General features: G+C 41.7%; 2 protein-coding genes across 3 annotated transcripts; both read right to left on the bottom strand.

Moving 5' to 3' along the window:
• Positions 1–2,173: 2,173 nt before the first annotated feature.
• Positions 2,174–17,129, bottom strand: LOC144493840 (methylsterol monooxygenase 1-like). Its single transcript, XM_078213402.1, has 5 exons — positions 16,713–17,129; positions 11,135–11,283; positions 9,701–9,827; positions 7,210–7,364; positions 2,174–4,160 (listed from the first exon to the last, which is right to left on the bottom strand). The coding sequence occupies exons 1-5, from the start codon at positions 16,962–16,964 to the stop codon at positions 3,956–3,958; spliced, it is 888 nt and encodes a 295-aa protein (XP_078069528.1). The 5' UTR covers positions 16,965–17,129; the 3' UTR covers positions 2,174–3,955.
• A 5,446-nt stretch (positions 17,130–22,575) lies between these two features.
• On the bottom strand, positions 22,576–118,344 carry klhl2 (kelch-like family member 2). 2 transcript variants are annotated; one of them, XM_078213388.1, is made up of 16 exons: positions 118,029–118,344; positions 103,839–104,048; positions 102,698–102,823; positions 100,888–100,994; positions 93,556–93,677; positions 75,706–75,868; positions 62,275–62,384; positions 42,664–42,780; positions 42,112–42,261; positions 41,396–41,513; positions 38,967–39,164; positions 35,116–35,217; positions 32,042–32,170; positions 30,687–30,827; positions 30,448–30,591; positions 22,576–23,679 (listed from the first exon to the last, which is right to left on the bottom strand). In XM_078213388.1, exons 3-16 carry the CDS (start codon positions 102,733–102,735, stop codon positions 23,651–23,653), a joined length of 1,668 nt encoding a protein of 555 aa, XP_078069514.1. In that variant the 5' UTR covers positions 102,736–102,823; positions 103,839–104,048; positions 118,029–118,344; the 3' UTR covers positions 22,576–23,650. The 2 variants fall into 2 exon arrangements, with proteins under 2 accessions (XP_078069514.1, XP_078069505.1); XM_078213379.1 differs by lacking the exon at positions 103,839–104,048 and having other exon boundaries at positions 118,029–118,271.
• Between the last annotated feature and the right edge of the window lie 3,552 nt (positions 118,345–121,896).

The following is a 121,896-nucleotide window of genomic DNA, read 5'->3' as shown; positions in this document are numbered from 1 at the left end:
CTTATACAGCTGCAACATAATCTCGCTGTTTTTAAACTCCATCCCTCTAGCAATGAAGGACAAAATTCCATTTGCCTTCTTAGTTACCTGCTGCACCTGCAAACCAACTCCTTGAGATTCCTGCACAAGGACACCCAGGTCCCTCTGCACAGCAGCATGTTGCAATTTTTTACCATTTAAATAATAGTCCATTTGGCTGTTATTCCTACCAAAATGGATGACCTCACATTTACCAACATTGTACTCCATCTGCCAGACCCTTGCCCACTCACTTAGATTATCTATGTCCCTTTGCAGACTTTCAGCGTCCTCTGCACACTTTGCTCTTCCACCCATCTTAGTGTCATCTGCGAATTTTGACACACTACACTACACTTGGACACGGGGAGAACTTGCAAACTCCGCACAGACAGTGACCCAAGCCGGAAATCGAACCCAGGTTGCTAGCACTGTGAGGCAGCAGTGCTAACCACTGTGTCACCGTGCCTTGGTTATAAGTAACCAAGCTGCCCACAGGAACACTAGGATTTGGAAGCAGGCCCATAATTACAAGATAGTTGAGGTATAATGCACCATTAGATGACCAGCAACACGACTTCACAGAAAGATCTGCAAAACTATAACAGCAATGTGTGACTGGGCTGGCATCTAAGAGTAATCCTAAACTTGGCTGATTAGGATTAAAAAATGTTTTCATATTAGGATACGTTGTTTTAAACTAAACCTAATATAATCAGAGACCACAATTACAAAGAAAACTTGCAAGTCATGCACATGGCACTGAGAAATAAAGTTCAGGTAAACAGGTTGTTGCACAGCAGCCTGGTTCAGGACATGTACATTCAAATTATGTTGGACTATTTTCCAAACAGGTCATTATAGAAATGTCAGAACGAAAAATAAAGTGGGTATGTAAACAGATAAGACAATGGGTAAAACATTATTCCAAAAATAGGATCAGCTTCATCATACAGAAAGCAGAATTAAATTTCCTATGTTGCACTGTTGATCCATTGCGTTTCATTTATAAGTCACTGCATGATAAGCACATACAGGACCAAAAATGCAGGCATCTCATATACAAATAAAAACCTTTTGACTTCATTTCCAAGTTTTATAAACTACAACTGCTGCAGACAGAGAATACAGGGGCGATTCTCCCCCACAAATTCTAAGCGTCAAATTCGTGTGAAAACTGGAGTAAATCACGCTGGTTTTTTCAGTGGGAATTCCAAGAAGAATCTGCCACTCTGCACTGCAACGTGCACTAGCGTAAATCAGGATAGAAATCAGGAGGCGGGGCCTAATCCCGCTGGAGAGGCCGACAGCGTAGCGCTGAGTGGACCAATGCACATGTGCACGTACGCATTTGCCCCTGTCTGCTGCCTGTTCGATTGCTCACTAGCTCGATTGCTGGCCAGCCCTGCGATAGCGCATCGCCAGCCCTCCACACCCCCTACGGCTCGATCACTGCCCCCCCACCCCTCACCCCCCCTAGCATGCCTGGGCCCAACCTCGACCCCCTTTCACCAACCCCCCACTCTTCCCCCAATTCCACCCCCACAGTGCTGATCCCTCTCCCCCCCCCCCCCCCCCCCCCCCGACCACAAACAGCCCAGCAGGCTGCCATCCCCCCACCTCACGATGGCCAGCACCGAGTGCTGGCCTCCCTCCCTTCACTGATCACGACTGCAGAGTGGCAGCGGGATCCTCCACCCCTGCCGATCGCCCCCATCAGGCCCATCCCGCAGCACTGCCCCATGCCTAGTGGGCAGTGCCAAGGTGTCCCCTGGGCATTGGCACGTTGCCCCTTGGGCAGTGCCAGGGGCATTGCCAAGATGCCAATGCCCAGGAGCACCCCCCCGCTGCCCAGCCCACTGGGGGGCCGCAATCGCCCCCCCCCTTCATTCCATGGGGATCAGGCCGCTAGCTCCCTGCAGGTGGGGAGCTATAATAATCCCCGCTCAGTCCCAGGCCCGCTAAATGATTCTTTGCGTACTTAATGCAGCTCCGCGCCTATTTCCGGGAGAAGTGTTTGGGGCCGGACGGCTAGTGCGAATCGTGCTAATCCAGCACTGCTGAAATCTTCCGACCTGCTGCGCTAAAAGAATCAGTGCAGCAGGATGGGAGAATCACTCCCTACTTTGTTTTTTAAAAAGGAGAGAGGTGAAAATCAAATTAAGACTTCAATGTATTTGAGTTCAAATGAAATTCAAACTTGCAGAATACAGAACAGCTCATCAGCAAAACAAAAAGTCAACATACAGCATCAAAAGACAAACTGTAAACTGAGAGAGTCAAAACACTTACTGATAATAAAAACTGAACATCATAAATTACTTCTTCAACAACTCATGTTCTACGCCAAACCAGTAGGACAAATAAGAAAATGAATACATATCAATTCCATCAAGTCCAGTGATCTCAGTTTAAATGTAATATTAAAATACAGACAAGGAAATCATTATGGATAAAATATATATTTACTGAGAAATGGAATGATAAACTGGAATTATCAAGAACGTGGACAAAACCTAAAAACTTCATGAAATCATAGAACTCCTGCAGTGCAGAAGGAGGCCAATTGTCCCATCGAGTCCGCACCAACCACAATCTCACCCAGGCCATGTTCCCGTAACTTCATGTATTTACCCTGCTAATCCCCTGACACTAGGGGCAATTTAGCATGGCCAATCCACCTAACCCGCACATCTTTGGAATGTGGGAGGAAATCGGAGCACCCGGAGGAAAACCACGCAGACACGGGGAGAATGTGTAAACTCCACACAGACAGTGACCTGAGCCGGGAATCGAACCCAGGTGGTCCCTGGAGCTGTGAAGCAGCAGTGCCACCGTGTCACCCTGCAAAAGTAATCCAGTTTAAGAAAAGTTCTCTCTCATAACTGGGCTGCTCATTCTAAGGATGTCTGTGAAAGCTATCATCTCTATTCACACCCAAGGTTTCTAAATGATTATTAGTCAAAGTGGCCATGCAAAGAAAACCACGCAACTGCTGATTTAGTTTAAATCCAGCTTCAAGTCCCATCAAGATGTGTCATTATCGAGTGGGAACACAACATATACTGCTTTAATACATAAAAAAAGCAATGCAAATTTTACTAGTCTGAAAGATTAGAAGTGGCAATGACATTGCGCCCCATTTCATTTTATACTGTAAACGTTTTGTTTGGTTTGGTGAATTGTAGAACAATAGTAGCTGGTCAAATATGAAGAGATGTTAGGACCCCAAGAACCGGAGTTCGTACCCCCAGATCTCAAAGATTCACACGGATGATCCCAGGAATGGTAGGCCTGACATACGATGAACGTCTGAGGATCGTGGGATTATATTCATTGGAGTTTAGGAGGTTGAGGGGAGATCTGATAGAAACTTACAAGATAATGAACGGCTTGGATAGGATGGACGTAGGGAAGTTGTTTCCATTAACAGGGGAGACTAGGACGCGGGGGCACAGCCTTAGAATAAAAGGGAGTCACTTTAGAACAGAGATGAGGAGAAATTTCTTCAGCCAGAGAGTGGTGGGTCTGTGGAATTCATTGCCACAGAGGGCTGTGGAGGCCGAGACGTTGAGCGTCTTCAAGACAGAAATTGATAAATTCTTGATTTCTCGAGGAATTAAGGGCTATGGGGAGAGAGCGGGTAAATGGAGTTGAAATCAACCATGATTGAATGGTGGAGTGGACTCGATGGGCCGAATGGCCTTACTTCCGCTCCTATGTCTTATGGTCTTATGGTCTTATTTCTGCAGTTACACAAAGCGATCTAAACCTGTCATATAATACAGCTGACAAAAAAAAATCCAGCACAGCATAAATAATACTGCTGACAGTAGGAGGTGGCTCGGGGAGACTTAGCAGAAGCCCAGGACAAACAAATCAATCTGCCTGGCCTGATTCAGAGACTTGGAAAGAAGACTGCTCATTCTGGCTGGCTTCAGTTCATCTTATCTTCTAGTTTTTCGTTGTTGGTTAACTTTGCGTAGTAAGTGTTGAATTGGGAGTCAGTTCCAAAGATTTTGTCCCAGTAGGTAAATGTTGATGCATAGTTTCCAATAAAGTTCATGTGGTGAAAATCATGGAACCGAGCTCCAGCGTAAAATGGAATCAGATGCAAGGGATTCACAGGAATGTCATAACCACTGGAGGTTAAGAAATGCAAGATGCTATTAAAATAACATTAATTAAGATTGGCAATGTATTAATATTAGCAAACAATAGCTATAATAATGGCCCAGATCAGCAAAGTGAAGGTGCTCATCACTGACTGCAGAAAGAGGTTGTAGCCAGCGACAGGAACCTGTTTTCCTGAGTGCAGCATGGGTCCACCTGCAAGGTCAGTACTGAGATCCAGCAGCACAGCCCGCTGCCAGTGAGAGCACACCCTCTTTAGCATCACCAGCTGAAGACACACCCCTTAAAGACACATTCAGTTCAATGACATGCAAGTATCCTTTGACACTCTGCTACATTGCCACCAATAAAAAATTCCAGTGTATGTTTTCATTACAGCTGCCCACTACCAAACTGCCCCAGCTCTGTGCCTGCTTGGAGCAGCCCTAAAAATTCTACACAGAAATCTGTGTAACTCCTGAACAATCTGCCCAAGTCCCACATGACAGGTCCCAGTGTAACCTCCTCTGCAGCCCATTCAAGTAAACCACACCTCCAGATTTTAGTTGAAGTGGGGTCCCTGGAAGTTGCAGCCCTCAATAAATCTCTCAGCGCTTGTTGCCATTGGGACAAGAACAAGGCCGACCTTCCATTCAAAAAATCTTTGATAATGAAAGGACAAAAAAGGTATCACATTCTGTATTAAAAAAAAGTTAACTCATTTAGCCAAAGGAGGGACAGATAATGATAAACTCTGAACCTCCTAACCACATGTGCACCTATGTCATCACCACCTTTTCAAGGACAATGAGGGATGGGCAACAAATACTGGCCTTGTCAACGATGCTCGTAATCTATGACCGAATTTTTAAAACTTTTAAAATTAACAGGTTCATAGAATTGGGATTAGCATGGATTGAGAATGATGTACAACTAATGGACATAAAACAAACAGAGGGTAGGAATAAAAACATTTTTAGGATGGCAGGTATAACTAGTGGAGTGTCACAAGCAACAATGCTTGAGTCTCAGCTATATACAATATACATCAATATGAGAGGACCAAAGTAATATATCCAAGCTTGCTAATGATACAAAATCAGTGAGAAAATAAGCTGTGAGGAGGACACAAAGAGGCTGCAAAGGGCTATAGCCTGTTTAAAGTGATTGGGTGAACAAGTGGAGAATGAAGTAGAATGTGGGAACATGTGAAATAATCCACTTTCGTCGGAATAATGGAAAAGCATAATTCTATTTTAAAAAAGATGCAACACTTGTAATTTGATGATTCAGAGTAGATTTGGGCGTCCTTGTACACAAATCACAGAAAGTTAACATACCGATGCAGTAGGCAATTAGGAAGGCACATAGTAGGTCAGCCTTCATTGCAAGGTGGTTAGAGTACAAGAGTAAGAAAGTCTTACTGCAATCTTCGGTGAGAACACATTTGGAGTACTGGGTGCAGTTTTAGCCCCCTTTATCTAAAGAAGATTATCTGCATTTGGTGAGAGGGGTGAGGTGCAAAAAAAGGTTCACTAGATTGATGCCAAGGATGAGAAGCTGTCCTCCAAGGAATAGAATGGGCCAATACACTCTTAGGTTTAGAAGAATGAGAGTTCATCTCATTGAAAGCACTAAACATTTAGGTGGGTTTGACAGGGTAGAAGCCGAGAGGTGGCTCCCCTGGCTGGAAAGTTTAGAACATGGGGCCACAGCCTTGGGATAAGGGATCGACTATTTAGGATAAAAGGTGAAGAGTAACATCTTCACTCAGGTTTATGAATCTTTGAAATTCTCTATCCCAGAGGACAGTCTATGCTCAATTGTTGAGTATATTATATTCTAGAGAGGGCTTTAGATCTTTGGACACAAAGGAAATCAAGAAATAAGGGATGTACAATTTCAGCCATAGGTAACCCACAATGCTGTTAGGAGGCTCAGCACTGGTCAGAATGTCAAGAAATTGAGACGTAAGAAAGAAATGCCATTCATTTTGAATCTATTGACAGCATTTTCCTTCCTTTTGCCTCCATTTCTGTACAGTTTTAAGAGGTAATTCTACATTCCCATGAAAGGATTAGTGATTGCATAAGAAAACGAAATGAAAGCAAAAATAAACTTAATAAGAACATAAGAAATAGGAGCAGGAGTAGGCCATCTAGCCCCTCAAGCCTGCTCCACCATTCAATAAGATCATGGCTGATCTGATAGTGGGTTCAGTTCCACTTACCCACCCGCTCCCCATAACCCTTAATTCCCTTAATGGTTAAAAATCTATCTATCTGTGACTTGAACACATTTAACGAGGTAGCCTCCACTGCTTCATTGGGCAAAGAATTCCAAAGATTCACTACCCTCTGGGAGAAGAAGTTCCTCCTCAACTCTGTTCCAAATTGACTCCCCCGTATTTTGAGGCTTTGCCCCCTAGTTCTTGTTTCCATTCTAAGTGGAAATAACCTCGCTGCTTCTACCCTGTCTAGCCCCTTCATTATCTTATATGTCTCTATAAGATCTCCCCTCAACCTTCTAAACTCCAATGAGTACAGGCCCAGTCTACTCAATCTCTCCTCATAAGCTAACCCCCTCATCTCCGGAATCAACCTGGTGAACCTTCTCTGTACCCCCTCCAAACCTAATATATCCTTTCTTAAAATAAGGGGACCAAAATTGTACACAGTACTCTAGGTGCGGCCTCACCAGTGCCCTGTACAGTTGCAGCATGACCTCCCTGCTTTTATACTCCATCCCTCTCACGATAAAGGCCAACATTCCATTTGCCTTCTTGATTACCTGCTGCACCTGCAAACTGAGTTTTTGTGATTTATGCACAAGGACCCCCAGGTCCCTCTGCACAGTAGCATGTTGTAATTTTTCACCATTTAAATAATAGTCCATTGTTAATTTGATCATAATACCTTTATTTTGAGGTAAACACCATCTTTTCAGCGGATTTTATTTGATAACAACATCAACTGCCCCTTAAATGGGAAAGGCCATTCCAATATTTTGCTTGTTATTTGCTGACTTGCGTTTTAATCAGCTAAGTTTGTTTCACCTATGCAATATATTCAGGCCTACCTATGAACATCAATGGTTTCCAGCAGGCGGAAAGCAACCCAGGCCCACAGCAGCATCACATGATTACAGAAGATCATGATTCCAATGAAGAAGCCTGCTCCAAGAATAATGGTCTCCAGCGGGTGAGCGTATTCAGCTTGCATGCCAAATGGAGACTAGAAGAAAACACTTAAATAAATACAGCACATTTCAATTTATGGTAAAACTGCATTTTCAGCACAGTTATTAGTTGAAGCACAGCAAACTGTTGTGATTTTTTTACTCAGGGTAGTACAAGGATAGAGTCTAAGTCTTCCTCAGCCAGAATAAGGATCGAATCCAAGTGGTTTTCATAGGATCCCTACAGTGCAAAAGGTGGCCGTTCGGCCCATCAGGTCTGCACCAACTCTCCGAGAGAGCATCTTACTCAGGCCCACCCCCCACCTTAACCCCATATCCCCATGCATTTACCCCACTAATCCCCCTATCCTACACATGTTGGAACACCTAGGGGCAATTAGCACGGCCAATCCACCTAACCTACATATCTTTGGACTGTGGGAGGAAACTGGAGCACCCGGAAGAAACACACGCAGGCATGGAGAGAACGTGGCAAACTCCACACAGACAGTGATCCAAGCCGGGAATCAAACCCAGGTGCCTAGGGCTGTGAGGCAGCAATGCTAACCACTATGCCACCATGCCACCCATTGCCAATCTCTTCACATACCTGCTTGCCCAGCTTAGTGAGTCAACCGTGTCCCCCCCATAGATAAATCAAAATAAGTATTAAGTGCAATCGTTTCTGAAACTATTCTTCAACTAAGTTTAAGAAGGTGGCTCACCACCATCTTCTTGAGGGCAACTAGGGATGGTCAATAAATGTTGTTTGGTCAGTGATGATCACAATCCATGCATAAATCAAAAGAAATTTAAAAAGTGATTTTCTTGTCTAGATAAACAAAGATCTCATCAATTTCAAAGACTAAATTGCATATTTTAATTTAAAAATAACAATATATAAAGAAGTACCCAAGGAAATTAAATACAAACAGCAAATCACTGATAATCAACGTTGAGAACTTAATCTTGCAAATTGAAGTCCAAGATCAGGATGGAAGAAGAGATGGAATTTGAGACTAAAGTGGGGTGATGGGTGGCTTTGGTGGTAACTGTTCCACTGGCCAGGATGGTGGGATCCAATGCCAGATGCTGCACTTGGACCTTATTAAATAATTATGCACGAGCAAGTTCTTTTCTGACTCTCCTGGGGCACCAGCAGTTGAAGGATTGGAAGCTCTCACCGCAATATTTAAGCACCAGTCCAGCAAACTTATATCACTCTTTCCAGCCCACTTGTATTTACCAGACCGTGCAGGATGTCAGCAACCCAGAGGAAAAAGGCTAGCAGCCTCAAGAAGAAGCCTGTTCCTCACTTTAACCACTCTGTCCTCTCCCCTGAACCTATCACCCGCAAGGCACCCACGCCCCGCTTGGACCTCTACCCACCACATCTGGAATCTTCGTGCATCCCTTTCCAATTAATGATGTGGTATCCCTATGACCCTTTGTTTGAGAGCTTTTCGTGGTGGTCCAACTTCCCTCCCCTCAGTTTTCCTTCTGCCTTTCAACATGAACCCATGAGCCCTTGCCCTTCACCCACACCCCTTGCACAGCGCTCCTTCTACATTGTCCCCCCTTCTGTCTTTGTCAGAACACTATCCCTGAACCCCCGCCACCTCGCACTCCACCCCCAGTCAAACTTCGGACCTTTGTTGTGGTGGCTCTATGGCAGCACAGTCCTGTCCAGATAAACATTTGACAACAGAGGGATAGACTCTGCTGTAGTCCCCAGCCCCAGGTGCAGTATTGAACTGAGAGAGTGACATAGGAGCATTCATGGGTCCAACAGCACAGTGAAGACAGGCTCAACATGCAGATGGAGGCAGGAACCAATCTGCTGCGGCAGAGTGGTTTAGCACATCAGGAGCAGTGCAGCACTGTGGCAGACAGTTGCGGCACTCACCTCGAAGTCTCTTGAGCACTGAGGGCTGCCATGTGCATGCCAATCTTTAGCAATCAGGTTTTAAATCAATGTAATGTCACACTGGCATGACACAAGATTGGGAGGCCTGACAGGATGCTGGCAGGTAGCTGTTTTAATGAGAAAATGATATCGCCACCAGCCAGCAGGAAGTCTGACCCACCATTAATCCATCACTGGGAGAATTGCAATGTGATTTTATGGCGTTGGGTTTCTGACATTTTGTCTCCTGCCAGATTCTCCACTCCTTGCCACCAAACTCACAACTGGGATAGGAGAACTCTGCCCAAGTAGTTGCACAATTACAAATTAATACAACTACATTTTAGAAAAAGCTCTCAGTGGAGTCGAGGATTTGCAGGGAAAATTCTGAAGATTAAGAGGGAAATTTACTCACACTACTAGTTAAACTCTGAATCAAAGTGAACGCAAGTTCAAAAAAATATAAATAGTGTGCTTGGAACTTACTGTGAAGTCATGATGCACCTTGTGAATATATTTGTAGATTCTCCTATGATGTAACAGTCTGTGCAAGAAATAGTGCCAGGTGTCCTCAACAACTGCACAACCCAAGCACTGGGACAGCAGCACGTACCTGGTGATTCACAGGTTAGAGTTAAGAGAATGCTCACCAGTCAACATACAGTTGCATATTGCTGGCAGCATTTGATTCAAAAGCTTAGACGAACTGTGGAAAAACAAGCATGCATTACATTACATGCATAATACTGGTATTATTCTCATCCGAGGCTAAGACATCTGCAAATTCTTTTTAGATTCTTAACGTAATAGACGATTATCAATTTGAGGAAAGCATTGTTGTTTGAAATCCAGTTGTGAGTGACCTGGCTGAGCAGGCTGGATCTCGAAAGCAAATCTCATGCTGCAGACTAAGATGTGGTGGAGCCCATTCTTCAAGGGAGGCTAAATTATTCTGAACAAAATCTTTCTACAATTTCACCACCTTCCTTCTTCAACAAAGCTTTTGTAGTATTTAACTTTGCATCCTGTGACTATGCATACAGACCAAGATGCCTTCCAAATATTTCTAACAATTTGCTTCATTCCACAAAAAGGGTTCTCTGTGCTAAAGATATTCAGAAAACAGATCCATTTAGATTAAACTTTGCTCAGTGGTGGCACTCTCATCTTAGAACCAGGATGTTAGGATAGGAAATGTTTAATAGTCAACAAGTGATTAAGTTAGTAATTACAGCTTCACTGGTTAACAACATCACTGGCTGAATATAAAGGAGAAACAGGTGATGATCCAGGATAGAGTTTTGTGGAATAAAGTTCCATCTGCACGTAGTAAAGACTTGGTTTCTTTCTCTGTTACTAACGAGCCAGTGGAGTTTTATACAGATGGCTGTAGGTTCACATCCTACCCCGATACCCGACAATATAGTACAGACCGAGAGAGTGTTGCACTGTCAGACGTGCTGTTTTTCAATGAGACATTAAACCAAAGGCGTATCTGCTCTCTCTGGTGCATCTAAAAAATTCCATGGCACCATTCAAAGAGCAGGATGGTTCTTCCCTGTGACTTGGGCAACATTCATCCCTCAACTGACATCACTGAAGCAGATCATCTGATTTTTTTCCCTCATTACCAATTTGGGTCTTTGCTATGCTTAAATTGGTCGCCATCTTTCCTACATTACAACAGTAATTAAAATTCAAAAATATCAATTGGCTGCAAAGGTCTTTGAGATGTCCTGATTTTATGAGATGCACTATAATCCTAAACCATTCTCTTCTAAGGAAAAGAGTCCAAGCTTCCCAAATAACATGGAAAGTATTCTAATAAAACAAACTAAAGTCATGTTTGACCTTAAATTAAAGGGATATAACTAAAAGAAACTCCCCCAACACCAGAGTACAGCAAATACAAAAAAGTACCATCTTGGCATAGAGTCCCAGCTGTAAGGGATGTTGAAGTACTCGGTGAAATAATAGGTGCCACAGATCATGGGTAACTGGATACAGAAATGATTGAAGAGCAGCACCTTGAAACATTTCCACTGTCTTTCCCAAGTTTCTGGTTTGTCCTGGAAAGAAACAGATACAACATAGAAAACAATCTGAACATAGTAAATCTCTCACATGAAGAAAAACATGCATTCAGATAGAAACAATTTTTGGCAACTGTTAGCCTGTATAACCCAATGGCAAAGGTCTACACTGAAATTACACTTGGAAATTAATGTAATTTGACAAAATGGACAGCACAAAACCTCCAGTACTATATTTACAACATTGATCTATTACACTCATCTTATAAAGGGTTTCCAAATATATTGCTCCTGGATTTTACAGCAATAAGATACTATACAAACACAACTTTTAAAACTGGTAACATGCAGACTACATCAATGCAACATGTGGGTCAATTTGATTTCAGATCTCAAATTTCAACAAAGATGTAGAGAAAATGTTTCCAAATGTGAGAATCCACAACTACACAAGATAGTCATGAATAAATCAAATAAAGAATTCAAGATAAATGTCTTTGCCCAGGGTGTGGTTAGAATGTGGAACTTGTGACTCCAGCTCAAATCACCACATTGTGGACAAGTGTAAACACAGATTTTTTTGCTATTGCCTGTCCAACATTAAGTCTTCAATGGGTTGAAATTTTCTAAAAGTGGTTTGGAGGCTCTCATGCATAAATCACAAAAAACTAGGATGCAAGTTCAGCAATTAATAGGAAAGGCAAACGGAATGGAGTACAAAATAGGGAAGAGTTGCTAAAACTATACAAGGCACTAGTTAGACCACACGTGGAATACTGTGAACAGCTTTGGTCCCTTTATTCAAGGAAAGGTAAACTGGCAGTCCAGACAAGCTTCACTAGGCTGATCCCAGGTATGATGGGGATTTTCTTTTGAGGAGAGTTTGAGTAGGTTGGACCTGCACTCCTTGGAGGATTCTCAGGGGGCCGGTCAGGGAAGATGCTGAGCAGTTGTTTCCCTTATGGAGGAGTCTAGGACCAGAGGGCATAATCTCAGAGTAAGGGGTCACCCATTTAAGACAGAGGAGGAACTTCACCTCTCGAGTGTAGTGAATCTGTGGATTTTTTTTTAAAACCTAAGAGGGTTGTAGGGGCTGGGTTGTTACGCATGTCCAAGGCTGAGATAGACAGATGTTTTCATCAGTAAGGGAATCAACGGTTATGGCAAAAAGGCAGGAAAGTGGAGTTGAGGATTATATCAGATCAGTGATGATCTCATTGAATGGCGGAGCAGATTCAACTAGCCAAATGGCCTACTTCTGCTCCCTCATCATATGATTCAATGTTTACAAAACTGATGCCATCAGTTCAGCTCTGAGAAGTTTGTGTACAACTCTGGCCCCACCAAACATCCTAGGCTGCTCACTCAGAGTGATTGGGCGACAGCTCAGTATTGTATTCAATTACATGCAAAACTTTAAGTCCCATACTCAGTCAGTCAATCTTCTTCACATTTCTACAATATTAACCACACTTTTGCCTCAAGTTATTTCCTTTATGGTTTTCTTCAGAAGTGTTCCATTTCTTTTATGAATTCAGATAAACCACAACTCTGCAGTCCAAGCCCTTTCTGCTCAAAAGTTCCAGATACCTATTGCCCCATTTGTGTCCAGGCTCCACTGACACCAATCAATGTAAAGACCCTGGCCACTTCCTTCAAATTCCTTCATTAGTATGGGAAATCTCTCGCCACATTCGCTCTAATTCTGGATCATCAGAATTGTGGTTGTTGTTCTTCCACAAGTTCAATCTTTTATCACCATTGGTGGTTTTGGTAACATTTCCTGCTCTCCTGAAGTCTTTCAAAATCACCTTGCTTGCACACTCACTACCTGCTTTTAAAAGTCTGCCAAGGTCTCACCTCAGGCTCGATTCTCACTTTTACCTTAAAAAGCCTGAGACAATTTTCTAAGTTGCAATTTTCATAGAAAATCATAGAAACTCTACAGTACAAAAAGAGGCCATTTGGCCCATCGAGTCTGCACCGACCACAATCCCACCCAGGCCCTACCCCCATATCCCTACATATTTACCCACTAATCCCTCTAACCTACGCATCTCAGATCACTAAGGGCAATTTTTAGCATGGCCAATCAACCTAACCTGCACATCTTTGGACTGTGGGAGGAAACTGGAGCACCTGGAGGAAACCCACACAGACACGAGGAGAATGTGCAAACTCCACAGACAGTGACCCAAGCCGGGAATCAAACCCAGGTCCCTGGAGCTGTGAAGCAGCAGTGCTAACCACTGTGCTACCGTGCCGCCCTTTTGTGTGCATGTGTCTACATGGCATTATTGTATAGAAACATAGAAAACTACAGCAGAAAACAGGCCCTTCGGCCCCACAAGTTGTGCCGAACATATCCCTACCTTTTAGGCCTACCTATAACCCTCCATCCTATTAAGTCCCATGAACTCATCCAGGAGTCTCTTAAAAGACCCTATTGAGTTTGCCTCCACCACCACTGACGGCAGCCGATTCCACTCGCCCACCACCCTGTGTGTGAAAAACTTCCCCCTAACATTTCCCCTGTACCTACACCCCAGCACCTTAAACCTGTGTCCTCTCGTAGCAGCCATTTCCACCCTGGGAAAAAGCCTCTGAGAGTCCACCCGATCTATGCCTCTCAACATCTTATATACCCCTATTAGGTCTCCTCTCATCCTACGTCTCTCCAAGGAGAAAAGACCGAGCTCGCTCAGCCTATCCTCATAAGGCATGCCACTCAATCCAGGCAACATCCTTGTAAATCACCTCTGCACCCTTTCAATCTTTTCCACATCCTTCCTGTAATGAGGTGACCAGAACTGAGCACAGTACTCCAAGTGGGGTCTGACGAGGGTCTTATATAGCTGCATCATTATCCCCGGACTCCTAAACTCAATCCCTCGATTGATAAAGGCCAGCACACCATACGCCTTCTTCACCACCTCCTCCACCTGCGGGGCTGATTTTAGAGTCCTATGGACCCGGACCCCGAGGTCCTTCTGATCCTCTACAGTACTAAGAGACTTTCCCTTTATATTGTACTCCTTCATCCCATTTGACCTGCCAAATTGGACCACTACGCATTTATCTGGGTTGAAGTCCATCTGCCACTTCTCCGCCCAGTCTTGCATCCTATCTATGTCCCTCTGTAACTTCTGACATCCCTCCGGACTATCCACAACCCCACCAACGTTCGTGTCGTCGGCAAACTTACCAACCCATCCCTCCGCTTCCTCATCCAGGTCATTTATGAAAATGACAAACAGCAAGGGTCCCAGAACAGATCCCTGGGGCACACCACTGGTGACCGACCTCCATTTAGACAAAGACCCATCTATACACACTCTCTGCCTCCTTTGGGCAAGCCAGTTCTGGATCCACCGGGCAGCAGCCCCTTGGATCCCATGCCCTCTCACTTTTTCTAGAAGCGTTGCATGGGGGACCTTATCGAACGCCTTGCTAAGATCCATGGGGTGGTGGGTAATGAGAGAGTGAAATAAAACTCATGAACAGATAACTAAACCAAGAATATCAATATTAAGGCCACTGCACAATTAAGAAATCAGAATTTAGAATCCCTACAGTGCAGAAGGAGGCCATTTGGCCCATTGAACCTGCACCGACAACAATCCCACCCTACCCCCGTAACCCTATGTATTTACCCTGCTAGGCCCCCTGACACTAAGGGGCAATTTAGCATGGCCAATCAACCTAATCCGCACATTTTTGGACTGGATGAGGAAACCAGAGCATCCGGAGGAAACCCACGCAGACACAGGGAGAATATGCAAACTCAACACAATCACCCAACGCCGGAATTGAACCCGGGTCCCTGGTGCTGTGAAGCAGCAGTGCTAACCACTGTGCCACCCCTGCCAAAATCTCAGTGAATGACTAAAGCCTTACTCACAAGTCAAATAAGTACACTCAGATTTGGGAGGTGCTAATACTTCTCTTTTAACCTCCCCTGCCTTTCAGTACATCCTGTGCTTTTCATCCCCCGACTGGTGGCTGGTCTTTTAGCCATTGTGACCTGCGCATTGTAATCCCCTCCTTATGCACCTTTGCCTTTTCTTTTAAAACTCTCTTCTCTGACTAAGTTTTTAGTATCACACTCAAGATAATTATGGCACATTGAAATGTGTGCTATTAGTTTAAAAACCCTCTTCCTACAATAAACACCAATAAGGTTTGAACTAGAATGCAGGCTTGCTCTACACTGACTCATGTTAAGTTAGTTTATGCATATTGCAACCATCCCAGAATTGAGCCCTACTACCAGCTTCTACACCAATAGCTAAATGTAAGTCTGGAGCAGCAGCACATAGGCGCACACTACCACATGAAACTAAATAAGGGGACATCTCAGTGGAAGATAGCAGGGTGGTGAGATTAATTTTGTATTGTTCTGTGCTACCAAATGCAGGCACAATGGGCCAAACTGCTTCTCCTTGTGCTGTAAAGTGCATTTTGCTGTTGACAAATTGTAAATGCTAAAGGACTGTAGAGTGCAAACCACAGGTGCCATGTATTGCTATCTGCATAAATTGTAATTTCAAAACACGCTGGCACTTTGGTTCCGAAACTTTGGAGGCTGAAACTGAAGTTCCACATACACTGGATGAGTGCATGAGGGAGAAAAGAATAGAAAGCTAGTACATTTGGGCCGAAAGGCCTGTTTTAGTTATGCAAGTTCTATGTAATTCCATACTGTACCAAAAAAAGTTGTTAAATGGCAGATACAGACTGTGGATTTGATCTAACAGACAAAAAGTGGAGACAGAAATTCAAAGTAATTTTACCATTAAAAAGTGTATATGTTAGAAATGGCACTCTTCATGGCATTGGAATACATTATATTGTACTACTTTAATACCAAAAAGGTACAATGACTCAAAGCTATTATAAAGACATATACAAGACTGTGGTGCCATGTTGCCCAATGTTCTATTTCCCAAAATATTTATCAAACAGATCAAACAGGACAAAAAAAAGCAAAAATATTTTTTATCCTTATTTGTAGCCAGTTTTTTGCGGGGGTGGGCAATGCAAAAATTAGTCTATCATGAGAACAAATAGGGCACAGGCTATATTTTGAACTAATCAATAAAATTAGCAATATACAAGATGATTTACAGGCCTATCACCTTGTGTTGCAAAAAAACCAGATGACAGAACATGGGTGCATGACAAGACGGTAACATACCACTATCTTCCCAACAGCATAAAAACACATGAGCTGACCAGCAGAGAGGGAGCTGCAAAAGCCTTTAAATATATAAGTATGCGTGTTTAGGCACAAAGTACAGCAATCACATCATTTTTGTCAATAACATTAAAGAATTATACCCTTGGGTTGTATGCGGTGTAGGAGGTTGTTTCTAAGTAAATGAATACATCATAAAGACAAGCTCCCTTTAATCGGAGTACTAAATGAGACACAGTGCAGCAAGCAGTTATGGAAAACCTTTTACCTGCTGGATTTTGTACTTCTGCATGCAAGGTATGAACTGAAAGATGAAGCCAGGCAAACAGAAGAGGAAATAGACGAGTTCGTGAACAAATAGCGAGCCCCAGGTTGCGATCTGAAACTTGGTATAATTGCTCAGCATGTAATTCCATCCGCTGCGGAAAGAGCCCAGCAGCAGGTTCGGAGGAAGCCTCGACTCCACATACTGCACAGCCAGGTAGGCTGAGCTCAGGATGCCGTCTCCACTCACATTCATCGCTGCAGTGCTGTTGCTTTGCCAACGTGCGGGAACTGAGATACTCCCGCTGCCTCTGGGTCCCCGCTCCTGGAGCTGCTCCCACTGACACCGAGCCTGGCGCTGCTCTCGGTCCCGGAGCGCGTGCCTGGCCGCACAGTTCTATTGACATTCCATCCCATCAGCTGTTACCCGAGGAGCCGCTGCCCATTGGCCGCCAGCAGCAGAACGTCCCGACGTCAGAATGGAACGCCAGCCGGTGATTGGGTGGTCGGGTGGACTGAGGTCGCGAGACTGGGAGCGGGAGCCAATAGCGATAGGAGAGTTCCAGGCCAGAAGTGGGCTGTGGGAAAATAGGAACAGGAGGCCATTCAGCCCCTTGAGCCTGTTCTACCATTCAATGATCTGCACCTTCACTTGCTCCTAGCTATCTTACTCCCATAATCCTTCTTTACTCATGCTCCAAGTAAATATATTTACCCATTTGTGAGATTATGTATCTGCTCCCCACACCACACTCTTAAAAATATTCACTTTATCAATAAAAAAAAAATAAAAATAAAAAATAAATTAAAAAAACATTTTCTTCCATCCCAAAAAAACAACGGAACAAAATTTCAACAGCTGTCTGTGAATGATCAGTAGAGTTTTGTGTGTTGTGCACAATCTTGCTTCAGGCTACATGGGGACATGAATCTGTTTTTTACACAATAATAAATTGCACTCTATCATCAATTTTTCTACTTATCAATTTAAAAACTTTGAGCTAGCCAGGAGATTACTTGTGGCCTCTGGAGAGTAACCAAGTAGATGATTAAAAAGGGGGAAAAAATGGAATGAGAGAATAAACTAGTCAGGAATATGAAAGTAGATAATGAGAGCTTTTGCAAGCATATGGAAAGGAAGAAAGCTTTGTAAACATTAATGCCTTAGAGACAGAGACAGGAGAAATTATCATGGGGGATGAGGAAATGTCAGAGACGTTCAACAAATACTTTGTGTCTAGTCTTCACAATAGAAGACACAAATCACATAGCAGAAATAAGAGACTAATAAAAATGAGGACCTTAAAGTAATTCATTTCAATAGAGAAAGAATATTAAAGATTTAAGAGACTAAAGCTTTCACATCCTCAGGAGCTAAGGTCTTTATCGTAGAGTTCTAAAAGTTAGCTGCAGTGATATTGGATGTGCTGATTATGACTTTCTATACCCCAGAGTCTAGAACAGTCCCTACAAATTAGGAGTTAACCAATGTAACACTTTTCAGAAAAGAGAGCAAGAAAACAAAACTACAGGTCAGTCATCAAGAAAATGCTAGAATTCATTGTTGGGAAAGACCTAATAAAGTACTTAACCATGCTATGATCAGACATGGCCAACATAGTTTTTCAAAAGGGTAATCATGTTGATCATATTAAACTTGAGACTTTTGAGGAAGTAACATGAAGAGGAGCCAATAGATGTAACACATTTGGATTTCTAAAGGGCATTTGATAAGGTACCAGCAGTGTGTCTCAGGGATCAGTGCTGGGTCCACTGTTATTTGTCATTTATATTAATGATTTGGATGAGAATATAGGGGGCATAGTTAGTAAGTTTGCAGATGACACTAAGATTGGTGGCATAGCGGACAGTGAAGAAAGTTATCTCCAATTGCATCGGGATCTTGATCAATTGGGCCAGTGGGCTGACGAATGGCAGATGGAGTTTAATTTAGACAAATGCAAAGTGATGCATTTTGGTAGATTGAACCAGGGCAGGACTTACTCAGTTAATGGTAGGGCGTTGGGGAGAGTTACAGAACAAAGAGATCTAGGGGTACATGTTCATAGCTCCTTGAAAATGGAGTCACAGGTGGACAGAGTGGTGAAGAAGGCATTCGGCATGCTTGGTTTCATCGGTCAGAACATTGAATACAGGAGTTGGAATGTCTTGTTGAAGTTGTACAAGACATTGGTAAGGCCACACTTGGAATACTGTGTGCAATTCTGGTCACCCTATTATAGAAAGGATATTATTGAACTAGAAAGAGTGCAGAAAAGATTTACTAGGATGCTACTGGGACTTGATGGATTGAATTAGGAGAGGCTGAATAGACTGGGACTTTTTTCTCTGGAGCATCGGAGGTTGAGGGATGACCTTATAGAGGTCTATAAAATAATGAGGGGCATAGGCAAGGTAGATAGTCAATATCTTTTCCCAAAGGTAGGGGAGTCTAAAATTAGAGGGCATGGGTTTAAGGTGAGAGGGGAGAGATACAAAAGTGTCCAGAGGGGCAATTTTTTCACACAGGGTGGTGAGTGTCTGGAACAAGCTACCAGAGGTAGTAGTAGAGGCAGGTACAATTTTATCTTTTAAAAAGCATTTAGACAGTTACATGGGAACGATGGGTATAGAGGAATGTGGGCCAAATATGGGCAATTGGGATTAGCTTAGGGGTTTTTTTTTAAAAAAAGGGCGGCATGGACAAGTTGGGCCGAAGGGCCTGTTTCCATGCTGTAAACCTCTATCTATTCAATTCCTTTCTAAAACCCTTAATCAGATTTCCCTTTAACCTTCTATATTCCAGAGAAAACAAACTTTGCTTGTATCTTTCTTCAATCTAACACTCCAATTACCAAGTAAATGTACAGTTACTCTAGTGCTAGGTGACCATAAACAAACAGGTGGTGATTTAATCTGAGGGTCACCACACCTCCGGTGAGGGGCCAGGTTGAGAAGGCAGACCTCAGCTGGTACAGGAATTGAACCTATGCTGTTGACATTGTTCTGCCATCCAGCCAACTGAGCTAACCTACCTCCCAGGTAACATTCTGGTATCTGTACTTGACTGCTTGCAAAGCCAATATCCTTTTTAAAGGCACATTACCCAAACAGTATTCCAGGTGGCCTAACCAGGGCTTTCAACACCATATCCAAAACTACAACGCCCCCCCCCCCCCCCCCCCCCGCAAAAGACTAATATGGGGGAAGCAATGGCCTAGTGATATTATCGCCAGACTATTAATCTAGAAACTCAGCTAATGTTCTGGGGATCTGGATTCAAATCCTGCCATGGCAGATGGTGGAACTTGAATTTAATAAAAATTTCTGGAATTAAAAGTCTACTAGTGACCACAAAACCATTGCTGATTGTCAGAAAAACCCATCTGGTTCATTAATGTCCTTAGGGAAGAAAATCTGCTGTCCTCACCTGGTCTGGCCTACATGTGATTCTAGAGCCACAGCAATGTGGTTGACTCTTAACTGCCCTCTGAACAAGGGCAGCTAGGGATGGGCAAGAAGTGCTGGTCAGCCAGCAACGCCCATGTCTCACAAATGAATAAAACAAAAAGAATATTCCCGATGGTGGGGGTCAAAGCTTGAGGATAAAGGGTAAACCTTTTAGGACTGAGGTGAGGAGAAATTTCTTCACCTAGACAGTGGTGAATCTGTGGAATTCACTATCATAGAAAGCATTGTGAGATTTCAAGAAGAAATTAGATATAGCTCTTGGAGCTAAAGGGATCAAGAGATATGGGGAGAAGCCATGATCAAAATGAATGGCAGAGCAGGCTTGAAGGGCCAAATGGCCTACTCCTGCTCCTATTTTCTATTAACATTTTTAATTTTCTCTGTATGTGGCCACTATATTATAGGGATTTGCATACATGGATCCTGCAAATCTCTTTGGATCTACTGTTCCTAACCTTTTACCATTTAAATTCTACTCCGGTCCAAAATGGATCACACTTGCCTGCTTTGAAATCTTGCCTGCATTGATTATCAATGCTTCTTTGTTATTCTATAGGCTATACTACTTATAGTGCTATCAATCTTTGTATGAACCTTTGTTTGATAAATTCAGTAACTGACATAAGAGAAAAATAAAATACCTATGGTTGCTAACAGGCATGACTAGAAATCCAACTACTTGACTGGCCACATTATCTGCAAATGTTGGGTTATCATGCTTACTATTTTGCACCAGCAGCTGGTGTGAGAAGTGCCGAGAACTAGAAGGCTACTGGTAAGCAGGTAAAGGGAATCTGGGACAATTAATAGGGGAATTCACTTTTCTCCCTTAGGCTCTGCACTGAGTGGTTCAGCATTCCAAGGATCAATGACCCTTAGAAGAAATTCCTAATTTTGGTCTTAAATGAAAAACCTCTTGTTTTTAAACTGATCCCCCAGTTCTATATTCCCCCACTAAGGGAAATATCCGCTTAGCATCTACCATGTCAAGCCATCAAAGTTTTATATATTTCAATAAGATCACTTCTTTCTTCAAAACTCCATTGAGGAAAGGTGCAACCTGATCAAACTTTTCTCAGAAGACAACTCCTTCTCTCGCAGGAGTCAACTTAATAAACCTTCTCAGAACTGCACCCAATGCAAGCATATCCTCAAATAAGGAGACCAAAACTGTACGCAGTACTCCAGGTGATAGTTGTAACAAGATTTCCTTATTTTTAATACTCCAACTCCCTTGCAAAAGGGACAACATACCATTTCTCTTCCTAATTGCTTTTTGTACCTACTTGCTAACTTACTTCATGTGCGGGGACACCCAGATTCCTCTGTACTGCAACATTTTGCAGTCTTTCTCCATTAAGATTATACAGTCCTTATTTAACATTTTGTTTTAATGTCGGTAATTTAATAAGGGCTGTAATCTCATTAGAAGTGTCGTGAGATTTGTTTTAATGTCATTCCCCGTGACCCCATTGGCACCTTTTTGGAGTCACCTCTTCCAACTCCCCAAACTCCCCCCTCCCTGATCCACCCTCTTGCTGAACCTCCCACTCGCCGACTCACCCTCATGCCACGTCCTCTCCTAGACCTGGGTTCCCATTGAAGATCCATATCCAATCTGTAGCCAGAGCACCGATGTGGTGGAAGTGAGAGTCCTAATAGTGCAGAAGTGCTGACCTGGACCTGCTACAATCCATGTTTTTTTAAAAATACTCCCACTGGAGATAGACATTTAATTTCTAACTGTTCTGAATTTTGAAAAGTCAGAACTTGTATTGTTAAGGTAATTCTAATTCATGCATAAACCCAATATATTCTTTAGATATTTATGAAAATATTCCATTATGTTAATCAATTGCTTTCTTTCTAAAGCTATGCTTTGCACTTTATATTTCTTTAGAAAAACAAGCTCAAGTTAAAAATAAAATTTGAATCATTCCCCAAAGTGTAAAAATTGCTTTGCAGCTTTTTGTTCCTAAACTGTATACATTTTGCTGGTCCTTAGCCTTGGTTCTTGACAACATTGAGTTCTCCAGATTTGCAGAAGTGGACTGTGTTCCTATGGGAATTAGCTGGACACCTTGCACACAGAAACTTTTATCGACATGGATTTCCCAACCATGTAGTTTGGAGACTGCACTCAAGTACTGTGGTGAGTTTCCTCAAATATGCAAGATGTGACTGACAGAAAGAATGCAGTTAAAATGAACAGCATCAGCACTTCAGGAACAGTCTTTCAACTTTACAGAACATGGTAGAAGACAAGATTGGCATTGTTACTATATGAATGCTTAACCTGCTTATATCAAATCCTTCATCTTCCCTAATTAACCCTAATATCTTTCAACTTCTAGATAATACTGCTCTTTTAAAAAAAAAGAGATTTACAAGTCAAACACGATAGAAAGCTTTATTTAAACAATCTGAGTAATGCAGGAGCGGTCATCTCCACCTTCCCAATTCCAATCAAATAAATTTGTCAGTGTTCATAGTTCTTACAGCATTTAAGCAGAACACTAAACATAACTGGCAAGTGTTACTCAAAAGAAAAGCAGCAAAATGTAACCAGTACATAATCATACTGTACATTGGCAACACAACATGCAATTCAGGGAAAATGCACATCATTTAATAATGTAAACTTACAACACTACTCTTCATGCCAATAACAAGTAAACCAAGAATCAAGGAAAAATAGGAATGCATCAAAACATTGTCATGATTGAATAGAAACAGAACAAATTATACATTTCAAAATCTTCCTGCACTCATTTATTAGTTCAATGACTTTAAAATTGGAAATGCAATTAAAAGTTTCAGTACAGTCTTTTTTTTCCTCCACAAATGATAACTTAATGTGTTAAAACTTCAATATCTACAAATACTACTACTCTTGATTGGTATTTTTCAGTACCAAATCAAAAATAAATTAAATATTTAATCAAATCTTGAAGTGCTGCCAACAGCAACTTGTAGACAAAATTATGGTCCTGTAACCAAAATGTAACAGTTGGCAACTTACACATCAATCTCCATAGTTAAACATATGGAACCAGTTTATTTGCCACTATACAATTGTAACCATTACTCTGTTTTTCACAAGCTTTGTGAAGCCACTAACTGTAGTGTCCATAACGAAGTGTTGCTTTGTTTCACACGTCACAAGTCACCGACATGTCGGCATTTCTATAGCAGCTTTTAAATTTCAAATCCTTTATTTCAAGGCTCCAGTCCAACACTACTCGCTAAAAGCTGTAATGTAGCCCCTTTCCATGTAGTGCTTCTATCAAGTGCAATCATCATAATCTTCTATTCTTGCTGACAAGACATGGTTGTCTGCCCTCTTCCACACTGCTTTAAATGCTTGCTTCCAATGTGATCATCAGCAAAGAAGTGCTAAAAAGTTGAGCTACTTCATGAAATACCATTTCAATGTAGAATCCAATGTTCAACGTATCCAGCGTACTTTAATCATAAAGGTTTGTCAATTACTGTAACACCTAAAAAGGAGAGAGAAAAGATTTTTAGTCCTGTGTGAAACATCAGAACAGCAGGTTATTTTAACAGATATGAAATTAACCATCAGCAGAATGTTCTTGCTCAAGGAGAAGGACAATGCGATTAAGTCTGATTGTTCTGGCAACATTCCTGTGGGATGGAAACTGGAAAATCTCTCATCTTGCAGACAAGGAACATGTACTCAATACAGAGTAATGGGCTGGTACGGACAGTGAAATTCATGGTAAAAGTCATGCTGCAACATCAGCTCACAAGGAAATCTGTACTCTGCAGAAGTGAGCAGATTGAAAATTGCAATCAAAATCCAAATTATAAATTAGTTCTTCTCAAAACACTTCAAAGACTTTCCTCTCAATAATTAATATGATTCTGTATTTTTTTTTACGCAGTAGATGTTAAATACACTGGTCTATAAACCCAGGAGCACCTCAACCATTTTGAAAGAGAAATGAATTGCTGAATTTTCTATGATATTCATAGAATCATAGAATCCGTACAGTGCAGAAGGAGGCCATTTGGCCCATCAAGTTTGCACTGACCACAATCCCACCCAGCCCCTATCCCTGTAGCTCCATGTATCCATCCTGTTAGTCCCCCTGACACCAAGAGGCAATTTGCCGTGGATAATCAACCAAACCCGCACATCATATTGCCTATAACTAGAAGGAAATGTTAGGTACCTTCACATGTATTGCATTTTGATTTCAATTAATTGAGACATAAAACATGACCTAAACATTGCTACTTTCTGATCCACAAGAATCTTAATAAACTTAGAAAAATGTCCGTTAAAGCTTCACTAAATTCTTCTTCTTTAAGACTTTTAGGTGCCAGATACTAAACATACCACTATAAAAAGCTTAGATGTCTTAAAATATGTTAATTTTCAAACTGTTAGCTTATTCTCTTTCATCACTCTCCATCCCTCTCTTCATGTAGCATCCTCATTGTTCAAAGGTTGTTTAATCTTGGGCCATTTCACTATGGGACAAGAGTTACCTCAACTGGTATGGGAATACAAACAACTTGTTATTCTAAAGCATACTCGAACCAATTGAACTAACCAACCCCCTTTCATTACTGCAAACCTCACAACCAATACAAGCAGCTTTTATTTTCTTAAGTATAGACAGATATGAAGGAATTATTTAATAATGGTTCTTTCCTCATACCTGTACCTACGTTCTCGCTTCCTACTTCTGTCCTCCAAATTATTTTTGCTCCTCTGCAAAATACATTTCATCCTTGCACCTACTTTATTACTTATACATTTGAAAGCCTGATGTTTACCTCAGTACTATTTTTTACGTTCCTTTTTAGCAGATGTGATCGAGACTGCTTTCTTGCATTTGGCCAGAATGAATTCTAATTGTGGTCAACTAACGCTATGATGGCCCGATATGACTAGATTTAAGATTATTTCTATAAAGCAAAGATTATCCTGCCACACCAGTAACACCGATTCATAATCTTAAACCTCCACCAGTTTAAGCATGCTGGCATAGCATGATGTAGTGCAAAATATTCAAACCATTGCGGTTGATAGTTTGGGAATTGTAGCCCAGAATGACCACCTCTTCGTTTGAAACTGTACAATAGGATCAGCTATTTTAATTAGTGAAACAAGCTGAACATGTTCATAGAAACCAGCTATTAAATAAACTCACTCTATTCAACCAATCAAACTAAAGAACTTCAAGGAATGCATTGCCTGGACAGGTGATGGAAACAGATTCAATAACTTACAAAAGGGAATGGAAACATTTGCTGGGCTTTGGGGAAAGAGAGGGGAGTCAAACTATTGGATAGGTCTTTTAAAGAGCCAGCACATGCACGATGGGCTGAATGACCACCTTTGGTACTGCATTATTCTACGATTCTGGAAATCTGATTTATATCGTGTGGTCTGGAAGGAAATGGTAGATTTGGAAATAGTTCAAATTGCAACAGCCTGAGGTCAAAGCACCGCCAAGCAAACTGAAGAGCTGTGAAAGACCCATATCATGCCACTGATGGAAACTCCTTGAACTTACAGGTTGTCTCAGAGGTGAGCAGCCGCATTCTTTGTGAATAGTAAAGAGCCACCATAAGTCTCATCAGATGCATACAGAACACATTTTAAATAGCATTGATAAGTACCAGTGGCATATTTAACAGTGAAACAGAAGATGATCCCATCACTTTATCCCCACTATGGTTGTGTATAGAGTTATTTTTCATATTGAAGATACATCACTCGTTTGGAGGAGGTAGAAGAGAAATAAGATGAAATCTGGGGGGGTTCCGAAACATGACCAATAATTCTTAAGACAACCCTCGAGTTTTTTCGCCTCTATCACAATTTTATGTCCTTTTTAGAGAACAAGTATGATCTCTTTGGTTATGAAAAGTACATTTCAAAGACAGTTATGAAAGAAATAGGCCAAAGTTTTTCAGCCATTTCCATTGGCAGGATCTTCAGGTCCCGCCATCAGCGACCCCCTGCCATAGGTTCGCCGGCAGTGGGGGGTGCATACAATGGGAAACTCCATTGACAGGGGTGGGGCCAGCCACCAGCAGCCAATTGTAGGCCACCCCCGTTGCTGCAGAACACACCACAGGGGTGTTCAGAAAATCCCAGTCATAAATTATACAACTAGGTAAATAAAATCTTAGAGGTAAATACCCCAGTTCTGTTGACAGCTCTTCAACCCGAAATATTAACTCTTTCTCTCTGCAGTTCTTGTCTGACCTGTTTGTTTCAATTTTATATTAAATAATTATTTTTATTGCTTAAGGCAAGTATTTGTGGAAAATGGCAAAAACTAGAATATTTGTAAGGTTATCATCCATGATAAATGAGAACACATGTCTTTACCCTTCTATGTTGTAAAATGCATGACGCTGTATATTGAGAGTTTCAAAGAAAATACTGATTTTTCCCTCAATTTTAAATATTTTTACAAATATTAAGTTTATAGGACATATGTATTGGGACAGTCTCTTTAACTTAATGTAAAATGGAGTTATAATGCGATCATGTGACCTGCTTCAAATTCAGTCCAACGGCCTAGGTGACTTGGTTGCTATAGGGTTGGGGGCAAATTAACTTACTGGAAAGAAGGTGCAAGGTGGCCACACCTGGAGGCAATGGTAAAAGTAATTGTGTTGACTCAGTAGACCTGTTAAACTCCACGTCTCAGGGAAATAATGTCAGGCTTCACAAAAAATTATGCTTCAAATTGTCCGTTTAGTTCCAAGATATCTTGGAGTTGTGGATCTATAGAGTAGCTAATTAGCATTTTCTTCTGCATACAAGGTCCATGTGATTCACATTGCCATGGAGATGAGTTCTGAGGGGGGGAGAAAAGTCAATAGAAAGCCAGTATAGTATCAGATTGCTGGTCTGGTTCCTGGAGAATGAAATAGCTGCAGCTTGGATTATAAGTTAGCCATCGAATAATTCTTAAACATGAAAATATTGTCATGTGACCTTTTCAGTCAGTCACTGGAAATTCAAATAAAAGAAAAATATGGCAGATGCTGATGGTCTGAAATGAAAACAGAAAAGTGGCAGAAAACCAGGTCTGGCAGCATCTGTGGAGAGAGAGTAATAGAGCTAATGTTTGGGTTGAATATTAATCTTCTTCTGAAGAGATGTAGAAATGTGATTGGTTGTATACTGTTCAGAAAGGGGAAGTGGGGTCTGGTAGAACAAAATGGAAGGCAGGAATAGGTCAGAGGGTGGGGAAATTAAATACAAAACATGTCATGAAACAAAAGCAAAACGAGTGAAGTAATAGTTGCAGTAAAGAAACAAAGTATTTCTTCAGAGTAAGTGTTAATGACAGAAGAGAGGTCAGCTCTGTTTGAAAGCAAAAACATGAAAACAAGGTATGAACTTGCACTTGAGGAGGAAAAAGATTCAAAGTGGATGACTGAGTTCATGGCCTGATGTTGTTGCACTCAACGTTGAATCCAGAAGGCTCTGAAGAACCCAATCAGAAAGTGCCAAAGATGGACCATGTGATGGTGAACAAAGAGTAGAAATTCAAAGCAAATTGATTGATTTTTAGTTCTGGATGAAAGTAGGAAGCAGCACGGAAAAAAAGTTGTGGGATGGAGCTCTGTGTAAGATTAGAATAAGGAATGTTCCACATAACCCACAAAAAGACAGGCATAGCTAAGGCCCATTTGGTTACCCATAGCCACATCTTTTATTTGGAGGAAGTGCGACAAGTTGAAGCACTTTGGTTGAGTCATACCTGGCCCAAAGGAAGATGATTGTGTGGTTAGAGGTCAATCATCTCAGCTCCAGGAGTTCCTCAGGTTAGTGTCATAGGCCCAACTATCTTCAGCTGCTTCATCAATGACCTTCCTTCCATAAGGTCAGAAGTGGGGATATTTGCTGATGATTGCACAATGTTCAGTACCATTCATGACAAAACAGATACTGAAGCAATCTATTTCCAAATGCAGCAAGACCTGGTCAATATCCAGGCTTGGGCTGACAAATGGCAAGTAACATTCGTGCCACACAAGTGCCAGGCATTGACTATCTCCAACAAGAGAGGATCTAATCATCACCCCTTGACATTCAATGGCATTACCATCACTGAATCCCTCGCGATCAACATCCTGGGGTTAGCATGGACCAGAAATTGAACTGGACTAGCCATATACATGCTGTGGCTACCAGAGCAGATTAAATGTTAGGAATATTGCGGTGAGTAACTCACCTCTGACTTCCCAAAGCCTGTCCACCATCTACAAGGCACAAGTCAGGAGTGTAATGAAAACTCTCCACTTGCTTAGATGAGTGCAGCTCCAACACCACTCAAGAAGCTTGATACCTTTCAAAATAAAGCAGTCCATTTGATTGCTCCCTTTTCGACAAAGATTTAGTCCCTACACCACCGACAAACGGTGGCGGCAGTGTGTACCATCAACAAGATATATTGCAGGAACTCATCAAAGTCCCTTAGACAGCACCTTCCAAACTCAACCAGTACCATCTAGAAGGACAAGAGCAACAGATACCTGCGAACACCACTGCCTGGAGGTTCCCCTCCAAGTCACTCACCATCCTGACTTGGATACTTATTCCCATTCCTCAACTGTCGCTGGCTCAAAATCCTGGAACTTCTTCCCTAATAGTATTATAGGTGTACCTACATCTCAGGGATTGCAAGTGGTTCAGAAAGACAGCTCACCACTATCTTCTCAAGTGCAACTAGGGATGGCAATAAATGTTGGACTAGTCAGCGATGCCCACATCCTAAAAAAAAAATTTTTTTTAAATAAATTACTCAATGAGAGAGCCAGGAGGAGCAGGAGGCTGGCGTAGAATGAGGACTGTTCAGGCTTCTGCTCAAGAGAGAAGTATAGAGCTCTCTGGTGAGGGATGGAGGTTAGAGGGCTTGGATGTTCATAGTGAAGAGGAAGCAGTTCGGGCCAGGAAAGTGAAAATTGTTGAGTTGAGGTAGCGCGTCAGAAAAACATCCATGTCTGCGTGGGTTTCCTCCGGGTGCTCCAGTTTCCTCCCACAGTTCAAAGATGTTCGAGTTAGATTGACTGGCCATGCTAAATTGACCCTAGTTTCGGGGCGATTGGCAGGGTAATTATGTCGAGTTATGGGGATAGGGTGGGATTATTGTCGGTGCAGGCTCGATGGGCCAAATTGCCTCCTCCCTCACTGTAGGGATTCTATGATTTTCTATGGTAAGAATCACGAATGGAGGTGGGAAGAGCCTGGAAGAGTAGAGAAGGAAAGAGCCAAGATAGGAAAACATTCAGTTGGGCAGTGGAAATTTAAATTTATTTTCAAAAGTTCAACCTCTACTGAGATCATAAACAATATACCTCAATACTCTGCGCCATGGAGCAAGTGCAATGTATGTCTGCTGTGCTTACTTCTGAACAGAACCTTAAGCCGCAGTGAAGAATCTCTCCCAGAAATCAGAAAATAAATCAAAGACATGAGTAAATAATCATGCCCATGTTGTCTCAAGACATTTGCAAAGGTCACTGCAGTGTTTCGCCCACCCTTACTCCTGCAGTGGAGAATGATGGATGTATTAAACCTACAATCCACAATTTGGAAACGTGTCTAAATGAATGATGTCCCAAGTTTATCTTAATATGCATTTTAAATTCTGGTACTAGTGCCTTATTTTGTGATAAAAATTCACATTTCTCAACTTCAACTGCTTAGACCTTCAGTGAATGATCAGGATCATTCAAACAGAAAAATATGAAACAAACATGAAATGAAAAGCAATTTGTTAAACTAATTCCATAAAAAATGCAACATCCCATTAAACCTGCAGAGGGAGAGCTTGGACACAAATAGAGTTTCACTGGCTGTCTTGTCTGGAGACAATACACATCTTTTTAGCCTGTCTTGATGCTCTCTCCACTCCCATTGTTTTGTTTCTTAAAGACTTGATTAGTTGTAAGTATTCGCATTCCAACCATTATTCATGTAAATTGAGTCTGTGTCTTTATAAACTCTGTTTGTGAACAGAATTCCCACTCACCTGAAGAAGGGGCTTAGAGCTTCGAAAGCTTGTGTGGCTTTTGCTACCAAATAAACCTGTTGGACTTTAACCTGGTGTTGTTAAACTTCTTACCACAAATACAACGACAGGCTACACCAGTTTAATTCATACAAAGAGCTCTCCAAGGTGGTCTGTAAAATAACACTGATGCAGTGCTTTAAAAACATGGCTATACAAATACTGAGAAAGAAAAGCCAGCCTTTTTTTCACCTGCATAACTTCTTCCTGTGCTCATACACTGTGGTAGAAGTATCCACTTATCTAATGCTGGGTTGTAATATTCCACAGACGCAAGGTTACAGGAGCCATCATCTCCACCAGCTACATACAGCAGACCATTTACAGCACAGACACCTGTCAGGGTTGGAAGCAGAGAAAGACATTAGTTTATTTTTCCTGCAACTTGTGCACAACCAAAAAAATACAGACTTTTGCTTAGCCAATCCTACCTGCATTCCTTCTGCACATATTCATGTCTGCAACCTGTTTCCAGGTATTTGCAGAGGAGTCATACATTTCCACACTTTTTCTCACCAGTGGGCCATCATGACCTCCAACTGCATAGAGTAAACCATTTAGAACTCCCACACCTGCAACAATGCAAATAAGATCCAATTACCTTTGATTGCTTAGAAATATGGTCTCCTTTCTTGAAACTAGGTAGATTCCATAATTCTGACAATCACAATGGATTGAGACAAAGGCACCCTGCATAATCCATTTAACCCCCCTGAATCCATTTTCTTGATACTTCAATTGGGCCAGGACCGAGTGGAGAATGGGCAAGGAATGAGAAGAACATTGTTCTGACTGCTTCAGTCACCACTACACTGTAGGCTAATTTTAATCATATAGAAAAAAAAACACAAGTGGAATAACATTTGCGACCATAACAAAGATGGAGCTGTATTGTATACAAAAAAAAAGTCAAAGTGAAAGTCGCTCTTTAGAGGGCACAAGCAGCAACTTCAGGTACACCGCACTACAAATAAAGATCAACCCCGTGTTATTTATTTGGAATACATGTGATGCACATGACAAAAGCAGCCATCTTCAATGACATCAAAGCATCCTAAAATGCTTCAAAACTAATAAAATTACTTTTCAAGTGTTTAATCCAGGGAATTGTTGGAGCGACTTTGCAGACAGAAAAGGACTCTCAACCAGCAATAAGATAAACAAACAAACAAAATGTCGTAGTGATGTTGGTTGAGGAATGAATATTGGCCAGGACACTAGGATAATGCTTCAGCTCTTATTTAAATTGTGCCTTGGGATCATTTACATCCACCTAAGGGGAGGAGTGGCCTCAGTTTAACGTCTCATTTGAAATATGGCCCCTCTGAGTGTAGCACCCCATTTCAGGATTGCTTTGAAGCTACAATTGCTTTTAAAGATAAATAAATGACAGGAAATATGTACAGCTTCTCCTTTTGGAAAATACTGTGACTAAAAAGGGCATTAAAATAATTTCCTGTGTAATATTTGTAGTAAAAACATAACTGTTTGTAGCAAATTTTACAATATTAAAATAGCAGAGGAAATCTTACCCTGTGATTATTATTTGTAGATAATTCAGAAATTAACGTTAAGTGTTATACTTCATTTGCTCCAATAGGTAATCATCGATAATGGGCATGTTACTGCCTTTCACTGTATCATTGAATAACAGCACAAAGGAAAGCCATTCATTCCATCACTTGCCAGATCTCAAGATAGCTAATTAAACTATTTTACTGTTCTTTCCTCCCAGCCCTGTAAATTTTTCCCCTTCAAGTGCAATCTATATTTTCCAAATTCTCACCCGCTCCACTGCGACGTGTGCTCATTTCAGCAATGTACGTCCATTCATTTTTAACAGAGTTGTAGGCCTCGACAGAGCTAAGACATTGTCGTGATGCTCCATCATAGCCACCTACAGCATACAGCACACCTAGCAACACATACAAAAAAATGTGGTTAAAGGACAGTTCACATTTACAAGAGCTTTTGTATGCATCTACACACCATAATGAGGAATACAAGATTCATAGGCTTTCTTTTTGGATGGTACTGAGACTGACTGAGTATAAGCTTAATCCCACCAAGTTAGTTGATCCCCGGTCAAGGTGGAGATCCTAAATTAAGGAGCAAAACTGTTCAGGGCTCCCTGGAATTGTTTTCGTTATGCGCGCTGGAAGCAGTAAATATGTGGAGGTCCTCACTGTCCAAGTCCCCAAACACTCCTTCCTGGCGAAGCAGTAATTTACTTGCATTTCTTTCAATTTTGTCTTCTGTAGTCGCTGCTCAAAATGTGTTCTCTGCTACACTGAGAAGACCAAACGCAGACTGTCCCCATTCAATACCCTATCAACATTCATTGGCAAGGTTCACCCATAATGAGATGCCAGAGGTGGCCAATGAATGTAGAACTGTACCACAGCAAGCAGTGAATGGCTTTGGGGTGGGCAGGAGGCCAGGGAGCAAATAGATGCTCTATAGCTGAATAAAGTTGATTGCCTCAGAAGTTTGCTGCATAATGCTTTTGATTTCATTGACTATCGACAAGCAGTATATTATAATGTACCTACTAGGGGCTAGGAATTTAAACAAACAACTTTTTTTTTTAAAAAAACACACAAAACCAGCACCAACAGCACTGGCAAATAGTTTAAAGACTTATGATGAGACTGCTAACTGGGTGGTTGAAAAGATATTGCCTCTTCTTCGGAGTGCTACCACAAACCAGTCATGTCTCTAAGAGGCCATGATTTCTTGTAGCCCATTTCAGCTGTGACATGAAATGTCATAATTCCTGCTTATATTGGAGAAGAACAGAATAGAAGCGAAGGTCCTATTATAGTGACAAATTCCAACATTACAGTTCACTAACCATGCAAGTGAATTAAACAGCACTCCCATGACAAAGAAATTACTAACCATTTGTAGTTTAGCCTCGGGGTGAACAATTAAGTTGCAAAGGGATTTGTACAGCTTAAATGTTTAAACGAAACATACCACAGTTCCAGTATTTTGTATATTTTGATAATTGGGAACCAGAGACTATAATATAATCTCATTGGTTATAAGAACATGGGAACATCAATTTGCTGTCTTCGAATAATAATCATTACCCTGCACTAATGTAAATTGACAAAACATGAAACAAACAAAATGTTAAATGGATGATCCATCTCAGCCTACGTCTAAGGGCCCTACTATCACAAATACCAGTCTTCAGCCAATTCAAATCAATCCTCATAATATCAAGAAACAGCTGGCATACTCAATACAGCAAAGTCTATGGGTCCTGACAACATCTCGGCAGCAATACAGAAGAGCCGTGTTCTAGAAATAGCTCTGCTTAACCAATCTGTTCCAGTACAACTACAACACTGCATCCACTGAACGACGTGGAAAATTGCCCAGACATGCCATGTCCACATTAAAGAGAAATCCCAACACAGCCAATTATCATCCCATCGGAATACTCTCAATCAGCAAAGTAATGGAAGGTGTTGTTGACAGTGTTGTCAAATGACATTTACTCAGCAATAACTTGCTGGCTAATTCTCAGTTTGGGTTCTGCCAAGGCCACTTAGCTCCTGACCTCATTCCAGCTTTGGTCCAAACGTGGACGAAAGAGCTGAATTCTTAGGGCGAGGTGAGAATCAGTCCTTGAAATCAAGGCAGCACTTGGTCCAATTGTGGCATCAAGGAGCCTTAGCAAAACTGGAGTGAATGGAATCAGGGGAAATCTCTCCAATCAAATCTAGCACAAAGGAAGTTGGTTGTGCTTGCTGGAGGTCAATAAAATCAATCCCAGGACATCACTGTAGGAGTTGCTCAGGGCAGTGTTCTGGGGCCAATTATCTTCAGTTGTTTCATGAATGACCTTCCTTCCTTCAGGAGGTCAGAAATGAGGATGTTTGCTCAAATTTCAGTAATGTGCACAACTTCCCAGATACTGAAGCAGTCCATATCCATATGGACAGCAAGACTTGAACAATATTCTGTCTTGGTCTGATAAGCGACAAGTAACATTCATGCCACAAAAGCGTCAGGCAATGTCGATCTAAAGAGCAAATCTAACCAGCTGCCTTTGGCACTCAACAGCATTACCATTGTTGAATCCCCACTATCAACATCCCAAGGAGTTACCATTTACCAGAAATTTAAGTGGACCAGGCTTATAAATATTGTGACTACAAGGGCAGGTCAGAGGACAGGAATTCTGCAGAAACTAACTCACTTCCTGATTCCCCAAAAACTGTCCACAATCTAACGTTTTAAGGTTTATTTATTGGTCACAAGTAGGCTTACATTCACATAGTAATGAAGTTACTGTGAAAATCCTCTAGCTCAAGGCACAAGTCAGGAGTGTGATGGAATACTCTCCACTTGCCTGGATGAGTGCAGCTCAACAACATTCAAGTTGCTCAATACTATTGAGTACAAAACAGCCACATGACCAGTGTCACATCCACGTTCATTCCCTCCACCACTAACGCAGTGGCAGCAACTCAACCAGACTCCCTTCGACAGCACCTTCCAAACCCACGACTTCTACCACCAAAAAGAATGACATCAGGCAGGCACATGAAAACATCATCACCTGCACATTCCCCTCCAAGCCACATACCATCCTGATTTGGAACCACGTCACCATTCCTTTCACTGTCACTGGGTAAAAATCCTGGCACTTACAGCACTGCACCTACACCTTCTCCAGGGCAATTAGAGATAGGCAATAAACTGACCTTGTCTGTGACACCCACACGCTATGTATGACAAAAAATGAACGTAGGACAGGTTTTAATCTCGAGCACAATTTTTCTTATTCATACATGGGACATGGGCGTTGCTGGCTGGAAATACAGCTGATTCAGCAGAACTCACCTCCTACAACACCCACACCAACACTACTCCTCCTGGTGTTCATTGGGGCTACATGAAACCACTCATTTGCTTTGACATTGTACACCTCTACAGACGATAAACCTGCAAAATAAAGTAAACCCAATTATTACACACTCCATATATCAAAAATACAATTTCTGAAATATGATTAACTGTTTATATCAAACAACAATAAAGTATATAGAAATGCACACAACTAAATCAGATCTGCAACTGGCAGCCTCGTGGTTTACTCCACAGGTTTACTCCAGTAGGTCCTGGCATACATCTGGTACCTGTACTAACAACCCAGATGTAATGAGTTTATAATCCTTGCATAGCAAGCTGTGAAACAGAATTCATTTTTTCCTTTTTTGGACTTGCAGCTCTGAAAGCTTCTGGACTGTCATAAAAACACAACTAGGTCACAAATTGATCATTTTAATGGTCAACTTACCCCTGGTTTCTTTCCCTTATTTTTCATAATTTTATTCACCCGTTGTTCTAATTTATCTTCAAGATATGAACATACAATGAATTATAGATCCAAGGCCACAGCAGCCCTCCAGTACTTCACCAAGTGGCTATACTTCATGTGCAAGTATCAGTGGACTATTTGAAACATAGGAGATAGGAGGAGGAGGAGGCCACTTGGCCCTTGGAGCCTGCTCTGCCATTCATTACGAATCAACTACTTCCTGGGGTAATGAATTCCACAGGCTCACACTCTTTGGGTGAAGAAATGTCTCCTCACCTCTGTCCTAAATGGTCTGCCCTGAACCCTCAGACTGTGACCCCTGGTTCTGGACTCCCCCACCATTGGGAATATCCTCCCTGCATCTGAGGGTGTCACAGGTGAAGCCCAATCCTGTATGTAACAGATATTCCCATCCTTCACTTTCTAGGAGGGCATCATCAGATATTTAGCAGAAACTCAGACCAAGTGCCCTTTCCTTGCCCAGAAGCGGAGGCCAACTGAAAATAGTTAATTAATCACTCCTTTGTGTCTTTAGATTCGGAAGTAAATTTATCACCCGAGTCCGCTTTATTTTCTACTTAGCCACCTTTATCTTTTCCTGTTATAATGGGCATATTTTCCGACTTTACACTGTTATTCACCTCCTACCCGAATTCCACTTCTCTTGATTTGCTGCATAATCTCTCTCGTTTTGCCTTCACTGCAACATATTTTAACCCACCGCCACGTCTTCTCCGCTCTTTATAGGCCTACAGTAAGTCTATCAATAGGTGCTGGCATCCACCCAATACATGTTGTGGTATCACAACACCCACCCCCATTATTAATCATCATACTATTTCAGTACATTTAATCATTGTAAATTTACCGGGGATTACTAATATATCCCAAATTAAATTCCAGAAACTATTACAAGCAATTTATATTCAGATAAGCAAAAGAAACTATTTGCAAAATACAGGCAAGTTTTTTTTGGAATTAACAATGATACGGACAAGTGGAAAACAAGCTTGTTAATGAGCCTTTTCAGGATGCAGTTTAAACATTTCAACGCAAGTGAACTGTTTAGACCCAGTAGCAAATAGTATCAATAATACATAGTGCAAGTACTCTTTTTCAATGTTATATATTAGAGGTTTTCCAAAAATTTGGGAGTGCCACCTGATGATCAAACGCTTCTTGAACAGGTTGAGAAACAGTGCTTTTACAGGGTGGAATCTTATCACCTTAATTTTTAAAAATGAGGGACAAGATCATTTTTGGGTCCCACTCCAGATAGGCTCTGAAGCCTACCCATCTGCACAATACTCTTGGAGGAAGCCATTTAGCAGCCGCCAATTAACAGGGCTTCTGGAAGCAGGCTGCTACTTGGCAGATGGACAGGCTCTGCAAGTGGGCATCAAGAGAGCTGCCACTAAACCTGGGAGACTGAGGGTGCCTCAAGGTGGAAGCATCCTCAGAAGACTACAAAAATCAGCATAAGGTGTGACCACAGCTTCCAGGCCATCATTGCAAAGAGGGAATACCTCCATAGGATGGCCTGCTACCACAGATATGGCCCTGCAGCATCTGGCAGGTTCTCCAGTTTGCTGCCAGGAGGCCACCAATTTGCTCCCAAGTGGGGATCTTTTTTTGTTCATTAGCTTCTCGCTACTGCCAGTGAGGTAGTTGATGCCTTTCAGACCTTTCCTCCAGTAAGATTGCTCAGAGGCTGGATCACAACATCATCTTATGTTTATATAACACCTTTAATGGGTTGTGGGGCTGGAGGAGATTACAAATATAGGGAGGGACAAAGTCACGGAGAGATTTGAAAACAAAAATGAGAATTTTGAATTCAAGATGTTACTTGACCGGGTGATTGATAAACAGGACCTGGTGTGAATCAAGGCAACAGAATTTTGGACAACCTCCAGTTTACAGAAAATAGAATGCAGCAGAAAGCCAGGAATGCATGGGAATAGTTGAGTTTCGAGGTAACAAAGCATGAATGAGGACTTCAGCAGAAGAGCCGAGAAAAGGGCAAAATCAGATGTGATTGGAATATCATGCCAGATCAAACGTGACACCAAGGCTGCGAACATACTGGTGAAGACGGGAATGGGTTAATGAACTCTGTGATACTTAGAGATTTTGTGAGAAGCACTCTAGGGCTCATGTTTTCGTTAGAGCTCGGTATCTTCATGTCTATAAAGCCTGTTTACATGATTCCAAACCAGATAAGAGAGACAGCTATCCTTGCTGTTCCCAGCTAATTGTGTATCAGGAATGTGGCTAAGCAGAATCAGCTAAGCAGACTCCATTTTATGTTCCTTTCTATTATGTACCTTTGTTTAACATGGTGGAGCTGACATGTATGCCTTCTGTCATCGTATAACAATAGATTCATATATATTCATTATATGCTATTCATCTATACTATTTATATTGATATAAATTGCTATATAGGTTCCTGTGTTTTAGGACTATGACTACGCCATAGTCAACCTGTTTGTGCAAACGTATAATCTAAACAACCCACAGGTGTCCACATAGAGGCGACAAAACACAGCCTTGAGACGGCCATGATTACGCGGACTACGCGAAGGATGGAATCGCTGAGACAACAATAATCGTGGGACGATGAGGACGTGACCAGGGGCGGAAAATTATGTATAAATGTTTGCTCTTGACCCGTATTCAGTAAGTAGTCTGAGGCAGTGTTAGGCATCGGACGTCTTCCACAATTGTGAAAATAAACCACTGTACTTTGACTTACCACTAGTCTCAGAGGTATTATTTTACCTACAACACTGGTATAATCACAGACTATTTGCCAGGGAGGGGGATGGAATCGGTAGCTAGGGAATGGAGTTTGGAGGAGGAACTGAAAACAACGGCTTTAGTCTTCCCAATATTTATTTGGGAGGAAATTTCTGCTCATCCATTACTGGATCCCAGACAGACAGCCAATTTAGCAACAGTACATGTACCAAGACAGAGATGATAGTGATGGCAGTGAGGAAGAGCTGGGTGATGCTAACATGTATGTGAAATCTGAAATCCGTTGCTGTGCTTTTGCATGAGATTGCTGAGGGCCAGCGTGTGGATGAAAAATAAAAGAAATAGGAGCGAGGTTCCAGCACAATATTTTCTGAAACTATCTACCCCTGCCAAAGTCACCATGCAGCTAAGATTCTATCCAAAACGTGAAGTTAAATCCTCTGAACAGAAATTGGCATAGAAATCGTTATTTTTACTTTTTCAAAAAAAGTAATCAGGGCTTTTAGTAATAACTTATTAAGCTACAAATAATGTGAAGAATGCACCAATTTTAATCCAATCATGCATTGCAGAACAACCTGGAAGACCAGCAAACACAATTTGGACATACCTGTACTCCCGTCAAATCCTCCCACTGCATACAACAATCCATTCAGTACCGCTGCTCCCAGAGTGCTCCGTCTGTCCTGCATGTTAGCATTGCTCATCCACTGGTCTTTGACTGGATCATACGAATCAACTGTCCTCACTCTTAATGAGCCATTAAAGCCTCCAACAGCATAAACCAGCCCACCCATATACATCACACCTGCAGGGAACAGGAAGGATAAAAATCCAACTCAACTCTTGGGTGATAAATGCACTTCTCTCTAGCAATCAGCAAGCCTTTCACAGTCATATGGCTGTATCAAAACATTGCACACTCTACAATTTCATTTAATTATCCTCTCAATTGTCATTTGTACAAACAGAAAAAAAACCCTCGTGTTGTGGAACAAAATGTCGATTCAGATTAAACTGTGGGTGGATTAGAAAGGAAAATTAAACTTGACTTCATTTTGCCATCTTTTGTTAACAAAATTCAAAATTTCAGAGACAACTTACTTCCTTGGTCTATCACATTAGGAGTATTTGTTGTATAAATAAATCCGTAATGCAAAATGATCAAAAATCCTCAGAAGTACAAGAAATTTGATGAACTCTCAAGAGCCTCAAAATCAAGGAGGTGCATCCTTGCCTACTTCTTTCAACGGTCTAAGTAGTTTTATGGAAAGAGTAACTGGCCTCCTCATTAAACAGTAATCTTTACCATGTTCTCAGATAAGCATGGAAGAATTTGCTGGCAAAATAAGAGTTTAATGCACATCATGTTACTGTTTAATTTGTGTTAAGGAAGCAATAACTTCCCGAAAATCATAAATTACTGAACGATTTGCACCGCTCCATTATCAGCCATGTGAGCTCACCATCCGCCTCCATGAGAATTAAAACAGGCCCATGTAAATTATATTTCCTCTTTGAAATTACATTAACTTTGAAATAAAATCAAAGTATTTGTACACAGCCTGATAGGGACATGAGCAAGCTCTAGCTCATAAATCTGTGGTGATGTCTTGCTATTCCAGATTAAGTTATCATGGATTGGTAATCCAGGGATAAATATAACCGTATTTATTTTAACATTGTCAAATTGAATAATGAACACAGCACGTCCATGAATGAACAAGGATTATAACAAAAACACAGCTTTATTATATATTTCATATGTTGATAATTTCAGTTTGCTTTTGACTATAATTTGGCTAACATAAATCAGAGAATTATTAGGAAACCTTGAGGAGTTTTCAGAGTTTTTCCCCAAATTATGTCCTGTAAAGGAAATGATATATGCTCCAATTTTTGATACCCACTATCAGCATCGAGCACCCCCAAGCTTTTGTACCATAAGTCCAAGGTCGAGTTAAGAGTCCTATACAATGGGCTTTAAGTCTCAGCTTCAAGTGTCAATTTCAGCTCCAAGTAACGAGGCTGCGGGTTAAAGTTCCACTCAAGGTCTCAAACACATAATTTAGGCTTATGCATCTGTTCAATACTGAAGGAATGTTATATTAACAAGAGGTGTCCTGCTTCTAATCTTTTAACTGAGATTCAATTTCCTTGTTCTGGCGCTTTGGTTATATTTTAAAGACTATTTGAAGAGAAGTAGACCGCCTAATATCCTGACCAACATTCTTCCCTCAGCCGCTCCTATTAAAAATAAACTAACTGGTCATTCAACGCTTTCTATTGCAGACAGCAAATCAGCTGCCATACACCGCAATATAATAATGATGCCTGCGCATTATATGCTTTATGGGATTAGGCATCATACAAAACAAATACTTCCTTTCTAGTGTATTACTGTGGCAGTTAATTGCCAATTTTGCTGCATTAAAAAAATCTTGTTTCAAAGCATACTCAGCCTAGAAACTAAAGATATATCAGTTCCTCAGAATATAACTTCAATGATTGTGACACAACTTGCATTTACGTGCGGCTTTCAACATAGCAAAAACAACCCAAGGTGCTTCCATCTCCTTGCAACCTATGAAGTGTCATCAAACAAAACTGGACTTCCAGCTACGTGAAGCGATATTAGGACAGCTCACCAATCACTGGGTCATGGATGGCACGGTGGCACAGTGACTAGCACTGCTGCCTCTCAGGGCCAGGGACCTGGCTTCGATTCCCGACTTGGGTCACCCCCGTGTCTGTGCGAGTTTCCTCCAGGTGCTCTAGTTTTCTCCCACAGTCTGAAAGGTTAAGTGCATTGGGCATGCTAAATTCTCCCTCAGTATACCCGAACAGGTGCCGGAGTGTGGTGACTAGTGGATTTTCACAGTAACTTCATTGCAGTGTTAATGTAAGCCTACTTGTGACCATAACAAATAAATAAAATATATAAATAAAATAAACAAAGTGATAGGTTATCAGAGGCATTATTAGGAGCACTTTAAATCTGAAGTCAGGTACATTCAAAGCCAAGTATTGTTTGTCTACCTGCTCTGCACCTCCGAGAGGGAAGTTCGGCAACTTGGTACCAACGTTCCTCCGCAAAATCATAACACTCCACACTACGGATAGCTTTAGGAGCCTGACCACCAACCACTACCAGCACCTGAAATTTAAAGTGATGTTCAGTTAAACTTTTGCATGACATCTTAAGCTGCAGAAGAAATCATTAGCTTCATTTTTTTTTAACTTTTGGTAAGGAAAAAAAAACTAAGATCCAATACACCCATACTGTGAAAGTGCTCTTCCCTCAACTAAACTCATGCAGTTATTCAAAAAGCAAAGGAGGGTAAAAAAAAGAGAGAAAAAAAATCTCTCCATCAATTGTTAGAATGAGGAAAACACAATATATGTTACATTATTTTGATATGTAGTCTAAATGGTTATTAATGAAACTTGCCTTAATATCCTGCCCTGATTTTGTCACAAAAATTTATATGGCTTTCTGTAATAGAAGATGCAAGCAGTTATATCATCAATTTAGCCAATCTGGCAATCTACAGTATTATGATTTGATTCACTCCTAGATAGTCCTGTGCATGGAAACTCAAAGAGGATGATATTTGGCTGAACACTTACAGCTGGGGTAAATTAAAGGGAAGTTGGTAGCAAGAATGTTTATGAAGTCTGATCAAAGTTGTGTGGATGTGGCAATAATTAATGTGTTTGATTGCACAACAACTGGGATATTGAGAATCACATACCTTCGGAAGGCTGACTGGCGTTCTTAATCTTGTTCTGGTTGTTTTCATCAATGCACGTTGATCAGCCGGAAGCAAATGATACTTCATCGCTTCGATGAGGTAATCTTTGCATGCATTACTATTTTTAACCAGTGTCTCCTCTTCCACTCTCTGTTAAATAAAATCAATAGGAATAAATGCCATAATCAAGTTTAGAATAACGTTTAGCACATTACTCTTAAAAGTCTTCTGCCCCTTTATCCGATAAAAATAGTTTTGTCAATAATCTGGTGAAACCACCACCAGCTATTTGATTCCAGCTCTCCTACAGAACACTCGCATATTTCCTGTCTGCTGCAGCTTATCAGTACACTGAGAGACTGCTGTGATATGGTTATACTGTCTCTATTTTTAGGGGGATGGATGCAGAAAGATAAAACGGCTCATCTTAATTTAATCCCCACGAGGGTAATGTAAAAGATCTGACCTTAATTATGTGCAACTTTCAATAATTTAATTCACAATGATTTGACCCTTGAAGGCCATAATTTAACTTCAATACAGTAACGTTACCTGCACCAAGTATTCACGTGTAAGAAGGGGCAGCCGGACATGTTCCATCAGTCGGGCCATGTGCTCCTGCCGAGGTTCCTTATCGTGCTTCACCCAGGAGATGGTTGCTTCAAAAACCTGATTGAGTTAATGATGGATTAGCATTACTGTGCAGCATTTTAACCAATTGTTTTGTCCACTACAAATTATCTCAGACCTGTGGGTTTCAAATCACGCTGTAGGGGAACTTTTTCAGAAAAAAAACACTCAAGACACAAATCCCCATCCTGTTCCACTCTCCAACTGAAGACAATATCATAGTTATAGAAAACATTAATTAGTACAAATTATAGATTTTTTAAAATGAAGGCTTTGATTTCATTGAACACTCCTTGCCTGACTTCTCCATCCTCAGTTTTCAAAATACCAACTAGAGCAAACAAATCCCATTCCTGTCCCTTTAAGTTTTGAAGTGTAATAATCAGACCATGGATGAGGCTCGCTCAAATGATTTCAAGCTAAGAAATGCAGAAAAAGTATGGAATGCAACAACTAGGAGACACTGCCCAGTCACAAATAGACAGATCAAACAATCTTCTGGAATTAACTTGTAGGGTCAGTTTGAAATATACCAAAATTACAAAGCTCATCTGTGAGCACTCGACAGTGCCCTTTGACATCAAAACACTCCAGAAAGAGTACAAGCCCCTTAAATTCACCAAAAATGAATACAGAATGAAAGTAAGGAGATGGATACCAAACGCATGAGGGCACGCAAATGAAAGACATATAATGCATGAAACATAATGGAGAGTATGAGAGGTAGCAATACATTTTCAGAAAATTAAATCATTGCAATTTAATGACATGACCAGATTTAAATTTCTCATCAGAAATTTACTTGCAGCTTTGTCCAGATTTTGCAGTCAGCAGCAAAGTAAATGATCTCAAAGAAAAGCTGCCCACTAAGATTCATCAATTGCAGTGGAGTGGATTTCAGAGATTAATTCAAATCTGGCACCAATTGTAGACGGTCTCTGGCATCCAGCAGCATTGATGTAATTGAATAGGCTACTGTAAAAATGTACTTTCACATACTTCTAAGTGAACACAAAAGGTACTTATTAATAAGAATTGTACAGCAGCCGCATGGCTGTAGCCAGCTCCTCCAGAATGTATCTGCCTAGGAGCCTCTCACCACGGGATTCCACACTCCTGATTGATCACCCAGGCTAGGTGACCCTTACTCTGCTGTGTTGCCCTTAAAGGGAAAATCACCATATCCCTCCCCCTTTAACTCCTTTATACAATCTTCAATAACTAATTCACTCCATCCCAAATACTAACTAAACATTATGTACATGAGTTGTACAGTTAGAAGTTGAGTTTTTGAGGGGGTTTTCTGTTCCATGTTGTCCGAGATGCTTCCACAGGATCAAAGCTAACAGAAACTGCAATAACAGGTACCACTCCTGGCATAGGAGACTCATCACTATTTTCCTTCATGGAGACATCAGTTATATCTATAACAGGCCGAGCAGGACTTCGGTGTTTACGGGTCCAAAGACATTTCTTGATGGCAGCACTAACTGCTGCAGCATCTCTGTACTTCTCAAGTGGTCCACGTGTTTACGAACGATCCATCCCTTCACTTGGTATGAAAGGAGTCCAGTCTTAGAGACAATAATTCCGGGGATCCAACTTCATCCACTACCGAAGTTTCGCATGTCTATGGCTTCATCATAATAAATGATTGTGCTATACTACATGAATTGTGGTTTGCTTGCTGATCACTTTGGCTGGCTTCCACCCTCCGTGGCAAATATGGAAACATGAGGCTCAGTTTCATTCAGAAATGGTGTCTCATTGGCGTAATCTTTCAATGGTAGCATGCTCAAAATGTCAATCTACTTGAGTGTGCATCAAGCATGAGTAATCAACAACATTGAAGAAATGTCACAGACAGCAAACAAAGTAGTAAAACATCTTTCATGTTTTTCCAGTGGATGAAATTAAGGTTGGGACATGTAAATTGGATTAAGGTAAAAGCCAAAACTTGGAACTTTAAGAATATATAATTTTTATATTTAAAAATCTATCAAATTATTATAATGGAGAAATTTGACATTATTATGAATTTAGTTTTTCACCCCAAAGAGGTTGTTCAGCAATAAGTATGAACAAATTCCCAGTTATACCTTACTGAACAGGTAGAAACTTTTTCCAAAGGTTTCTAAGAGCAAAACTAAGTGTAAAGATTAAAGTTCACAACAAAAAAGACTGCAGGGACTTCAGTAGCACATCCTAGAGAGGATCAGGGAATCACTGACAGCAACTTCTGGATTGCCATGTTTGAATGCATATATGCAGATACCAGAAGCTGCTGGCAGTTTGACAGTTGTAATAACAGCTGGAAAATGCTGACAGTTTCACTATTATTACAACCATACAATCCAGTCCATTCTTTCTATTGGAGTCAACATATAACACAATGAGAGCGTCTTTGCCTAAATTAGAAAATTATGCGTCTCCTGGAACATCCAATGGTTCATTTGGCAAATAGTTATACGTGGCTAATACATTAAAAGGATTGCAGAATTTATTATTCATTTAAAGCAGATGGCAACTTAAGGGGGGGGAAGAAAAGTTCCGATCTTAGTCAAGACCAGTAACTTCTTTAAACAAAAATAAATCCGAAATCCCACTTACTGAAAGAATGAAGCCATAAGATTCCACATTTGATCATTTTTTTCCCCACTATACAAGAGTCAAATAAAGCAAACACCAAGTACTATCTTGGGTAACCAGCTACAATCTAAAACACAAAGCTAAGTTAAACATGTGTTAACAGCCAAATTGTGGCCGATTAACAACTTATAAATTACATATTAAATGACAGATACAACTAAGACAGCTTTCACAAATTGGCTCAAGTGGTTCACTCAATATATACATCATCAATCTGAGTCACAAAGCCCTTCAAAACTCTATGCCTTACTCAAATTAACTACAATTTGCCTATTCTCAGCTTCTGGAACTTGTCTGTCTACTTCAGCCTGCCTGTTCTGCACCACAAGAATCATCATCCTGAGTCCTAATGGCTTGGGTGTCCTTGTACAGTTTCAACCATTTTCTATCTCCCACAAGTTTTGGTTTCCAATCTCAGTTACTGTCCTAGTTTCCTTAGAAACTGAAAGGCTCAGTTTCCTTTGCAATTAGAATCTGTCTCAAAAAATACAACCTTTGAAACCATGGATTCAAGCACAAAGGCAGTGATAATTAACTACTTTTGATCAACAAAACTAGCGCTAATAAATGACAGCAATATTTTAAAAGGTGAACTAAAAGCAATGCCCTAGAAAAGAAAGCCTGGAACAGTATGGATCTTAGGAATATTTGATTTCAAATCAAAACAAATCATTGGTGAGACCATAGTTGGAACATTGTACAGTTCTAGCTATCCTACATTCATGTGATTAAAAACCCAGGGAAGAAAAAAAGAATCTGACGCTCTTAGTGCACAAAATTGGAGGTAATGTGGTTGGGAGGGAGGTGCGCTCCCTGATTTGGATAATGCGGCACATAGCATTCCCAAAGATCCATACTGGCCTCTATTTCACAGGCCTGCTCCATATTTGAGGCCATTGCCCTGTGGCGAATACTGCTCTCAAAGCCCTGTCAATGCCACTGCCACCACACCCCTCCATCAGTTGCCCATATTCAAACAACCCACATGCCAGAGTATCCCTTTTTCTTCTCTGTCAAGTTGGTAATGGTCCTTCCCTTTCCAGGTTTATATGGGGCAGAAGCCCGATTGGTTTTCAAATAGGGAGTCACGGAAGAGCTGAATATGAATCTGGAAAGTAATAACTCATTCAAGGCTCTTAGAGGAAAGGAAGATTTAAGTGGTACTTTCCAATGACAGAGATGTCATGGGTGGGTTCTTTGAGAAGGCATATGATGGCAACAATTCTGAAGGGAATGGGGGAAAGAGAACTGGATAGTATATGAGAAGTTTATTTTCCCCCATTCTTGAGATGCGAGCATCTCTGGTAAGGCTAGCGTTTGTTGCCCATCCTTAATTATCCTTGAGAAATTGGTGATGAACCACTTCACCGAACTGCTTCAATCTATGTGGTGTGGGTACATGCTTAGTCTTGTTAGGAATGAAGTTCCAGGATCTTGACCCAGTGACAGTAAAAGAACAATATATTTCCACGTTAGGACAATGAATGACTTGGAGAGGAACTTGCAGGTAGTGGTGTTCCCATCTGTCTCCTGCCTCTGTCCTTCTTAGAAGCAAGTCGTCGTGGGTTTGGAAGAAGCTGTTGAAGGGGACTTAGCAAGTTGCTGTGGTACACAGTACTGCCATTGTGCACTGGTGGTGCTGAAACTACTTAAAATGCCAGCTAATATGGAGGCCAGGAAGGAAGCTGCGTGCTCAGCAGTTTACTGAGAATGATGTTGGAGGAGTAGGAGGCAAGTCTTAAATTAGATGAGATGAGCTGGGAGAGAAATAGTGATGGAGATTTGGCTAGGTGTGCATAAAAAAGGGAGGCAGCTAAACAGATGGTCTCTGTCTTGGTACCAAATGTTCTTTCACATCTACAAGGCAAAAGCACTATACATATTATGAATTATTCTATTATGCGCAGACATTGTTATTATGTAGGCAGGCATGACAGAATATTATAACAAAGTAGATACGTACAAACACCAAAGTAGATAAATAATCTGTTCCAATTGTTTGACGGACAAATGCTGGCTAGAACGCTTTGTCATAGTGGCTTAGGGTTTTTTTTGGGTTCAGCTGAGCAGGCATATTGGGGGCGATACTCCCATCCCTGTCGATGCGACAGGGTCATTCCAGTCACCCAGTGGCGACCTATGTGGGATCTCACAGGCCTCAGTACAGATGTGTTCACCAGGTGACAGGTGCCTTGTTCACCCGGGCAGGCCAAGACATACATTTTGATGTTGGTCAGTGTCAGCAGGGGGCCCAGGTTGCAGGCTTCACTACCATTGCCGGGATGCCCCAGGTCCAGGGGACAGTGGATGGGATATACATTGCCCTGCAGTACCCACGAGGTATGGGGCAACCATCCGTCAACAGAAAGGGGTTTCACTCCCTCAACGCCCAAAGAGTCTGTGACCACAGGATGATCATCATGCAGCTCTGTGCATGCCACCCAGGGAGTGTCCACGATAGCTTTGTGCTCAGGCAGTCGGATATCCCTGGGCTCTTTAAAGACCAGCCCAGGCTGCCGGGATGGCTGGTGAGGGACAAGGGCTACCCGCTGAGGTCATGGCTGATGACGCCAGTGCGGAGGCCCGAGACCGAGGCCCAAGCTGCCACCCAGTCCACAGTACAGCATTGCACAGGCCTGCTCAAGGTGCCTGGACCGCTCTGGAGGTGCCCTCCAGTATGGCCCTGAGTGTGTCTCCCGCATTATCATCGTCTGCTGCATTCTGCACAACACTGCACTGCAACAGGGAGACCAGCTGGAAGAGGATCGTCACGACGCAGAACTTAGCCTTGCATCTCGAATTATAGCCATGGTATTTGTGTGTCTAGTCTAATGGTGACTCCCAGAATGATGATAGTGGGGAAGTTTGAAGCCAGCAATGTAATTTGAATGTCAAGATTAGGTGGTTAAACTCTCTCTTTGCAAGTATTATTTGCCACTGTCAGTGCAACCCCGAATGTTGTCTATGTCCTTAAACATAGACTGAGACTGTTTCAGTACCTCAGGAGTTTCAAATGCAACCATCAGCAAACATTTTGTCTTCTGACCTTCTGATGGAGGGAAGATCATTGACAAAGCAGCTGAAGATGGTTGGGCTAGGACACTATCCTGAGGAACTCCTGCATCTGCTGAGATGATTTGCTTCCAACAATCACAACCATCTTCCTCTGTGTTATGATCATACACTAAATCAGGACATGATGAATTGGGAAGTTACAAATTAATAACGATTAAAAATTTAATACATTGTAAAAATGCAGATTTAGACTTTGGCAAGTATTACGTTAAATCATTTAACTTGCTTAGAACAATTTGGCAAAGTCTTGAGATCTATGATAACAGCAGATATTGGCAATATTTCATTTGTATGTAATATTAATGTACAAATTAACGTACAAATCTGGTATGTGCATTACGGTAGTGTTGTTTAAAAACCATACTAAGGTTGTAGAATTTGTTCAAAGTTGAGACAACATTTTATAATGTAAATCATTACACTAAGTTTCACTGTAATTTAACTGGAAGCACAGTATCACCATCAATTCTGCACTAAGCAACACAGTGACCCCTTGCACTCTGAAAGTGGATTAGAAAGTCATTGCTGGTCGATAACTGGAATTCAGACCTCCAGCTACTTGAATTTCTGTCAAGAGGATGGGGGAAAACAGTCAGCATTGCTTATGCCCCTGGCCCCTCCATAAAAAAACGTTTCCAAAAGTATACTAATTAATCTATGTCGAAATCTGTTTTCTTCTGAATACCAAATTAAAGTCATAAATAAATAAATTCAACGTTTCACCTTTTATAGCTGCACAGATCAACGTATTACACAATATTCATATTCTGACAGCCGCTGTGCTGTCATAGCAACTACCAGCCTCCAACAAATTACTAATTAGCAGCTCTACAGGACAACCAACCTACACAACACTTCAGAAAGTCACGCATGCATAACGAAGGCAATTTACTTCATGAACTAAAGCCTATGCCATTTTGTGGCAAGATATTTAAATGGAATATGCTTAACCCCATCTATACAGTACTGATCTCCCACTTCAACTCAAAAATTTATATAACAAAGCCACTTCAAATGGATACATTCCAGTTCCCTTTATTGATGAATCTGCAGCATTTATATAGATAGCAAGGTAGATTTAGCAACAACCAACCATTACGCAATTGGAAAATATGTAATTCAGAACTTTAGATACTTTTATACTGTCCCAATTTTAATTCACATTCTTCAAGGTAGCCAACTTGAACAGTTACATTGGTAAATCCAATGCCCATGAGGCTTGTCGATAATTATTTGTTCAATTATTTTGGGCGGCATGGTGGCACAATAGTTAGCACTGCTGCATGACAGTGCCAGGGACCTGGGTTCGATTCCTGGCTTGGGTCACTGTGTGGAGTTTGCACGTTCTCCCCGTGTCTGTGTGGGTTTCCTCCGGGTGCTCCGGTTTCCTCCCACACCCCAAATATGGGCAGGTTAGGTTGATTGGCCATTCTAAATTGAACCTTAGTGTCAGCGGGATTAGCAGGGTAAATGGGCTACGGGAATATGGCCTGGGTGGGATCGTGGTCGATGCAGACTCGATGGACCAAATGACCTCCTTCTGCACTGTAAGATCCTATGAATTTCTACGAAAGAAGCACTGGGCTTTCTACGGTGTGTGTGCACATAGGAGTGCCATTTTAGTCACTTGGTTATTCTGCTTCTGCAGAAACCACTGCTACAAGCAACACTATGGGCAGGATTTTTCAGCCACGCTCGCCGCAAGACTGGAAAATCCCGCCCTAGGTCAACGGACCTTTTCATGGTCCGCCCCCGCCCGCTTGGATTCCCATGGTGGGCGGGATGGGAAAATTCCACCCGATATGTTTAAGTTACGCAATCAGTATCAGAACATTCAGTACATCCTGTCAATCTGTTGCAACTGTCTTTAAGAATTTAGATCAATACCACAGATTAAATTGCACTTCCGATTTTGGACTTCTCCATGTGCTCTCATATTTAAAAATAATATGAGAGCACATGGAGTCGTCCAAGAATGGACAAATTGCATTTGGAAGGTCTGGCACTGTCCATTCAGACTACATATTCTGCCCTCCACTCCCCCGCCATCTAAAAAGCTCACCTGTCAGAGTTACAGTCATAGGAACAGTGTTACCACCGTGCTCTAGGTTTTGTGACTAAGGAAATTTCTAATTATACTGGATTTTAGGTTTGCCCAAGGGGTGTTTTCCAAGCCAGGGATATTTGTAAAAAAGAATAATCTCAAAATAAGTGATTTCTTCTTTCAGTTATCTAAAAGGGAGTTTGGACAGCAAATCCACAAACCCAGATATGAATAAGAATTACCTTTGCTGTCATTCAATCTATAGATCACCCACAAACCTTCAGTTAGACAAGAGACTGCACTCCTAGGATTAGGAGTTGTGGTTTTTACTCCATTGGCATACAGGATTTCATGAGCTTTCATAGTGACTTCAATTCCCTCCACATCTAAGTAGCACTTATCAACCACCAACTGTTCAACAGAGAACATGAATTACATTCTCCATGTCCCACTTAAGCACTGTTGCTCTTGGATGCAAGGGTTGGTTCTACATCCACACTTTGACAATGTTTCCCAATAAAACAGCAGCGTACAGATAAGCATTTATACTGTAGCTAAACATTTTCAGCAATATTGCTATTTTAATTCCAAGTCTTTATAAGCAATATTTAAACATTTTTTCAGCTCTCATATTTTAGATCATTTTTCTAGAGACGTCCCAATTCCATACAGCTTCAAAATTACCTCCCTAACATTACGAAATAAGTCATTGGTAAAACAGCCAGAACTGGCAAACTGAATAAAATAATCTGTGAATCATGGCAAATTACTGTAATCATCATTTTGCTTTCACAAAATCTATTTTTGACTCTCAACAATAGAACATCACATTAAACCTCAGTCTGGTTGTAAAACATCAAGCAAATGTTAAATAATGAAGCAGAATAAATTAGATATAGGTATAGCTTATTGCACACACTTCATATTCATTTTTGTTGTCATAATTAGTCATGCTCTTGTGGCAAATTTTTCAATGGCCAGAATTTTAAGAATAGCAGTGAAGCTAACTGCTCTCACCACTGCTATTATGGGGGGAAAAAAATCAGTCAGCACCTATGGGATCCGTAGATGCAGTTAAATACAAAAATCCAGAAGTTGTCAAAGACAATTCACTCCTCCACAGGGGGTGCAGCAACAGCATTCACCAATAGACTTAGAATTAAAATCAATGCACTGGCATTAAACTGCAGTACTCTCTCATATTCACACAATTAAAAACAGCAAAAAGATTGGTGCATTCAGACATTTCCAACAGCATTAATTATTTCCAAACAACCCAGCTGTCCCTGAAAAAATTATCTTTACAAATATGGAATCTCATTCCTTCAGAAATGAATAAGCATTGGAGATTTATTTTTGAAACTTTAGTGTATCTTTTATCTCTTAATCACACCTGTCTTTCCCAATCTTTATTTCACTTTCTGTAGATAACTTGCAGCTGATTTACACTTCCTGGTTTAGTCTGCAGAGGTTAAATTTGTTCATATAGCTACACAGATTTATGTTAACTCCTTGGATGTAGGCAACACAGCAATCGTTTTTGCATTCTTCAGGTGAAGAACATGGTAGGGTCATGCTGGTAGCAGCCAGCAGCACTGCTGGCCCCTGACAAATCAATATGGGCCTGTGTTGCATTACTAGAAGTGGCACTCTGCAAACAATCTTTCTCTCGGTGTGTCTCAGTGAGGACTCTTCAATCTGGTTGGTGAACAGCCCCACTGTTCTTTTCCTTGCTTATGATGCCAGAGATCCTTTGCAGAAGATGCTGCACCGAACGAGAACAAGTCTCCGCTGCAAAAGATTTGTTGGCAGCTTTCAGGATTAAGTAGGGAATGGCATTCCTTCCTGCTGACCACATAATCTGACAAAACGTCATTTTTCTATGTTAGTTGTTGCCCGTCAGGGTGTAATTACAGGCTTCAAGCACAAGGTCTCTTCAATGTTGTCTCCAACTCTGCCAGCATCTTCTTTCCTTTATTTATTTATTTTTAAACAGAGTTTGCCTGCAAGCTACCGGTTCGATTTTTAAATCACCTTCCCCACTTGCCTCCCTTCGTACTCTGCCTTCTCCAATCAGTTCACTGCCTCCAGGCTGGCAAATTGTACTGTTTCCATCTATCATTCCAAACCTTCCCCTTTCTTTCCAAGCCTGTTTCCTGTTTCTCTCTCCCAAAATAACATACCCACCCACTCACTTTCACATGTTAATAAAAATAAAGTTGAATCTCCAGTTGGGTGTTATCACTCAGCCTGGGCCCATTGCTTGGTTTAAAATTGAAACAAAATATTGTCAGTTCAGCCCTCCCGATGGCTGTAAATATTTCCCATCAGGTATGTTACTACGGCCCTGCTACTCACTGTAATGCATGTCCATATTAATCCATCTAATCTGGCTTCTAGATTTTTTGTTTTGAAGTATTAGCTATCTTTCTTGGCACGGAACATGAGAAGTCAAGACCAAGGGCACTTTTCAGGTTAAGCAGAGGTAAAGGATGATTCGATAATTCAATGAGGGCAGTGAAAGGTAGAGGACACTAATGGGAGAGGAGAGAATGAAAAGAGAAGAATGATGGGAGGGAAGAGGTCAGTGGGTGATTTTCCTCAGTGGGACAGTTGAGTGCCTCAAATTTGCTCAGATGTGAAGCTTAATACTGTTCAGTGTGGGGACAGGAGAGTGTCAGAATGGCTGACTTTTTGTTGAGGCAACCATTTCATCTTTCTCTCAAGTCTTTAATATTTAATTATTGCTTCTTCCAATCATCCAATATAAAGGTTACCTCAGCTATCCAATCATAGCCTTTGCTTCAAACACATTACCAGTGACTCCAGCTAACCTTCCCTTCTCCTGTGCTTTTTTTCTTGACACCCCCTTCTCTTTGCTCTGACTGTTTAAATGCATGCTTGTTTTAAATTAATGAAAAGATATACCCAAATCATTAAATTGTCTGTGTTCTCCACAGATGACAACTGAGATGGTGCGTACTTCCAGCATTTTCTGCCTGTGTTTCAGGTTTCCACCAGTTTCAGCTGTTTGCATCATTTTACAAAGGGTCCCTGCAGCCAGGTGATATTTTCATCCCACCAATTTGGGCTGGATTTGAATCTAAAAATGCAAGGCCGCCATGCAAACCTTCCATTTCCTGTATCCTGACATTGTTCCTCTGCACTATATGTAACGGAGTGCTTTTCCGATGCTAGCTTCTTGCACAACCCCAATTTTCACTGTTTCCCATTGGTGGCTGCCTAGGTCTCAAGCTCTGGAATTCCCTTCCCAACACTTTCCATTTAGCCCTCTTCCTTCAAGACACCAGTTAAAAATCTCTCTCTGAAAACGCTTGATGTCTTTTTATCTGGCACAGTCTCATATTCATTGAGTCCTGTGAATGGCCCTGGGACATTGTTACTATGCTAAAGGTGCCATTTATACTCAAGTTGTTCTTGCAAAAGCAATATATTTTTGGTGATATGAAATCCTGGTTTAACTAAAGTCTTCAAACTTGGTGTGGATATACTGAAAATGACATAAGAAGGGACTACCATCTTGTTCAGTCTTGAATCCTAACTCTGCATTCCCCACGTAGGAAGGTTGGAGGGGATTCTTTCCAGCTAGTTCTGAGGCTAGGAAATCATCATGAGGCTCACGACATTGCTGTGACACATTGGAATCGACAGAAAGCAGGGGGCGGGGGGGGGGGGGGGGGTGTTGGTTAACATTCTGGGTATAATCCTTTGTCAGGGCTGAAAATGAAATGTAATCATGCATTTAAATCATATCAAGATGGAAAGGAGCAAAACACAAAGTGGGAAAGTAATGCACTTAAATGAAAAACAGATGATGAATTGGAGACAAATTCATCAGCAGATACTGCAAAGAAGAATAAAAGACATAATAAAGACGAACAACATACAAATAGATTAGACAGTAGAACAGATAGCGAAGCAAAAAGATCCGACAGTCCAAAAACAAAAGTGACCAACATCAAGAACAAAATCTTGGTTCTTAAAGGTTTGCACCCACAATTGCATTTTTTCTCTATTTTGATTTGATTTACTTTCCCCAAGTCCTTTATCTAACATTTTCCCCCTCCTCCCCCCACTCCCACATGAAATGCCAATGTGTTTCAAACCAGGAACTACAATCTGAAAAGCTGCTTTCCAGTGCCAAATTCTCAAAAGGGAAAAACATTCTTTGTTACATTGTATTTTCCATCTGCTTTCATTCTTTTGTCAATTATAATTTGAGAGAACAATTCCCTTTCTACATAATCAAACAAAATCATCATGACATGGTTCCAATTGTTGCCAAGTTCTTCAGATTTTACGTGTCCTGCCGAGAGTTATGAAAATGATAATCAGAAGTTTCTGGCACAAAAATAATCAGCCCTGCTGTTACCACATTGAGTATGTGGTCAAAACTTCTCACAACTCCACACTATCGTTGCTGGTTCATTCCCCAAAACCTGTCCACCTCTACCAAGCGCAAGTCAGGAGCATGCTTCGCTGACTGCAACTCCAACAACATTCAACCTTCGGACAAATTGCAAATGGCACTGAGAAGATTCCTCAGACCACGTGGAGAGGCAGCTCTGCCGTTTGTCCACTCGGCTCCAACTTGATGACAACGACCACCAGTGCAGCATGGTGGCACAGTGGTTAGCACTGCTGCCTCAAGCGCTATGGATCCGGGTTCGATTCCGGCCTCAGGTCACTGTCTGAGTGAAGTTTGCATGCTCTCGTGTCTGCATGGGTTTCCTCCGGGTGCTCCAGTTTCCTCCCACAGTCCAAGATGTGTGGGTTAGGTTGATTGGCCATGCTAAATTGAACCTAGTGTCAGGGGATTAGGAGGGTAAGTATATAGGGTTACGGGAATAGGCCCTGGGTGGGATTGTAGTCAGTGCAGACTCAATGGGCTGAATGGCCTCATTCTGCACTGTAGAGATTCTATGATCGTGTGATGATGTAGCCTTTCAATGGCACAATTTCTTCCACACATGTTCTTAAGATTACATTTGCTGGCTTTAAGGGAAGATGCTTTAATGTCTGTTGCTATGTTGTCTCGGGGGTTAAAGATACAGCTACACCTGTGTTAACTTCTATTTTGACCCGTTGCCCACTCATGTAAAGAATACCCAAAATCGATGTGGTTCCCCTTGAACCAGTAACACGTTCAACCTTAGCTCTTTGCCAGACCACTGAAACGTCTCTTCCTGGCGGCTGTTGTTCTCGTCAGCCATGTTATAAATTATTTTAGCTGAATTGGTCTAATTCCTCTTTTTAAAGTGTCCAAGTTCTTTTTCTGACCATTCTTTTCAGGGAACCCTTATCCCTTCCAACAAGCTGTGACAATAATAAATCAAATCAAAAGACTCTTGCGACATGCCCAACCTTGCCACAGTTCTTGCTCCAACACTCAGCCGGTGAATGGCCCGTTCTAGTACGTAGATGACATACCTGCAGTCAGGTAGGTTTCCTCTGGGTGGTGGCGCCCATCCTCTGGACTCTCGTGCTGGTTCCCAACCGTGAAGCTTCTCTAGCTGCGAGTTCCATCAAGGTTGCAATTTCAAGAGCTGTTCTTAAGCTTAAAGTGCGCTCAGAGAGCAAGTGTCACTGGATTGCCTAATTTCTTAACCCACAGATCAAACTTTCTCAGAGCATTGTCCAATAATCACCAAACTCTCAATATTCTGCGAGATGCTTCAAGGCTGCTACAAACTGTGAAATATTCTCATCCTCTAATTGATTTCTTCGACGAAACCTGAACCGTTACGCAACAACTAGTGGTTTCGGTGAATAATATTCCTCGAGGGCTTTCACCAACTGCTCGAGGGTTTTGTTACTGGGCTTCTATGGCTGGGCCAAACTGCGGAGTAGGTTGAAGGCTTTACTTCCAATAGCGCTGAGAAAGGTTGGGACCACAAGTTGCAGTGGGATTTTATTTGCCTGTACATAATACTGAAACCTCTCCACATAGCAGCTCCAACATTCAATTTCCTTCTCAAAAGAGCTTATGGTACCAAAGTGACCCACCATTTTCCTTGCAGGCCCAGAGAACTACACAGTACTCCTCTGAGGCTTCCCTTTTGCATAGCCAGATGGAAGATTCAAGAAATTACTCGAATTTGACAGGAGACTAACTCCTGATTTAAACACTTTTCAGGACTCACTTATCATTTTTCCTAACTCCAATGGGCATAGCCCAACCTTTCCACAAAAGACAATTCTTTCATCTCAGGAAACAGCCCAGTTAATCTTCTGTGAACTGCTTCCATATATTCCTCCTTAGGTAACAGGACCAAAACTATGCAAAGTACTCTAAATATGGTTTCACCCAGTAGTTGTAGCAAGGCTTCCCTACTTTTAGTTATAGAATTGTTAGTGTAGGAGGTGACCTTTCAGCCCATCACATCTACACCAAATTCTATTCCCTTTACAATAAAGGCCTACATTCAATTTCCCTTCCTAATTACTTACCGTGCCTACATATTATTCATTGTGATTCACGTATAAGGACTCATGTATGGGCGACACAGTGGTTAGCACTTCTGCCTCACAGCATCAGGGACCCAGTTCAATTCCGGCCTCGGGTCACTGTCTATGTGCCTGCATGGGTTTCCTCCTCGTACTCCGGTTTCCTCCCTCACTCCAAAAATGTGCAGGTTAGGTTGATTGGCAATGTTAAATTGACCCTAGTGTCAAGGGGATTAGCAGGTTAAATACATGGGGTTATGGGAATAGAGCTTGGGTGGGATTGTGGTCAGTGCAGACTTCCTCCTGCACCGTAGGGATTCTATGACTCCCAGATCCTTCTGAACCACATTATTCTGCAGTCTCACATTATTTAGATTAATATTTTGTTTTTCTATTCTTCCTGTCAAAGTGACATTTGTCACAGCATTCTCAGCCTCTGCCCTCAACTCTCAGAAATAGTGGGGGAAAAAAAGGCTGGCATTTATATAGCACCCTTCATGACATCCAGACATCAGTGTTTAACAGCTACATTAGTAGTTTAGTCACCGTTGTAATGTAGGAAATTAGGCAACAGATTTGTGCACTGCAAGCTCCTGCAATCAGCAATATGATCCGTTTCAGTGGTGCTAACTGAGTGTTGTGAATACACCAGGGAGAACTCCTATACTCACCTTTAAAATATCATGTGGTCTTTTACATCCATGCAAATGGGCAAGCCGGGCAAGATGGCACCTCAGACAATGCAGCAGCCCCTCAGTGCTACCCCGAATTGTCAGCCTAGATTATCAAGCCTTTGGAGTGGATCCTGCTGACTCAGAGCTGCGATTGCTGTCACCAAACCATGGTTGACATCAAAAGCAAGATAGCTTTGTCTGGTTTGCAAATACTTTTCACACAAAGGTTTACCAGACTGATTCCTAGGATGGCAGGACTGACACACAAGGAGAGATTGAGTCGTTCAGGATTATATTCGCTGGAGTTTAAAAGAATGAGGGAGGATTTCATAGAAATCTATAAAGTTCTAATACGATTATACTGAGTAAATGCAGGAAGGATGTTCCTGGTGCTGAGGGGTCCTGAACCAGAGGTCACAGTCTGAGGATATGGGGTAGATCATTTGGGTCAGAGATAATCACCAAAATCTTGCTACCATTCATGTCAGCGGGATCTTACGGTTCCTCTGGTGGTGCACCCTGCTGCAGGTTTCCCGGCAGTGGCGGGCGCGTTCAACCCCATTGACAATGGCAAGATCATGAGATCCCGCTGCCAGCGAGCTCCTGCCACCCCGAAATATGCCACAGAGTGGGAGAAAAATCCCACCTTAAATGTTTTCATCAGGGAGTTAGATAGAACTCTTGGGGATAAAGGGATCAAAGGATATTGAGGGAAAGCGGGAACAGGTTACTGAGTTGAATGATCAGCTATGATCATAATGAATGGGCGGGAGCAGGCTCCGAGGGCCAAATGGGCCATTCCTGCTTTTTTTATGTTTCTATGTATGTGGGCCAAATGTTACCAGACACCAATCAGGCCAAGCTCATTGTTCCGGACCAGCTGGCACAGGCTGGTTTGTTAATGTAGGATTTGTGCACGGAGCAAAAAACATTGAGACCAGTGAATGGTTCAATTTTTGACCTGGAGATGAAAGGTGATCAATGAAGCAGCTGAATATGAGGCGGCCATGGCTATTTCCATAAGGAATTTCTACAGCGATGCCCTGAGGCTGCAATGGTTGACCTCTAACAATCACAACTACCTTTCAGTGTGTCAGACATAACTTCAGCCACTGGGGGGCTTTCCCCCTTCACCTTCTCTGTGCCCTCCACCACTGCCACCCCTGCTCCCACTCCACCCACAAACATCCAAGGACCTCAGTTTTTACTGTACTTTAGTTGAATGCTGTTTTGATGTTGAGTCATGACTCCCACCTCTTGCTAGCATTCAGCTCTTCTGTCTCTGTCTGTATCAAGATTGTGACTATGATAAGGTCTGTAACGGAGCACTTCTGGCATATCCTGAACTGAGTCATTGAGCAGTATACATACCACTGAGTAGGTGTCGCTGCATTGCGCTATTGATGATTCCCTCTATGACTTTACTAATGACTGTGAGAATAGACATCATTTGTAATCAATTGTGGGGTGGATTTGCGCTTTTTTTGTGGATAAGATAGAGCTGGGCATTCGTCAAGACATCAATGTCATTGCCAGTCTAGAACAGAATGGCTCGGGTTAAAGAGTCGTTCTGGTGCACAGGCCTTCAGCACTACAGATGTTATCAGGGTCCAGAGACTTTGTTGTATTCATTGCAGTTAACCATCTCTACATGAAGAACATCAAATTGGCTGAACATTAGCTTTTTGAGCGAGGAAACCCTGGAAGAAGGGTAGGATCATCCGTTCGCCACTTTTACAATGCCAACACTTCAGCCTAGTCCATTGTACAAAAAGTGGATTCACCTCGTTTGAGGAGGAAGATGTTCACAGGTGTGCCTCCTCCTGTTAGTTGCTTCATGTCCACCATTATTCTCAGCTGAACATAGTGGAGGTAGAGTGTTTTCTGGGACTACTTCACTCTGTTTACAGCCTGTTGATTTTTATCAAGCAGACAGCGGCTTCTCTGTTCTTTTTCCCCCCTGAGGGCACCAAAGCCTAATCGTTTTTATGTTGGCAAACCCCAAGATCAATTAGATGGAGCTGCATTTAAGGGGAAAGCGTCTCAGAAAGAACAGAAGCCACCAGCAGAAAATGAAAACAAAAGTTAAAAATAAAAGATGCTGCTTGTTTATCAGTAGATTTCTTAACTGTTGAGTTATTATTTGCTGCTGTGACATGAAAGCCAATCAGGTGCAAGTCTTGATGCTTTCAAATGTAATGGACGTACAACACAATACTTTTTAAAAATGAGTTGATCTCCCATGGCATTGTTTATCACTCTCAGAAAGCTAATGCCCTCTTGGAGTTAACATTCACTGTATCGTCGTCAAAGCTAACAATGCATTAAATACTCGCAAAACTATCACATTGTCGTGCAATCTCAAATATAAACATACCCATAAGCAAAAGCATTCTAAAATGATAGAAATGCAAAAATTTAAACGATTTATCAAATCTAACTCAGTAAATCAAAATGTTTACAGTAGGAGTTAAATATGGAACTGATTTACAAAGTATCACCAGAAAATGCAAAAATTGTCATTTGATATGAAGGAATGTTAATTTATTTATTTGCATCTCATTTTCATCAATTTAAAATTTACTAATGATAAATGAATAATCAAAGTTTAAAATTATGATTAAAGCAATAATTATAAAATGGCCATCATTTATGGGACAACCTTCCTAACCCCATTCCGTCTAGAAGGAGAAGGGCAGCAGATACATGGGAACACCACACCTGCAGGTTCCCCTTCAAGCCACTCACCATCCTGACTTGGAAATATATCGCTGTCCCTTCTCAATCGCTGGGTCAAAATCCTGGAATTCCCTCCATAACAGCATTGGGTCAACCCACAGCATGTAGATTGCTGCGTTTCAAGGCGGCAGTTCACCACCACCTTCTCAAGGACAACTAGGGATGGGCAATAAATGCTGTCCAGCCAGAGATGCCCATGTCCCACAAGTGAATAAAAACAGTTGCAAGAGGCCAAACAGGTACAGGAGGTGCACTGAAGATCTAGCACAGAATCTCCTGGCAGACAGCAGTCAAACTGAAAGAGGAGAGAGGAGGAATGTAGTCCCAGAAAATGGCTTCCTTCCATTGACATTTGGAAGGCACTGTTAGGCTCACTTTTGTACAGACATACACTTCTTAGCCTTTTGGCGATGATCAAGTGTCAGATCAAGCCTCAGATGGGGTGCAGTGTCTTTTCTTGTCAACTTGGATCTTGTGTGTCTCTCATATGGGAACCATTAATTGGATTCAATTTAAATTTGGTTTTTGGAGCACACAAAGATGGATTCAGGTCACCCAGTCTGCTCTGTGCTTTGGCTTTGTAAATTTAAGAACTGAGTTTTTTTTAAAATTAGTAATTCACACACAGGTGCCCACCCTTTCATTTTCAGTTTCCAGACTGGCAATTTTTCATTACCACTCGTTTCCACAACAACATTGCCCCATATTTTTATTTGACAACAGCATTCAGATAGCAAATCTCCATTCCCATATCACTGAAGCTTCACTATTAACAAGTTAACAGAACAGGAAACAACACCTACAGAAATGGCCGCTGATGTGGATTTACACTGCTTTTTTGATCATACATATTAGAAGCAAAAAGGAAGACCAAGAGGAAATTCATAAAATCCATTGATTTAAAAGGCACTGACAGCTGGCCAGTCTAGCTAGATAAATGTGTGCCTTGGTTTTTCAGATTTGTTCCAAAGCTAAGTGATATGTGTATTTACTGTTTAGGAAAAAATCTGAATCTGAATGAGCTGACTGATCCCCTTCAAAAGATCATCATTCTGTAAAGGAACCGAAAGCACAGCAGCTTCATTCTGGATAAAATTTAGTGCATCAAAAAACACTTGTTCTCACAACTATTTGGTCAAGCTTTGATTTCAGGGTTTACCAGGGAAAAAACATGATGTGGAGTTGCTGGCGTTGGACTGGGGTGGGCACGGTAAGTAGTCTCACAACACCAAATTAAAGTCCAACAGGTTTATTTGATAGCACAAGCTTTCGGAGCGTTGCTCCTTCATCAGGGGAGTGAAGAGTTCAGTTCACAAACAGGGCATAATATATAGACACAAACTCTCAATTATAAGATAATGGTTGGAATGCAAGTCTTAACAGGTAATCAATTCTTTACAGATGCAGACAATGTGAGTGGAGAGGGGGTTAAGCACAGGTTAAAGAGGTGCGAATTGTCTCCAGCCAGGACAGTTAGTGAGATTTTGCAAACCTAGGCAAGTCGTGGGGGTTACAGATAGTGTGACATGAACACAAGGTAAAAAACAAAGACATCATTAAAAAAGGGTCAATCTAACTACTTCAGTCATATTCAATCAATACACCAAAATCTTCCACAACAACATGGAAAGCAAGGACAAACTCGCCCTATTATTGGAGTCAGTGCCACACTTTCCAAGCTACAAACGTGGACAAACAACTGGTTCAAAGTCTCAGCCATTCCCCACATCTGGTGGGCAGGAAACCCACAAAAGCAGGAATGGGTTCCTACCATTGAGCTTTTCAGCTATCCTTGTGGGCAAAAATTTGGGTTTGACCGGACACATCACATTTAAATTAATTTAAACTCGTTAGAAGTCTTCCAATATAACTTTTTTGCTTTACCTTTTCTTCTGATGAGATTGTGAGCATGTCACTGGCTATCAGACTGCACACTTGATCGATACCAAGATTGAGGAATTCCTCTCCCTGCACAACCTCTGAGAAATGCTGTTCTGTTCAAAGGAAAAAAAAAAGTTACACAAATTAGTTTGGTTTTAAGAAGGTTAGTTCCTTAAAATTGGGACTACCTCAACAGAAAGAAATACTTGCAAAGACTCCCAAGAAGAACAAGCATAAAAATAAAAAATGCTCGAAATACCCAGCAGGCCAGTCCGCATCTGCGTAGAGATAGACACATATATTTCAGGTCAATGATCTACAGTCAGAACCATTCACCAGTTACTTGCTTTTATAAGCAAACTAAAAATGCTTTTACTGTCACAGCTCTCACGGTGAAGTGGTGTTCAGATGAACGTGGCCTTGTGGTTATCGAAATGTAATGCTGATGATGTGAATGTAGCATGTCTAACCAAATTGTTTAGAAACAGTCAAAAGGTCACATCTTTTTTTCCAAAGTAAAAGTTGCAAACTCCTATAAAGAATAATGATGTGGAGATGCCGGCGTTGGACTGGGGTGGGCACAGTAAGACATCTCACAACACCACATTAAAGTCCAACAGGTTTATTTGGTATCACGAGCTTCCGGAGCGCTGCTCCTTCATCAGGCGAGGGGAGTTGGGTTCACAAACACAGAGATTCAATTGCAAGATAATGGTTGGAATGTCAGAGGAATAGACCAGTGATATTTTCTTCATATCGCTTACATTCTTGAAATATAAAATCACATTACTAACACACTTTTTGTGCTGCAATATTTTCCAAGCAAAAATACAGCACTAGGTCCCGAACATCTTATTTTCGCAATGACTACAACATAGTTTTAGCTTCTACTTTCATAATGAAGAATGAGTGCCACTTGGCAGGATATGTTCTTTCTCCAGACAGTTCTGGTATAGCTTCTGTATAATATGAACTGTATCACCAGGTGATAACCACAGATAGGGCTTTGTATGCTGGTCACAAATGCATTTTGTTTGCCTCTTCTTCTGAACCACCACTTGTTTATGAAGACAGCTGACAGGTTGTCTTCAGCTGTAGTAAGCGCAACAATCCATTACTGCTTTAAATAACGTGATTTGGAACATCATGAGCTAAAAGCGTTGTGCTAAAAGTTGCCCTTTTCTTCAATTCATACCATTGTAACAAGTTCAGTCGCCAGCAAAACCCTTAGTTAGAATGCCATTTACTCACCAAATTGATTTCACTACTAGCACACTTCAGGATAATTAGTAAATGGGAAAACGAATATGGTGAATTAATTTTGTATTTTAAAAAAATGAAGCAAGTTCTGCCAAAGCCTTGTGATAATCAGATGTGGCGTGAGTGACTTTGTTTGCGACTGGCTTAATTAATGATGCAAGAAGCACAATCTTTCACAAGGCTCTTACATCCTGGTTCAGTAGTCAATAACTAATCAGTTGCAAAGTTCAATACCAAAATGCCCCACATTTTTATTTAATATTTAATTATGTACACTGCAAGGAATTGCAATTCTGCTTAATCACAGGCAATTCCTCATTAATTCAAGCAACCCACCACTTCCTTGAAACATAATCCTTTTTGCATGCATTTTCTACGATATCTTTGGGGCAGCACAGCTGCCTCACAGCGCCAGGGATCCGGGTTCGATTCCAGCCTTGGGTGACTGCTGGTGTGGAGTTTGCACATCCTCCATGCCCATGTGGCTTTCCTCCAGGTGCTCCCACAGTCCAAAGATGTCCAAGTTAGGTGGATCAGCCATGGTAAATGCACGTGGTTATGAGGATAGGGTGGGGGCTAGGACTGGGTAAGATGCTCTGTCGAAAAATGCCATAGGCAAAATGGCCTCCATCTGTATTGTAGGGATTCTATGGTTCTTCTCACATGGGTGAATATCTTAGTGAGATTAATGAAGGCAACATCTAGTGGTCCCATGTTTACGGCATTTTTTTTAAGGGAGGCATCGAGACACAGTGGTTAGCACTGCTACCTCACTGAAACAGGGACCTCGGTTCAATTTCAGCCTCGAGTGACTCTGTGGACTTTGTACATTCTCCCCGTCTGCATGGGTTTCTTCCGGGTGCTTCAGTTTCTTCCCATAGTCCAAAGATACGCAGGTTAGATGGATTAGCCATGATTAATGCACGTGGTTACGGGGATAGGGCGGGAGTATGGGCTTAGGTGGAGAACTCTTTTGGAGGGTCGTGCAGGCTCAATGGCCGAATGACCCCCCTTCTGCATAGTGGGGATTCGGGATTCTATGGTTCTAAAATGTATATGTATCTTGTGAGATGAAATCTCCATTCAGACACTGGTCTTGATTCTATGAAACTATCTGCACATATACAATCGTTTTATAACATTGCAACTCTGACAAACTGCGGATTATATTTCTTCAATTTTTATATTCTTGGTAGATTTCTTTAATTTTACAAGGTTGATTCTCAGTGTCTAGCTAGTGTGAAAATGGGAGAGTTCCTGGTCCGTTTTTTGGGTGAGTTTTCACACCCAAATATTACAGATTTAGACATTGAAAATATGAGCTAGACTGTTTCTAGCTGCTGCAGGCAGTGGGCTGTGCTCAATTTGCCAGCCAGCCTGTAGAGGGAGCTACTGTGCATGCGTAGACCTCAGTTTCTGCACATGCACAATAGCAAATGTGGAGGGAGCAATTGTGTATGTGCAGACCTCCGATTCTGTACATGCGCAATTTCAACAGCAGCGATCTGACAGAGAGAGAGCTATCAGGCCTCTGCTGTTGCAGGCAGCCTCAAACTCCATTCCCCCTCCCCCCGCGCAATTGCAGGGCCCCGCAGCTGATCACGAGCCCCACATCGTACGGCATGTAGCCCCCGCCACTCAGTCTGATCACACATCCCTCCGATTCGATCGCCTGCAGAGTGGCAGCGGCTCCCCTTCCATCCCCTCTCCTGCCACAATCAGACCGTTGTGGCCTGGCACTGTCCCCACCCGGCCTCACTCGCTTCAGGCCCCGTGCCCAACAGGCCCCACCTCCTGACACTGTCCAGTAGACATTGCCATGGTGCCACAGTGGCACTGCCAGCCTGGCACTCCCCTGGGGAATCCCTCTTGCCCATGGCCTCCCCGGGGAGGTCCTCAATGGCCTCCGGTTCCATTGGCGAGGCCAACACGACTGTTCCTCGGCCAAGGGGAACAGGTGTTTTCCTCGCCAGAGAGAACCTCTCCCAGCGAAGCCATAAAGGCAAGTGAGCCCGGACAATTCAGTGCTGGGCTCACTAAAGGCATCTAAATTAACATTATTCATTCAGCCTATTGCCCATTTCCAGTGAGAGGCTGACCTCGCCAGAAATCCAGCTCTCATAAAATCGCAAGTGTCAAAAAAAAAAAATCGGGCGTGATCCTGACTTCTCGGCTCTCACGGGATTTTGCCGGATTGCTCCACCCATCGATGGGCAGGACAAGCCGGTAGAACGCCGGCCTATGATCATGAGTCTAAATTTCTACACATATATTATGTGTGAAAGAGCTGCTGATGAAAATAGGCCAAATGTTGTTTGTAGTTATTCAGCCAATTGGACTGTTACTGAGCAAGACTGGAATCAAGAACATAATTTCTAAATTTGCAAATGACAGTTGGTTGAGGAGATGGTGAATTCCAAGGAGGAATGCGACAACATTACAAGAGGTCATTAATAATTGAGAATCAGCAAATAATTAGAAAATGTAGTTCAATACAGATGAATGTGATATACTATATTTTGCTAGGAAGAATAGAGAGGAAATTTATTTGGAAGGTGTAGATCTAGTTGAGGTCAAGAAGCAAAAGGGATTTTGGTGCACAAATCTCACTAAAATTTGCACTACAGGTTAGCAAAGCCATTTAAAAAAAGCAAACCAAGCACGAGGTTGTATTTCTAGAGGAATAGAATTGCAAAGTAGGAAGTTGTGCTAAGCCAGTATCGACCCTTGGTTAGATCACACTTAAAAGTACTGTGCACAGTTCTGGTACTATATTATAAAAATTATATAGAGACATTGAAAAGGGATCAGTGGAGGTTTACAAAGACAATACCAGAAATGAATGGATATACATTTCAGGAAGGGAGTGACAGTTTAGGTCTCCTCTCTTGAAGAAATGTTGAGGGATGACCTAACAAGAGGTCTCTAAAATTATGAAAAGTTTTGCGAGTTGATAGAGACTCTTTCCTCTTGTGGGGAAAAGCATAACTAGCAGCCATCAGTATAATATCACCAAAAAATCCTAACGGGAATTCAGAATCAACTTCTTCACCCAAAGAGTGGCAAAATGTGGAACTCAGTACCTCAGGAAGTGGTTGAAATGAGTAACACAGATGCAATTAAGGTGAAGCTGGACAAGCATGAGGGAGAAGGGCATAAATGGTTTCAACGATACATTTAGATTTAAAAAGATGCGAGGATGCTCGAGTAGAGCTTTGACACCAGTTGGACCGAATGTTTCTGTACTGTGTATCCTACCCTCAGCATCTCTAGGCTACTAAGGGCAACAAAACAATAATAATCCAGACCCATGGTCCTTGCAATAAATAAAGTACGTGTGCCTCAGATGTTATTGGTAGAGTAGACTTTAGTTATGATGACCTTGTGGTCTAAGAGAGAAGCAGTCCATGTCCAAATCAGCAAGATCTGGACAATATCCAGGCTTGGGCTGACAGTAGCAAGTAACATTCACACCACAAAAGTGCCAGTCAATAACTATCTCTAACAAGAGGGGATTGAACCATCATCTCTTGACATTCAATGGCATTTCCATTACTGAATCCCCCACTATCAACATCCTGATTACTAGTGACCAGAAACTGAACTGGACTGGCCATATAAATACTGTGGCTACCAGAGCAGGTCAAAGGCTAGGAATCCTGCGGAGGATAACTTGCCTCCGGACTCCACAAAGCCTGTCCATCTACAAGACACAAGTCAGGAGTATAATGGAATACTCTTCACTTGCTTGGATGAGTGCAGCTACAACAACACTCAAGAAGCTCGACACCACCCAGGACAAAGCAGCCTGCTTGATTACTACCTCCCATATAATTTCAATCCTTCCACCACTGACAAACAGTGGCAGCTGTGTGTACTGTCCACAACATGCACTGCAGGAACTCACCAAGGTTCTTTAGGGAGCATCTTCCAATCTCTCAACCACTACCATCTAGAACAGGGGTCTCCAAACTACGGCCCGCGGGCCACATCCGGCCCGCAGCGGGCTAACATCTGGCCCGCAGCCAGTGGGGCAGGACTGGATTCCACTGCCGAAAACACTCCCGCGTCCAGAACCCCGCCACTGACTCAGGATCCGGATGCGGGACAGAAGCCACAGGCCGGACATTTGCTGCCGCTCCACGCGGTGTCTGATGGACCCATGGGAATCCCCGCCCTCTTTACCGGCCTATTGTCCAATCAGAGCTGCAGTCCTGTGACTGACAGTTCATTAAACGATTCAGCAATTGAGACATCTGTTATCCAATTGCCGCTCTGCATTGACTGAGTGACAGCTACTTTATCCAATCCGTAAGCTCCATCTGTCTGAAATGAGCGAGAACAATGACAATGGTGGCAGCAATTCAGACCAATTCAGTTATGTAAGGAAAAAAGAAAAGAAAAGTGGACAATGAGTGCCGTCTGTTTAATGAAGAATGGGGTGTAAAGTACTTCTTTTTACAAGGTGATAAAGCCTTGTGTGTCATATGCAACGAAACTGTTGCAGTTTTGAAGGAGTACAATGTACGTCGGCACTATGAGACCAAACATGAACCAAGTCATTCCCAATTCACAGGAACACAGCGTTCGGAAAAATTTGAATCAATGCAACGCAGGTTGCTTTCCCAACAAGCTTTTTTTACGCAGAAGATAACTGAAAAAGAAGCTTTAACCAGGGCCAGTTACAAACTAGCTTATGTGTTGGCTAAAAGAGGAAAGCCATTCACCGATGGAGATCTCATCAAAGAGTGTATAATGGAAGCAGTGGAAGAGTTATGCCCAGAAAAAGCAAATCTGTTCAAAATCATCAGTCTTGCGCCAAATACTGATGCTCGTAGAATTGAGGATATAGGAAGCAATATATTTCATCAAATTGCAGACAAAGCAAGAAATTTTCAGTTGTATTCTCTCGCACTTGATGAATTGACTGATGTGTGTGACACATCACAACTCCTAGTATTCAACCGTGGCGTCGACAGTGAATTTAATGTGACACAAGAATTAGCATCAGTGCATTGCAAGCACAGCACAGTAACTGGAGAAGACATCTTCAAAGAATTGAAAAAAACTGTTAGAATATAACCTGGAGTGGAATAAACTGCAATGCGTGACAATTGATGGAGGAAAGAACATGTCTGGGGTGAAGAAAGGTTTGGTTGGACAAATCACAAAAGCTTGTGAGGTTGGTCGATTCTCAAAGCCCATGTTTCTGCATTACATTATCCATCAACAAGCATTGTGCGGAAAATATGTGGATACGTCTTGCGTTCTGAAACCTGTTGTTTCAACAGTGAATTTCATTCGATCTCATGGGCTTAATCATCGCCAGTTTCGTGATTTTCTGAAAGAAACTGATTCTGAGTTTGGTGACTTGCCTTATTATACAGCAGATTGATGGCTTAGTTGCGGAAAGGTTCTATCACGGTTCTTTCAGCTGAGAGAGGAAATTGATTCCTTTCTCACAGAGAAGAGTCGACCCCAACCAATTTTATCAAACACTGACTGGCTTTGGAAATTGGCATTTTTTGCAGACGTGACAGGCCATATGAATCAATTGAATCTGAAGTTGCAAAGTGAAACAAATTTGATTTGTGATCTATTCGTGCATGTCAAGGCATTCAGGGCAAAACTGACGCTATTTCAAGGACAGCTGAAAGTTCATAACTTGGTTCATTTTCCATGTTATGAAAAATTTCATGAAGAAAATGAAGCAGAATTTCCTTCTTCATTTGCAACAGAAATCATTAAGGACTTGCAAAAACAATTTCAGGAACGATTTTCTGATCTTGATGGAAACACAGATGAAATAAAGCTGTTTCAAAATCTATTTGGCTGCAATGTTGAAACACTCCCAAGTCAGTTTCAAATGGAAATTATTGATCTCCAATCAGATGACATGCTGAAAGACAAGTATAAAGAAGGAAATCTGATCCAATTTTATAAATCTTTGCAGCCTGAGCAGTTTCCAAATTTGAAGCGATTTGCTTGTGGATTTGTATCAGTTTTTGGTACAACGTACCTGTGTGAACAAACATTTTCAAAAATGAAGTATGTCAAGTCCAAATATCGAGCAAATTTATCTGATGAGCATTTGAAGTCCATTCTAATAATTGGCTCAAGCTTGAAACCTCAGTTCAGCAATATTTTGAAATTAAAAAAGCAGTTCCATCATTCCCATTAATCTTGTGCAAAACTTCATGATTTGTTGGTTACGATTGAAAACTCCAATTGCCAGAATTGTGTAGAAAGGTGCAGACTGAATTTATTTTTGTTCGACCTTTATTAATGGTTCAAGTTCATTTTGAATTTCTTTGCTTTGTTTTACTGAAGTTCTTTCTTGGAGCGTGTTTATTTTTCTTATTGTGTGCCACAAAATTGGGCAAATTCTCATTTCAAGTAAACATTTGTAAATTTTCAGTAAATAAAATGAATTAAAAAATGAATAGCCTGCTTTTCTCATCTGCAGTTAAGTAATTGATTATTTTGTCAGAGCATTTGCTAATGTTTGACATTTTTACTCATTATATATCATTTCTCAGTGTAAGCACGGCATTGTTTCTTTGTAATTGTCACATTTCTCTTTTGTTCTGAATCATATCATGCTGATTACAAAGATGATCCAAATAAAACTTATTCATTTATTTAAATTTTATTCATTCATTTATAAAACTAATTTTTTTTCTTTGGCCCCCGAAAGTGTAAAATATACGATGTGGCCCTCGTACTGAAAAGTTTGGAGACCCCTGACCTAGAAGGATAAGAGCAGCAGATACCTAGCAACACCATCACCTGGAAGCTCCCCTCCAAGTCACTCACCATCCTGACTTGAAAATATATCGCTGTTCCTTGACTGTCACTTGGTCAAAATCCTGGAGCTCCCTAACAGCTTTGTGGGTATACCTACACACTCACTTCCACCTTCTGAAGGTCAACAAGGATGGCTAATAAATGCTGGCCGAGCCAGCTATGCCCACATCCCATAAACGTATTTTTAAAAAGTGACCACTTAAGCGATGTAGTGGAGCACTCCAGCAGTTGTGGAACTGTATTCCAGGATCCCTGGTGGCACGGTGGAGCAGTGGTTAGCACTGCTGCCTCAAAGCACCAGGGAACCGGGTTCGATTCCTGGCTTGGTCACTGACTGTGCAGAGTCTGCACATTCTCCGTGTCTGCGTGGGTTTCCTCCCACAGTCCGAAAGTGCTGGTTAGGTGCACTGGCCATGCTAAATTCTCCCTCAGTGTACCCGAACAGGCACTGGAGTGTGGTGACTAGGGGATTTTCACAGTAACTTCATTGTAGTGTAAGCCTACTCGTGACACGATAGTCCATGCATTCTTCACCAAAATCAACTACCCTTTTAAAACTGACATGTGCATCTGTACAAATACACACATACCGATCATAATTTGTGCACTTAAAAGGCTAATGTAAGATATGTAAAAGTTGCTGAGTTAGGCATTCCATTCAACCTTCAAGATCATTTTTGAATTAGACAGCGAGTGAATCGAAAACCTCAAGGAAACAAAGAAGCTTATATAAATAATGTAACCCAAAACGAGAGAGTTAAAAAAAGCACACAATGAAATTTGCTTCTTGCATGTATCTCTATTGGCTTACATTATTTAAAAGACAAAAATTATATGCTTTCAATATATTTTTTACAGCTGACTTGCCCTAACCCTACTAAGATTGATATTCTTGCGACTGGGAAGGAAGCATCTTTCAGCTAGCTACCTGCATGAGGAACCAAAGATTTATTTTCTTCCCCCACACTCCTTCACCTCCACCCACCCAGCCTACAAACTTCATCAAGATGAAGGATGGTTGTGCTGGAGAATGAATATATTTGCATTTCAATACCTTCAAGGCATATATAGAACGATTAGAAGCAGAATGAAGCTCCCTCTATTCTATGTCCCAGTTCTATCCACAGAAAGATACCTTCCACTGCAGTGGTGTGATAAATTTTCCTAATTATCATACCAGTTACTTGGAGCTTTTGAAGCAAAACTATCAACTTTAGTTCTTCTACAGCCAGTTTAGTGCTGTGGACCATTAAGCCCCTTAGCACCAGCAATAGTTAAATAAATTTATATTCCTTGAACATCGCAAATGTTTAAAATACAGAATATTGGATCAATAACTATCATGTATTGCAATTCACCCAGAATACTAAATATTTTTTGTATCCACCTACCCATTCTAAAAGAGTATGCAACAAGATTCTGTTTTTATTTAATTATTTTCTAGAGTGTGGCACAAGTAGTTTAGAGATTATTGACTTTCATTTTGCAATGAAAGTTTACCTGAAATATTTTTGAAGGTTTGCAGCTCAGAAATAGATTAAAGGCTGGATGTCACAAATACATATCAATAACGCATAAAGCAATAGAAGACTAATTTATGTGCAGCTCATTATCCAAATACTGCTTTCGTCAGAATGAATTTTAATAAAATATTTACTTATTATATAAAAATAGGGCAGATGGGTAATTACAATATGAATTTACTGCAGATAGGCCCTCATTAAAACATACACAGAAGCAAAGAGATTTACGGGTTGCAAACCCTGAATTGGTGCATTAGATGGCACACTATTTTTTTTTTAAAACCCATGCGCAGTAATAAGATTAGGCAGACAATAGAGTGGCTCTAAAAACACCATTTGGAAACAAGACAACCAGCAGGCACCAAAAATGTGTGAAGAAAAATGTAAAAATTATTATCGTGAGCTGGTTGCATAGTAAATAAACCAACCCACTCAGAATCAGCAGAGGACTATTGATTTGTTAGAATGTAATTTGCATCTAGCTGACAAATGGAAAGCTGCAACAACCAAGAAAGACATGAGATAAGCTTTTTCTGTAATATTTACTGGTTGCCAAGGTGACTGAGGAGGAAAAAAATCAAGCATTGATGTCGGATTCTGCTTGGAAGATGTTTCTCCTGAAGAATCAGCACCTTCGTCAAACACAGTTTTCAAAGCGAAAGACAGCTGTCTGGCTTTACAACCTGTTCTTGCGAATCAAATGCTGCAGCACCAAAATAAAAACAAAATTTCACTTTACCTGGTTGCCACACTGCCAAATTGAGTATAATTAAAAACAATAATGTGCTGCACAATGGTTTCACTTTAACTCACAGCAGTCATGAAAATAATCACAAACAGCACAATTTATTTCTACTTTTCCTGGTCTTCTCCACTTCCTGCACATAGACTAGAATAAAAGGCAATTTTCTAAAAGATAGGACAGCCCAGCTGCCAGACACCTCCATGGACACCATCCTTCTAACTGCTTGCCCTTTCCGTCAACCAACCAATTTGGGAAGCTAATCTGTGCTCTGACGAACGGTCACCTTGACTCGAAAGGTTGGCTCTATTCTCTCTCTACAGATACTGTCAGGCCTGCTGAGATTTTCCAGCATGTTCTGTTTTTGTTTCAGATTCCAGCATCCACAGTATTTTACTTTTATCTGCGGGAAGCTAATGAGTTTGATTTGTCTTTGATGAGGCACTTTGCTGCTTAGCAAACTCTTCTAATCTAGAAATTAACCTTCACAACCAAAACAAGGTTTTCACGCCATTGTCTGGGCTACATTTGAATCCAGGTTCTAGAAGCAAAAAACAATCACGTTGAGTTCTTTTGGTGGAGCAACCAGTGAAGTGGCAGGTCCTCATTGGATGACCAGGTGGGGTCATTGAATAGTAATTAAAAGTTTCAGTGTGTGCAAACTTAGTTGACCGCAGTCTAAAAGACAAGAAGAACCTACACAACTGAACTCAGCATCTCTTCAATAGTGATATAATAATCAGTCAGAATCTCCCCTGCTCCTGATTGCTATCCAATCACCCGCTGCTAGAAAATCTGTGTAGACACCAGATATTAGCAGATTTTTTGGATCATGAGGAAGTGCAAATTGGTGTGCAGCATCGGGGGTTTATGAATGAAATGTCCATATATCGTAAAACAAACCCAAGGCAAAATATTTAATCGTTGCCGAATGTTCATTGAATCTTTTTCCATTTGAGATAAATTATCACTTACATGAGCAGTAAAGGATTTGAATATTCATGAACAGCCAATGTGATTGATAGAAATCTCATTTTGTATGTCAAGCAAGGACAGCAATCATTTGTAAACTAATAAAATGAATCACCACAAAAACACAATTTCAAGTACTTAATGCACACAAAAATTTTTACTTGTGGGAAATTATATCAATTTGAATAATTAACTTTGAACTTGAAGTGCACCGTGGTGCTCAGCAGTTTTCAAGCTGTAACCCAGTAAATCTACATAGCAACAAATATACACATTGTTAACCACTGTCGACAAGTCCAAGACAGCAATGATATGCCAAACATTGGCAAAAGGAAACTAGAATATTTATTTGTTAAAGTTTTCAAATCCTACACAGACAATTGAAAACCCCCATAAAAAGCTTTTACTTTTGAACATAAAAATGCAATTTCAACATTTTATGGGAAAGATATCAACTGGGTACAATATAACTTAATATTTAGTCACCTCTAGCAATGTTGACATAACAGTAAATTGTTTTGGATGTCATAGAAATCACTACAGTGGAGAAGGAGGCCATTCGGTCCATCGAGCCTGCACTGACAGCAATCCCACCCAGGCCCTATCCTCTTAACCTTACATATTTACCCTGCTAATCCCCCTGACACTAAGGGGCAATTTAACATGTCCAATTAACCTTACCTGCACATCTTTGGACCGTGGGAGGAAAGTGGAACACCCGGAGGAAACCCCTGCAGACACGAAAATGTGCAAACTCTACACAGACAGTCACTTAAGTCAGGAATCAAACCTGGGTCCTTGGCATTGTGAGGCAGCAGTGCTAACCACTGTGCCACCGTGCCGCACGTTTTTAGAAAAAGTTCCACTGTGTTGATAACTGCATGATTCTGTGTGGTAACAAGCCATATAAGCTAAAGGATCCCAGCTTTTATCTCTGAATTACTCAGTTCAGCTCAGGCAATAGTCGGGCTCTTATAACTGGACTCAGCACACATTCCCTGCTGATCATTAGCCAGAACTACTAAATGTCAGTGTGAACACCGGATGAGAACAAGACTGGCTGTGGTTGTGATCAAAAAGTCTGTACAAACTGACAAAATCATGTGAAAAAGGAAAGGAAGATACAGCACAACAGGCCGTTCAGCAAAACTATTGTTTCTCATTCCATTCCATCTCCTCATTGCAGTCTTTCTGCGTATCTTTTTATTCCCTTTCACAGAATCACTGCAATGCAGAAGGAGGCCAATTGGCCCATCGACACTGCACTGACAACAATCCCACCGAGGCCCTATCCCCTTAACCCCATGTATTTACCCTCCTAATCCCCCAACACTAAAGAGGCAATTTATCATGACCAATAAGCTTAATCTGCACATCTTTGGAGTGTGGGATGAAACTGGAGCACCCAGAGGAAACCCATGCAGACACGGGGAGAACGTGCAAACTCCAGACAGTCGCCCGAGGCCGGAATTAAACCTGGTCCCTGGCGCTATGAGACAGCAGGGCTAACCACTGTGCCGCCCTTTCCTTTCATGTGCTTGTCCAGTTACCCTTTAAGGCACCCCAAGCATTTACCTCAACCACTTCCTACGGTAGCAAGTTTCACATTCTAACTACTCACTGAACAAAAAAACCACTCATTTCACTGTTGGATATATTAGTAACTATCTTATATTTATAGCCCCTAATTTTCGATCTCCAACAAATGGAAACATTCTCTCCACATCTAATCTGTCCAACACATTCATAATTTTGAAGGTGTCTCTCAGGTCATCTCTCGGCCTTCTCTTTTCTGATGATAAAAAGTCCTAACCCATTTAATCCCGACTATTCTGGCAACCTAATGGAAGATAGCCGTTGATTATGGAATCATTCCTCAACAACTGGGGAAATTAGAAGGGATGGGGAAGAGAAGAAAAGCTTGTGTATTTTTTAATGTATTGTTGCAGTAATTAGCCCATCAAGCTGACCTTTGACCTTCAGCATCAATATGGCCTCTGGTATTCTCTTAGATGTAGAATATACATAAAGAAAAAATAAATTCCATGAATTACCTAAAAGGTGAATGTTGCATTGATTATTGACCATATACAAGGCTTAAAGGTCACAGCTCTTTTGGACAGCACTTGCCTGCATAAGTGTTGGCTTGATTCAAGAGTTCAGTGCAGGCATGCATGTCAGCAAAAGCTCGAATCCCTAAACAATTAGTCGGATGAAGCTGGGACTCCAGGAAATCACAGCAAGTCTTTCTCACATCCTGTAACTGCAGTAGTCCCGCTGCGGGAAGTAATACCTGTTAATGAATAGTAACAAATTGCAATCTGTCATAGGGCATCAGCATCTGAACAATCAAAGTTACTGCACAATTTGACACAAAGACGTCACATAGCAAGAATCCCACAAACAGGTAACAAATACATCTTTAAAGACTTATGCTGGATGAATTTCTTTAATTGACTGTCTTTTGAAGTTAGGCAAATTTTGCATTTTCTCTTCAGATTGGTCTGGTTTTTTGGCCTTCCAGGCAAGCAGAATTGTTGCTGTGTTAACATAATGGATGCTACACAGAGCTACCACAATGGGAGAACTGATGGGTCTTGCGGTGTTTTAAAATTCACATCCTGTATGCCAGTGGCACTTCAGAATTTCAGGTCCGCCAAGTGGCACAGAATATTACATGAAATTTGATCACGCTGTTGGTTGGCTCACTAGTTAAAGGCACCACTCAGTGCAACAGTATGGCACACCAATCCGAAGGTCCAAGTTCAATTTTCAGTCTGTGGTCTTGACTGATCACAGTAAGGGCTGCAAATGTGACCCTACATTTAGCATCAACAACCCCAGTACAAAGAGGTGTAAAAAATAGCAAAGTCTGAAGTCCTATTTCTGAGCATGCACATGCAAAGGTTGTCCATAAACAGCATCAGTTTTAGTTCACAGCCTGGATTGGAATTCCCTACAGTCCCAACAACCTGTAAATAGCCTGTGAACATAGATCAAATTTTAAAAAACACTGCAGATTCTGAAGCTGAAACGAAAACAGGAAGCAACAGAAATATACAAATTAATCAGCACCTGTAAAAAAGACAAATTAATATTCTGAAGGTGAATGTTAGTCAGAATCTAGACCATCCTTTCCCTATGTATAAGATATTGAGTGATCTATTGTGCATTTTAGCATTTTCTGTTTTTGTCTCATTCCATTTGGCAATCACTTGAATCAGGTTCACACAAAGAATGGACATTTGGTCACACAATATCAGTCAGAGGCCAACAAGCACCGGTGGAACTATACCCGGATGAATCACAGCTTTCAGGTTGTGAAGAAAATGGGAAGAAAACTGGGTTGTGCCTCTCCAAACCTTTTGCTTCTCCTACCAAAATGTTTTTCTTTCACAAGTGCAATACTACATATTAACGTATAGTTCTAGGATTGCCATTTGCCCTCATCTAACTGGTAATTTTTCACACCATGCAGACAGCACAGGCACAACAAACTTTACCCTCATGTACACAAGTACTTCAGTTGCTGGGGGCATCAGTGGACTCTGATGAATGATGCAATTGATCTGACCCCAAGTTTCCCAAACCTCTTTCCAATGTGACCCTATTTTAACTTGAAAAATTAATGTGACCCCAGATGCCAGCAAAAATAAAAGTGTTAAAGCAGTATTCTAACATAGTTGTTTTTTTAAAACAATATTAAAGTCTGCATTTCTGCAAACAAATGAAATACAATGCATATAAATATGAAAGTAATATTTTTGCAAAGTGTTTATGTACTCATGTAAGTTTCAGCCAAGTGCTCCATATTCCCTAGAGACAGAAGACTCAATGAAAGTCTTCTCCTATTGCGCACGTCTTGTCAACCACATCACCTCCCCTTCCATCCGAGCACTATCCCCCTGCACACACACCAGCCCCTCCTTCCCAAACTCTCTCCACACACACCACACGCGTATGCCAGTATCTATAAAGCAGAGCCACAAACATGGGGTAAGGAGCAGAAACACAGCAAAGTTTGAAGCTTCCCCTCAACTTCCAGGCTCAGCCTCGCGACTTGCCGATTGTTTCCCCACATTCCTGACAGTCAGTCTCTGTGAACCTCTAGCTGCATCGAGACAGCAGACAAAACATCCCGAGCCAACTGGAACTCACCTTTAAAAGTTTCCTGAACAGTTTGGGCTCACTATCCACCCGGTGCTGTTTGGTGGAATAGATCCGGTGCGTCCAGGGCTATCCCACCTATCAGAACCTCCAGACTGGGTTCTCCCTTCTCCATAGTCATCATTGCTGCTCGGAAGAGGGTAGCTGACGGCTCCAAATATGACCTCTGCAACCCCATCGGGTGTCACTACCCAGAGTTTGAGAACAGAGTTTGGGTCTGATCTTTCTTTCCCTAGCCCAGGGAAGGGACAGTCAATCAAGCACCAAGATGAGCACCAATCAGATAGAGGTCAGTTCATTCCAACACAGATGTGGGATCAAACCTAGGATCTTTCCACATAACCCAGTTATTTTTAAATACATAAATTTCATCTTTAATCAAACATTGTTTTGAACAAAAGGAAATATTCTTTAAAGAGAACTGTCGCTCAACCAGTCTCATTAAATTCCTTTATATGATATAGTACATACAGTGCCTGGTTCACTCCTTAAATAAACCCAGACTGTTGATTTTGCTGTTCATTAAATCAGATTTTTTTTTTAAACAGATCTTCCCTTTCCTTTCCTCCCCTCCTGCCTTTCCCTGCATCTATATTTGCTCAGACCTCCAACATTTTCCAGCTCTCACAAAAAGTCACAACTGAAATATTTCTCCCTTCAGGGATGCTGCCAGACCTTTATTAATTCATTCACTCATGGGAAATGGGCATCGCTAGCTGGCCAGCATTTATTGTAAGAAGTCTCACAACACCAGGTTAAAGTCCAACAGGTTTATTTGGTAGCAAATACCATAAGCTTTCGGAGCTTGCTGCTCCTTCGTCAGATGGAGTGGTCTCTGTTCTCCAACAGTGCATAGACATTTCTGTAACTTGATTTCTGTGTCTGTGCACTGTTGGAGAACAGAGACCACTCCATCTGACGAAGGAGCAGCAAGCTCCGAAAGCTTATGGTATTTGCTACCAAATAAACCTGTTGGACTTTAACCTGGTGTTGTGAGACTTCTTACTGTGCTTACCCCAGTCCAACGCCGGCATCTCCACATCAGCATTTATTGCCCATCCCTAGTTGCCCGAGGGCAGTTGAGAGTCAACCACATTGCTGTGGCTCTGGAGCCACATGTAGGCCAGTCCGGGTAAGGATGGCAGATTTCCTTCCCTAAAGGACATTAGTGATCTAGATGGGTTTTTCAGACAATCAACGATGGTTTCATGGTCATCAGTAGATTCTCAATTCCAGATTTTTTTTATTGAATTCAAATTCCGCCATCTGCCACGGCAGGATTCGTACCTAGGACCCCAGAACAATAGCTGAGTTTCTGGATTAGTAGTCTAATGATAATACCACGAGGTAATACCTGCTGGGTATTGCCAGCATCTTCTGTTTATATGTCCAATAAAGTAATGTGTAATGAAAAGGACCTCTGATGGGCGAATTGAAATGGTTTTATGCCATTTCAGGAGATGCACAGTCACCAATTGTTCAACTAATGGGGAAGCTTCCTGAGAGTTTGGCCCAAATTTGTAAAACAAAAATGATCTGAGGAAGTGTATAGAGTTATCAAAAAGTTTTCAGAAGAGTTTACAAAATCTTTGAAAGTTCAGAGAGTTCCAAGAAGAAAACTTTGGAAGGTGTTACTTAGAGAAAAGATGCGAAGACCACTGTTCATTCATACAAGGCAGATTTCTAATATGATGGAGTTGCAGAGAACTGAAAGACAGCTGCTGCAAACTGGATGGAGTATGGTGTGCACCCATGCTGTTGCCAGGAGAACGGTAGCAGTCGGTTATTGACATTTCATACGGTTAAGTGGTATTTTTCACTGTGCTACTCCTGAAGAACTCCACGCATATTGGCTACTTAGCATGGGTCCAAATTTACACTTTACTTCTTTGAACAATCACCCTCTCAGACAAAAAAAGATTTCATTAGCCAAGCCACCAGCATTTCAGAAAAGGGTTGTTTATCCGTAGAGATTGCAAGTCAGCAGAAAGGCTCTCTGGAGTCCTGGCTTCAAATCAGTTAACTTCAGAGAATATCTAAAACACACAGTAGGGTATGGACTTGCAAAATAAAGCACGCTGCCAGAAGTCCAAATGCTTTGTGCTGAATGTCAAGGCAACTAAAATATTCAGACTTCCACGTGCTCTCAATATCTATCCACAGTACAGCTCTCATTACTATGTATCCCTTCATCGCAGCTCCCCTAACGGGATAGGTATGCCAAAAATACATTTTCCTTTCCTCATCCTTCTTTTCTCCAGTCACCGCTATATATTATGCACGTAATATACATACATAGACAAAATGTAGTACTGCTGTCATTGTGCAATCACCAAAATTCACTAACTGGCTAGAATACAAAGAATAAACACAATGGCGACAGAAAGTCATGGCCTGCTGGGATTTATTGAAATCTCCACTGGTTGGAGCCACTTGGGGTCTGCAGCAAGTGAGGGAGCCGTGCCCCCTCTTTTAAAAAAAACTATGCTGGTTGCCAGGGTGGGGAGAGAGAGAGAGAGAGAGAGAGAGAGAGGGGGGGGGGATTGGTCAGCCGGAGAGATTGGAGGGGGGCGGGTTGAACAGAGTCTCGTGTGGCTCATTTACCACCTCATCTATCGGACCACTAAATATGATGACATACAAAACATTTTGACATAAGTGGAACAGTTAGTATGCTTCCTGGCTAAACTCCAACTGACTTCAATGGGATAGAACTACTAAACCTAGGTATGCATTAGCAGTCAGATGCAAAGAAAAAAGGAAAATAAAAATCTTCCCTGATATTTGATGTTGCACTATCAAAAGCCAACCAGCAAACTCAAATGTCATTAAGCGTTCAGATAGTACTGAATACATAAAACAAAACAAAGACAGGACTTAAGAGTCATGGACTCAATGGGCCGAATAGCTTCCTTACATGCTGTAATGATTCTATGGCTCTGTGTACAGCAATCCAGTCAGTCCTATACAAAGAACAAAGAATACAGCACAGGAACAGGCCCTTTGGCCCTCCAAGCCCGCGCCGCTCCCTGGTCCCAACTAGACCATTCTTTTGTATCCCTCCATTCCTACTCCGTTCATGTGGCTATCGAGATAAGTCTTAAACGTTCCCAGTGTGTCTGCCTCCACCTCCTTGCCGGGCAGCGCATTCCAGGCCCCCACCACCCTCTGTGTAAAATACGTCCTTCTGATATCAGTGTATCTGCTCTATCCTAAGAGTTTATTTGCCTCAAGTATCCATCCAATTTTATTTTAGAAATCATTCATCATCACCACTTCCACCACCCTCATCGGCAGTTAGTTCCAGGACATTACCACTTTCTGCGTAAAAAAGGCTCTTCCTCATATTATCCCTGCATCGCTTGCTCCTTACCTTAAATCCGTGTCCTCGAGTCTGATTCATCAGCTAGTTAGTACAGTTTCTTTTTGTGTCCCTTACCGAAGGTTTTCATAAACTTGTACCCCTCTATATAAAATGTCCCGTCAATCTCCTTTGTTCCAAGGAAAACAACTGCAGCTTCTCCAAGCTAACCTTATAATGAAAATGCCCCATCCCTGGAACCATTCTGGTAAATCTCCTCTGCGCCTTCACAAGTATCCACAAATCCTTCCTGCTGATCAGAATTGGATGGAATACTCCAGTTGTGGCCTAACCAGGCCTTCTTAGCAGTTCAGCACAGCCTCTCTACTTTTGAGCTCTATAGAACCATAGAAAAGTTACAGCAATTCGGCCCATCTTGTCCATGTCAGCCCGAGGACATCCAGGTACCCTTTCTAATGCCACCTTCCTGCACCCAGCCAATAGCCCTGTAGTTTACAGCACTTTAGGTGCAAATCCACATACTTTTTAAAAAGAGTCTCCATCACTAACTCAGGAAGCAAATTCCAGACCCCACCACTGTGTGTGAAAACATTGTTCCTCATGTCCCCTCTACACCTTCGCCACTGATCTTGAATCAATGACACCTGGTTATAGAAGTCTCCACCAAGGGAAGCAATTTTATCCTGTCCACTCTTATCTTTTCCCCTCAATTTTGTAGACTTCTAACAAGTCACTCATCAGCCTTCTTTGCTCCAAGGAAAATAACCCCAACCTATCCTATCTTTCCTCATAGCGACTTTTCTAGCCCTGGCAACATTCTTGTAAATCTTTACTCATACTTCGATTCAAGCCAATATCCCATATGCTCTGAAGAAGTTAGCTCAATTTCTCTCTCCACAGATGCTACCAGACCGGCTCAGGTTTTCCAGCATTTTTTGTTATTGTCCCAGATGCTTTGCTAACTCCTCTCTCACTATGTCCTGTCACCTTCAAAAATACATGCACATGAAACTCCCACAACCCTGTGTCCCTCTACATTCTTTAGAACAACATCATTTAGTCTATATTGCCTCTCCCCATCCCTTCTGCCAAATGCATCAGCTCAGACATTTTGTAACTGAATTCTATCTGCCACGTAGCTAGGCTGGCATAATATGCAGACATGTCCTGTTACAGTCTATCAGTTTTATCCTCACTTGTCTGCCATATCTTTGGCAAATTTTACTCTGCGTTCCAATATCAAAAAGTCATTTATATATACCAAAATGGTTCAATCAACAAGCAATTAGGGAGGTTTGAATTAATTGAGAACCAGCACAGATTTGTAACAGTCAAGCATGATCTGTCTAATTTAATTGGATTTCTTGAAAAAAAAACGAGAAGGTTGATGAAGGGAAAGCAATGGATCTTGTCTGGATGGATTTTAATAGTGTTTAACAAAGTACCACATAAAAGGCTGATGGACTAGAAGGTCCTAGCACTGAACCTTGGGGAACACCATTGTCTTGTCATCTTTCTGTCTAACAAATAAACATTTACCATCAACACTGTTCTGCCCTCAAGCTATATTTTTTTATCTAAGCTGACACGGACCTTCCTGCTCCATGAGCCTGAATTTTAATTAACTAGCCCTTTCATGTGGTACGTTGCAAACCCTTTCTTAAAATCCTTACAGCCAACATCCATCACATTCACTTCAACATCCTTCCCTGTTACTTCATCAAAAATTTCAATCAGACAGACTGTTCGACTTTTACTAATCTGTGCTGACGCTCATTAATTAATTCAAAATTCCAAGTGCCTGGTGATTTTCTTTCCTGACGATTCGGAAACCTTACCCACTACTGATGTTAAATCAGTTGGCCTGCTCTTGCACCCTTTCTGGAATATTTGCCACTCTCGCATCCTCTGGCACTTTTCCAAATCTAGGAAAGATTGAACGATTATGGAAAGCCCTTAGGCCATCATTGTAACCAAACAGAGAACAGACCATCCTAAACTGGATATTGTATAATGAGAAATCTAAACGTGCAAGACCCTTGTGGGGTTGAATGACCATAATATGATAGAAGTTGGAGAGTGACGTAGCTGATTCTGCAGCTAACCTCCTGAATCTTAATAAAGGAAACTTTGATGGAATGAGGCGCGAGTTGTCTAAGATGGATTGGGAAACATTATGTAAAGGGATGACTGTGGATAGGCAATGGTGAACATTCAGAGAGCCAGTGGGTGAACTAAAATGATTGTTTATTCCTGTCTGGTACAAATGCAAAATGGGAAAGGTGGCCAAACCATGGCTTACAAGGGAAAGTAGAGTTAGTGTTAGATCCACCGAAAAGGCATAAAGTGGCCAGAAAAAAAAACAACAGACCTGAGGATTGGAAGCAGTTTAGGATTCAGCAAAGGAAGACCAAGGAATTGATTAAAAAGGGGAAAAGAGTGTACAAGAGTAAGCTTGCGGGTTACATAAAAACTGTGAAAGTTTCTATAGGCACATGAAGAGAAAAAGATTGGTGAAGACAAATGTAGGTCCCTTTCAGTCAGAAACAGGGAAATTTATAATTGGGAATAAAGGAATGGCTGACCAACTAAAAATATACTTTGGTTCTGTCTTCACAAAAGAGGACACAAATAATGTACCAGAAATGTTGGGGAACACAGGGTTTAGTGAGAGGGATGAACTGAAGGAGATCAGTATTAGTAGCGAAATGGTGCAGGGGAAATTGATGGGATTGAAGACTAATAAATCCCCAGGTCTGATAAAAAAAATCCCAGAATACTAAAGTGTGTGCCCTAGAAATAGTGAATACATTGGAGGTCATCTTCCAAGATTTTATAGACTCGAGAACAGTTCCTATAGATTGGAGAGTTGCTAATGTAGCCCCACTATTCAAAAAGGGGAAGTAGAGAGAAAACAGGGAATGATAGAGTACAGTAAGAGTTTTAACAACAGCAGGTTAAAGTCCAACAGGTTTATTTGGTAGCAAATGCCATTAGCTTTCGGAGCGCTGCTCCTGCATCAGATGGAGTGGATATCTGCTGTCAAATAGGGCATACAGAGACACAAAATCAAGTTACAGAATACTGATTAGAATGCGAATCTCTACAGCCAACCAGGTCTTGAAGATACAGACAATGTGAGTAGAGGGAGCATTAGGCACAGGTTAAAGAGATGTGTATTGTCTCCAGACAGGACAGCCAGTGAGATTCTGCAAGTCCAGGAGGCAAGCTGTGGGGGTTACTGATAGTGTGACATAAACCCAAGATCCCGGTTCAGGCCGTCCTCATGTGTGTGGAACTTGGCTATCAGTTTCTGCTCAGCAACTCTGCGCAGTGGATGTAGTTCATTTGGACTTTCAGGAAGGCTTTTGACAAAGTCCCATGTAAGAGATTAGTGTCAAATTAAAGTGCATGGGATTGGGGGTAGTATATTGAGATGGATAGAAAACAGTTGGCAAATAGAAACGGAAAATAAACTGATCTTTTTTCCCGAATGGCAGACAGTGAATGGGGTACAACAGGGATCAGTGCTATATTAATGATTTAGAAGAGGGAACTAAATCCAATATTTCCAAATTTGCAGATGACACAAAGCTGGGTGGGAGAGTGAGCTGTGGAAGGAAGAAGAGATGCTTCAGTGAGATTTGGACAACCTGATGAGTGGGCAAATGCATGGCAGATGTGAGGTTATTCACTTTGATAGCAAAAACAGGAAGGCAGATTATTAATCGGAATGGCCATAAATTGAGAAATGTGCAATGAGACCTGGGTGTCCATGTGCAGCACTCACTCAAGGTAAGCATGCATGTGCAGTGGGTGGTAAAGAAAATAAATGGCCTTCATAGCGAGAGGATTCGAGTACAGGAGCAGGGAAAGCTTGATGCATTTATACGGGGCCTTGGTGAGGCCACACCTGGAATATATTTGAAGGTTTGGTCTCCTTATCGGAGGAAGGGTGTTCTTGCGAAAGAAGAAGTGCAGCAGAGGTTTACCAGACTGATTCTTGGGATGGTGGGACTGACAGTTAGGATTATAGTCGCTGTAGTTCAGAATAATGAAGGGGATTCTCATAGAAATGTATAAACTTCTTACAGGACTAGACAGGGTAGATTGAGAAAGTATATTCCCAATAGTGGGGGAGTCTAGAACCAGGGGTCGTAGTCTAAGGATAAGGGGTAAACGTTTTAGGACTGAGGGGAAGAGAAATTTCTTCATCCAGAGAATGACAAACCTGTGGAATTCACTACAACAGAAAGCAGTTGAGGCCAAAACATTGCATGATTTCAAGCAGTTAGATATGGCTCTTGGAGCAAAAGGGATCAATGGATATGGGGGAAAGGTGGGATCAGACTATGCAGTTGAATGGTCATGATCATACTGAATGGCGAAGCAGGTGCAAAGAACTGAATGGCCTATTGCTGCTCCTATTTTCTATTCCCCCCCCCCCACCTCCCCTGAGATGCAAGCCATTCAGATCAGGTGGCTTTCCCAATCTAAGCAGAGCCAGCCTTTTCAGTACATTCTTCACCCCATGGATTAACTCTACCATTTCCACTTCTATTGTTATTTTGTCAGCATCCTCATCTCTAGTAAGCACTAATACAAAGTATCATACTTACTAAATATTCTAACTTTGCTCTGTGCCTTTAAGCACGTCGCCCTCCTTGTCCATAAAAGACCCTCATCTGCTTCTTACATGTTGGCAAAAGATGTTGGGTTTGCACTGTTAGCTGCCATTCTGTTCTCATGCTCCATTTGACGATTTCATTTTCCTCTTCATTTCCTCTTTCAGCCTCTCGTGTTTGCCCTGGTTCCCACTTGAACTTGTGTGTACACACTGTCAGGTCTCTGAACCACTACGCCATTTTCAGTATATTCTAACAGCGGACCAACTTTTTTCAAACCTTATTATTCAGATCACATGACCTAGAAACAGGTTTATACCCTAAGCAAGCTTTTATTTGAAGCTTCCAGAAACATGCTTTAATATCCTGAAAGTGCTAAATTCATTTGGAAGCACTATTCGAATGCAGGATGAAGTAAATCTGCAGATATTAATTTGGTGGCAAAACATGTGGATTTTTTGTTCTCTATTATTATGTGGCAGCATGTGGATTTACAACAATGCATATTTTGACATCCCAATGCTAGCTGCAGTATCTTTCTGTATCTCTACCTTACAGCATCTCTATTTTCTCAGAAGACTATGGAAATTTGACATGTCAGCTATGACTCTCACCAACTTTTACAGATGCACCATAGAAAGCATTCCTTCTGGTTGCATCACAGCCTGGTATGGCTCCTGCTCTGCCCAAGACCGCGATTGTAGCCTAGTCCTTAACATAAACCAGCCTCCCATCCATTGACTCTGTCTACACTTCCCGCTGCCTCGGAAAAGCAGCCAGCATTATTAAGGAACCCACGCACCCCGGACATACTCTCTTCCACCTTCTTCCGTTAGGAAAAAGTTACAAAAGTCTGAGGTCACGTACCAACCGACTCAAGAACAGCTTCTTCCCTGCTGCCATCCGACTTTTGAATGGAGCTACCTTGCATAAAGTTGATCTTTCTCTACACCCTAGCTATGACTGTAACACTACATTCTGCACACTCCTTTTCCTTCTCTGAACGGTACACTTTGGCTGTGTTGCGCGCAAGAAACAACACTATTCACTGATAATACATGTGACAATAATAAATCAAATCTTAGGAAACATGCTTTCCCACAGGAAGGAGGAAAGTTTAAAACCAAATAAAATCAACCTGTTCATTGAGAGGGCTCCCAGCAGCTAGTAACAGAATGTAATCGACAGAGAACAAGGTGCAAATTACTTACTAAAATGGCATGTACTGCAAAGACAGCAACCCAGAAAAGTGAAGAAACACGCTTTTAAAAAAAAGTGGCAGAAAAGGAAAACTTTTTTTAAAAATGCATGCAAATTGATTGACTCAAATTATCTACGGCAGGGAGTTCCCAATTGTATTTAGCCATAGTCTGTCCAGCACGGTCATCAATTTCATTACAATTCTTTGGTCCTTTTGCTGAAGTTGTAATCCTAAGGCCTGGCTAAAACTCCAGAGAACATGAGCTCAGACTTCACCCCAGCAGTAATACAATAAGCTGATTTCAGTAAATATGTGAAACTGTCAGCTTGTCACAAAAGCCCAATTAATTAACCAACGTTCTTTAGGGAGAAAGTTGCCATCCTTATGCAGGTTGATTTATATGACTTCAATCCTGTATGAAGGTACAAATTAGGAGCAGGAATAGGCCACCTGGAGCTTCAAGTCTGCTCTGCCATTCAACTTCGTGGCTGATCTGATACTAACCTCAACCTCACATTCCTGCCTACTCCTGATGACCTTTCACCCCCTTGATAATCAAGAGAACATCTAGCTCTTCATATTCAAATACTTCTTTTGAGCAAGAGTTCCAAAGACACACCATCCTCTGGGGGAAAAAAAACTCTCATCTGCCTTAAATGTGTGACCCCTTATTTTTAAATAGTGACCCCCAGTTCTAGTTTCTCCGACAAGAGGAAACATCCTCTCCACATCCACCCTGTTATGACCCCTCAGGACCTTAAAGGTTTCAATCAAGTCACCCTTACTCCCTAAACTCCTGTGGATACAAGCCTAACCTCTCCAACCTTTCCTCAAAATAACCTGCCCATTCCTGGTGTTAGTCTAGTAAACATTCTCTGAACTGCTAATGAATTTGCATCTTTCCTCAAATAGAGAGAACAATACTGGCACAGTACTCCAGATGCGATCGCGCCAGTGCCCTATACAACTCAAGTAAAACCTCCCTACTTTTGTATTCAAATCCCATCACATTAAATAATATCATTCTATTCGCTTTCCTAATTACTTGCTGTAGCTGAATACTAGCCTTTTGTTATTCATGCACTAGGGCACCCAGATTCTTCTGAATCTCAGCACTCTGTAACCTCTCAGCATTTAGATAATAAGCTTTTTTTTCCTTCCTGCCAAAATGGACCATTTCACATTTGCCCAGATTATACTCCATTTGCCAGATCTTTGCCCACTCACTAAACCCATCTATGTCCCCTTGTAGCCTCCTTATGTCCTCTTCAGAATTTACTTTACTACCCACCTTTGTGTTGTCCCCAAATTTCACAACTATACCTTTGGTCCCTTCACCGGAGTCATTGATATGAATTGTAAAAGGGTTGATGCCCCAGCACTGATCTATGTGGCACAGGAAACTGTGTGCCATTAGCCTAAAATCTGTCATAGGGAAAATGTTAGAAACTTATTAAAGATATTATAGCAGCGTACATAGAAAAAAAATCAAGGCAGATCAGGCAGAGTTAAATTGGTTTTGTGAAAGGGAAATCAATTTAGACTTCTTTGAAGAAGTCACGTGTTGTGGATAATGGGGAACCAGTACTGTACTTAGATTTCCAGAAGGCATTTGATAAGATGCAATACCAAAGATTATTACAAAAAATGAAAAAAATCATGGTGTGGGGCATAACATTTTGGCATGGATAGAAGATTGGTTAGCTAACAGGAAACAGAGTTGGCATCAATGGGTCTCTCTCTAGTTGGCAAGTTGAACAATTCCAGTGACCATAAATTATCAGGAAATAAGATTGATATGGTGATGAGTTTCAGTACTGCCCAAACAGAATTCCATGTTCTATTCAAGGAGCACTCCTGCTTCTGGCTGGTCATTTGTGACTTACTTACATTCTAACAGAAGTGAACAAGAATTGATGAGGAAAGTGAGAAAAAATTGTGGGCAGGTTAAAAGTCGACTTGTGCTATGTGAGATCACTTATGTGTATTAGTTGAAGTGTCTAAATCTCACAGGGAAAACCTCAAAGCTGATATACACAATAAGAGTGAAGTTCTGATTATCTACTAAGACAGCACTTGTCTGATAAGCAACGGGGATTGGTAGATATTCACCAAACTACTGTACATCAAAACATTTCTCTACACCGAGAGTCCTCTCCAACAACATTCCACTCCATTGCCCTTATCAGCAAGAGCAACCAGTCTCCAATAATTAGTCAACTGATCAACTATTTCCTTTCGTATAGCAATTCCAGTCAGCTAGAAATGCTGTGCTCCCACTGTAGCTGGGGGGGCATTTCTGGTCATTCTCTTGGATCTGCAGCAGGTCTGCTAGCTACTGTCAGAAGAGGGTGCACAGACAGGGAAGCGAGCCAGAAAACCTGCTAAATGTACCAGCAGAAAGGTCGCTATTTTAAAAAGAGAGAAATTATGACAGTCTCAAACACCCATTAGTTTTCTGTAACCCACTGAAATTTGCAGAGATAAGTAACATTTCACACACTTTGTTTTCCTCCCCAAATCCCTCTTCGGTCAAGAGTTTAAGTTGATCAAGCCTGGTCATTTGTTTTGAGGGAGCAGTGATTAAGCAAACACCTCTTTATACTACTTTGCTTTTAAAATCCTCACATTCATTAAGAGATAAATTAGTGCATATAGAGGAATGTTTACTGATAACTAGCTCAACTTGAATAAAAGGATCCCCATGTTAGTAAAATCAAAATTAATACTGAATATTACTTAAAGTTGGATTAAAATCTAATTACTGTAGTGGCAAGTTGCAGACCAATTAAATGACTAAAGAGAATGTTTTCTTGCATAAGAGAAGCAATATATTCCTTAGTTATGGAGAAGGCTTCCATGTATGCTGATGTTCCAAACCTACTTAATCTAGATTTGCACCAGTTATACAATTTATTTCATTTCCGCTTCCCCCCACCGTGCCCCTCACCCCACCCAAGCCTTTCCAATTTTCTCCTCTCACTTCTTCCTCCCCTGAAGATATCCATTACTATTTAGACGCCATTTAGTGTCTTACTCAAGTATTTTAAAGTTAATACACATTTCAGACTCAGTAATAAATCGTGCGCACCTAGACAATGAGTGTCAGCAGTCCATTCAAAGCAAAGAGCATCAACACAAGTTTTAGCCATCATTTCAACGTCCATGCCTTTGCAATGAACAATGCAGCTGGACAGCAATGAAAAGCAGGGAACTCTTCAACAGAGTGCTTTTAGAGTCAGAGGTTTACAGCATGGAAACAGGCCCTTCGGCCCAACTTGTGCATGCCGCCCCTTTTTTAAAAACCACTAAGTTAGTCCTAATTGCCAGCGTTTGGCCCATATCCCTCTATAACCATCTTACCCATGTAACGCTCTAAACGCTTTTTAAAAGACAAAATTGTACCCATCTCTACTACCACCTCTGGCAGCTTGTTCCAGACACTCCCCATCCTCTGAGAAAAAATTGCCCCTCTGGACACTTTTGTATCTCTCCCCTTAAACCTATGCCCTCTAGTTTTAAACTCCCCTACCTTTGGGAAAAGATATTGACCATCTAGCTGATCTGTGCCCCTCATTATTTTATAGACCTCTATAAGATCACCCCTCAGCCTCCTATGTCCTAGAGAAAAAAGTCCCAGTCTATCCAGCCTCTCCTTATAACTCAAACCAAGTCCCGGTAGCATCCTAGTAAATCTTTTCTGCACTCTTTCTAGTTTAATAATATCGTTTCTATAAAAGGGTGACCAGAACTGTACACAGTATTCCATATATGGCCTTACCAACATCTTATACAACTTCAACAAGACATCCTAACTCCTGTATTCAATATTCTGACCAATGAAATCAAGCATGCTGAATGCCTTCTTCACCACTCTGTCCACCTGTGACTCCATTTTCAAGGAGTTATGAACCTGTATCCTTAGATCTCTTTGTTCTGTAACTCTCTCCAACGCCCTACCATTAACTGAGTAAGTCCTGCCCTGGTTCAATCTACCAAAATGCATCACCTCGCATTTATCTAAATTAAACTCCATCTGCCATTCGTCAGCCCATTGGTCCAATTGATCAAGATCCTGTTGCAATCCTAGATAACCTTCTTCACTGTCCACTATGCCACCAATCTTAGTGTCATCTGCAAACTTACTAACCATGCTTCCTATATTCTTATCCAAATCATTAATATAAATGACAAATAACAGTGGACCCAGCACCGATTCCTATCACTGAGGCACACTGCTGGTCACAGGCCTCCAGTTTGAAAAACAACCCTCTAAAACCACCCTCTGGCTTCTGTCATCAAGCCAATTTTGTATTCATTTGGCCACCTCACCCTGGATCCCTTGAGATTTAATCTTATGCAACAACCTATCATGTGGTATCTTGTCAAAGGCCTCCAATGTAGACAACATCAACTGCACTGCCCTCATCTACCTTCTTGGTTACCCCTTCAAAAAACTCGAACAAATTTGTGAGACATGATTTTCCATTCACAAAGCCATGCTGACTGTCCCTAATCAGTCCTTGCCTCTCTAAATGCCTGTAGATCCTGTCTCAGAATACCTAACAACTTACTTACTACAGATGTGAGGCTCACAGGCCTGTCGTTCCCAGCCTTTTCCCTGCAGCCCTTTTTAAACAAAGGCACAATATTTGCCCACCTCCAATCTTCAGGCACCTCACTTGTGGCTGTCGATGATTCAAATATATCTGCTAGGGGACACACAATTTCCTCCCCAGCCTCCCACAACGTCCTGAGATACACTTCATCAGGTCCCTGGGATTTATATACCTTGATGCACTTGAAGACTTCTAGCACCGCCTTCTCTGTTATATGTACACTCCTCAAGACATCAATATTATTCCCCCAAGTTCCCTAACATCCATGCCCTTCTCAACAGTAAATACTGATGAGAAATACTCATTTAGAATCTCACCAATCTCTTGTAGATCTGCACATAGATGACCTTGTTGATCCTCAAGAGGTCCTACTCTCTCCCTAGTTACTCTTTGCCCTTTATGCATTTATAGAAGCTCTTAGGATTCTCCTTTGCCTTATCTGCCAAAGCAATCTCATGTTCCCTTTTTACCCTCCTGATTTCTATCATAATTCTACTCCTACACCCTCTATACTCTTCAAGGGATCCACTTGATCCCAGCTGTCGATGCATGTCATGTGCCTCCTTCTTCTTCTTCTTGACCAGGGCCTCAATATCCTGAGTCATCCAGGGTTCCCTACTTCTACCAGCCATGCCCTTCACTCTAAGAGGAATGTGTTTACTCTGAACGCTGGTTAACACACTTTTGAAAGCCTCCCACTTACCAGACATCCCTTTGCCTGCCAACAGACTCCCCCAATTAACTTTTGAAAGTTCTTGTCTGATACCATCAAAATTGGCCTTGCCCCAATTTAAAATTTTAACTTTTGGGCCAGACCTATCATTCTCCATAGCTATCTGAAAACTAATGGAACTATGGTCACTGATCCCAAAGTGATCCTTCACTAACACTTCTGTCACCTGCCCTTCCTTATTTCCCAAGAGGAGGTCAAGTTTTGCCCCGTCTGGTCGGGCCATCCACATACTGAATGAATACACTCAATAAGTTTCTCTCCATCCAAGCCTCTCATACTATGGCTGTCCCAGTCAATGTTGGGAGATGCATTAACCCCAAGCTGTGAATCAAGAATGTAGATACAGCTAACAGCATTTCTGATTAGTAATAAAAATAAGCAGTTATGAGAGCTTAATATCCATACTTTCACGGTGCGTATGTATATTTTAATCTTTTGAAATATTTGTTGGCAAAATGCAACACAAGTGCATCATTGAATGTCGATAGGTGCTTGCAAGTAAACGCATGCACGTCGATTAAACATTCATATGTTAAGTTCATTTACCCATTATGTGAATATATGCAAGATATTTTCCACTAAAATTAGTTGTTAAAATCAATGTCACCAGAGTAATAGTTGTAGCTGGTCAGTAATTTCTATTGGATAACATTGTTCATGCTCATTTTCCCCCCTCCTAACTAAATTGCTGAAACCAATTGTAGTGCTATTTGCATATCAGGGTATACAACAAATGAGCCCTCTTCCAGTCCTAACCCAACATTCACCCATCCATACATCGCAGCAGGATTTGAGTAGAAATTCTGGCTGCTTTTCCACTGCTCTGCCATAGCAGCAACTGATGCCAGCTGCACTGACCAACTGCTGCCCCAACTGACATCAGCTCAGTTAGCACAGACTTGTAATTTGAACATGTACGGCTCAGTACCAACTTGCGGGGAAAGCAGATCACATCCAGTTTAGCGCATAGTTCATTTGAATTTTAGACACTACAGCCTGCTTCACCTTGATTTCACTATCTCTTTGAACTTTGTCACATATATAAACACAAGTTTACATATACAGAAATGTACGCACATTTACATGCACACATACATACATGCAGTTACATGTAAATATAAAATAGCATTCAAGGTAACAAGTTACCCATCAAACAGCCAAAAACACTGAAAATTGGTTCAAAATTTCATAGGTCTTACTATTATTAGACCGCAATCACTTTCAAAGTTCTAAAGAAATGCAAGTCCACAATCTCATTGTAATGGTTTGTTTTATCATTGTTTGATATTGAACATGATCTACTCACACAGTACCTGTACATTCTCTTCTGTAACCTGAAGTTCAGCTGTGTAAACATAGTCAATAAGAATGTTCAATGTCCAGCTGTCCACTTCCTTTATGCGAACTCTCTTTGCTTTACTCTCGCTCATTTCACCTGAAAAACATAAGCATGTTATCTGACTATCTTTCTTACTGCACAATGTTATGAAAAAACTGTTCAAATGCACATTTATCTATCAGGTATATTTCAGGTCAAACTTTGCCTTTTTAAAATGTGTTTTATTCCCCCAGGACATGTAACATTTCAAACCAGATGAATAAGAAAAAAAATTGGTATTGAATGGCATTCCATTGCTGTTTTCCACAGCTTTTCTCAGCAGGTTTCTTATTTAGCTGCTGTTGTATTTGTCTTCTTCCCCTAACAAGGAGGATCGCAGTTGCAATGATTAAATGTAATCTGTCAGAAAAGAATGCAGTTATATTTCCTTATTGTTGAGATTGGAGGTGGGAATATCCATTGAGGAGTTAGGCCATTCCAACAGAAGAATCTTTGGCTTAACTCCAATTTGAGTTTTTGATTTCAACTGAGCTGCACTTGAATTCCCTGCCTTGGGTAGAGGGGTGAAAAATCAGTCAGGTTGCCCACTTCCAAAATTGCTGTGTAGCAATCAGGTGGGGACTCGCTGACTGCAAGCTGCTAACCATATAACATGGTGATAGTCCCATAAGCCTGCCTGCCTTCTTGAAGCATTCTTGATGGTGGTTGTGCTAGTACATTTCATGATTCATCAACTCCACATGGCCAAAGTAATTTGCACACTGCCTCCTACCATTGTTTTGAAGTATGCATCTATTATTTTAGCAGTTAGATATCTCATTTTAATTTTTCTCATCCTTCATTCCTTGGTCCAACAGGGTTTTGAGTATAGATCCTACCTCAGTACTACATGGAACAAAGCTCTAATAGACTGGGCTGACCACTGAAATGCAGACTTCTTTGCCCTTTTTAACTGCTCATTATGGTAAAAGGTAATACAATTCTGAAAGCACAAATTTCACATTGCAATACAAATTCTCAAACATTACACTTGCTGCCAATGTAAATGAATTAGATCGTAGACAGCTACTAGCAGCTTCCTATACTTCAAGAACTGCAAGACAATCTCAGACCAAAATTATAAAAGGGTTTTCTTTCACTTATAACACTGAGAATTACAAATTGTTTTGTGATTTTGCTATTTCCACCTTGAGTAAAATATTTACTTATTATGCCAGATAATTGTAATCAGGTATTCTAAAAACAGTAAGGCGATGAGAACTTTTAAAATGGTCAAGTAACTGGCATAAACTCTCAGGTACAATGTAATATAAACTGACCAATCAAAACAAATAAATCATCTACTATCTTATCAATGTGAAAAAGCTTCCAACCTGAAAGCAATACCGTTTCATGTTTGTAAAGAGAGTGCTCAGCGTGGTGACTAAAATGGACGCATTCGCACAAAGCATTTCTGTATCAGGCATAGTGTGCCTCAGATGCAGAGGAAATCTGTCTCTCTTCTGATCCAACTGTGTGACTCAACCCACCCTCAGGAGAACATCCCTTCGTACCAGCATGATTTTGTTTCCTACCAGCCAGCCATATGGTCCCAAAGTGGCACTGCTAATTTAGTGTCAAATCATAATTAGTTTTTTTGTTGAGTGAATGCATACCCATTAGAAACAGGTTTCACATCATCCAAATTTTAGGAACCATCCTGACAGAACAAAATTTCAATTTCCTTAGTCTGGCTGGGTCTTAAACCCCTCTCCCGTCTGCTTCAGTCTCACTCCCCAACAAGTTCAAGGAGCTCACAGACTACTTAGTCACCAAGATCGAGATCCATCGCCAGGTTCTGCTACATCCCTCACCTCCACTAACTCACTTGAACAGATTTCCTACAACATGCCCTCCTCAGTAGCACAGTGCACTGCCACCTCACAGTGCCAGGGACCTGGATTCGATTCCAGTCTTGGCTGACTGTCTGCGTGGCGTTTGCACATTCCCCCAATTGTCTGCAAGGGTTTCCTCTGGGTGCTCCGGTTTCCTCCCACACTCCAAAGATCATAGAATCATAGAAACCCTACAGTGCAGAAAGAGGCCATTTGGCCCATTGAGTCTGCACCAACCACAATCCCACCCAGGCCCCAGCCCCATATCTCTACATGTTTACCTGCCAATCCCTCTAACCTACGCATCTCAGGACACTAAGGGGCAATTTAGCATGGCCAATCAACCTAACCCGCACATCTTTGGACTGTGGGAGGAAACCGGAGCACCCAGAGGAAACCCACGCAGACACGAGGAGAATGTGCAAACTCCACACAGACAGTGACCCAAGCCAGGAATCGAACCCAGGTCCCTGGAGCTGTGAAGCAGCAGTGCCAACCGCTGTGCTACCGTGCCAGTGTAAGGTAGGTAGCTTAACCATAGTAGATGTGCGGAGTTACGGGGATAGAGTGGGCCTGGCTAAGATGCCCTGTCAGAGAGTTGGTGCAAACTCGATGAGCCAAATAGCCTCCTTCTGCACTGTAGGGATTCTATGATTCCCCATCCTAGCCCTGGATTCACATCATTCTTTTGTTTCTCTCCTACGTGCTCTGTGAGCTCATCTTGTCAAGAGATCCACCTTCTGTTCCCTCAATCCTATTCCTACTGAGCCACCCTACTTTCCCTCCTGGTCCCAAAATTATCTGATATTACTTATTCTCTCTCCTCAGGTGTTGTTCTCTCTGCATTAAATGCACCATCATCACCACTCTCAAAAAAAAACAACTTGACCTGACCATTCTTTCAAACTACTTCCCAACTTCATTTCCTCTCCAAATTCTTTCAACATATTGCCCCCTCCCAAATCCATGCCCAGTTCCCAATACACCTTGTTTGAAACCCACCAATCAGGTTTCTGCCCCTGCCACAGTACCAAAACACTTTTTAATCAAAGTCACAAATGACATTCTATGTGACTGACAAAAATCAAACTTTCCTTTCTTGTCCGCAGCCTTTGACACGGCTGATCACACCATACTCCTCCAATGCCTCTTCACTAACATCCAGCTGGGTGGAACTGCCATCACCTGCTTCCATTATCTAACTTTAGCCAGTGAATCACTTACAAAGATTTCTCTTCTCATTCCCACACTTAACACTTGGGGCATACTCTTCACCCTTCCACTTTTTCATCTACATGCTACCTCTCAGCAACAACTTCTGAAAAGCACAGCGTTACTTCTCACTTACCTTTGGGGAGAGGTGCAAACTTGCAGAGAAACACAGGCTGGGGAACAGATAAATAAAGCCCAAGGAACATGGCCTTACCTTTGCAGAGTGACAGAGAGGAACAGACTAGAATTTGAACAAAACGTGTACAGCAACATCACAGGAAAGTTGTAAGTAGATTGCAAATGAAAATTGCTGCTTAGAAACTTAAATTTAACAAATGTTAAAAATCTTAACTATCAATAAGTAACAATTAGATAGTACAACCTGCTGCCATTATGCATTAGTGTTGGAGGAAGTGAATGTTGAATGTGGTGGATTAAGTGCCAATCCAGTGGGCTGCTTTGGCCTGCATAGTGTTAAACTTCTGAGTGTTGTTGGAGTTGCACTCGTCCAGGCAAGTGGAGAGTATTCCATTCCACTACTGACTTCTGCCTTGACAGGACAGGCTTTGCTGAGTCAGGTGGTGTGTTACTTTCCACAGAATTCCCAGCCTCTGACCTGCTCTTGTAGTCGCAGTATTTATATGGTCTAGTTCCGTTTTCTGCTCAATGGTAACACCCAGGATGATGACAGTGAGGGATTTAAAGATGGTAATGCCATTGAATGTCATGGGGAGATGGTTGCAATCTCTCTTGTTGGAAGATCGTCATTGTCGGGCACTTCTGTGGCGCATGTGACTTACCATTTGTCAGCACGGGCTTGAATATTATCCAGGTCTTGCTGCACATGAACATGGAGTGTTTCAGTATCTGAGTTGTCGCGAGTGGTCCTGAATATTGTGCAGTCATCTGCAAACATCCCCACTTCTGAGCTTATGATGGAGGGTAGGTCATTGATGAAACAACTGAATATGGTTGGGCCCAGGACACTACCCAGAGGAACACCCACAGTGATGTCCTGGGATGCAATGAGTGATCTTCAACAACCACAACCATCTCCCTTTGTGATAGGTTTGAATCCAACCATTGGAGAGTTTTCCCCTCAATTTTCATGTACTCCAGTTTTGCTAAGGTTCCTTAATGCCATACTCAATCAAATGCGGCCAAGGGTAGTCACTCTACCTCACCTCTGAACTTCAGCTCTTTTGTCCATGTTTGGACCAAGGATGTAATGAGATCAGAGACAGAGCGGCCCTGATGGAACCCAAACTAAGCATCAGTGAGCAGGGCATTTCCGAATAAGTGCCACTTGATAGCCATGTTAATAACCCCTTCCAAAACTCTGTTGATTATCAAGAGTAGACAGATGGGGCAGAAATTGGTCAGGTTGGATTTGTCCTGCCTTTCGTGTGCAGCTATTTTTGGATGATTTCAAGTTTATGGAGGGTAGGATGTGGGAGACCAGACAGGAGTACATTGGAATAGTCAGGACCAGTTAATGGAGGCGTGTATGAGGGCTTCAGCAAAGATGAGCTGAGACTGGGTGAAGTCAGGCATTGGAAATGGATATAGATGGTCTTAGTGATGGTGCAGATATGAGGTCAGAAGCTTATCTTGGGGCCAAATGTGTTACCAAGGTTCTGAACAGGTTGCCTTAATCTCAGACTATTGCCAGTGCGAGGGATGGCATTGGTAGCTAAGGAATGGAACCCGCAGTGGGAACCAAAAACTATGGCTACAGTTCTCTCAATATTTATTTGGAGGAAATGTCTGCTCATCCAGTACTTGATTTTGATGAGCAGTCTGATAAATTAGCAACAGTGGAGGAGTGGACAGGCATAGTGGTGAGGTAGAGATCAGAGTCATCAGCGTTTCTGGGAATATAGGAAAAAGCAGGAGTAGGCCATGTGGCCCCTCAAGTCTCCATCACCATTCAACCAGATCATGTAGATCATTTACCTTATCACCAGTTTTCCACACTGTCCCTTGATATTTTTAACATCTAGAAATCTATTGATCTCTGCTTTGAACATACTTGATAACTGAGCCTCCACAGCCCTCTGAGGTTCAGAATTTTAAAGATTCACCACCCTCTGAGTGAAGACATTCCACCTCATTTCAATCCTAAATACCCCCAATTCTGAGATACTGTACCTGGTACTAGACCCCTTCCCCCAATTAGGGGAGACATCATTCCAACAACTACCCCATTGAGCCCTGTAAGAATTTTGTATTTCAGTAAGGTCACTTTCTCATTCTTCTAAACTCTAGAGAATACAGGCCCAGTATCCTCCATAGGACAGTCCTGCCATCCCAGCAATCAGTCTGTTGAACCTTCAAAACACTCTCTCAATGGCAAGTATATCCTTCCTTGGGTAAGGAGACCAAAATTGTACACGATACCTTCAATGTGGTCTTACCAAGGCACCATACAATTGCAGCAAGATACTTTCATGCCTTCAATATTCTTCCAATAAAGGGCAACATATCATTTGCTTTCCTAATTGTTTGCTGCACTTGCATATTGGCTTTGAGCGACCCACAAACAAGGACATCCAGGTCTCTTGAACATTATACTTTTCAATCTCTCCCCATTTAAGAAAAACGGTGCATTTCTGTTTTTGCTGCCAAAGTGTTTCATGTTTTTCCACATGATATTACATTTGCTATGTTCTTGCCCATTCATTTAGCCTATCTAAATCCTTTTGAAGACTCTTTGCATCCTCTTCACAACTCACATTCCCACCTAGGTTTGCATCGTCGGCCAACTTGGAATAATATCTTTGATTCCTCACATGTTGGCTTACCGCTGAAGGGTGCACTTGGCAGAAAGCCTCCAAGAAGGTTTGAAGAACAAGTGAGTTCTCAAAAAAAAAGCTTACAACGCCAAAAACCGACAGCAGAACACACAGAACGTGAAATACCAGCAAAAAAACCAACAGCAAACCCTCACCTAAACTACTCACCCTACCAATGCTCTGGTCCCCTTTCATCCCACCCTGGACTGAGAAAAACAGTCCAGGGTGGGATGAATATTTGCCAAAACTCTGTTGATTATCAAGAGTAGACAGATGGGGCAGAAATTGGTCAGGTTGGATTTGTCCTGCCTTTCGTGTGCAGGTATTTTTGGATTATTTCAAGTTTATGGAGGGTAGGATGTGGGAGACCAGACAGGAGTACATTGGAATAGTCAAGACCAGTTAGGTGCCAGTTCTGCGTAACTGGACTGAGAAAAACATCAAAACATGATTGCAATTGTGCAGGTGGCCATGTAAAATTCCAAACAATTCGCTTGTTAACGGGATTAATTGTTCATTTAATTGTCGGCGGGCATGCTTCCAACTCCCCCGTGTGTGTCCGCCAACTGTAACATTGTGCAAGGGCCTGATGACGTCGGGACACATGCACACCCAATGTGTTCTTGTACAATTTATCACAAGTTCGAGTCAGGTGCATGCCCACAACATCAATGGTCTATGAGTGCAATTATTTTTCAACTGGACTATAGCCCAAGGATACAACAGAGCAAGCACTACAATCAGACAGTAATGCTTTCTATAATGATTTCCAAAATACATCCTCAAAAAGTAGGGTTAACCTCCAATGGGGGAGTACTCCACAATCCTTCAACTGCAATACTACAAAAACAGGGACACTTGGGTGGAGGTACATACTCATTAAAAGTTGCAAAACTTAAGAATGCAACTCACAGGATGTCTAAAGACAGCAGTCATCATGAAGGAAAACATAATTAAAAACTTCTATAATTCATGTCTGGATCTTTCAACTGGTAGGTATTGAAGCAAAATATTTGTTTTAAATCTTGCCAATCGCTTGTGGTTGTTTACTCTGCTCTGTTACCTTCTGCGTAACTAAATTACAACCTGTGGTGTTTGAGTTAGCTAACCACAGCTTAGCATTAAACGACATTTGGGACTTGGAAAGGGAGATAAAAACATTGAGGGCACCCATTCATGATTTCTCACGTGCTAAAAAGCACATACAGTAAGAATTGATTGTGAAGGGCATAACAGACAAGATCAAATTGCAACTCTTGTTACTTCAGAGCCAGCTGACAATAAGATGCACCAGAGTTGTTACACTGAATTGTCACCCAGTTTTCCATCCATCTGAAGGAGCATTTAAATTCCATTCAAGAATCTTCCACCAATAAGATTGGAAATGACATGTACAGATATATATAATGAGTGGTATCACAATACCTGTAAACATTGCGTGGAAGTATGGACTGCAAGCTGCCAAAACAACTCTGTGTGCTGGAATCTCAGTATCTTCAGCTACAAGTGTTACGTCACACAAAAGGTTCTGACTGTAAGAGAACAGAGAGAAGATCATTTGAAAAAAATATTCAGTAGCAAACCTAATAGGATACACCCTTTACAAGTTGCTGGCACCTTCTTTCTGGGTCAAAGTAAACTGAGTAAGGGAAAAACCTATGGTTGGGAGCTTTGAGTTTCAACTGGAATGTTAGCCAGAAATGTGGTAGATATATCATCACAATTAGAGATTAACAAGTGAGAAGGTTACGTCACAAACAAGTCAACCCATGGAAGTGGCAGAAGGAATATCATATTTTCCACATTTTTCAAGGGGAGTCAAGATTGAATGAAAGTGAATTTTCTCGATCTGTCCACTTTCTGTGAATCATAGAAGAGAGTCCCTACAATGCCAAAGGAGGCCGTTTGGCCCATCGAGCCTGCACTGACAACAATCCCACACAGGCCCTATTCCCGGAACCCCTTAGTATCACTCTGCTAATCCCCCTGATATTAAGGGGCAATTTGGCATGGCCAAACAACCTAACCCGCACATCTTTAGAGTGCGGGGGGAAACCAGGGCACCTGGAGGAAACCCACAAGGACAGGGCGAGAACATGCAAACTTCACACAGTCACTTGAGGCCGGAAAATAATTTATTCGAATGAATGATACCAGAACAGAAAGGTAATACCTATTGGGAGCAATTGAACAGGCTGGTACTCTTTTCAATACAACAACTTATGTGTCTAATATCCCTTTAACAAAGTGTCCAAAGGCACTTCACAGGAACAATATGGAACAAGTATGACACCAAGCAACATAAGAATTAGGTCAGATGACCAAAAGCTTGGTCAAAAGAAAAACTAGAAAAGAAAAGACCAACTCAATAGGTTTAATAGGGTAGGCACAGAGACGTTTCCATTTGGGACCATAAACAAGCTGGTTACTAATAAATCCACAGAAAGTTCAGGAAAAATAACTTATTTCCCCAGATAAGCACCTGAAGAGAAAAAGATGCATGGCCACCAGGAAAGGGAGAGAGGTGGGGCTAGCGGAGTTGCTTTTGCAAAGGGTCAGCATGGACATATTTGGCCAATTGGCCTCTTTCTGTGCTGCAACCATTCTTTGACGCTATGAGAGAGGTTAGAATGTGGAACTCAAGATCACTTGGAGTCGTTGAGGTAAAGGGCAGAGAGATCTTTTGAGGCAAAGCTTGATAAATACAGGAGAGCAAAAAGGAGTAGAAAAATATGTTGAAGGAAGGCAAGATGAGGTTTGTGTGGAACATTTAAAAAATGACACAGACCTCTTGGATGACCTGCTGTTGTGGTGCGAATACTTTGTAATACTGAAGAGGCCAAAAGGAAGATGAGTACAGACGGTACACCAGATAGTATTATACGCAGAATAAAATAAATTGCTATGAACTGCAGAAAAAGCAAAACATATTGCTGATGGTTAATGTTTACTTGGCAACTGCTGGGATGCCAAATGTCACCACTAATTTGCAGTGAGTTACGATCAGTCCCTTGATTTCCCCAGTCAGTTCAGGCAATGAGTGAAGGGGCATATGAAATTGGACATCGCCAGGTCTGCACTTGTGCACCTAGTAACAGGCTATAAACCCAGCAACATACTGCCTACTGTGAGAAACTTAAGGATACAGAACTATAGAACCACCCACAACGACTTTGTTAGTCATTAAAATACTTGTCCCAAACTCTGTGATACTACGATGGAAAGAGAGACATACCTTCTCAGTTCATTCATAACTTTAAAAGCTTTTTTCATATGACGAGGATTTACAGTCACTGGACACTGTTTCTCAGAAACATCGTCCTTTAGATCATGGCGTTTATGTTGGCATAATTTTGTGCACCTGTAAAGAAAAACGAGGATTAAATATCCAACAGGAAAGATCTATAATAGATTAAATGTTGCTATTTAGTTAGTTTTAGTCCCAATAAGACAGCAAACAATCAGCAGTCCAACAATTAAATTGGCCATTATACACATTTCCATAATATAACTATGCTCCAACAAGGCATTCATATGGAATTACACTGTTCCATTTTGTAAGGAATGATTAAAATGTATTTTTAAAATTATGGGAAAAGATTAAAGCAAAGTAAGCCACCACAATCAAAATGCCTGGCATTATTTTGACAAGGCTCAAAGGAACTTCACTAAAATTGAGAGAGCAGCATGATCGATTACCACTGTTTAGTGACATTACCCAATATCTCAAGAAACAATTTAACTAAACAGTGTAAGTTATGTAAGCAATAGGATAAAAACTGTGACGGAAAAGTTTGTGTTGCAGCAGCTGACAAGGTGCAACTGATTCAGGAAACCCTTTAGATACAGGACCAGTAATCCTTTACAACATTCTAGGTTTAACTTGTTTGGATCCCTCTAGAGACCGATAACTCAAAAAGTAAGATGAATTTCATAACGACTATAAAGAATCACAGGAAAAGATTTCCAGTTACAAGACTTTTACTGTCGCAAACTAAATTCAACATAGATCAAGCACTACTTGACAGATAACTAATTTACCAATTAAAGAACAGGTACCTCCCCATTAACTAAATACAATCAAAATACTTTATAACACCTATTTTACACTGCACTCCCAGAAGATATGTCACCTTGAACATTAAGTTCCCAACTCCTCCTAGCTTTCCAGCAAGCTCCCTTCTTCCTGCCAATCCAACGTGAGTCTTAAAGAGTGTCCTTTGAAAGTCATTCCACTAAGTCTTCAGAGTATCCCCAATTGGCTTCTGGCACCATGGCCCACCATGGCAACTCCTTATTTCTTAAATCTCCACATGTCCCATCTCTTCAAATGGAGAACCAGTTCTTACCAACATTCTACATGGTGGTTAACTCACAAAAGTATTTCCTCTGCTTTTCACAGCTGTAACTGTTTCTGTCTCCCTCTCTGTATCGTGGTGTCTCTGCATCTCTGTGCCCAGAAAACCAGCTGCCTCATGCCAAGGTGTGAAACTTCTCACAAGATCTTCATAGGTTTCGGGTGCAGATCACATGGGCCTATTTCCGGGCAGAGTGGAGGATTCCCCTGTTCAGGGCATTCTTTTTCACTTTAAATTAAAGGAAACTTAATGTAAAGTCTGATGTATATAATAAGCTGAAACCTCTGAGAACTGTCACCATTATCATCTGATTAAATGGATTGTAACTTTTTTTTTTAAACCTGTTCCGAGCATGGAATTGTACCTACATCAAGTACATAATTAGTTGGTAGAAACGCATTCCTATGAGATCTCGGCACTTGTCCAGTTCTGGCCTGTCATGTTCCCCAATTTTGATCATCTCACAAGCGGTGACTGTGACCACAATTGTCTAGATTCCCAGGGTTTCCCCAAACTGGGTCCTGCAAAACCCTGGGGTTCCACTGGATACATCCAGAGATTCCACAGTAGGCCAGCCTGAAGTATAAATTTTGAAAAATGCTATGAAGTTGCTTGCCCAATCAGAAGCGGGTTTCTCCCTGCATTGGCTGCTGATAGGTTCATGAGCAGCCAATGTAGTGAGAAGCCAACCTCGGGTTGACCAAGCTGGAAACAGCGGGAAAATAAATCCTCAAAAGGTCCAGGCCAGGGCGACAGCTAGGAAGACAGCAGACAGTGAAGTGAGTGGCAGCAGCCACGGGGCGGAAGCGGCAGCAGGAAAGAGGACAGTCAGTTATTGATTACATTTTGAAAAATAACATGCAGATGGTTACTACAAAAGTTGGCACAAAGACTTACATTTACATAGCACCTTTCATGGCTATAGATGTCCCAAAGCACTTTACAGCCAATTGCATACTTTAAGTGCAATCACTTTTGTAACTTAGGAACACAGTAGCCAATTTCAACACAACTCCCACAAACAGCAACGTGATAACCACCAGATAATCCATTTTATTGATGTTGATTAAGGGGTAAACATTGGTCAGGACACCAGAGATAGCTTCCCTGCTCTTCTTCGAAATATTGCCATTGGAGCTTTTACATCCACTCATTGGCAGACAGGGCTTCTGTTTAGTGTCTCACCCAAAAGACTACACCAACAACAATGTAGTACTCGCGTTTGCACTAGTTTAACCTAAATTTTTGCATAACAAAGTGTGATGGCAATCTTCATTACCTTTGATACTTAATGCAACATGGCAGTGTTGGGTGCATATGTTGTATAGCAAAATTTGTAACACGCCAAGCACACCATAGTGTAATATGTTTCTTGTATGAATACTCTTTTTTACCTTTGGTTATTTCTATCACTACTTCACTTCATGTTACAGTTAGAATGCTCCATCCAGACACAATTCATGTGTTAACAAACTAAATCTAACTGCACTGCTATCTGGTTTTCCTTCCTGTTGGAGGTCTTGTGGCACGGTGAGTAGCGTCCCCACCTCTGGGCCAGAAGCTCCAAGTTCACAGGACTTGATGGCCACGGAAGGTGCATTCACAACATAGCCAAACAGGTTGATAAGCAGCCTGTAAATCCTTTCAATACACCTGATGGCAGGTAGTAAGAGCAAGAGAGTTTTCTAGTTAACCAACTTGCAGAAGGCCACAAGGAACCACTGCAGTACTTTGCCAAGCATAATCACAGACCGATCCAATGGAAGCCACAGTCACCAACACCCTCTTATGGCATGTTATCTGGAGGAGATGGACCTGGTTTTCTACAGTGGAAGTGGACATGTTACAATAATTTCATACATGCATCTTTAAGCTGTGCCAATTTTTTTGCCACAACAGACACATCTAACCAATCTGAAAGATTCCTGAATTTTAGATCTGTAATTTAGCTCAATATTGCACAGTAACAATCCAAACTCAAGATTTAAAAAGATGCAAATAGTATTTCATGGTGAAACACTCAGTCCTAAAGCAGCTGAAATTAAGACCATTGCTTAAAATTATCTTATTAGAATCCTCTCTTGCACATCAATAAATGGAATCCCCTCATCTTAGATGCGAGAGAATCTCTCATACACTGAAGATTAATTCAGTAACTCGAGGGAACAGTGAAGATAAAAAAATACACTGACCAGATCTGATAAAAGCCCCTGTGTGAATTATATAATTTCCTTTCTTTTGATTGCTGAACTCCTTTGCCTTAAATGCATCCCAGCCACTTAGTTCTTTGTACATAAAACACACCTTATACACTCTTCTATCTTTCATCTTCCTCTGAAAATAAGCACCTTTAACATAATAAAATGTGCCAAGACAATTCACAGGAGCATCTGACGAGGAGATACAGGAGGAGATTTAGGCAGCAGACCAAAACAATCACTTTTAAGGAGCATCCTAAAAGAGGGGAAAGAAGCGGAAATGTTTACGGAGGGAATTCCAGAGCTTAGTGTCTTGGTAAGGTCAATAATGGTGCAATTAAAATCAAGGACGTTCAAGATGCCAGGAATTGCTGTATACATAGAATCCTAGTGCAGAAGGAGGCCATTCGGCCCATCGAGTCTGCACCAACCACAATCCCACACAGGCCCTATCCCCATAACCCCATGTATTTACACTAGCTAGTCCCCCTGATACTAAGTGGCAATTTAGCATAGCCAATCCACCTAATCCGCACATCTTTGGACTGTGGGAAGAGACCCAGAGGTCAGCAAGCACAGTGGTGACGGGTGAATGGCACGTAATACAAGTTAGAACAGTGAGCAACATAGTTTTGAATGAGTTCAAGTTTATTGATGAAAGAAAGAGATCAGCCAGGACTATGTTGAATTAGTCAAGTCTGGAGATAACAAAACAAGCATTTGAGTTTCAGCAACAACCAAAAGACAGGGGCAGACCAGGCAATGCTATGAAGGTGGAAACAGGCAGTCTTTATGAAGACAGATGTGTGGCTGGAAGTTTATTTCAGGTCAAACTCAAGTAACTCACTTCCCGACTCCCATCTACCAGACACAAGTCAGGAGAGTGATTGAATAATGTCCAGTTGGTTGGAATAGTGCAGCTCCAACAATACTCAAGAAGCTTGACACCAAGAAGCCTATTTGAACAGCACCCCATTCACACTGTCTCCACCTGCACAGTGGCAGCAGTGTGTACCATCTATAAGATGCAATGCAGCAACCTGTCAAGGCTCCTTTCAACAACAGCTTCCAAACCCAAACCCTCCATCAACTAGAAGTACAAGGACAGCAGGTGTGTGGCAACACCACCACATACAATTCCCCTTCAAGCCACACACCAGCCTGATTTGGAAATACATCACTGTTCCTTCACCGTCATTGGGTCAAAATTCTTGAACTCCCTCCCAAACAGTAATGTGAGTGTATCTACACCAGATGGACTTTAGTGGTTCAAGAAGGCATTTCACCACCACCTTCTCCATAACAATTACGGAAGGGTAATAAATGCTGGCTTTGCCAGCAATGCTCACTCACATCCTATGAATGAATAAAAAAAGACACAAAAGCTGAAGAACAATCTGGTTTTGCTTCAGGCAGTTGCCATGGAGATGGATTCAGTCAGTGGCTGGGAAAAGGAATTTGTGGCAGGAAACAAAGATAATGGCTTCAACCTTCTTAATATTTAGTTAGAGGAGATTTCTGCTCATCTTGTACTATATGACAGAAAAGGAGTCTGGCAACCGACAGACAGTGGAGATGTGAAAAGATGAAAGAAATGGTTGTGATGGTTGTGTGGCAAAAGCATTTGATCAGCTTACACATGGAAACCGACACTATTTTCGCTCAATGTCACCGAGGGTATGGATGAGAAATAGAGGGAAACCAAAGATAAATCCTTGACACACTGGAGGAAACAGTGAGGGAGCACAAAGAGACACCTTCACTGATGATCCTCTGACTATGATTGGAAGACAAGTATGGAACCAACCATGAGGACAACAGCAGAGACAAGTTGGAGAATGGCTGCTGACAGGTTGAGAGGGGTGAGAAGGAATAGTTTACCTTTGTCACAGTCATATAGGATGTTATTTGTGACTTTGATAAGACTTGATAAAAATATTACGATGGGAACCTCAGCTATTTTATTCTGGGATATGTGGAACATTCTTAGCTCAAGTCCTACTTCAGCGTCCATCATCTCCTTCTTTGGTACATCGATGCTATTTCCTGCACTCCACAAAAATGGACAATTTCACCAACTTTGCTTCCAATTATTATCCCCACTCACTTTCACATGGTCCATCTCCAACTTTTCCCATCCTCGATTTCCCTATCTCCATTTCTGAAGGTAATGTAAAATGCCCACTGATTCCCACCATTGACTATACTTCTTCATACCATTTTCTGAAAGGACTCTATTCCATTTTCTCAGTTTCTCCTTCTCCATCACGTATGTTATGACAATGACACCCTTCTATAACTGTGCTTCAATACTTTGTTTATTAAACCCCTCAACGAGGGTTCTCTCTCCACCAGTTGGAAAGGCTTCCAGTTCCCTCACTTCAGCCGTATTTTAGCTCTTGCCAGTTTCCCACCCAAAGCCACAATAGGCTCCCTTGGAGCTGACCTTCCATAAACCTCCACATTCAACAGATCATCCTCTGCCATTCCCAACTCCAATCTACCATACATATCTTCCCTTCCCCCATTCTGAAGAAACCATTCCCACTGCAATGCAATGACCCACTCCCCGGTCAACCAAAACCCTCTTCTCCTTGCAATGGGTTCATTCTAATGCAAGCACAGGAAATAAAACACCGACCCTTTAACCTCCACCCTTCCAAGATCTTAAACATTCCTTCCAGATGAAACTGTGATTTACTTGTATTTTTTTCAATCTAGTATACTATATTCGCTGCTCACAAAGTGATCTCCTCGACTCTGGGAAGATCAAACGGACATTAGGCAACTGCTTTGTGGATCACCTCCATTCAGCCCACAAACATGATCCTGAATTTCCGGTCATCTGTCATTTTAATTCTCTGCCTCACAACCACGCTCACCTCTCTTATCTTGGCCTTCTGCATTGTTCCAATAAAGCTCAACATAAACTCAAACAACACCTCATTTACTCAATTGGACATTTACGAAACAGGGAATTCAACAATTTCAAGTCAGAGCCAGTTTAGTGAACAGTAGCTCTAGGTAATGATTATGCTATTTCCCCACCCTCTTTCAGCCAATAATTTGTTTCTTTAGTTGCCACCCCTCCCCCCAAATAACACCCTCTTGCCTTGCACAATCATCCCTTATTTAATTTAGTCTCTCCTGCCTACCACCCTTTCAACCCACTGCATCTATAGAGCATCATTAACATGAAACATTAACTCGGTTTCTCTCTCCACAGACGTGGCCAGTCCAGCTGGTACTTTCCAGCATTTTCTTTTTGTATTTTGGATTTCCAGCATCTGCAGTATACGGATTTTTTGGTTAAAAGATAACAACTCTATCTGTATCTGCTGCCAGAACTGTAGAGATCCATGGCAAAAAATAAGAGTTAAATTGCCGGGGAGACATCACAGGAGATATTTATTATTCATTTTAGTTATCCTTAAAAGTTATTTGAACATTTAATGTCAAAAATAGTATTATTTTGTGATCATTTATTGCATGTTAAATCTCTATGCACTTGCACTATTAAATCCTTTACCAAAGTCATAGAGGATATAGGAAATCACCGCATTGAAATTATCTGACCTGTGCAGATGCATGCTTGAAGCCCCTCATGCTCCTCTATATTTTGTAATTTTTCACGAAGCTGTGCCATCAAAAAAAGGTTTCTTTTAATTTAGTCAACTCTTTTTCAACAGGTCACCCTGAAGCTTTAAATAAGCTAAAATAAATTCATGATTCATCATCACAGTGGAGGTGGTGGAAAAGCACTCCCCTTCTCTCCCAGTATTCCAAAGTGATCATTCCCCCACCGCGACAACTTGGTTCACTCTTCAGTCACCCCAACACCTTCCCGGGCAAGTAGACGAGATGCGACATCGGCCATTTCACCTCCTCCCTTCCTATCAGCCAGAGCCCCCATCACTCTCTTCATGTGAAAATGATTTACTTGCTCTTCTTTAAATTTATTAGATTGTATCTGCTGCTCACAATGTGGTTTGTTCTGCACTGGGGGAACCAAACGCAGATCGGGCGGTCGCTTTGCTGAACTCCTCCACTCTGTCCTCAAGTTTGAACACGAGATTCCAGTTACTTGTTATTTTACTTTCCACTCCCACTCTGACCCCGGCATTCTACACTACAGCGAAGTTCAACAGAAGTTCCAGGAACATCACCTAACTTCCAGGCGGCCTGAAACAAAGGTATTTGACTCTATCTCTGCCGCATAATTTTGCGCCATTTTGACTCTGCTTTCATTGGGTGCAATACAACTCCAATATTGTGCAAAGCTACACCTCGAGTCTCCACTGGACCAATTAAATTGGCTGGACACTTAGCAAACTTAGTATTCAATTCTATCTGATGTTATGAGAAAGCAATTGATCCTGCTCACTCTTTCAAAACATTAAACACGAGTTGCCTAGGAGTGGAACACGTGTAGAGCATCTTAATTGCAAAACTCAATACAAGCTGGCAGTAAAATCTGGGTGGATCACTTGGCTGTGCATCATTTTGAGTTTAATATCAGTAGTGTACTAGCAGTCTATATAGATCCCCTTTTAGTGTGAAAACATTAATATATTATACATGCACCAATCTGCTAGACAGAGAAACACCCCTGCAGCTAAACCCCATCTTCAAAGCTCACATCAGTTCATTAAGCTTTAAAATTTCATTGCTAAGAATTCTCTGAGGACAATTATTGGGCTTTTTTTCTGAAAGGAAGTAGGTTAAAATACATTTTCAATCACATTTAGCATCTAACATAAATAATGTTTTTAAAATTTTGAATGAGGATGTATCTTTGCCATTAAAAAAAGATGAATTAGTGGTATTTCCCTCTATTCTCAATGGATTGTTCCACTGATGTCATAGTTTAATCTTATCTATGTGTTGATATTTTTCACTCTCATTAACACTCACTGGGAAAAGTGATGTATGTATAAAAGTGCATGTCTTTTTTAATGTGTATTTCTCAAAATTTTAAAATATGTATCATATTAGTGTTTTACTATAATCATTCTTCTTTCAATTGTCATAGCCTCCCAGCACTCCTCTCATAATCTTTGCTTGAAATTAAATGTTTTGATTTAAATGCACCGGCATGACAAGTTGGTAGTATTTGGGCATCGAATTCAGAACAGTGTAGCCTCAAACCCACTCCATAATCGCACACATTGTCAGGCGAGTCTCATACACGATTGTCCATTATCCTTTGCAGCGGATCATAAACCAAGACTTTTATGTGGCAGGACAAGAATACAAGGGATTGGAATTCATGATTCAGCTATACAAAGCTCTGGTTAGACAACACCTGGAATTCTGTGGACAGAGAACAGGGCTCACGTTTTGAGTCTGGATGACTCTTTGCCAGAGCTGAAGACAACTGGAAATGGGATGAGATTTATACTGGCGCGGTTGCTTGCAGTTATGGAGCTGTGGGGGCTGGATAAACGGCCAGCGACAGATAGAAGCAAGGGAGAGATTGACAAAGATGTCATGGACAAATGAACAAAAGGAACGTAAATGGTGGTGATCATGGCTACCCTGTCAGCATTCCGCAGGGACCGTGTCCTCTAGGATACACTGGTCTATTCCTCCATCACCCCCTTCCCACAGGACCTTCCTAAGTAATTGCAGAAGGTATAACATCTGCCCCTTTACCTCCTCACCATCCAAGGGCTAAACACTCTTTTCAGGTGAAGCAACGCTTCACATGCACCCCCTTTAATCTGGTCCATTGCATTCACTGCTCCCAATGTGGGCTACTCTATATTGGAGACTAAACGCAGACTGGGTGACCGCATTGCAAAACACTTTTGGTCCATCCGTAAGCATGACCCAGGCCTTCCTTTCGTTTGCCATTTCAACACATCACTCTGCTCTCATATCCACATGTCCATCCTTGGCCTGTTGCAATGTTCCAGTCAAGCCCAACGCAAACTGGAGGATCAACATCTCATCTTCCGATTAGGCACTTAACAGCTTTCCGGACTTAACACTGAGTTCAACAAATTCAGCCTGTGAACTCCCTCCTCCACCTTCACCCCATTTCCATAATTTTCTTTTCATTTCTTCCACTGATCAATCAAGGACAGCATAATCAAGGACCCCAAGCACCCCGGACATGGTCTCTTCCACCTCCTTCCATCAGGAAAAAGATACAAAAGTCTGAGATCATGTACCAACCAACTCAAGAACAGCTTCTTCACTGTTGCCATCGGACTTTTGAATGAACCTACCATATATTAAGATGAGCTTTCTCTACTCCCTAGTTATGACTGTAACACTACATTCTGCACCCTCTCCTTTCCTTCTCCCCTATGAACGGTATGCTTTGTCTGTATAATGCACAAAAAAACAATACTTTTCACTGTATACCAATACATGTGACAATAATAAATCAAATCTGATTCATTTTTCCATTCCCCTTTTTCTTTAATCCCACTTTCCATCATTTGTCCCTTACCACTGTCTCCCCTCCCCCACTCCACCAAGGCCATCTGTTATTTGTTTCAGGTTATTCTTTGACATACTGCTTACCTACGTTCTGCCATTAACACATTCTGATCTCTTAATGTGCCACTATCAGCATCCTTCTTAGCCATGATCACCAACATTTACATTCTTTTTGTCCATGACATTTTGTCAATCTCTTCCCTGCCTCCACCTATCACTGGCCCTCTATCTAGTTCCTACTGCTCCAACCCCCACCCCCTCTCAGCTGCAAATATTTCACCCTACTTGCAGTTGTCTTCAGTTCTGACCAAGAGTCATCCATACTCAACATGTTAACTCTGCTCTCTCTCCACAGGTGCTGTCAGACCTGCTGAGATTTTCCAGCATTTTCTGTTTTTGCTTCAAATTCCAGCATCCACAGTAATTTGCTTTTAACCTGGAATACTGTGAGCAGTTCTGGGTATCAAGTCTCAGGAAGGATATTCTAGGATATCATAATATAGCCTTGAAGGGATTGCATCATAGATTTACCAAATGATATCTGAACTCCTGTGGTTAAATTAAGAGGGCTTACACAACCAGGGTTGTATTCCTTGGAATTTGGAAGGTTAAGGGATGATTTTATTGAAGTTGTCAAGAAATTAAGAGAAACAGGCTGGGAGAAAAACTCTTTTTTGCTGGTTTAAAGAACCCTATTGTTTCTTGTCCTGTTCGACTGGCACAGATGTCCTGTTGAGAATAATGCATTGGATCAGGCATGCAATGACTGCAAAAGTCCATGAAAGGTCAAGTGGGCAACTGCCAGCATAGCGAAAGGTGCACACTATTTCTTCAACATAGCTCCGGTTTTTGTGGTCAATCGTTCAAAGCACACTTAGATCACTTGGTCTTCTGGCTAACATTCCTCCATCAAGCACAAACAAAATGGTTAATCATTAATCTCATTATTCTCGGTGGGTTCTTACCATGTACAAATTGGCTGCTGTATTTGCTTAAAAAGCAATATTAGGTGTGCCTGATTATGTGTAAACCATTATAAGCTAAGATACTTGATGTCTGTAGTCTCATTATTTTACAAACTGCTTTATACAGATTTTTCTCTATTGCATATAGAAAAGCTCTTCGGTTAACTGTCATTCCTTGCTCATGTGTAATTTGCATGTGGTTTGTACTATATACTCTTGGGTGGGCAGTTTGAGAAATGACTGTGGGAGTTGTATGTGAGGGTGTATATGCATTTTCAAACTAAATAGGTCTCTGAACAACTTCTAAAATGGCTGTTGTGACACAGAATTTTGACTCACTTCATAGGAGTTTTTTTCAATGCCTACTGTACTTTTACTGTGAGACAAGGGAATTAACTGTTAAATGCACCGTAGAAAATTAGGTGCAAAATTTTGGTTTCCATACAGTTCACCAACAGCTTTATTAACAATGCAGGTGCTAATGAGCTGCGAGAATGGAACATACTGAATCTTGCAAAACAAAAGCAAAATAATGATTATGCAAATCTGAAATACAGTAGGAACATGAAATGCTGGAAATACTCAGCAGGTCAGGGATCGGAGAGAGAAACAGAGCTAACCTTTCTTCAGGACTGGGAGCGCATAGGAATGTAACGGTTTTTAAACAAGGCAGGGAAAGGCATAGGTGGGTAGAGGGGAAAGAACAAAACAGGCTTCAAGGCAGGACTGATTAAATGACAAGAGTTATGACCCAAAATTTTTCAACTCAATGTTGACTTAGAAAGATTGTACTGTACTTCGGCGAAAGGTGAGGTGCTTTTCTTTAAGCTTACATTAGAACAGTGTAGGAGGACAGAACCGGAGTGGAGAATCTAACTGACAGGTGACTGGAAGCTAGCAGTCCTACTTGTGGACTGAACTGAGTTGCTTGGCAAAGCAATTATCCAAACCAGGTTTCATCCTCCTCTCCCACATCGCGGCAACCACATTGCAAGCAGGTGGAAGGTGTGTGGGTCCTTCAACGGTGAGGAGGGAGGAAGTATAATTGTAGGTACTGCATCATCAGCACTTGTATGAGAAGGAGACAGGGTGTTAGGGGGACTTTGGTGTCACAGAGGGAACAATCCCTACGGAATGTCCAAAGATGTACGGATTAGGTTGATTGACCATGCTAAATTGACCCTTGGTGTCAGGGGGACTAGCAGGGTAAATGTGTGGGGTTACGGGAACAGGGGCTGGTTGGGATTGTGGTTGGTACAGACTCGATGGGCTGAATGGCCTCCTTTTGTACTGTAGAGATTCTATGTTGAAAGGAAAGGGTGGGGTAAAGATGTCTTGGTGGTGGCATCAGGGTGACCAACCCTCAAATATTTAAAAGTTTGAATTACGGGACAAACAGCATCCTGGCACCATGCAGCCCAGAATAGTGGGCTTAGATACGGGAAAATCCTGTAAAATAAGAAATGACTATTGACCCTGGGTGGCATGATATTACAAAGGATGATCTGTTGAATGTAGAGATAAATGAGGTGCAAAGTGAGGGCTGGAGGAATGCTACAAGGGTATTGGAGGGAGAGAATGGGGTGAAAGCAGAAGTCCGAAAAGCAGGACATATCAGATGCACTGGTATGGAAAGTTGCATCAGCAGAACTGGTGCAATGGAAACAGAGAAAATGGAACAGAGGTCGTGTAGGAAGCAGGGTGTGAGGAAGTGCAGACATGGCAGCTATAAGAGTCAGTGAACTTATCGGAATATTCAGCAATTACCTAAATTTCTGCACATAGGCTGAGAAGTGAAGGAAGAAAGTGATGGGAAAGTGTCAAAGATGAACAAGACAAAAGGTGAGAGAAGGGTGGAAACTGGAGACAAAGTTGACGAAATTTTCTAGATCTGGACGAGGGCAGTCATCAGTGTACCATGAAAGGAGCATTGGTCCTGAGTAAGACTGGAACAAAGAACTTTCCATAAATCCCACAAAAAATAAACAAATCTCAGATCTATACATGTTCCCACGGCAATACCTTCTTCATGGGAGAAATTAAACAACTTCTCAGTGTGATAAAAATTTGGCCAGGTGGTGGTGGATGAGAATCGGTAAGGCCTTTCTATTCAAGGTAGATCTAGAGAGCTCTCAGACAGCCTCGATGAGGGATGTTGATGTAGAGTTACTGGATGTCCATCGTGAAGAGCAGACAGTTAAAACCAGGCAAGTGGAAACTGCTAAAGTGGCGAGGGACATCAGAAGGGTCATGGATGAAGATGGGAAGTGATTAACAAGGGGAGGGAAAAAATGTCAAGATGGGAAGAAATCAATTCTGGGGGATCAGAACAAGCCGAAAGAACGGGCCTCTACATGGATTCTGGGAAGGAGATAAAAGTGGGCTGTTTGGGATTGGGGTCGAGTGAGATTGTAGGCTGTGGAGGGAAGATCTCCAGAAGAGACGGAGTCAGTAACAGCCTCAAAAATAATGGTTTCATGTTCAGTGGGGGTTTCATGGTCCAATGGGAGCAGCATTTCTCATCTTTTAATTAAGCACTCTTGGGTGTTCAATTTTGGATCATAACCGCAGCCCCAATATTTTTGGGCTGCAGCAATTGGTAATAACGAGGCTGCTATTCCCTCTTGCACCTCCGTTAAACCCATCTTCAGTTTGTGCATTACCAACTCTTTCCTTGTACTATCATCCCCCTTGTCATACAATTCTTCTGCCTATCACATACTTTCCTGTGTGTTCTTTACTCCCCCATTTTCCCTGTCTTGTTTAAAAGCTGCTACATCTCCAAGAATGCTGCCACACTTGCTGAGAATTTCCAGCATTTTGAGTTAAATTGGGTGGGTGGTGGTGGTGGTGGGGAGAGAAAGATAGTCATTTGATAAGTCAACCCTTTTTGTAAAAAACAGATGGGGAGAAATATGAAATTGACTTAGTAAGTGTAAATTACAACTGATAAAAATCAATAACGTCCTCTATATGCCACTGCCCCAGAAAAACCGAAATATAACCCAAGACCCTCCAAACAAGCTTTGCGGAATTGCTTCAAATCTCAATGCAACAGATCTCTATTAGCTTATTTCATGCAGCGACCTTCAAAAAGTTTATATATTCAGAATTATATTTACAGCTCGCCTCCAATTTACTCCTTACATCCTGAGATGACGCCTTTTCAAAGGAATTACGTGGGCCAGATCTATGAGTGTTGGCAGACAATTGTAACAAAGGGGTATGTGTGGGACGAGATGTCATCATCCAACATCTCCACGTGCAGCCAGGATCAATGGGCAGAAATGAACAAGAACCCATGCAATTTTGCCTCTGCCTAATCGAAGGTTGCTGAAATGACCGATAGCATCACAGCCAAATCACTAAGGCAAAGATCAGTTGACTCAATTTAGAAGTTAAACCAGTATCCCTGGAGTCAGCCACAGCAACATTGCATTTTACATTTGACAGGGAGAAAAATCAGGCTACAAAATAAATCAAGTGCAAATGCAATGATCTTCAACAAAGAGGCATGAAAGGGAAATACAGACAGCATCTTTTTGAAAAAAAATGTGATGCAGAGATTTATTAAGACATTATAAAATGCAGTATAAGGAACCACAATTAAGATAGTATGCCAATTATACTGATATTCTTGTCTGTTCATAATTCATCACATCAATTGCTACACCCTAGAATTGTATTGCTCTAAACATCCTCACTAGACATAACTAAGTTCAGAAGAGCAAAAGTCATTATACAGGTGCTCCTTTCCCCCACGGTTCAAGCCAATAGCACAAATAAACCAAATATCCAACACTGTGAACACACTAAATTTCAGTAAAGCAAGATGCAGCCACATTTAAATTTAACATACTCAAGGCTAAAATTCTAGTCAAAATACATAATCATGCCATTTATTCAATAGTTAAAAAAATGATACTCTGATCTTCTCCAAAAAGGTATGTCACGCATTTTTCAAAGTTAGATTTTTATTGTATTCATGAAACAGATTTTGCAGGTGCCCCCCGCGAAACAGAACTAGCTCAACACGATCTTCTACGTTTGACTGAGATTTTAACCCGAACTCGAGCATATCTCCTCTTAACAAACACAATGCAACTACTGTATATATGCAACAGAATATTCACTATAGCAACAGCTGCCGCACATTCATGGATAAGTCCTCCAGCCTCTCCTTCTCCCCCTCACCAAAAAGCATTTCCAGTGGACTTGTGACCCAATATTCACCTCTCTCTGCCCCATGGCATACAATTTAAAATTACAGCATTTCTGAAACAATTGTATTGCCGTGGTGTTTTAAAATCTCGAGCTTGTGCTTCCACCCCAAGACCCTACTCTTTACATTTAGCAGTCTCTTCCATAGCCCACTCCACTCGCGGGTTTCCCCTGGCTGGAGAACTCCCCTATCCCTCTTTAGTGAGCAAGGGAAGACTCTCACCATGAGCAGAGGCCACCACCCCTAGGCCGGGGTGTTTCCACCCCCCCCCCCTTTAGCCGGAGTTCCCCATCCACCCCGCCCTGTGCACTCTGAGTGAGTTGAGTTGTCTTGTCTTGTCCCTCCCTGGCCGTGATTGGAGTCACACACTCACATCTGCTGTATCTCCATTGTCTCCTCCGCCTGTTGCCGACTGCGCAGAGCGAGCTCGGCGCGCTGCACCATTCCACTCAGCAACGCGTGCGACTCTCCCCCATTCTAGCGCCCTGCCAGTCCCCGCACGCGCTCCATTGTCTGCCCGGGCGGTCACTGGGGCAACGCCCGCCGCCGCCGCCTCCTCCTCCTCCTGCTGCTGCTGCTACAGCACCAGCTTCCTGCTCTGCCTGCCTGTGTCTCTGAGCCTCTCCACAGCTCAGGGAGAGGGGACAGGGGCATAAGAGAGGCGGTGCTTCCTACAAACCATCTCCTCCAACACCCCACAATGCTCCGCGCCTTCAGCTCTCTCTCTGTCTCTGCTCCGACTCCCCCTTCACCCGAAAAGATGTAGTTGCCCCCTTCCCCATTTCAACTTTCATCCCGCTCCTCCTATCAAAACTGATATCTACCTGGTAATAGTATACTAGGCGCTCCCTCTGGGTTGGAGGTTTTGAGGGAAGCAGCCCTAACATGGGAATTATTCAGGAAAGTACTGTGCAACAGTTGAATCAAATCCCTGCCTCCCTTGGTGAGCTGCACCTGCTATTTAAAACCATACGTCTCAGAACATTCCTGCAAGCTTTCTAAACTGAAGTACATGACTCTACAAGATGAAAAAGCAAATAATCAACGCTGATTGCATATATCAAGTGAAAGCAGAACGGCTCGTCACTGTGTTCAATTCGTGCAACTTAAGGCTTCACACAAAGTGCTCTGTTCCAGTCACTTGGTTGTTCATGCTGTTGCTGTTGGCACTGTTTCCATAGCAACAATTTTATTGCTTCTGTTGACAGCAGCAACAACTTGTACTTATATAGTGCCCATAGCATAGAAATGGCATCATTAGATATTTCATAGAATTCCTATAGTGCAGAATTTGATTTGATTTAGTATTGTCACATGTATTGGTATTCAGTGAACAGTATTGTTTCTTGTGCACTATGCAGACAAAGCATACCATTCATTGAATACATAGATGAGAGGGAAAGGAGAGGGTGCAGAATGTCGTGTTCCAGTCAGGCTAGGGTATAGAGAAATATCAACTTAATATAAGGCAATATAAGGATCACATACCAGCTGACTCAAGAACAGCTTCTTCTTAAGATGGCAGCAGGGAAGAAGCTGTTCTTGAGTCGGTTGGGATGTGATCTTAGACTTTTATATTTTTTTCCCAAAGGAAGACGGTGGAAGAGAGTATGTCCGGGGTGCATGGGGTCTTTGACTATGCTGGCTGCTTTTCTGAGGCAGTGGGAAGTGTAGACGGAGTCAATGGACGGGAGGCTGGTTCACAATCCTTTGTAGTTTTTTGCAGTCTTGGTCAGAGCAGGAGCCATTCCAAGCTGCGATACATCCAAAAGGATGCTTTCTATGGTGCATCTGTAAAAATTGGTGAATGTCCTAGCCGACATGCTGAATTTCCTTAGCTTCCTGAGAAAGTAGAGGTGTTGATGTGCTTTCTTAACTAAGAGATGGCCATTAACTAGAAGGAGACCATTCGGCCCATCGAGTCTGCACCAACTCAGCATATCCACCCCTAGGTCCACCTTCAACCCCTCTCTCCCATCCCCATAAACCTGTGCATTTACCATGGCTAATCCACCTAACTTACACATATTTGGACACTAAGGGGCAATTTAGCATGATCAATCTACCTAACCTGCACATCTTTGAACTGTGGGAGGAAATCAGAGCACCCGGAGGAAACCCCGCAGACACAGGAGCATCGTCAAACAAAATTTGACATAGCCACATAAAAAGGTATTATGACAGTCAACCAAAAACCTGGTCAAAGACAGGTTTTAAAGAGGAACTTGAAAGAGGAGAGGTAAAGTGGAAATCCAGAGCATAGGACCTAGGTAGCTGAAGGCATTGCCACCAATGGTGAGACAATTGGGAATGCACAAGAGCCAGAATTGGAAGAATGCAGGAATCTTGAGGGATCCTGGGGCTACAGTGGATTTCAAAGATAGAGTGGAGTGAGGCTATGAATCAAAATTTTTAAATCAAGGCATCACTGGACTGAAAATCAATATAGGTCAACAAGCACAGGAGTGATAGGAAAATGGGATCACGTCTGAGTTATTGTAGGGCAACAGTGCAGTTTAAAGTTGTCCATTGCCGTAACATAAGACCATAAGAAACAGGAACATAAGAACATAAGAAATAGGAGCAGGAGTAGGCCATCTAACCCCTCGAGCCTGCCCCGCCATTCAATAAGATCATGGTTGATCTGAAGTGGATCAGTTCCACTTACCCGCCTGATCCCTATAACCCCTAATTCCCTTACCGATCAGGAATCCATCTATCCGTGATTTAAACATATTCAACGAGGTAGCCTCCACCACTTCAGTGGGCAGAGAATTCCAGAGATTCACCACCCTCTGAGAGAAGAAGTTCCTCCTCAACTCTGTCCTAAACTGACCCCCCTTTATTTTGAGGCTGTGCCCTCTAGTCTAGCTTCCTTTCTAAGTGGAAAGAATCTCTCCACCTCTACCCTATCTAGCCCCTTCATTATCTTATAGGTCTCTATAAGATCCCCCCTCAGCCTTCTAAATTCCAACGAATACAACCCAATCTGCTCAGTCTCTCCTCATAATCAACACCCCTCATCTCTGGTATCAACCTGGTGAACCTTCTCTGCACTCCCTCCAAGGCCAATATATCCTTCCGCAAATAAGGGAACCAATACTGCACACAGTATTCCAGCTGCGGCCTCACCAATGCCCTGTACAGATGCAGCAAGACATCTCTGCTTTTATATTCTATCCCCCTTGCGATATAGGCCAACATCCCAGGAGCAGGGGTAGACTTAATGGTCCCTCAAGTTTGCTCCGCCTTTCAATATGATCGTGGATGGAGGTTGGTTTCAACTCCACTTTCCTGCCTACTCCCAATCTCCCTTGATTCACCGAAAGACAAAAATTCTGGCTGCTTTTCTGATTTGATTTGATTTATTATTGTCACGTGTATTGGTATACAGTGAAAAGTATTGTTTCTTGCACACTATACAGACAAAGCATACCGTTCATAGAGAAGCAAAGGAGAAACGGGAGAATGTAGTGTTACAGTCATAGCTAGGGTATAGATAAAGATCAACTAAATGTGTGGTAGGTCCATTAACAAGTCTGATGGCAGCAGGGAAGAAGCTGCTTTTAAGTCAGTTGGTACATGTCCTCAGACTTTTGTATCTTTTTCCCGATGGAAGAAGGTGGAAGAGAGTATGTCCGGGGTGCGTGGGGTCCTTGATTATGCTGGCTGCTTTTCCAAGGTAGCGCGACGTGTCAATGGATGGGAAGATGGTTTGAGTGATGGACCCTTTGTAGTTGTGTGTGGTCTCGGACAGAGCAGAAGCCATACCAAGCTGTGATACAACCAAAAAGAATGCTTTCTATGGTGCAGCTGTAAAAGTTGGTGAGAGTCGTAGCTGACATGCCAAATTTTCTTAGTCGCCTGAGAAAGTAGAGGCACTTGTGGGCATTCTTAATGATAGCGTCAGCATGGAGGGACCAGGTCAGGTTGTGGGTGATCTGGACACCTAAAAACCTGAAGCTCTCGACCATTTCTACTTCGTCCCCATTGATGTAGATAGGGGCATGTCCTCCATTACGCTTCCTGAAGTCGATGACTATCTCCTTCGTTTTGTTGACATTGAGAGAGAGATTATTGTCATCACACCAGTTCACTAGATTCTCTATCTCTTTCCAGTACTCCGTCTCGTCATTGTTTGAGATCTGACCCACCACGGTGGTGTCATCAGCAAACTTGACAATTGAGTTGGAGGGGAATTTGGCCACACAGTCATTGGTGTATAAGGAGTATAGTAAGAG

The sequence above is a fragment of the Mustelus asterias genome, chromosome 1, assembly GCF_964213995.1.
Source record: "Mustelus asterias chromosome 1, sMusAst1.hap1.1, whole genome shotgun sequence".
NCBI classification, from domain to species: Eukaryota; Metazoa; Chordata; class Chondrichthyes; order Carcharhiniformes; family Triakidae; genus Mustelus; species Mustelus asterias.
This window is presented reverse-complemented; position numbering and strand designations above follow the sequence as displayed.

Bases quoted from the DNA above. Each gene is read 5' to 3' on its own strand.
- LOC144493840 (XM_078213402.1), bottom strand. From the start codon at position 16,964: ATGAATGTGAGTGGAGACGGCATCCTGAGCTCAGCCTACCTGGCTGTG. The intron at 11,284-16,712 runs GTAAAAGGTTTT...GTTTCTTTCCAG, and splicing joins AGAAGTACAAAATCCAGCAG to GACAAACCAGAAACTTGGGA. The intron at 9,828-11,134 runs GTACTTTTTTGT...GTGAATCACCAG, and splicing joins TGGGACTCTATGCCAAGATG to GTACGTGCTGCTGTCCCAGT.
- klhl2 (XM_078213379.1), bottom strand. From the start codon at position 118,099: ATGGTGCAGCGCGCCGAGCTCGCTCTGCGCAGTCGGCAACAGGCGGAG. The intron at 42,781-62,274 runs GTAAAGCAAAAA...TAACTCAATCAG, and splicing joins CAATCTCATCAGAAGAAAAG to GTTTTTGAAGCAACCATCTC. The intron at 42,262-42,663 runs GTAACGTTACTG...TTTATTTAACAG, and splicing joins CACGTGAATACTTGGTGCAG to AGAGTGGAAGAGGAGACACT.